This window comes from Mesoplodon densirostris, chromosome 1, assembly GCF_025265405.1.
Source record: "Mesoplodon densirostris isolate mMesDen1 chromosome 1, mMesDen1 primary haplotype, whole genome shotgun sequence".
Lineage (NCBI taxonomy): Eukaryota > Metazoa > Chordata > Mammalia > Artiodactyla > Ziphiidae > Mesoplodon > Mesoplodon densirostris.
The window spans coordinates 180,664,094-180,785,989 of NC_082661.1; the positions used below are offsets into that span (position 1 = coordinate 180,664,094).

At 39.7% G+C, this 121,896-nt stretch overlaps 2 protein-coding genes across 4 annotated transcripts; one reads left to right on the forward strand and one right to left on the reverse strand.

The window, feature by feature from the left end:
* Nucleotides 1-18,006: 18,006 nt before the first annotated feature.
* ATOH7 (atonal bHLH transcription factor 7) lies at nt 18,007-18,465 on the forward strand. Its single transcript, XM_060092343.1, has one exon. The coding sequence runs from the start codon at nt 18,007-18,009 to the stop codon at nt 18,463-18,465; it is 459 nt and encodes a 152-aa protein (XP_059948326.1).
* A 13,968-nt stretch (nt 18,466-32,433) lies between these two features.
* MYPN (myopalladin) lies at nt 32,434-110,082 on the reverse strand. 3 transcript variants are annotated; one of them, XM_060092350.1, is made up of 20 exons: nt 106,947-107,145; nt 97,367-98,274; nt 83,318-83,493; nt 80,089-80,140; nt 76,860-76,974; nt 75,654-75,725; nt 68,795-68,936; nt 66,992-67,015; nt 64,995-65,111; nt 64,137-64,509; nt 56,419-57,009; nt 55,908-56,046; nt 46,154-46,375; nt 44,669-44,818; nt 43,668-43,750; nt 42,359-42,485; nt 40,916-41,123; nt 39,164-39,329; nt 35,469-35,602; nt 32,434-32,603 (listed from the first exon to the last, which is right to left on the reverse strand). In XM_060092350.1, the coding sequence occupies exons 2-20, from the start codon at nt 98,266-98,268 to the stop codon at nt 32,434-32,436; spliced, it is 3,963 nt and encodes a 1,320-aa protein (XP_059948333.1). In that variant the 5' UTR covers nt 98,269-98,274; nt 106,947-107,145. The 3 variants fall into 3 exon arrangements, with proteins under 3 accessions (XP_059948333.1, XP_059948338.1, XP_059948346.1); XM_060092355.1 differs by lacking the exons at nt 97,367-98,274; nt 106,947-107,145 and adding an exon at nt 110,006-110,082; XM_060092363.1 differs by lacking the exons at nt 97,367-98,274; nt 106,947-107,145 and adding an exon at nt 88,072-88,091.
* Between the last annotated feature and the right edge of the window lie 11,814 nt (nt 110,083-121,896).

Here is a 121,896-nt window from a genome sequence, read left to right on the forward strand (position 1 = left end):
TATAACGACCTCCTTGTTTATTTATTTTTTGTTTATTTTGAAAGGCCTCCTTGTTTAATTAACAGTATTGTACACATTAAAATTTTTGATTGTGGACAATTTCAAGCATGCACAAAAACAAAGCAAATATTGATACTATAGTTACTACTCCTGGCTTTCTTCCCTGCTGCTCCCCACCCCATGCACCCATCATGCAGCTTCAACGTTTATCAACTCATAAACAATTAATTCTGTTTCACAGATACCCCCCAAACCCAGGTGTTCTGTGCTCCGTGTTTGGGGTTACCTGAAACCCCATTTTCTCAGCTGAACATGCCCAGGAGGCAACCCTGGGTAAAGCAGACTCCTGCCGGTCTGTGTCTTCCACTCCATCCTGTGGACTGAGGCTTGAGAACACCTCGAGTGTCACTTTCTATTATATTGATGGGGAAACCCGAGGAGTCCTGGTGGCAGGCTGGACAAAAGGACAGCTGTGCTGGGCTGCCCACAAATTAGGGCATCTTTGGAGGCTGTCCTCCAATTCCCAGTTAATTTTTAGGAGAGCTTTAATTATGCCATCAACAGTCCTCACTTAAACAATCACACACGCTCTGGCTGGGGGAGAAATGAGTGACTGACTAGATTTGCATAACCATTTACCCTAATTAGAATGTCAAAAGTTGGTGGCAAAGAGGCCAAGTTGTGCTGTGACTTAGTATCATTTTAATTTAGTCCAATTTCCTATTATTGCAACTGTCTTCCTCCTTGCATCTCAGATCCTCTTCTAAACCATTTGTAGCAAAAACAGAATGGAAAGCAGAACAACTAATAATAACTCACTTGAAGGCTGAACTCCTGAAAAACTCTAAAGGTTTCTTTCCTTAATCCAAACCATGATTTTAGTTTTCATCTAAACTTATAATTGCATGAACATTTAGATTTAGGTAATTTAGGCAGACACTTAGCTTTGAATCCAGAAGCCTCCTCTTTACGTGTTTGTGTGTGTGTGTGTGTGTGTTGTATAAAGTAGTAGAATCATCTGCCAGTTGTCCCATGAGAAAAAATATTGTCTTTGAATAGTTACTTTTATTCCAATGTTTTAACACAAGGATTGGTGTGTAATAATAATAATTGTAAGATATACTCATTAATAGGTAATATTATTTTAAATAATGTGTAAAGCTTCTATGACACACGTTTTGAACTATAAGATTTGAAAACTATAAACTATACAGAACACCAGGTCTCAGGCATAGAACCATCCTGACCCATTAGAGACTGTTTAGGCACGCATCGGTGGTTTCTGGGTCCGGCTGTTCTTCCGCCCTCATTCCCTTTTAGCATCAGGAGGCCACCTATTTAATTAGTTGGGGGTGGGAGCGCCTGTAATCTCTTGGGGGTAGCTTTAGCCCCAGAGTTGGATAAGAGGGTGACTCCATCCCGGGGCGTGGCTGGCCTCTCCCCTGCAACATATGGGGAGCCCGCCACGCCTACAGCCCAAGTTCTAGCAGCAAGCAGGAGTGCAGTGGCCTTCCCTGCTGGGAACACTCCCTCCAAAGCCAAGGGCAGGTGGCGTCACTAGTAGAGGTCAAGCAATTCTTAGACCAAACAGCATCTGCTGAACTATGCCAATTGGAAATCAATGTCCCCTCCCTGGGTGGGTTTAATTTTCTGGTTGTTTGCACAAACTTACAGCTCCTAATGGGCAGGGCAGAGCTCAGAGCATCCTCCCAGGATTGCTCCAATGGAGTCTGATGTCTTCACTGCCCATCGATAAACTAAATTAAAGAGTCTGTTTACTAGAGGCTAGTGTTGGAGCCTGGCTGTCAGGCCACTATTTATCCAAGACCTGGAGGCTGTGTGACAGGAAGGGGGAACCCTTCCAGGGCCCGAGAGTGGGCTATTGTCTAACACTCCGAAATGAATTGTCCAAGGAGACACGTGTGCTGACAACGCAAGAGACTTTATTGGAAAGCAGTGCCTGGACAGAGAGCAGCAGGGTGAGGGAACCCAGGAGAGCTGCTCTGCTACATGGTCGTAGTCTCAGGGTTTATGGTAATGGGGTTAGTTTCCGGGTTGTCTCTGGCCAATCATCTTGCTTGGCCCATAGTCTTGACTCAGGGTCCTTCCTGGTGGCACGAGCGTCTTTCAGCCAAGATGGGTTCCAGAGCAAAGGACTCTGGGAGGTTGGTCATCTCCTCCCTCTTTTGGCTCCTCCTGAATTCTCCCGGTTAGCTTTCGAGGCAGAACCATGTTCCTTATCAGGACCTCCTGATGTGAGACAACTCAGGCAAGTGGGCCTGGCCAAGGCAGGTGGTTTTGGTCAACAGTTCCCTAAAGGTCTGACCACAAATGCAGTACATGTAAGCCCCCAAAGCTTTACCACAACCTGAGGGAGACATGTGGGTTCCTCTGCCTATGGCAATATTGAATCATTATCAATGTTCCAACTCCGATTTTATGGTGGTTAAGAGGCTATGTTCTGCAGTCAGACAAATTCAGTTTCCACCACTCACCAGCAGAAGGACCTTGGGGCAAGTTTCTTAACTTCTCTGGGCCTCACATTCCTCATCTGTAAAATGGGGATGATAATTGTACCCACCTCACTGGGCTGCTGAGAGGATGGAATAAGATAATATGGTGAAAGTGTTTAGTATAGTGTCTGGTACATGGATGTACTTTTAATACATCTTGGGTATCAAAAATGACAATAAGGATAATGATAATTCCGGCCAAATATGAACAAGATAGGCATGTTAAAATAGGCAGGAAAAGAAGACTTGAGTGAGCAGTGCTGGTTTTAAAATCTTAAATTTTAACATTTTACCGTCAAACTCCACAGTCTTAAAGTTGTATGTGAATTCTGTAACTTGCTCATTTCTCCCTTGTTCTCATTCATGAGTCTTTCTTATTTTTCAACAAAGAGATAAAGATCCAGGCATAACACCGTATTTTGATTCACCCTGCGATGAATGGGTTGTTGCTTTAGAAGTGCTTCATGCCAGTCCCCAGTCCTATTAGAACCAGAACTCCAGGGAACCCAGCAACAGCCCTGGCAAGGACTTCTGTTGTGTTTCTCAGGTGGATCATTCCCAGGAGACAGTTGGATAAGATTCCCAGGAGAGATGTGGAGAGATCAAGATCAAGTGCTTACTCACATGGGAGAAAAACTTTTGTGTAGCTGAGGATGGGGTTGCATTCTTCAGGGCCAGACACTCTGATGGTGCATGGGCCTGCCTGGCCACATGTACTCCAAGCTCTCCTCTCCTCTGTCAGAGGGAATTTTATTGCAATAGACAACAAGGGAACAGGGGTGAGGAACCCTGCTTTTGAGTGGAGCTGGGTGAGGAGAACAGAGGAGAGGAAGGGCCATTTCTCCCAGATGAAGAGAGAGCAGTGGTTGGCTGAGAACTGTGTTATGGCCAGAATCTCAGTTTCCATGAGATGCCTGATTACTTTTTTTCTTTACCTACAGTTTCTGCTGGATCCCCATCATTGGGGCAGGATGAAAGTGTCCCCCTTTCTCTAACAGACACAAACTGCAGTGGCTTCTAGCTCACAGCCAGCCCCCAGTGACCATGTTACTGTTTCCTAGCCATAGCTAGAGATGCCTGACAAGCTGGCCAGTCCATTTCTCTCTCCCAGGAGTTTGAAAACTTGACTGGAATAGACAAGCAAGTTGGAGCAGAGTCATCTCGTGATAATGCTCCAGGGCCAAGAGCAATGGCTGCTAAGGTCCCAGGTCACCTTCATTCACGTCCTGCCGGAGAATGGGTTGTTTAAGTTTCCTTTGATTTAGTGAGCTACTCCTCATATCGTTCCATATCTCCTTTTTGCTTAAAGACTGGTTCCATTTTCTTTTTTTCTTCTGCAAGAACCTTAAGTGATGTTACCTACTGAAAACTTAAAAAAAAAAAAGACAGAGAGGGATAAGTTTTGTACAGTAAGTTTGTGATGTTTGCAAGTGGTTTAATCCAAAATCTTTGGGTTCTCCAACCTTGAGAATATCATCATAACATAAAATTTCCCCCACAAAAGGCATCTTCAGCCACAAGAGCTATAAGGCTGCATGGAGATGCATGTGCCAGATGGTTAGCCAGCTGGATCTGTTCTTTGGCTAAGCGATTTACATCTATGTCTGGTAACCTGGGATTTAAATTTGTGCCTACACAAAATAACCAAGTGTGCTTCCTCAAGTATATAGGTGACACTGTAGCATTAATTTTGCTAGTGCTAAAATCTGTGAAAAAAAGGCCCCAGGCTCATCTAACCTGCACAAACTTGTACAGCTAAGTACATTTTAAAAAAATGAATTATAACACTACCTTCAGTGATTAATTGAAACAGCCTCGGCTGTCCCAATCATCCAGGGAAGCAAGCCATGGGTTTCTTACAGTTATGACTGGAAATGGCTTCTTCCATAGGATCCATGCTTCTAATCCACATTCAGGCACTTATTCAGACTAGGAAGGCTCTGGTCTCATCTTCTGCAAAGGGCTTCCTCTGAGGATCCAAATGTGAGGTTGGGTCCACTTATCAGTGATATCTTTTTTTTTTTTTTTTTTTTTTTGTGGTACGCAGGCCTCTCACTGTTGTGGCCTCTCCCGTTGCGGAGCACAGGCTCCGGATGCGCAGGCTCAGCGGCCATGGCTCACGGGCCCAGCCGCTCCACGGCATGTGGGATCTTCCCGGACCGGGGCACAAACCTGTGTCCCCTGCATCGGCAGGCGGACTCTCAACCACTGCACCACCGGGGAAGCCCTATCAGTGATATCTTTGAAGCTGGGCAAAATCTCTGAGCAAGAGAACAAAGTCTCCCTCCTAGCTCCCTCAAATAGGGAGACTTTCATACGATGTCACCAAGGGGTGGGTAACTTTGTAACAGAGCTAAAGACACGAATCCCTGTTAGGGCCAGTTCAATTCCTGCTCTTTTCTGGCCATGGAGTGCATCCTGCCCCTATGGACATGACCAGCCTCCACCCAGATAGCTGCCCTTGGCACAACCCATCCTCACTTCTGCAGGAGCCACTTGGAGCATCAGTGGTCTTTCTTTAGCTTATTAGACTTCACGTAATTCACCAAAACTTCTGCCAGCCTCCCGGAATTTTCATGTTTCCACATCATAAGTTAGCAGTTAGAGCCTTCTCTTATGGAGCTTCCTGCTTGAGGACTCTAGTGCCTTCCATTTGTCTCTCTAAGTCTCCCACTCTTCCTCTCCTCCCCACACAGTAAAGGGACTGGGATCAGACCAGGGGGAAGCAGTTAGGTGTATCTCCAGGCAGGTCTTGGATAAAACCAGAAAAGAGTTGGATCAGCTTCAGTAGCAGACTTGGTGGTTTGATTGAACTGGGTCACCTCCTTGACCCCAAGGCGCTGATGCTCTCCTCCAGCACCTGAAACCTGAAGACACACGCTGCTACTGTTATGAGTTATGTCCCCATTTCTCTTTTTTTTTTTTTTTGGCCCCCAGGGTGGCATGCGGGATTTTAGTTCCCAGACCAGGTATCGAACCTGTGCCCCATGCAGTGGAAGCGCTGAGTCCTAACCACTGGACCTCCAGGGAATTCCTGAATTATGTCCCTGTTTCCAGGCCAGTTATAATGAACCATAATATCTCCATCACTCAGCTTCAACAACTATTAACTCGTAGGCAATTTTGTTTTACCTATACATCCACCCATTTCCCTTTGCCCTAGATTATTTTGAAGCAAATCCCACACATTATATAATTTCATTTGTGACTATTTCAGTATGTATCTCTAAAATATAAGGACTTGCGTCTTCCCTGATGGTCCAGCAATTAAGACTCCATGCTCCCAATGCAGGGGGCCCAGGTTCGATCCGTGGTCAGGGAACTAAGATCCTGCATGCCGCAACTAAGACCCGGTGCAGCCAAATAAATAAATATTTTAAAATATATATATATATAAGGACTTAATGTAACCATGATATTTTTATTACCCTGAAAATAAGTAGCAGTAATTCCTTATCAAATGTGCAATCAGTGTCCAAATTTCCCACATTGTCTCATAAATATTTTTAGAGTTGGTTTGAGTCAGTATTCAAACAAGATCCACACATTGTACTTGGTTGATATGGTTCTAGCCTCTTGTTCTAATTTCCTAAGTTCCCTCTTCACTTTTTCTTCATGCAGGATACTTGTTATCAATGTGTCAGTTGTCCTACTGAGATTCTCAGTTCTGGATTTTGCTAATTGTGCCCCCCCCCCCGACGTGGTATCTCTTAACATGTTTCTCTGTCCACTGAAGGTCATGCAAATTGATTGTTCGAGGTGGAGGCCTAATAAGATTCAGGTTCAACTTTTTAGTAGATACACCAGGTGCTGTGTTTTTCCATCAGGAGGCATACAATGTCTGATTCTGTCTGTTTCTATCTCTTTTTAGTTGGTTAACTGGACAATAGTTAGAAACATTCAAATAACACTGGTAGGTTATTCACAGGCATGTGTTACCACCAGGCCTTGGGCAGTAAACTGTGGGTTAGGCTGGAGTTTGAATCTTACCCTGCCACCAATGCCCTTCTCTCTGTTGGCACTTCCTTTCCTGGGTCCCTTTATGTACAGTCACATTCTGGGCTCGCTGCCAGCTGAGCAGTGATCTCTGACCATCCTGCTCACCAGCCAGTTTTTTACTCTGAAAGTTTTCTCAGCCCCAACAGTCTTCTCCCAGCACATCCACCTCATCCTCAGCACTACCTGGAGCGTTTGCATGCTCACAAGACACTTTATTTATTTTATTTTTATTTTTATTTTTTTTGCGGTACGTGGGCCTCTCACTGTTGTGGCCTCTCCTGTTGTGGAGCACAGGCTCCAGACGTGCAGGCTCAGGGGCCATGGCCCACGGGCCCAGCCGCTCTGCGGCATGTGGAATCCTCCCGGACCAGGGCACGAACCCACGTCCCCTGCATCAGCAGGCGGACTCTCAACCACTGCGCCACCAGGGAAGCCCACACAAGACACTTTATAAGAGAAATCTTCAGGACTCAAAAGAATGACTAGAATGTCAAAGAGAAGAGGTTGGTTCCTTCATTTCAAAATAGCAAGTTAAACTTTTGAGTGTAAAGATATACAGGTTAAAAAAAATAAACAGATATTTTTAAGATGGCCTTTTCCTTAATGTGAGAGTGTGGACTCAGGTTGCATTTTCCAAAAATGTTTCTGTGGGTACTGCTCTCTGGATATCCTCTGAGATGAAGAGTTTCCATGGCCACATAATTTAGGAAACTCTGCATTTCCCATTCTGAGAAGGACCATGATCATAGTAAAGCCTGTATACCTTTGTTTAAGCCAGAATTTCCTTTTTTTTATTGAAGGGTCAGAGTTTCAGGACACACTTTGGGAAACATACTTTGGAGGAACAAATAAAGCTGATCTTCTGGGTGAAGTGAGGCATGGGAGAAAGGGGGCACTGAAGGTTGGAAACAGCACTCTGGAATTTCTCTGACCTATTTGTGTATGGAGACACTTGGGAGATCGAATTGGTAAAAGGTTCTTATAGTGGGCTTCTGCAGAAAACTTGTGTTCCAGGGTGTTTCTTGGCCTAAAGTCATCAAGTAGTTAAGTAAACTTATGGCTTCCATCCGAGATGACTTACCTGCATCCTGCACGACACCAGGGAGCATGGAGGCCTGAACCAGTGTAACCTGGGTCCCAATTCACTCTTCATCAGTTAGTAGCAAAGCAAACTTGCTAGGGTGAATCAACTTACCTAGATGACCTAGAGTGACAGATTATATGGCAACTGGGCATTAGCCACTGGGGAACAGGACAAGTGAGCTGAAAGGAAGGGGTTGTGGGCATTACTTGTATTCTGAGCACTGCAGTCAGCAGTGGTTTTATGACTGGCAAAGCATCAGGTGCTCAGTTGTCTGGTCCACTGAAGCCTCGAGAGCAGGCAGTGGCGGGGAGGTGAACATGCAAGCAGTGGAAGGCTGGAGTTGGAAGAGCCGACTCAGTGGTGAAACTGGCCTATGAGGAGGATGGTCAGGAGCCCAGTGTCAGAGAGGTATTGCAGACTTAGGCTCCCTCTCCTTTGGTACCGACTTCTGAGGATCTGAGACTGTGTGAAGAGATGCAGAAGCAGGAGGCTTTATGTGTGGCGAAATGTGGAAATGATCAAGTGGTGGGTCCTGGGGCTCCAGAAGAATGTGTAGGATGAAGCAGGCCCCTTGTCCTCTTCTGAGAGAAGAGCAAGTGACCAGTTCTTGGGAGGAGAGAGCTCATGGTAAATGAGGGACCCCACTAACCAGACTGAGGGTCGTACAGGCTCCAGGAGCCTGAGGAGGAGGGCATACAGTGACACAGTGGGAGACGGGAAGTGGAGGGTGAGGGTGTTGCAGAAGGGTCCAAAGAGGAAGGCTGAGGTCAATGAGTCCTTAGAAGCTTCTGATCCACCCCGAGGCACATCAGACACCAAGCTCAGCACTAGGTACTAATTCTATACCAGCAGTGGGAGATGGTGCTCCAAGGAGACCTCAGACTTGATTCGCAGAAATAGTCTATTCGTGCCTGCCAGTTACCCGCCCCACTGCCTACTGTTTAGCAGGGCTGAGACTTGCTGGGACTGACACAGTGCTGTGAACATGTCACAGCACTTTAACGAGGATCTACTATGTGCCAGGCATCATTCTAGGCACTGGGGGCCCAGTGATGAATAAGTCTCTTTCTCTGACATCAAAGCTCTTCTAGACAAGACTCAGTGCAGCATGGCGCATGGACTCTAGGAAGAAAGAGAACTGGGTTTCAAATCTAGTCGCCGGCTGCATAGCTTAGTTTAACCAGAACCCTCAGTTTTCTTGGCCACAAAATGAAGGTTGTAACAGTCCCTACTCAAAAGATATGATGAGGCTAGGAGCTAAGACCTGGTAAGCATTTGGTGTTTCCCGTTGGTGTTAATTTACTTATGGTGATGATATTGGTTTCCTTTGCTTAAGATCAGCCTGAGTAAGACCTTCAGTCAGCAACAATAGCAAAATATGTATTCACTGAACACCCTAGACCCAGATATCTAAAATTTGCCCCTTCCCTCAAAAAAACTTATAACCTATCTGGAGAAACAAAATAAATTCATCAGAATATAGCAACAATACCAAGTTTTAAATATCCATGAGGGTGGAGATTTTTGCAGTGTGGTCAACACTATTTCTAGGGCTTACAACAGTACCCAGCACATAGTACGTGCAATACGTATTTGTTGAATAAACAAATGAATGAAAATTAGTTTGAAACAATGAAACAAATTGGTATATGGTTGCCAAATGAATAGAAAAGAGTATATACTCCTATGACTACCAATGTCAGACTCCACTTAGACAGAGCCTAGGAATCTGATGGGTACAGATATCTGGTCAGCTAGGCATGATTTCTTTTTGCTCCCCACTGAGGGGAAGTCAGTAGGAGGCAGGAAAGTAAGACTCAAACACGATGGTGAGGAGGGACAGGGACACAACCTCAGAATTAAAAGACCTGGGTGTTTGGACATTTAGAATAACTTGTGCAGCCAAGCTGCTGAAACTGCACAAGGAAACAAAAAAGCAACACCAGCTCAAATCAACAGAAAACCGCTTCCCCTTGGGGCAGGGAGCTGGCATCAGCGGCTGGCCTGGGCCGACGAGGCCTCTGGGCTTTTACTCTGCGCTGACTCAGGTACTGCCTGAAACCTGGATTGTAATGAGAGCCACCCTTTGGGGGAGTAAGCCGCCTGCTCACTGTGAAGCAGCAGATATCACAATTTCAGAGCAGAAACAAGCAGCAGGCCTGTGGTCCTTGCCTTTGGAGGGCGCAGTTTCCCCCCAGAGAATCCTATTAGCAGGAGGAAAAAGAGCTGGGTTGCTAAGGGGGACAGTTTCTACTCTCCCTTTGTGTGTGGGGTCCCTTCATCTCCCTTTTCCTCCTCCCTTCTTTTCCTTCGTTCCTTCAACCAGTATTTCTTGAGCATCTATTATGTACTAGACACAATTCTAGATACTGGAGATATAGCTAGGAACAGTAAAGAGGAAGCCTCTGACTTCCTGGAGTTTCTAAACAAACAACTAAGGACATACAGCATCAGATAGAGCAGGAGCTGAATGATACAACAGAGCCAGCCAGGGAAGATCTGGGGAAATGGCATTTGAGGCTGGGGGAGCAACCAGTGAAGAAGCCCAAAGGTGTGGGTGAGTGTGGTCAGTGGGAGAGGAGTAGCCTCTTGAGCGGGCAGCAGTAAGAGAGGTAGCCGGAATCCTTCTTCCTCCAGAGCACAGCGAAATCTCCTTGCTCTGAGCTCCTAACTGTACTAACCACGCACTGCCTCATGCCTGGGACAGTGGTCCCAATTTTTCTGCTCATGTGCTCCTATCAGTTAAAAAACCCAAAAAGCATTGGTATATACTCACATATAAATATATGTATATACTGGTATATATATGGTATATACTGGTATATATATGGTATATACTCACATATAAATATATGTATATGTCTCATACCCTGAGACAGAAATGAAAAGAATGAGACAAAATAAATATCAGCAAAATTTCTAATCATTTCCCATACTCTAATGGACTATCTAGTGCACCTCTTGGGGGCCATGACCCTGGTTTACTACTCAGGCTAGTCTTTTTTTTTTCAAGTTTCTCTTTTATTATTATTATTATTATTAGGCTGCACTGCAAGGCTTGCTGGATCCTGAGCAGGAATCGAGCAGGAATCGAACCTGAGGCGTCCGCAGTGAAAGTGCCAAGTCCTAACCTCTGGACCGCCAGGAATTTCCCTCAGGCAACTTTTTTTTTTTTTTTTTTTTTTTTTTTTGCAGTACGCGGGCCTCTCAGTGTTGTGGCCTCTCCCGTTGCGGAGCACAGGCTCCAGACGCAGGCTCAGGGGCCATGGCTCACGGGCCCAGCCGCTCTGCGGCATGTGGGATCTTCCTGGACCGGGGCATGAACTCGCGTCCCCTGCATCGGCAGGTGGACTCTCAACCACTGTGCCACCAGGGAAGCCCCAGGCAACTTTTTTGATGTGTCTTGGATCTTATCTCCACAACTAGATGGTGAATTCCATTAGGCTAAATGCTGTCTTATCCCTGCTGTTGCCTGGCACAGGGCTGAACAGATGGAAATAGTAATTACTGTCCAAGAGACAAAGGCTCTAATTCTGGCGGGCACATAGACCATGGGACACCAGTGTGGAGGGTCTCTGTGCAGGGATAGGTCCTGTGGCCTTTCTGTGGCCAGGTGAAAGATTCCTTGTATCAGTCAGGGTTCAACCAGGGAAGCAGAGCCACTGTGAGTCTTATAGAAGAAGGAATTTATTATAAGGATGAGTCCTTACACAATTGGGGAAGGAGCTAGGGACATAAAGTTCCAAAAAGGGTTGTTGAAGGATGAGAGAACAGTCTCTAAGCAGCCCTGGCTGGGCTGAACAAGTCAGAGCTTGCAGGGGAGTCTGGAAGCCAAGCATGTCCAGCTGCAGGAGTAAGACTTGGTGGGGGCACTGGTGCAGAAGTCCGCTTCTCTGAGGCCACCACCTCTGTGAGTTCACATGAAGCATCTGATAGTGGGCCTGAGGCCGCTGTTGGTCAGCAGGGCTGGCGGTTGGGAGGGAGCACTGGATGCAGCATGGGGAAGAGCAAGGACAAACTGGGATCTACCAGCACCTCTGCATCTATCTCTCACGGCCTCTAATCTACACTGATCTTCAGACCATGGTGGCTTCACTTCTGCCTCCCAAGCTCATGCAGCTTCACTTTTGCCTATCTCAAACCCAGAAGCACACAGGGAAGGGCATTCTAAAAAACATAGCTCCCAGCCCAAATTTACCATAGAACAGTCCAGCACACCCCTGAGACTGATTCCCTTTGTTATGCATCTATCTATGTTCATGAAAAGAGCCATCATGATTATTACTTTTTTAAAAAAATGTATTTATTTAGGCTGTACCGGGCCTTAGTTGCAGCACGGACTTCTTAGTTGCAGCATGCATGCAGGATCTAGTTCCCCATCCAGGGATCAAACCCAGGCCCCCAGCATTGGGAGTGCAGCGTCTTACCCACTCTGTACCGACAGGGACGTCTGAGAAACATCATGATTATTGATTCATCTTCTCAGATACCTCAGTTCTAGGAAAGGAAGGACCCTGGATGGTGAGTGCAAACATTTCAGTCACTGGAAAAGTGGAGCATCTCCTGAAAATTAATGCTTTGAAATATGTGTCTGGGCTTCCCTGGTGGCGCAGTGGTTGAGAGTCCGCCTGCTGATGCAGGGGACACGGGTTCGTGCCCCGGTCCGGGAAGATCCCACATGCCGCAGAGCGGCTGGGCCCGTGAGCCATGGCCGCTGAGCCTGCGCGTCCGGAGCCTGTGCTCCGCAACGGGAGAGGCCACAACAGTGAGAGGCCCGCGTACCGCAAAAAAAAAAAAAAAAAAAAAAAAAAAGTGTCCGTCATTGTGAGATTGAACCTCTAAGTACAATGAAAACACCGAATCCACTACCCAGTAAGGCCCTGAGCTGCGTTTTTTTTAGCCTCTGATATTTCAAACTTAGATTGCTCCAGTATCAAAGGCAGAAGGAACTCCTTTGAATTTAACCTCGTCTCCCTGTCCCTATTCACTCTGTGGGTCAATCACTGAAGAGAAAGGAAATAAAACAAAATGATCTGGATAATTGCAACAGGTCTAAACAAGCACCTGTATTGCATTTAATTGTATGCCAGGCATAGGTCTAAGTGCTTTACAAAGCGTAACTAACTCAATCCTCATATCAATTCTATAAGATCTATTATTAACCCTCCTTACAGATAAGGTAAGAGGCTTAGAGAGGTTAGGTAAATTGCTCAAGGTCACACAACTGGAATTCACATCATGCTTAACTGTAGCTTTTTTTTTTAAATTGGAATATCATTGATTACAATGTTGTTAGTTTCAGATGTACAGCAAAGTGAATCAATTATACATGTACATGTATCTACTCTTTTTTAGACTCTTTTCCCATATAGGCCATTACAGAGTATTGAGTCGAGTTCCCTGTGCTATACAGTAGGTCCGTATTAGTTATCTATTTTATATATAGTAGTGTGTATATATATCCGTCCTAATCTCCCAGTTTATCCCTTCCCCCTTAACTGTAGCTTTATGTGTAAAAGGTTCAAAAATTATTCATTAAAGTCAAAAGCTGCAGAAATTGATGATGAAATATCATTTTCATTATCACTTGTAAAGTATTAGATGTCATTTAAAGAGTGACTTTCTTAGGGACCTGGCAGAGGTCTTTATTTAATAAAACCTCGGACTTCCCTGGTGGCGCAGTGGTTGAGAGTCCGCCTGCCAACTCAGGGGACGTGGGTTCGTGTCCCGGTCTGGGAGGATCCCACATGCTGCAGAGCGGCTGGGCCCGTGAGCCATGGCCGCTGAGCCTGCATGTCCGGAGTCTGTGCTCCGCAACGGGAGAGGCCACAACAGTGAGAGGCCCGCGTACCGCAAAAAACAAACAAACAAACAAACACCTCATTTACTGCTCACTACTGCCCTGTGAGGTATGTATTATGATTCCACTTTGAAGATGGAGAAATCAGAGAAGTGATTTGTGCAAGAGTACACAGCTAGTTGAAAGGAGATCCAGGATTCAAAACTGACTTCAAAGATGCTGCTCAGCCCAGACACTAAGAGGAGGCTAAGACCTACCACCCAGAGTCCAAACCCTACAAGTCATTCTGGCTCTTGGCACTAGAAGCTAAATCAGACTCCCAAGCCGGAATTCTCAAGCAGCATGTGCTGGGGGTTGGAGAATCAGCTGGGGCACTCTAGTGAGCCCGTATTTTCTGGAGGTGAGAGATCATTTCTGGGGCCTAGGACAGGGCTTCCCATCTTTTTCATCTCTCTCTTGGCCCCATTGTTAGTCTCTGTCGCTCCTTAGTTTCTTCCCTCCACTGGGTTTTCTCTTCCCTGGATCATTGAGGGGCAGGCAACAGAGATGCAAGACTTTGCCTCTCCCTTCCTTTCTCTAAACACTTAAATCCTTTTGCAGTTTTTTCCCCACTTGGTAACTACATAGCACGTTATAAAATCACAAGAATGTTTAAGACCTTGCACTTCTGGTCTTTAATGAAATATAAGTGGAACTCAACTTCATTGTTCCTTTGTCTTTTGCTGGCTCAACTCTGATATCTTTCAGGTACTCAGGGTCCCCCAACTGCCATGCTCTCCAGAAGCAAACCCCATTCTTCATATTCCATTTTTTTTTTTTTTTTGCAAATTCAGAATGAATAAGTATTCCCCTCTCTTTTAATTGTGTGTTTCTTTGGAGAGTTTTTATTTAGAAAATTATAGTTTTGGATAATTAAGATGTTTACCCTTTAACCTAGTCTATCCATTTAATGTAGTAATTTCCAGCCGTTGATCTTTTACTGCTAAAATAATGTTTCTCCTACTTTTCTGATTCTACAGGTGTAAGCTCTTTCTATCTTCCACTCTCCCATCTCCATCTGCCAGTTTTTATTTCTGGCCAACCCTAGACATATAGTAACTGCCAATTCACCTGGTAGGATCATGTCCTCAGTATAGAAACATGGTAGAAATTAGTCTGACATGCAAGTTCTTGTGGCTCAAATGGCTATAGATGTGTTTCTTGATAAGAAAGGATCAATTCTGCATTCAAAATCTGGATCTAATGTGTGTTCTTTACAAAGTGAGGGAATGTAAATTATTTGTAAAGGTTATTCACTGGCAATACATGCATTCTGATTGGCATTTATCTATCATTTACGTAACATTTTTTTCAGCCGCTCAGGCTGGGTTGTTTATTACTTGTTATTTTCTATGCACTGTGCTAGACACTAGGGTTATGAAATAAGTGACACTGTCCTTTAAGCACAAAATTTCTAATTCTATTCCTGAAACTTTTACTAGTGACTCTGCTGACTTTGGGAACTCATTAGTGGATCTCAACTGCCCCAGTATAAACTGAGGGGCTTGTATTATGTGATCTCAATTTTAAAACCTCTAAAATCAGAGGCTACAGGAGATTTGACTTCTTAATTCAGTCACTAAGTTGCTCAGTGCCTTTGAACCTAATGTTTAGTCTCTGGATCTCAGTCTTCTCCTCTATAAAATAAATGGAAGGTATTAGAGCAGATTTGGAAACGTATATTCCAAGGAACTTTGTTAAAAGACCTTTCTAGGAAGAAAGGGTTCTGTGTTCGAGAAGGTCTAGGAAACTCTGGAGTCAGAAAGTTTCTTTACTCCAGGACTTCTCAGAAACTTTACTATACCAATTTTGCTTCATGACTCTTAAGGAGGAGATAGCAGATGTGTTTCCCAAATTTACTTGACAGTGGAATCCTTTTCCCCCAGAAGCATCTTTGTAGTACTAATAAATTGTCCTTCAGAATACATTTGGGCAATGAATTACTATATACCTTCTAAGGCCCTTTATTGAAGCAATACTGTCTATCCTTGGATCAATTTCATGTCACATATATCTGCTAGTTTGTTCTAATATAGTTGTGTGGTGTGCACACTGCTGGGCTTCCTTTTTCTCTTCAAGTTGTGTTTACAATTCTCTTGGTGCACAGGCTATAATCTCACCAACCCTGAATACATGGCCTGCAAATCATGCATCTCATTAACACTTTGGTCAATAGTGTCCAGAACAGTATGTTTTTTAGGGAAACATTCCAAAGGGTAACACAGAGGAGGCTCCTTGGGGGAAACAGATGAGATAAATGAACATGAGAAATAATAGCATTAGTAGGGCTGATTTCCATGAAAACTCAAAAAATGTATTTAACATTTTGATGACTAAACATAGTCTCTCCTGTCATAGGACTGCTGTTCCTGACCAAGACTGTTAAGAATCACAGTAATAGAGCTGAGTGTCTCCATGCAAAGGTCTGTGTTCAACATCTGTCATGCTGGAGATCATTAATGTCCAATTGCATTCTATTGTCTTCATGTTACTCAACTTCATTTCATTGTCATTGCTTCAGCTGGGGATTAATCAACTATTTATGGGAAGACAGGACTTGGAGTCAGGGCAGTCACAATGGGGTTTTAGTCTCAAGCAATGGTAAGGGAAGTAAGACACAGTTAAAAGACTCCCGATTTGTGGGAGCTTGTTGATAATTTAATTAAACAAAAATATCTGAGAATAATGCCTACATAATCCATATTTCAAAAGGAGAAAGAACAAACTTGGTCTTAGTAAAGAATCCAGAAATGATTCCGGCTTGAATCTATTTGGAACTGGTTTCTTTGCCACTTTACTCTTCCTTAAGAGCTAGAAAGAAGCTGAGATAAGAGAATCAAGTTAATGGTTTCTCTATAAATCAGCACATTACTATCAATAGTGGAAATCATGCTTCATTATTGTTCCTGAGGACAGCTGACACAACTGAAATATCCAAGTAGTATGACATATTTATAGCTTTATGAGGTGGGGGAAAAGTCTTCCACTAGGAATTATTTTTTAAAACCTCACAAATCACTTATATATTCCCATTTTGCACATGTATGCACATTATGATTAGTTTTATTAGATTTAAAAGTCAAATTAAATAATTAAGTGATTATCATCTCAATATATGTCCCGAAAACATTTATAAACCGGTGTCAGGGGGAATTGAGTATAAATTCTGACTTTGCCTAAGTATTCAAGCTCACGCAATCCAATTATATAGTAGGATAATATACATCTTTTACATACACATTAATATCTTTTAAAACCATTTTTTAAATTGAACTATAGTTAATTTACAATGTTGTGTTAGTTTCAGGTGTACAGCAAAGTATTCAGTTTATATATATATTCTTTTTCAGATTTTTTTCCTTTATAGGTTACTACAAAATATTGAATATAGTTCCCTGTGCTATACAGTAGGTCCTTGTTTATCTGTTTTATATATAGGAGTGTGTATATGTTAATCCCAAACTCCTAATATATCCCCCGCCCAATCCCCTTTTGTAACCGTAAGTTTGTTTTCTATGTCTGTGAGCATATCAATATCTTTTAATATGCTGTAATAAATTATTCTGCAGAAAACAGCCAAATTATTTGCACAGTAAAATTTCAGGTCTGAAATAATATTAGGACCTGCTAGTTTGTCCCAACTTGCTTAATAGCTAAAATAAAATGAATATACTCAATTGAATACATTCAATCAGCATTGTGCAAAATTGCCACACATCTTGACAAAGCAAAATTTTCTGACACTAAACGTCTAAATATCTTAAAATTTCAAGACAAACATATTCACACAAGTGATTTCTAATAATTTTAAAACCTTGGTTCAGTTTTTGGTAATGTAAGCTGCTCGCTGATATGGGAAAGGATGAACCAAGCCCTCCGCCCACCCCCACCTTGTTATTCTTTTGGGGACAGCCCGGCCACTCCAGATGGTGTGTTAGTGTTGGACATAGCTTTGGAGAAACTTCCAACAGACGAAGGCTGTAATGTCAGGATTTTGCCGTGCGTCGTCCCCCTTCCCCCCTGCAGTTCCCAGGGTAGGAAGGTGCTGAGATGGAAGCCGAGGGACGCCCGCCCACCTGCCACCACCTGTTTCCCTCCTTCAGCCCTCTGCTATAAATTCTCCTCCTTCAAAGATTCATCCAGCACTCTCCGACAGCTACTGCGGAAGAAGCGCTCCTTTCCTCTCTGACCTTGGGGAAAGATTTTGTTTTCCAGAAAAGAAGTCTCGGGCTTTCCCAGAGGACTTGAAAGACATTTCCCGAACCAGCGACACCAATTCTGCTGCCGGAAAGTTCCCTTCTCTTTTTCAACTTCACATTGGGAAAATGACTTTCTCTTCCACATCTCAATTTCCCCTAAACTTTGGCAAGTGAAGAGACATCAATCTGGTTATCCAATAGGACAGAGGGCGGGGCCCCGCACTCCCACTAGAAACTTCGATTCCACACGGTTGCTTTGTGCATGACTTATTTGCTACGAAGAGCCAAGTTGCAGAGCGGCTCCATACACCAGCCCACGCACAGGTCCTGAGCAGACCAGAGAGCTCGGCGCCTCCCTCTGTTCAGCGGGGGATGAAGTCCTGCAAGCCCAGCAACCCGGCGGCGGGAGCGCGTGCCGCGCCCCCGTGCGCGGGCGGCGCCGAGTGCGCGGGCACGTGCGCCGGGGAGGGGCGGCTGGAGAGCGCGGCGCGCAGGCGCCTAGCGGCCAACGCGCGCGAGCGGCGCCGTATGCAGGGCCTTAACACGGCTTTCGACCGTCTGCGCAGGGTGGTACCCCAATGGGGCCAGGATAAAAAACTGTCCAAGTACGAGACCTTGCAGATGGCGCTGAGCTACATCATGGCTCTGACCCGGATCCTGGCCGAGGCAGAGCGATTCGGCTCCGAGCGGGACTGGGTCAATCTCCACTGTGAGCACTTCGGCCGAGACCACTACCTTCCGTTCGCGGGCGCGAAGCTGCCGGGCGAGAGCGAGCCCTACGGCCAAAGGCTCTTCGGCTTCCAGCCCGAGCCCTTCCAGATGGCCAGTTAGGACGCGCGACCCTGCCGGAATGAGACGCCCAGTGATCCGCGCTCTGGAGCCGTAACCTTCCCCCAAGTAGCTGGTCGGGTTATCGGTGGCGTAGGATGCATTCTTAGAATAAAATTAGCAAATTTCCAGGTTACTTTTATTCGCATCCCCAGTCCTAGGGACGCAATGACTTTATTGCTTTTCTTTTATTCCTCCTTAGTATGTTGTAGATTTCATTAATGGATCTTGGAATGGTTTTGATTGCTGAAAGTAATGCCCCCTCCCCCTTTTCTGGACTACCTTGAGAGAAAACAACCTTAAGAAAAATAGGATTAGGTTATACTGCAGGTTTAGCCCTTACTTTCTTAAACTTTGTAAGTTTGTCCTGTTAGGGTGAAGTTACAGTATCTATTACTTGTGTATACTTAATACAGAGCTGCCTTCCTGTCTTGTAAATGCAGTTATGCTTAGTGCATTGTGTGTGCATGCATGAAGTAGTAGAAAGTTTTCTTCTTTGTTTTGGTAGAGTACATGGGTGTGAGTGCTCTGTATTTTTTAAAACTATGTGTACATTATTAAAATATAGATTTTGTAAAATATAATTAAAAACGTGGGTTTGTTTTTCATGCCAGGTGCCCTGCTAGTTTCCTGATGGCACTAAAGGCCTGTTTGTTTGGGGGGGGTGTGTGATGATATTGAGTGCTTATCTGAGCAAAGATGTGGAGTGTTTAAATCTAATCCCACCAATTGGCAAAGTGCTGTCTTGTAATACTTCATCAAAAAAAGACAAGCTGATGAGCGTACAAGTAATTAATTTGAAAGTTTTCTCTATCAACTTGGAAATATAGATATATTTTTCATGGTTTTTAAAAAGATTAAATTAATTGAAATAATGTTTAGCTTTTAAGTAACTAGATTTACAGTTCCTTAATATTTTATTTTCCTTATTAAACCAATTACTAACTACTAATTCCTTACAAGTACCCAAATATATATATTTGCATATATACATTTGTGTATATATATATATATGGCTTTTGGAAGTGATTTTCTTTTAATCAGTACCAGTTGAGCAATAAGGGCTTCACTATCATCAAGGCTAATCAAAAAAGGAGCAATATAATACATGTGATATTGGTTTGAATTACTTTTATAAATTTGCTTAACCATTGGATGAATAAACCAAGTCCTTAATGTAAAGAACGACTTGGTCAGCAGCACTGCACGCTTTTGGGAGATTGTCTTGCTAATAATTGGAAAAAGCAAGGCTCTATGCATTTGGAACTTGTCACAAGTCAACAAAAACAGCATTTCCCAAACCCTTTTATTATGTGTTCCAACACCTAACATCAAGGCACAGCCACCTATTTGCAGTTTATCTACAAAATCTTCATCAAAATTTTTACTTTCTTAGTTATCCCTGATTATCAAAATCCTTTTAGTTTGTAATGAGCGGGAGTATCTTCCCCACAAACTAAAACTTACAGAATCACAAGTATATCACTAGAAATCCATTGAGAGACTAATGCTGAATTTCCCTTTCCTTCTGATATCTGTTAATAAGAAACTGAGGTGTGCTCAGGACTTTCCTTCCTGGGTGCCAATTAGAGAATAAAATGTTTAACCTCTTGACTTCAGCAGCTCTTAGAAGACATTATAGTTCCAGCAGACAACACAGCTCTAGAAGTGATGATGCCCAGACCACTTTCTGGTCCTACTCCACTCTGCAGTGGGTACTGGGGCTATGGCAACCCTAAGGGCACCTGCCTTCCTCACTATTTGGGCACAATACTCTACTTATTTATACTTAAAATTCTTCATTAGTAACCCCAGTAAGTTTCTGGAGTTTGTAGAATGAAATAAAATCAGAGCTAAAATAGAATGTGTTAATCAGAGAGGATCTCACAGATGTATTCAGATGGCTAGTCCTTTCTTTAGGTAGGGTGCACATTCCTCTCTCTGGACTGTAAATACCTTGCAAAAGAGAACCATACAGGGATAAACATGCAATATATATATTTGCTTATCAACTTAACAGCAGTTTCTTTTTTTAAAATTAATTTTTATTGGGGTATTGTTACTTTACAATGTTGTGTTAGTTTTTACTGTACAGCAAAACGAATCAGCTATACATATGCATATACCCCCTCTTTTTTGGATTTCCCTCCCATTTAGGTCACCACAGTGCATTAGGTAGAGGGAACATTAAGTAGAGAACATGCTATACAGAATGTTCTCATTAGTTATCTATTTTATACCTAGTATCAATAGTATATATGTGTCAATCCCAATCTCCCTATTCCTCCCACCGCCCCCTTTCCCCCTTGGTATCCATACATTTGTTCTCTATGTCTGTGTCTATTTCTTAATGAAATCAAACAATTTAATTAAAATGATGCTATTCTAATCCTATGCCTCTTCTCCCCCATCCCCATTCCCCCCAAAGAGTGGGAATCTGTTAACTCTTATGCTTTTAGTTGCCCATTTCCGTGGTTTGGAAATCTCTGGAAGCAACTTAACTCTTACCAAATTCCTAAGCTTTCCACCCCACTTGATGTACTATTTTTTTCCAGAAAGATATTTGAGGGAAAAGTAAATGGGTCTCAGTGATCAAATCCAATCTATGATAAAACTCCTCAAACTGTATGTTGGGGAATCCATCATGGTTTATGGATTAGGAACTTGGATAAAACAAATGTAAAATATTTGTGGAGTTATGGTTCATTTATTACTATACATAATAGAATTTAGATTAGCAAGCAACCTAAAAGTTGCTACAATATACTATATTGTCTCACCTTTGAAAATATGTTCTTTCTAGTTTGATAACAGAACATATTGAAATTCAAAAATATTCTTTTATTTGGCTTCCTTTTCTTAAGAAATCAACAAATGTTATCAGGCATCTACCCATACCCTACCTTCTTCAACATCATCCTTGTCCTTGTGTAGGCAGCCAAGAAGAATACACATGTACTAATCAATAAGCGGCCTTGAACAGTGTGTAGCTGAGTGCTTCAACTGTATAGTATCGGTAATATGTGCCATAAGAGCTCCTAAGAGAGATATTAAGTAATAAAAGAAGACCCACTCCCAGGCAGGGTTTTAGTCTCATTAGTTATTATATGTGGGTTCTCCCTAGGTGCCAGCTGCAGGTTGAGGCCAAACCCCGAGGTCAGAAGTCTTGAAGAACCCTATACAAATGAATGGGGCTATCAAGATGGGAAAGGCCATCTAAGCTTGTGGTTCTCAACCCAGACTGCTCATTAGAATCTCAGGTAGGGAGTCTTGAAAAACATACCAGATCTGGGGCCCCCAGTTCAAGAATTGATTTAACTGCTCTGAGGTGAGGCCTAGGCATAGATATTTTTTTCAGTACTCTCCCGGTGATTCTAACTGGCTGATGGGGTTGAGAACTGCTTAATTAAACAATATCTACTATGACACCATTAACCTCATTACCAAAAACTGATTATATTGTTGTCACAGTCTTTGTATTTGCAGATCTTAAGAAGGATTAAGCTATCTTTCTTAACATCCAGTTACACCCAGTTTCTTAGTTAATGAGGTGACCATTATTTTTTTATTTTTATTTTTTTTTTTTGCGGTACGCGGGCCTCTCACCGTTGTGGCCTCCCCCGCTGCGGAGCACAGGCTCCGGACGCGCAGGCTCAGCGGCCATGGCCCACGGGCCCAGCCGCTCCACGGCATATGGGATCCTCCCGGACCGGGGCACGAACCCGTATCCCCTGCATCGGCAGGCGGACTCTCAACCACTGCGCCACCATGGAGGCCCGTGGTGACCATTATATTAATGAAGATCTAAAATTTCTGCTGGATATGAGCCAGATGGAATGTATTTGGGTTGTGGTTAATAGCGCTACAGGATTCAACAATTAAGGCTCAGTTCACTAAATTTTGCCATCTTAGAGTAAAAGCAAAGTGTTATTTTGGACTGAATTTGGCTCTGCTCTCTGATTAGGTTTCACTAAAGATATCTCTTTTTGCTACCTGTGGGTGAAAGAAATTTCAAAGCACATATAAGACCATAAATATATGACCAACCTTTTCACATGTATACCCATTCCTTTCTCTGATCATGAATATACTAGAAGGTGCAAGCTTTTTTTTTTTTTTTTTTTTTTTTTTCTGTATGCGGGCCTCTCACTGTTGTGGCCTCTCCCATTGCGGAGCACAGGCTCTGGACGCGCAGGCTCAGCGGCCATGGCTCACGGGCCCAGCCGCTCCACGGCATGTGGGATCTTCCCAGACCGGGGCACGAACCCACATCCCCTGCATCAGCAGGCGGACTCCCAACCACTGCGCCACCAGGGAAGCCCAGAAGGTGCAAGCTTTAATGAGTGTTTTATTGAATTAACACAGGACTTTTGGATTGCTGTTTCAAACAGGTAGTGTATCCCCAAAATACCCAAGCCGACAAAAAACTACTGAAAGCAAGAACTTACCCATCTCACATAACAAAGTCTGGGACCAAAACACAAAAAAACCCAATAACTAACTGCGAATAAATAAAATTTTATTTAATGAATAAAGAAACAGTCCATCACATCCTCTAAACTGCTTTTTAAAACACCCAGGTTGAATTAAATACTGGTTCTTAATTTTCTTTTTCTAATTGCAAAGTTTCCAAACAAAACACAACCTCCAATAAATCTTTACGAAAGCACAACTAGGAAACAGCAACGGGTGTCATGGAGATGATGTGGGCTACTGGAATACAATACCATATACTTCCTGGAGAAAGAAACAGTAAATGCTCACAAACATTTTGGCTTAAGCGATCATTGGTTTTCATTTCCAAAGAATATCTAACATGAACGATGCAGAGGAAAGGAATAAAAGCCAAGATCCATTAATTGCTTTCTAGTAATAGAGACGAAATATACAGTTTATATACTTCACACATTTCAAAATGGTTAGTAAAATAGTTTTTTCATTAGGATTTCAATAACCAAAAAGGTACTTTAGAAAATAAGTGGACTCTAGCTTCCTGAGATGGAAGCATATCATGTTTGTGAGCCTTCTGGGGCCTGGTGTGTTTTCAAGTGGAAAGAACTCATGCAGGAAGAGAAAGGAAAAGCATAAGATGTGTCCCTTGACCATGATTGAATTGTTAGCTATGGGTGTGTGTGTGTTGGTGTGTGTGTGTTGGTGTGTATGTGCACATGCCTTCGGGCACAAGAACTTTGTCAGTTCTCATGGCTGAAATGAATCATGGAGTTTAAATTCAGACTTGATGTAGCTAAGAATTTGAAAACAGAGACCAAAGGATATGTTCATTTTTGAGGGTCCATATCCATCTGTTATCCTAAGGTTGATCCATTTCAACATAAGCCTAAAGACATGCTAGTATGGTACGTTTCTTCATTAGAGCCTAGAGAAATACAATGGAGTTGTCCTGAACTGCATAATCCAGAAAGGAATACGGGGACTCTCTTGCTATTTCTCTGTGCACTGCGGAGTCATTATTTCCACTAGCTTCGATCATAGACGCAGGACTCTGAGTTCCCTTAGGCTATTCTGCCTATGTTGAAATAAATTTCCCTGGAATCTGCCTGTAGAAAGCAGATAGGATATTTCTTGAATTTATTTAATTTTTTTCTCCAGATTTTTTTCAACCACATAGCATCTTTTTTTTTTTACATCTTTATTGGAGTATTAATTGCTTTACAATGGTGTGTTAGTTTCTGCTTTATAACAAAGTGAATCAGTTATACATATGTTCCCATATCTCTTCCCTCTTGCATCTCCCTCCCTCCCACCCTCCCCATCCCACCCCTCTAGGTGGTCACAAAGCACCGAGCTGATCTCCCTGTGCTATGCGGCTGCTTCCCACTAGCTATCTATTTTACGTTTGGTAGTGTATACATGTCCATGCCACTCTCTCACCCCGTCACAGCTCACCCCTCCCCCTCCCCATATCCCCAAGTCCATTCTCTAGTAGGTCTGTGTCTTTATTCTCGTCTTACCCCTAGGTTCTTCACACATAGCATCTTGGAAGAAGAAATTCCCCCACTATGTACTACCCTTCTCAGGAAATACAAAGTAGGGGGAACAGGAAGAAATGTGAACTTTTTAAACAAATTAACTCCTTACTTTGGAGAAAAATATTTTTACCATTTTCTTTGGATTGAAAAAACCCCTGCTATCACTTTTTTAAAGGGTCTCTACAGTAAACTTCATAAGTATTTATTTATCCTACCATCCATCGTGGGAAAGTCTCAGATATTTTGTTTATTTCACAGATAAAGAAACAGAGACTCCAGAGTTATAGCAAAATTAGAGAATGTATCTGAAATTCATCTGAATGATTAAAATCCCTATTGAAATTCACCTGAGAATTCCTAGACATAAGGAGCTCTCCGAATGCTATTAAATATTTTATAGATTTTTATCTTGACAGGAAGATAATGAGAGAGAAGAGTAGGTCATGAAACTTAATGCTAAAGCTTGGAAAAAATAAGTGAAATTTAATCAGAAAAGAGGATATGGTATCTCTGAAATCAAAATATTGAGAAAGTAAAAATTAACCAGTGTGTGTTAAAAAATACAGTTGCACTCAAATTATCTCATTTGAATTATTTCAGGGTTTTACCTCTCCTTAAAATACACAGTAAAATGGGACTTCCCTGGTGGCGCAGTGGTTAAGAATCCACCTGACAATTCAGGGTACACGGGTTCAAGCCCTGGTCTGGGAAGATCCCACATGCTGTGGAGCAACTAAGCCCGTGCGCCACAACTACTGAGCTTGCGCTCTAGAGCCCGCGAGCCACAAGTACTGAGCCTGCATGCTGCAACTACTGAAGCCTGTGCTCCTAGAGCTCGTGCTCCGCAACCGCAATGAGAAGTCCGTGCACCGCAATGAAGAGTAGCCCCCGCTCGCCACGACTAGAGAAAGCCCGAGCACAGCAACGAAGACCCAACGCAGCCAAAAAACAAACAAACAAACAAACAAAAACCGGTAAAACTGTTCATACTGTGTGCACATACATTTAGTAATTTTGGTAGTGACTGCTATGGTCAATACTAGAATGTAGTTAGTTCACTGAATTCTTGCCCCACTAATTGTGGGGAAATTATAGGAATCTGTCTCCAGTTTGCAGATAATTCACTGAATATGTGTAGAAACATCAGGTTCTTTGGAATTTTGGAACATTGAGCAATTCATTCTTACCACATTATATGAAAGTCATTCATGTTTCTTAGTGGGTATTAAAGTACTTCTTATTGTAAGAAAACTATACTTGTAACTCCATTAATTTCCAATCGAAACTGGTCAAGCACCCCCCACCCTGCCACCCCCATCTTTCCCATCTTAAAGTTTCATTTTAATGTGTCCCTGTTTTCAGTTAGGAGGTAGAACGAATTTTTATCTTAGAAAGTAAAAGACATTCTATGAGAAGTTTATTGGACTTGCTGGATATTTTAGGAAGACTAAAACCCAGTTATCTTTCTGTTCCTCTAGAGATATCTGACCAGGTTATAATGTATGTGGTAATTTTTACAATTTGAATAATTTAAAAAATCTCTTTTAATTATCGAATATATGTATTTGTACATTAAAAAATCAGTTCAATCATCATCAAAAAAACAATCTTTAAACCTGGAAACTAGCACTGTTTTCTGCATTTTAAAGAAAAATGCCCATTTATGTCAACTGTCAGATATTTATTATCAAACAATGTTGAAATATTTTAGTTGTTACTATTAGGGAAACATTTTCTACTCACTTGTATGTTAAATCTTCTAGCAAATTAGTATATATGCCTCTACAGTACAACAATTTTCTTTATTGCTTACACTCAGCATTTATGGCACAATTCTCAGAGGATTGAAAAATGTTCTTTCTCTACTTCTTGCAATTTCAAGGCTATTGCTCTTCGGAGTTTGAAGTGACCATTACTTACATATTAACAAAAAACAGCCTGTTTATGGTTCTATAGCACCAAGTATGCTAACTAATATAATTAGACAGAAAAAGGAGGCAAACATATTTTTAACAAATATGCATTTTTTTTTGCATCGCACAGATTTTTTAAAAAACATGGTAGCAGCAACTTTTTTTTTAGCATACTGATGACCACTGCATTGTCAAAGTTTAGAAGATGCTTGGCATTCTTCAAGCAATGCTTCAGTAATTAACTTTCTGAAATATTGATCCACTTAAAACAAGAAAAGGCAATCAGTGGTGAAAAGGACTCAACAAGCTCTATTGCAATCTAAGTATCTGTTCATCTTCCTGGTGAGGCCCAGTGATTTTCAACTCGACCGTAAGTGGAAATACTTTGAGTCCAGATTACCCCGGAAGGGACCTTGAATAAAGATCATTATGAGTAAATTTGCCTTTGAGTTTACAACCAACTTATAAATAGCCCATATACAAACAGACTCAGGCCAGGATCTCAGCTTGGAAGGTTCTTTGGGAGTGTGTAGGGAGGAAGAGGACAGGAGGAGGCTGTGATCAACCAGAATAATTTGGATGTCTGACTCAGTTTTCTAGACCTCCCCTCCTGGCCTGATTTTTTTTTTTCCTTTTTTTTTTTTTTTTTTTTTTTTTTAAAGAGCCTCTTTTTATTAATTTATTTTATTTATTTTTTTGCTGTGTCGGGTCTTCATTTCTGTGCGAGGGCTTTCTCTAGTTGTGGCAAGCGGAGGCCACTCTTCATTGCGGTGCGCAGGCCTCTCACTATCGCGTCTTCTCCCATTGCGGAGCACAGGCTACAGATGTGCAGGCTCAGTAGTTGTGGCTCACGGGCCCAGTTGCTCCGCGGCATGTGGGATCCTCCCAGACCAGGACTCGAACCGTGTCCCCTGCATTAGCAGGCAGATTCTCAACCACTGCGCCACCAGGGAAGCCCCATTTTTTTTTTTTTCCTTTTGCCAGCAGTTCCATCTATTAGAAGTTGACGGAAGTAAGGAAGCAACTGCTTTTAAAAGCACAGCTCCTGTGTGAAGTTAAAAGACTCTCAGGCATTCAGGATTTGTTCAATTGGACTGCTTTCTTCTGACCCCTAAGCCAAGATGCATGGAACAGGAGTTAGGTCATTTTGGAGCATGAGACATGTTGGCAGGTTGTGGGGAAGGGGTGAGGGGATGGGCTACAGCATGGGGGGTTACAGAACATGGGGCACAGGGCATCTCGGAGAAAAACACGGAATGGGGATAGAAGCAGAAAGGACCTCAGACACTGTAGCTTGGACATGTAGACACAAAAAAGGAGGAAGTAGTCTTTCTTCTATTAGCTGCTTGGTGGTTTGGTTTTTTTTAAAAAATTAATTAATTAATTAATCTTTGGCTGCATTGGGTCTTCGATTTGGTGTGCAGGCTTCTCATTGCGGTGGCTTCTCTTGTTGCGGAGCATGGGCTCTAGGCACGCCGGCTTCAGTAGTTGTGGCGCACGAGCTTAGTTGCTCCGTGGCATGTGGGATCTTCCTGGACCAGGGCTCGAACCCATGTCCCTGCATTGGCAGGGAGATTCTTAAGCACTGTGCCACCAGGGAAGTCCGGCGGTTTGGTTTTAATGCTGCATTTTCTTTCTCCATTTTCCCTCTGATCCCCATTTCCATGACTAACCAAGTTATGAAAAGCCCTTCACTTGTTTGGAAAGAAGGGTGCTTATGGGATCTGCATAGCTTTTTGAAAAAAGGGCCAGAAGGATTGTACCAGCTTTCCCTCTTTGCCCGGTCCATTTTTGCAGTTTTGGAGATTTCTCTGAGGGCTTCATGAATGCTGCATGTCCAACGAGTGTAGTGCAAAATAGTAGGGTCTAATAAGGCCAAAGTGCATGTTTATTTCTACTTTCCAGACATGCACTGCACGTGCAACAAGGAGGAAGTACATTCTTAACTGACGCCGACGCTACAGCCTATGCTATCTGCAGCCCTTCGGACCTTTTAGGGTAAGTTCTGTGATCAAATCATGGTAATAAAATGATTCTTCTCAATCTCACCTGCTCGTTGGAATCACCTGGGAAGCTTTAAAAATACTGATGCCGGGCTTCCCTGGTGGCGCAGTGGTTGAGAGTCCGCCTGCCGATGCAGGGGACGCGGGTTCGTGCGCTGGTCCGGGAAGGTCCCACATGCCGCGCGGAGCGGCTAGACCCGTGAGCCATGGCCGCTAAGCCTGCGCATCTGGAGCCTGTGCTCTGCAACGGGAGAGCCCACAACAGTGAGAGGCCCGCGTACCGCAAAAAACAAACAAACAAACAAACAAACAAAAAACTGATGCCTATGCCAGAACCCCAGAACTTATGACAGTGATTTGGGGTTGTGGCATGGCTATTGGGATTTTTAAAAGTTCCCCAGGAGATTCTAGTGTGCCAAGGTTAAAAACCAGTGCTCTAGACTCAATTCATTTTATATGGAAACATACTGACTTACATAGAATTTTAAAGTCCAATTTAGGTCAATAAATATTTATTGAGTGCCTACTCTGTATAAGGCAAACTTTTGACACAGTCCTTACTAACAAGTAGCTAAAATCTAGTGCAGGCAAGACTGCGCTAGTGCAAGGGGAGAGACAGGCAGGTATATAGAGGCTGTGTTTTATATAAAATACTATACAAATTAATCTCTTTTTCCAGACTCAAGAAATTTGCTATAAGATTTCAAAAAAAGTAGAATTATATTTTATTGGGGTCTGGGGGGGGGGTCAGAAAATATTTCATAGAGGCAGTAAAGTAGCATTTGAGATGGCTTTTAAGGAACAGGTAAGATTTCTGTACATGGGGATTGGGGAGAAAGCCTTCCAGTTGGAGGCAAAAAAGAGCCATGTGGCTGGAAAGCCGAGGCCTGTGTTAACTTTGCTGGTGCACTGGGTGTGTTTTCTGAGTAATGGATGAAAAGCTTTGGGATCATATTGAAGCAAGGCTTGAATAGCACAGGACAGAACAGCTGGCCTGGGTTGGCTCCAAGGAGCCACTGGGGGTTCGAAAATTGGGGAATGATATGATTGGAGCAGTACTTCAGGAAGAATGATCTGATGCTGAGATCTCAGCTAGATTTGAGTGGGAGAAAAAGCAGGACTAGAGGCAGGAAGACCAATTAGAAATCTCTTATTATGGTTGAAGTCAGAAGAATTGAGGGAAATTAAGAAAGTAATGAAAGTCTGAACTGGGGAACCACAGGGGGACAGAAAGGAAGGCCTGAATATAAAAGAAATAATCGAGTTAGAATTAACATGATTTGTCAATTGATTAGAGGAAGCAAAAAATGACTTGGATACTCTATTTGGATTACTAGGACTGTGATGGTGCCATTAATAGAAATCATTAAACTAGGATGATGAATGGTTTATGAAAGGGAAGATGATGAATCTGATTTTGGATATGCTGAGTCCAAACATATCCAGCAGAACTAAAATTTCTTATATAAGTATTCCTCGTTGTAATTGAATTCCAATAGAATTTGGATTTGTTCAACACAGTAGTTCTCAACAAAGGGGATCCTGCCTCCCGGGGAATATATGGCAATGTCTGGGGACATTTCGGGTGGCCACAACTTGGGGAGGGGTTGCTCTGCTATTGGCATCCAGTGAGTAGAAGCCAAGGATGCTGCTAAACATCCTCCAGCCTGCATGATAGTCCCTCACAACAACGAATTATCCAGCCCCAAATGTCAAAAGTGCTGAGGTTGAGAAACTTTCCTGTAACATAATCCAAAAGTTCAAATTCAAGGAATTTTAAAGCTTGTTATATTTTAGGTTCGACAGTGCCAGCTAGTGGCCAAATGTAATATTTATCATAGTTCACTGTTGAACACTGTAAAACAACAGATAAAAAATATTAAGAAAGCGAATACATATAGAGATGAAGAATATCCTCTCATAGGAGAACTGTCTAGAGTTTACATTAATAGATGTGATGAGGAGGTTGGGTGTCCAACTGTGGAGAAGCAATCCTGGAGTTAGAAAATGCTCTTTGGTCATAAAGAGATTTGATAATAGAAGCCAATATAGAAACAGAATATTTTACAGGGTGCATTCTGTATGGAATGCATTCAATTTCATTACAGTTGCCTATACTTTTACTATTGTTCCTGCATACATAAGAAAGGAAAAAGTCTAATAATTCTTCTAAATAATTGGCTGAAATCTTTATTTCTTAAGGATGTAACTTATGGTATTTTATTTAATTAAGAAATAAAGATTGAAAATAATTAAGATGATTTTAGAGTCATGAAAAATATAGGATGAAGAGTACTAGAAACTTCCCTTTAATAAAAAATAGACTTTTGCCCAAAGAAGCAGCACTTGACATGCCTTTTTTCTTACCTCCCCCACTAGATTGTAAGCTTTCTGCAGGCCGGGACTGTGTCTTATCATATTTGTGTATGGCCCATAGTCTCTAGCATAGCATCTTATACAGAGTGGACACACAAATGATTTTTTGAGTGAATGAATTTATTTTTATACTGGAAATCCTTGCCTTGAAGTGAAGAAAATTTCAAGCCTTTCTAAGCAATTACTATTTGTTCACTTGAGTAAGATGCCAGCTGAGGATGTCTGGCTCAGAGAACACCAAGGACTTGGGCACAAGGAGTTGGTAACAGACACTCCAATTCATTTTCCTGGTGAATCTGGAGCAAACTGTGCCGTGATGACCATCCCTAGGGCAATTTTTTGACTGGTGCATACATTGTAGATTTCTCTAATATAAGATTCATTCATCCAACAAATAGTTATCGAATGTCTACTTTGTGCTAAGCACTCTTCTAGGCACTGGGATATCACAGTGAACTTAAGTCTAAAAATTCCTTAAGTGGGGAGGCAGGTTTTGAATTAGTGGGTTAGAATAAAGATGCACATTCCCTGTCCCTCCCACTTTCTCAGCTAGCATAATATTTTCGGTATAGAAAATGCAATTTGACTAATGATCTCAAAGCAGTTCACAACTATTAAAGACCTCTCCTTCTACAGCCACTGCTTTGCTCGGGTAAATGAAAAAACAAAAACCACTCTCCCATCACTTCCTCTTCTAGTTTGCATTTCTTCCTTTCTCACTGCTTCATATACTTGCAGACTTTTGGGGCGAGGGGAGAAGCAGGAGAGTCAATATTCTTTGCGCAGATGATGATGATGCCTGAATATTTTTGCAAGTGGCAACTGAAGCTTGTAGCTTTAAAAGTGACCCCGCAGAAGATTTCCTTCTGGTTGGTTTATTAACAACCCTTTAGTTCTAGAGCCTAGGGATATATATATATATATATATATATATATATATATATATATATATATTCAGAAAGAAAAACCACTCACCATTGTATCCAAAAGAAAATGGTACAGGCAGGGTGGTGGGTCCCTGTTTTGGCTATAGAATAAGTGCACTGTGCAATATTTAGTGTTTCAGTGATTTTTTTTTTTTGGTATCTCAATCACATTTTGGCACTTTATTATGTGTCTCAGTACACCCAGGGTAAGCAAATCAAAAGTGCTTCTCCACGTATGTGAGTTGTATGGCACAGACTCCTAGTGCTAAGTAGAAGCTGATTTAATGAATCCACCAAAACTACTGCTATGGATGCAATCAATGAAAGGTGGTGGAGACCCCCCTGCCTTTTTCTTTTGCATTGTTTAGTGAGTTTGTGATTCCTAAGGTCACTACTGTCCAACTCCTCTCAGCCCAAGCATCTGACCCCTAATTGCTCCTAGGAGGGCCTGAATACCCCAACGCAGCAGAGGGCAGGGAAGCATGCTAGCTTTTTCCCAAAGCAGTGGATGGCAGCTGCATGACATCTTTGGTTCGTCTGTATTGTCTTCTCATTTTGTTGTAATCTTAAAAGGCACAGCCCTGCATCTCTCTCTGAGCTGAGATTGCACGAGTCCCCAGCTGACTTACTCAAAGCTCTCCTTGCCACAGGTCGGGCAGTGTGGGAACTTACTCAAATCCAGTTGCTTGGAAACCATCTTATCTGGCTGGTCTTCCTTCCCCTCCACAGTCCACCCCCTTACACAGCAGGCACCCAGACATTCTTAAAGTTCATCACTTTCCACTACACTCCGAGAAGAGCATGAATACACCATTGTGCTTTCCATGGAGGAGAAAGCAGAGAAAATGTCAAGTCCTTTACTGGTGAGAGATCCGTAGCGACTGCCACTGGGCCGGACAGACATGGGTGGTGGGATCTGGTGGTGCCACTGAGCTGGAAAATGGACCAAATAATGTGTTACAATCAAAGGAATACAGTCTAGCAGGTACACGGCAGGGGTGCATTCTGTGCTCATTCCAACACTTTCTGTGGGATCTTAGTAAAGCACTGAAATATATCTGGGTCTGAAATGCCTCATTTGTAAAAGAGAGAAATAAAATCTCTCCTTCCCTGTCGGGAAGAGGGAAATTGGGCTGGTGATCTTTTAATCCCCTAATTCCAAACCCTATGATTCTAATCCAGTAAAATGTGGGACTGTAAGAAGGAACAGTGGGTGACTAGGGTGATTTCTCAAAATTTTCTCCTGACCTAGCATGGAGTCTGCTGGGTGGAGGGCGGTGTAGAGAGGGCGGTAGGCTCTCAAGGCAGGGCACCTCAGAAGGTGGAGATGAGAAATCTATGGAAATGGAAGCCAAAAGATGAGTCCAGACCTCTGACCACACACCTAATCACCCTAATCAGCGATCACCTACCTACCGCCCTAATCAGGTTCTAATGAGTTACAGCAAGAAGACTGAAAAGTAACTTATGTGCAATCAACCGTGGTTCGTGGTTCGGGGACAAAAGGGAATATTAGAATTTCCACGTTCACCAAGCACTGTCCAAAGGGGACCCTGGTTTTAGCAGCCAGGATCCTTAGGCTTGAACATGGCCTGAATGAAATATCCATCCAAGCTGCTCAGTCCTGTGTGTTGTCACTGATTCAGAAATTACCGAGCAGTCCTCTCATGAGGTTTCCAAGAACCTTGCTGTGGAGAAGGGGAAGCACCGGGTGGGGAACACGGACGCTCTGGGTCCTACGAAGCTATGGACCCTTGTAGCATTCCCACTTATAAACGGGTCCTTTGTTGATTTCATTCTTTTGAATAAGTTTTTCGGGATCTAAATGCCTCTGAGTGAATTGATAAAATCAAAATTTGAAAGCTACAAAACAGGACAAAACTTACAGCGATTCCACAAGAGAGCAGGCACTCAGTAAGGCAGCCATGAACTGGTTTAAGTCCCTCCCCGCGGCCCTCCGCCCCTTAGCCTTTCCTGGCTCTCTCGGACACCTTAACCAGACAGCAGGTACTATTAGAAGCCCTCTTTTCGAAGAGAGAGGGATGCCTACTGTCCCCGTTCCTCGGACAGGTAAGAAGTGATAGCGGGGGGACGTACGGGATTGATTTTACCCCAAATCCTCCATGCTTTGCCCCACTCCCCGGTCCCAGCTGAGGATTCAGCGCTTCGCGTCGTTAGTGCTGTGGAATCAGGACGGGAGCCAGGGAGAGGTGAGCCAGGACAAACTGAACTGGGGACTCCGCCGCGTATGAGCGGGACCGGGACAAGAGTCATCAGTTTCAGGGCTTATTGGTATGAATTTCTTAGTTGGAGACCTGTTTCCTTCTGACATGGTGAAGTGGGTGAAATGGTAAGGCATTAGCCTGGATTAAGAAACATATCACTGGCGTGTCTCTCCTCGGATCCTCCCAGGGGAAAGTACATTTGAGCCAGCGTCCCTCACGGCTGAATTTCTTTTCAAGTCCACGAATTAAGGAAGATAACCAGAAAGCTATGTATTTTCTCTAAATATTAGACTTAGGGAAAATGGCAGGCCAAGACCCCTCCTGTATGGTACCAAAGAAAGGAGGTACTCGGGGCTTCTCTGGCGGTCCAGCGGTTAAGACCCCGCGCTTCCACTGCAGGGGGGCACGGGTTCGATCCCTGGTGGGGGAATTAAGATCCTGCATGGCGCGCGGCACGGCCAAAAAAACCATGAAAAAAAATGAAAAAGGGGGGGCAGGTGCACCTATAAATAGCAGGGACCTCAGGTTCTAGGCAGAGTTACTGTTTCTTATTTGTTATTCTGGTTAATCATGTTAAACCAGTAATGAATGAGAAACTTATTAAGCCAACAAATTAGTTCTTTTAAAAGAGGGGGGAAGAAAAAGATTACTCTTTTGGGTTAAGGAATATGTCTTCAAAAATTTCCAGTTAATGTCAAAATTATAGAGGAGAGGAGTACAGTACACAAATACATTAATAAAGATTAATTTGTTAAATCTTTTTGAGAATTACAAACATGGCTGAAAGGAACGATATAAAACCTGGGTTTGCATTCCAGCTGTAGTCACTTAATCTCTCTGAGTCTCTGTGTTTCTTCCGCATTTAAATGAGGGTAACAACAATTACAATAACCTCATGGGTTTAGGAGGGTCTTAGGGTACCATTTCATAAATTACAAGTCACTGTACAAAAGTCATCTGATATCAGTATCATTAGGACAGCTCTCTATTATTAGTCTGATTGTGAAATTGGAGTAATAAATATTTGTGGAATTAATTAACAAATGAATAGGGTCTGGAAAATTCTGCTGGGTGGAGGCATGACTGGGGAATGACAGGCAGTGGGGAGGGAGTTCCAGTGGGTGACCCATGGCAGCAAGGAGATGGCATGAAGATGCTGGCTGATTAGAAGTACAAGCACATTGTACACTCTGAAGTAGTTGTAATTCCTAGTATTAGAAGTTCAGAAAAATTAACCTCTTTTGGAAGAAGATTAACCTTATAGGGAAATGAAAGAGTGTACAAAAGCCTGAGGTGACTAGGATAAAATGACTTTAAAAATCCATCTCTTAAGCACTAAAATATGATCTAACCAATTCATTTATGAAAACTTGCTACACCTATCCTAAAAGAAAAAAGATTTTTTTGGCCAGGCCGTGCGGCTTGCGGGATCTCAGTTCCCCGACCAGGGACTGAACCGGGGCCTAGTCTGTGAAAGCGCCAAGTTCTAAGCACTGGACGACCAGAGAATTCCCCCCCAAAAGATTTTTAAGCTGCCTGTCACACACAGATCAACCGATGCCATTATACTTACCATATATATCCAACCTGGCAGTGCATGACACGATGCCAGCTTCATTCTTGGCTGACAATGTGTACCATCCAGCGTCTGATTTCTTGGCTGGCTGAATGAGGAGGCAGACATACCCAGTTGTGTCCTGGTGCATGCTGGAGAAAAGAAAGAATATATCCGAATTGTATCTGGGGGCAGAAGTGGCCTTGTCGAGTTTAGGGCTCCGGGAAACTCGGACAAGTCAGGCAGTGCAGTGCTTCTCATCGCCTCCCTGACCCTAGCAGGAGGGAAGGGGATTCAGCTTGAAGCAAGCGTCAGAGGCAAACTTGAAGGTGGAAAGAAGAGGGTCAGTAGCCATGGCTGAGACCTGTTCTTGCCCTCTCCACTCTCCTCCCAGGAGGACTCCCACTTGTCACAACCAAAGTATAGAAAAAATCTCTTTTCCGAACCAGGCCGGATGTTGCAACAAGAACTTTGTTAAAAAGCTACGGGAGAGTAGACCAAAACAAGAGTCCAGGGATGGATGGACTGTTAGCATGGATGGGGTCTTTTATTTTCTTTCTCCCTTCCTTCCTCCCTCCCTCTCTCCCTCCCTCCCTCCCTTTCTTTCTTTCTTTCTAATTGAAGTATCATTGATTTACAATGCTGTTTTAGTTTCTGGTGTACAGCAAAGTGATTCAGTTATACATATAACTTTTTCAGATTCTTCTCCATTATAGATTTATTACAAGGTACTGAATATAGTTCCCTGTGCTATACAGTAGGGCCTTGTTGTTTATCTATTTTATATATAGTAGTGTGTATCTGTTAATCCTAAACTCATAATTTATCCCTCCCCCCACCCTTTCCCCTTTGGTAACATTAAGTTTGTTTTCTATGTCTGTGGGTCTATTTCTCTTTTGTAAATAAGTTCATTTGTATCCTTTTTTTAGATTCCACATATAAGTGATATCATATGATGTTTGTCTTTCTCTTTCTGACTTACTTCACTTATGATAATCTCTAGGTCCATCCATGTTCCTGCGAATGGCATTATTTCATTCTTTTTTATGGGCAAGTAATATTCCAATGTGTGTATGTATGTATGTATGTATCTGTGTATATATATATATATATATGTATATATACCACAACTTCTTTATCCATTCATCTGTTGATGGACACTTAAGTTGCTTCCATGTTTTGGCTATTGGGGTGCATGTATCTTTTTGAATTAGAGTTTTTGTCTTTTCTGGATATATGCCCAGGAGTGGGATTGCTGGATCATATGGTAACTCTATTTTTAGTTTTTAAAGGAACCTCCATACTGTTCTACATAGTGGCTGCAGCAATTTATATTCTCACCAACAGTGTAGGAGGGTTCCCTTTTTTCCACACCCTCTCCATCATTTATTATTTTTAGACTTTTTGATGATGGCCATTCTGACTGGTGTGAGGGGATACCTCATTGTAGTTTTTGGTTTGAATTTCTTTAATAATTAGCAGCGTTGAGCATCTTTTCATGTGCCTGTTGGCATCTGGCTGTGTTCTTTGGAGAAATGTTTATTTAGGTCTTCTGCCCAGTTTTTGATTGGGTTGTTTGTTTTTTGACATTGAGCTGTATGAGCTGTTTGTATATTTTGGAAATTAAGCCCTTGTTGGTCACATTGTTTGCAAATATCTACTCTCGTTCTGTAGGTTTTCATTTCATTTTGTTTATGGTTTCCTGTGCTCTGGAAAAGCTTATAAGTTTCATTAGGTCCCATTTGTTTATTTTTGCTTTTATTTCTACAGTATTGCCTTGGGAGACTGACCTAAGAAAACATTGGTATGATTTACGTCAGTGAATGTTTTGCCTATGTTCTCTTCTAGGAGTTTTATGGTATCATGTCTTATATTTAAGTCTTTAATCCATTTTGAGTTTATTTTTGTGTATGGTGTGAGCGAGTGTTCTAACTTCATTGATTTACATGCGGCTGTCCAGCTTTCCCAACACCACTTGCTGAAGAGACTGTCTTTTCTCCATTGTATATTCTTGCCTGCTTTGTTGAAGATTAATTGGCTCTAGGTGTGTAGGTTTATTTCTGGGCTCTGTATTCTGTTCCATTAATCCATATGGCTGTTTTTGTGCCGATACCATGCTGGGATATCCAAGAGCATGGGATATCTTTCCATTTCTTTGTAGCATCTTCAGTTTCCTTTATCAGTGTTTATAGTTCTCAGCGTATAAGTCTTTCACTTCCTTGGTCAGGTTTATTCCTAAGTACTTTATTTTTTTGGATACAATTTTAAAATGGTTTGTTTTTCTTTACTTTCTCTTTCTGATATTTCATTGTTAGTGTAAAGAAATGCAACAGATTTCTGTATGTTAATCTTGTATCCTGCTACCTTGCTGAATTTGTTTATCAGTTCTAATAGTTTTTGTATGCAGTCTTTAGGGTGGAGGGGGTATTTCTTAATATATCCAACTGGGCATGTGCAGCATTTAGCTTAATACAGTTCAGGAGCAAATCAGCCTGCTCTTTCCTTCTGTTTTCTCTATGTCAGTAGTTCTTAACTAACCTTGACTGCATATTGCAATCCTTCCTAGATAATTACATCAGAATTTCAGGCTGTGTTTGACACGTTTTATTAATTTACACTGAAGTGTTAACTCAGGAATATTCTGTTCTTGCTTATATTTTACCAGAGAAAAACCCTGACCTATATATACATAGACTTTTTTAGATGCCCAAATTCTGTAAAACCCAATATTTTCTAGGACAAATTCAGTTTACTGTGAAGAAATCTCAGTAGAAATTTCTGTACATAAGCTGCCTTTGTAGCATAAAGCCAAAATGGCAAAGAATGAAGGATGGTTAGGGGAAATTAAGGAAAGCACCCGCTTTAAGAAACTGGATCCTTAAAGTTACTTAAAAAACAGCCAGGGGCTTCCCTGGTGGCGCAGTGGTTGAGAGTCCGCCTGCCAATGCAGGGGACACGGGTTCGTGCCCTGGTCTAGGAAGATCCCACATGCCTCGGAGCGGTTAGGCCCGTGAGCCATGGCCGCTGAGCCTGCGTGTCCGGAGCCTGTGCTCCGCGGCGGGAGAGGTCACAACAGTGAGAGGCCCGCGTACCGCAAAAAAACAAAACAAACAAACAAAAAAACAGCCATGTAGTGATGGATGGAGAAGTATTACTTTAATATTTTATTTTGCTTTATTTTATTTTAGCTTTTTACTGTCAAAAGGTTTTCTGTGTGCTAATATGACTGAAGACACATGACAAAAAATAGGCACGATCTTTATAAATTCCTCATACCTTTTTTTTTTTTCTTTTTTTTTGCGGTACGCGGGCCTCTCACTGTTGTGGCCTCTTCTGTTGCGGAGCACAGGCTCTGGACGCGCAGGCTCAGCAGCCATGGCTCATGGGCCCAGCCGCTCCGCGGCATGCGGGATCTTCCCGGACCGGGGCACGAACCCGTGTCCCCTGCATCAGCAGGCGGACTCTCAACCACTGCGCCACCAGGGAAGCCCCCTCATACCTTTTTAAGCTTAAAAATTAAGGTTTTAAAACTGTGGGACATCTGTACAATGCACTACCCCTCAGCAACAGAAAGGAATAAATTCTTGATAAGCACAGTGATGTGTGAAACAAATACATTATGCTAAGTGAAAGAAACCAGATTCAAAAGGCTACAGACTTATTTGGGCGGCCTGACAAGCCTCACTGAACTTGACCGAGGGTGGAGCCTGTACCTGATCCTCTCTCTGGTGAAGGGGATGGTCTCATTGTCTTTCTTCCAGTAGAACACAGGTGGAGGCATGCCAATCACCCGGCACTCCAGTCTCACTGGGTGGCCTTCGGGAACACCGCTGTTCTGCAGTTTCTCCAGGATTACAGGCGCTTTCTTCACTTCTTTGGCTGAATGAGAGAAGGGCAGTGCTAGTTGGAAGAGTAAGTGCCTTGGGGTCCATGCCTCAAACAAATTACAGTCCTGGAATCTAGCAGAGTGAGCACCCACCCACCTTTACCTCTTCATTAGAGCACTTCTCAAGCCTCTTAGTGAAGATCACTACCTTGATAAAAGCTCCAGAAATGAAGCTTGATAAAAAAGAAATGAGGAAACTGTCTCTGCCTATCTTATGAGGGACTACACTTAAGGATTTGGGTCACACACATGGGTTACATATGGTAGGTGTGGAATTGAGGGAGTTTCTTTTATTGCTCAGCAGTAAATTTTGAGAAACAGTATATTATATGTACTACATATATCTTTTTTTTCTTTTTTAGAGGAGTTTATTTCGTAGAAGATATATTAATTTTCCCTCAACTTTTTATCTTGAAAAATTTTATAGCTACAGAAAAGTTGAAAGAAGTATACTATTTAAAAAAAACCACACACACAAATTATGCTTCCTAAGGAGGCTTCCCGCCCGCCCGCCCACACCACAGAACCAGTTAAGGCAAAGCTACCTCATATCTCAGGGTTCCCTAGTCAATAGCAAAATAGTGGGAAAAGAGTAAAAGCTGCAATCAACGTATCCTCGCAGAATGAGCTTTTCCTACTCTGTTGGCGAGATGGAATTAAGGATGAGAAAAAGAAAAAAATATACTGAGGAGACAGCTAGTAGCTTAGAGAGAGGACTAGCATTCTGAAGCTACCCTGATTTCCTTCAGGGGCCATACGAGGGAGACAGTGGGAGAAAGCCCAGCACAAGATTTCATACATTCTGAAATCTAATTCTGGCTGGACTACTGCCCCGAGGGGCTGGCACCTCCCAGGTGACAATGACTTGTTGTCCTTATCTGTGGACATGACAGTGTTTTGTTCACATCATCTTATAAGGTAAGGGTTTGTTTGTTTAGTTATAGATTCAAGTGCCTTCCACATTCCAGGCACTGAGTCAGACATCAGAGATACACAGAAGAACAAGTCAGAATCTCTGACCTCAGAGGCTCATGGTGTCTTCAGGGAGGTAAAAGGGAAACTAGTTACACCGAAGCCATGAGTGCTGTAAGGGTCTCTCCTTTACTAAGTGCTATGGAAACAGAGGAGGATGTAACCTGGTGGACCCACTGTGCCTTTGTGGTGACATTTGAATTAAATCTTAGAGAATGAGTAGGAGGTTGCTAGGCAAAGAAGGGCATTCCATGTAGAGGGACCACGGATGCAAAGGCATGGAAGCTTGGGGTGGGGGGAGACCCTGGAGTGTTCCAGGAGTGATGAGCTATAGGGCAAGTGACCTGAATTTAGTGATAGTCAATTAGTAATTACAATGACTACCATTTATTGCAAGCATGATATACACAAAGTACCATATTTTGTTTTTAGCTTACTGATATGTTTTCGAAAGCGACGTAGGAAACACGGCCCTTATTACAGTGAAGGAGAAACTAAGATGAGACTTGGTGGGGCAAAGGACTAAGGAATTACATCAGAGGCTCTGCATGTTTCTGCAATAACTTTGGAGGGGGTTATGTTTAGGGGTCCTAGCAGTAAATCTTACCTACTACAGTGAGGTCCAGACTAAAAGAATTCTGCCCGGTTTTGTTGGTAGCAACACAGGTGTAGGTCCCTGCGTCACGTTGAGTGAGAGGGTCAATGAGCAAAGAGTGGACTCCAGTCTCCCTGACCAGCATCTTGTGGGAGGTGTCGGGGAGCACAGGCTGGCCATTGAGCAGCCACGTCAGCTCTGGAGGCGGCAAGCCACTCACCTAATAAACAACAGGACAGATGAGGCAAATGACAGATCGATGACAGACAGATTTATTTGGTGGCTGAATTCTTCATCCTTGTCTGGCACCACATTGATAGCGACAGAACGTCAGTGCTGAGAAACCTCTCCTCAGGAGCATCGGGACAAGAGGGGTCTACATGGGTGGCCTCGTGCATTTAAACCGTATAGTATTTGGACCCCAATTCGGGTCATGATTATATTCTAGATTAGAATGAGTAAGAATTAAAAAGCTAAATAGATAGATAAAATAGGCCTGTGGGATCAGTTTCAGAGATATTGCCTACATACCTAATAAGAAACAGGTAGCCAAGAAGGGCACAGACATTAAACCAGTGTTCTCAAAGCTGGCTGTGTGTCATAATCACATGAGGAGTAATCCTGATGCAGACTTACTATATTAAATCAGAATCTTTGGGGGTGGGACCCAGTCATGGGTTTCTTTTAGGCTTTAGGGTGGAAGAAGTTAATCCCAAATATTATTTAGGTAACTAATGGGAGAGCAAGAACCACCTAGAGAAGTGGATTCTATAAATGCTTAACCTTAAGCCTTTACTAATTTGTTTCTAAATCTCCATAGCATTCTACATCGTTTGGACAGAAGGGGTGACTTAAGTTACTGTTCATACTGAGAAATATTCATACTGTTCAACTGAGCCTAGTTTCTGGTGGAAGAGTTAGAATGTAGACTAGCTAAAGGTGATGGATGTTGACTAGTATGAGAAACCAGCTTCTGTTTTCATAAACTGCCTTGTAGCCATCTTTTCATGACTATAGTTTTTTCAAAGGCTGTACCTCACAGCAATTCACTTCAAGGTTGCAGAAATCATCCTTATGCCTTTATAGTAATAAAGACTTTCCAGGTACCATATGGAAAATGTCTGAATTACATCACCTCTTTGGTTGTCTTTACAGGCATAGAGTTAACTTGGTACAGTATCAGTGTAATTTTTATTAAGATATGAACACTTAAAGATTTTATGAAATACTTTTGTCTGGTATTAAATGCTCCAAAAGAACCTTGTGGGAGAAAAAGTGCTCTCTCTCTCTCTCTCTCTCTCTCTCTCTCTTTCTCTCTTTCTCTCTGTTCCTCAGTCCCCTTTCCCCGAAAAAACAACAACCATAAAACAAATACAAACAAAAATAGGTGCATACAAACAAACAAATACAAAATATGAACAGATTGGGAACCAAGAATGGTGTACTAGAGTCTACCTTACAGTCCAGGCGACAGAGGCGCCCCTCGTGAGCTACCATATCCCCAGGAGCCTGCAGGAAATGTGGTCGGAAAAATCGTTCCTGTAGGGGCTCTTTGTCTCTTTCTTGCGCTCGGGACCTTACTCTAAAACAGCAAGCATGTTCAGGCATTACGCATAGAAACCACTTCAAAACTTATGACAGTATAGACATTTAGGCATGGCTCTCGGGCCTGGAGAAAGATTTTTTTGGGGGGTGGGGGTGACTGGACCATGAAGGGATAATAAATAATAGTGTGGAGCTGATGTAAAAAGCAAAGTACTAGGCATCTCACCCACTGTAGGGTTATCTTGTGAGATCTGTAATTAAATAAACAGGCTTTAGCTTCTTTCTCTCTGAAGTCATTCTGGGTTAAGTGACTCAGCTCCCCTTGCCTTGGGTTTGACCAGTTGTTCAGAAGTTTCAGAATAAAGAAATCAGTATTCAATCTGAACCTCAAATAAGAGCCAAAAGAGAAGTCCTGTTTATCACCCAGAACAAGGCAGCTGCAATCCCTGTGTCTCTGAGTAATAAAATTTAACCTGGCTAATAAATTATGTCAGACCATTAAAGATGATCATGAACTTAAATTGGTTAAGACTGACCACAGTAACAGCTGTTCTTGAAGAAGGAAAAAAACTGAACAAGAAGGTAGAGTTGCAACGGTGGTAAAATACTGTATCTGAAACATGGGTCACTATTTTTGTTCCTTTGGTAAGTCTAATGTAATTCATCCATGTCAGCAACTATGAAATGCTTTGCTAAGACTTTGTGGCACCATAAGACTCGAGAGAAAGCCAGGCTCTTTCTTCTTAGTGATTAGTAAAATCGGAGAGGAGGAAAGTCAGTTGCTGTGTTGGAGACAACTGTGATATTGGAGACAATAGCAACAACAGAAATCTTTTATCAGTATACGTATACTCATTAACGGTTTCTGTTTTTTAAAGACAAGGTAATTTAATTCAGAGAGTCTGATTTATATATTATGTGCACAGGTGCTACTGATGGTTGAAATTTTTGAACCGTTAAAAGTGTGCCGTGGACCAATGCTTCTCAAATTTAATGCGCTTATGAATTACCTGGGGATCTTATTAAAATGTAGATTCTGATCAGTATGTCTTGGTGGGGCTTGGGATTCTGCATTTGCAACAAGCTCCCAAGTGATGCTGATGCTGCAGGTGGAGGACTACACTTTAGTTGACAATTTGTAGACCAGATACTTCAGTGCTCATTGTGGTGGGTGGCTGCTTGGGAGGGGCTAGAGAAGGGAGATTCTTACTGTCTTTACCTGTGAGACTGACCAGCAGCTGTTAGTCGACTTCGAATGGGCAAACCTTGTACCATCAAGTGGCCAGAACAGCTGATTCTCCCCTGAGAAATAGAAAATGAAGGAGATTAAAATAAATAAAAACAATTCTACATTTTTTCAGTACATATACATTCTTATGGACCAGAACATTATGAACTTTTTGGCTAACTATTATGAGTTTTGTTTTGTTTTTTTTGAGGGGGGATGAAAACAGTATAACTCCTTAAATCACTGTTAATATTCCAGGGAAAACGATTTTTAGGAATATTGTGACTTTCATTTTTAAGCTGAGAAATGAACAGACATAAATGTAAAAAAATCTGAATTCTTGTGCACTTAACATTATTTGTAGGCACATGCAGAGGTCATGGTCAAGTATTTTTATACTTTCCTCAATAGAAGTTATCTTCAAAACTAACATTTTAATAGGAGGAGTGGGTGAGTAGAAATTATAGTTCTGTACCTCCTAGTCTAATAGTAGTTGAAGATATTTATTCTGCCATATCTTTAAGGGGAATTTTAAGTCTTGGTCTCTTCAGAAAAGGAAAGTGAAAGATTATGGCTTTCCAACTTTTACCAAAAAAAAATTTTTTTATGAGTGAGGGATATTCACAAGTAATTTGCTTTTTCTCTAAAGAACAAAAAATAGCAAATCATTCTTTGATAGAATAATTTGTTGACTCTTCAAGAGAGTCAATGAGTTGATCAAAACAAGATTTACTCCAATAGGTCTGGGGCATATACTTAGTGAATAGATACTACTAATGGCCTTTGACAAAGGCTGAAGGGTGGTGTGACCCATCAGTGGCTAAATGGTCTTGTAAGTTGTGATACTGTGCTCTAGTTACACACAGTCTCTATGCTCCTTATTCATTTTCCTCAGAAATCCTTAGTAACTTGCACTTCTCAAGGTTTATTCACAATGACATGAACCGCTCCTTCCTCAGAGTTCAGTAAGGCTCGGAACCCTGCGTCTCTACCTGGGGGTTGGCCGCCATGATGGTGTAGTTGCCGTCATCATCGCCGGTGGTGGAGTCAATGTGCAGAGAACACGTCCCATCTCCTTCTCGCCTCATTTTGAAGTGCTCATTTCTTTTTGAAATCTGCTTCCCATCTTTGAACCAGTAAACCTGAAATGAAAAATAATCAAGGAAATATACACTGTTCTGTACATCTTTTTTTTTTTTTTTTTTTTTTTTTTGGCTGCACCATGCAGCATGCACAATCTTAGTTCCCTTATCAGGGATGGACCCTGTGCCCAGTGCATTGGGAGAGTGGAGTCTTAACCACTGGACCACAAGGGGGGGTCCCTATTCTGTACATCTATAGAGGATAATGATACAAGAAGTAGGATAAGGCAAGGATCGATTGCCATCTCTACAACTAGTAACCCATCCCTTATAAAACACTTAGAAAACAATTTTTAAACATATTACAAATGACAGTATAACATGCTCCTCCACTTTTACATATACAATATTTAAGTAAGAAATTAGGTATAATTTAGGATTGAGAAAAAGCTTTTGACTATTTTTATTATATTTATAATTACTTAAAAAGCCACCCTAAGGACCAGACATGTCTTCAGAGGCAAAATAATTAAAACTGCAAGCCTGGAACTTTTCCTATTATCCTTTTACAAACTCAAGTCTCCTGAAGTCCGAGATCTCAGGGCCTAGAATAGCTGACCTTACTTGAAAGGATAGTATGGTTTATTATACCAAATGGAATGAGGCCAGGATTCAATTGCTAAATTGCTAAATTTCTCCTCTGACTAAAATTTAAGTATACATAGTTTTCAAGTTAAGTTCTGAATGTATCAAGGAGATCTCTCAAAGACAGGGGAGTTAAAGTACTGGTTGCAGTTGCCCTTCTCTACATTTCCTGGTCACCTAATCATACATACCAACGCCATGTTAATGTTTGTGAAAGTAGAGTGGATAGATTCCCTGCTGTAGACATACTGGGTATAAATCCTTCTCTCAGCTGACTGCCAAAAAGTCTGGTGACTCATAAGATTTTTCAGCAGCCGGTGATAATGATATGACATTTTCGGCATTTACCAACCTAACAGTAATAATACAAATATACCTCACTTTGTACAACAGGCAGGCTGTAGATTTTCAGTAGATGTTAAATATAAAGAGAAGTATCAGTTTGGTGAGTGTGATGGTTGAGAGAATCAAGAGCCCAAAATAGAGGATCATGACTAAGAAATTTATTTTCAACTTTTATAAAAATTTTAACTTACCCATAAGTTATCTGATTTGTTTTTGCCTGGCTATTTAATGATTCTATTCCTGATTGTATCTTTTTAGTCAGATTACCTGGGCTTTGTTAATTTTCTGGTATTGATTTTCATTCCCTCTGTAGATACTGCACTAGAGTCTGGTAAGACTTTCTTGAAGGCACTGTCTATAGTTTTGCACTGTTAGTTGGCCAACTGGCTGGTCATCTTCCCCTACCTTTGGGACAGGTATCCCAACAATTTTGCAGGTGAATGTCACTGGAGAGCCTTCGGTGACCCGGAAGTGCTTGAGTCTTTTGTCAAAGATGGGAGCAATACACTTGCCCGTGGGGATCTCATCATGTTGGATTTCATCATCTGATTCATCAACAGGGGTGCGTTCCAAGCGAAACTCTATTTCATTCATCAGCCTCTGCTCAAAGCTTGAAATTTTGTACTCCTGTCAAAATGGCAAACATGTTTTAATTTCAATTTCTGTGGGTGAGGAAGAATGTGTTCATCAATATAATGTGAGGACGAAACTTTTTAAGATTCAAATGTTAGATTTACATTGTGGAACCTCAGTAAACCAGGCATGTTCCATTTCCAGTTCCTCATCATGGAGCACTGAAGGAGATTTGTGTTTTTACTACAATCCCAAACTGTCCTAGTGAACCCTGATTCCTCACCTTCAGCATGGAGCCCCGGTAGAATATTGTAGGGAATGGAATGAAGATGGAATATAATTTTTGTAGCTACTAATAGTGTCCATTTCAATATGTAGAGCTGCCTTTGTGGTATTTTGGCAAAATTATTCTGAACTGCATTCTGATACATGCCTGCATCACCAGCTTCCTGTCTCTACTAGACATTCCCATCTGCATACTTGAGGAAAACTTGTCTTGAATAGATCTCCCTTGACCCCATGTCTGCCTACACTGTGTCTCTGCTGCCCTCACAATGAAGCTATTTGAAATAATTTTCTATTGTTATAGCCTCATTTCCTTGTCGCCTGTTCTCTCACTAACATACTCCAGTTAGGCTTGTGTTCCTACAGTTCCAATGAGATTGCTGCTGTCAGGGTCTTCACATTTGCCAGATCCACAGATAAGTTGTCACTTATCTGTTCTTACCTTACCTGACCTCTGAATAGCATTAGACACAGTTGGCTACTTTATCCTTTTTGAAACATTTTTTTTTTCTGTTGGTTTCCATGACACTCTACTGGTTTTCCTTCTCTTCCCCTAGCTGGTCCTTATCAGTCTCCTTTACTAGCTCTTCCTCCTCTGCTCTAGGTGATCTCATTCAATCTCACAGCTTCAGATACCTTCTGTATGCTGATGACTCCAAATCCATGTGTCTCAGCCTGGTATCTCCCCAGAACTCATATACCCAATGATCTACTCTATATCATGAGAGTCATATACCCACCAGTATACTCTCTGTCATGGCTTGGGTGCCTCACGGGTGCACCCATGGACCAGCTTAGCATGGTCCAAACAACACGCACTTGATTTCTGTCCCCCAGGGAAGATACTCCTACCCTGCTCTTCCCCATCTTTGGAACTGGCACCACTCTTCATCCATTTGGTTAAGTGGTTAAGCTGGTGTTTCTCACATTACCTATGGTGAAAACCAGATTTTAAAAATAGATTTTTTCAACCTATACTCTTGTAAAATAAAATAAAAATGAACTACTAGAAAAATGAAATAGAAAAAGCATGCAGAATTATTATATTCCATAGACATAAAATTTCTCTGTCAAATGCTCTAGAAATTTCTTAATGGTTACTTTCAATTTCTATACTTACCTCAAGGTGGAGACTGGCACAGGTCTAAGACCACACTTTGAGTGTACCAAGTTAACCTAAATCTAGAACTTATCCTGGATTCCTCTGATTCCCTATCCTGCCCTATTCTATCAAGTTTAAATGTCACCTCCCTAAAGCAACTTTCCCAGGCCACTTCATCTAAAGTAACTCCCAATTCTAATTCTCTGCAGAGCATGGACTGCTATCTAGTGTTTTTCTTGTTTGTATATTGATTGAATGATTGAATATATCTAAGCCTTAGAATGTTAGCACCTGAAAAACAGAGCTCTTGTCTGTCTTGTATCCCACTATATCAACCATATATGGAATAGTGAGTGCCTGCTACATGGCAGGTGCTCCACGAGTATCTGAAGAATGAAAGAATACATGAATGACATGGGGGCCATCACTTGTTCCAACACTACTGTATCTTTGAGGAATCCGGAGTCATGTGCTTGGGGTGAGGGTGAGCCCTTTGGTTAAACTTGTGAATCTAGTTAACCATAATTTTATGATTTAGGTAGGCCCCATGGAGATGGTACTAGGATGCCCCTGAAGTGGAATTTGGGAGCACATGGCTGATTTGCATCTGCCCCTAGTGATAGGCAGAGTAATTGAGTTCAGGACTCATGAGATATGTTCTCAAGCTATTAAATCACATCATTCATGTCCTCTAGCTATTGTCTTATACATATCATTACCTGAATTTGTGCAGAATTGGAACTTAGGAAACACGGACACCAAATGTTTCTTGGTTTAAATTTCTTAGAACCAATTTTAAATCTTCCCTCTCAGCCTCATCTCAGACTGGGTAAACAAAATACATCTACAGCTCTTTCAGGGTAGAAAAATGATTAATCTCCAGTTAAGCATATTAATTTTAAATCAGATAAACAAACTAATTAAAGTAAAAGATTGTTCAATTCTAATTTGAAACCCAATTTAGTTTAAAAGTATTAAGACTATTTTCTACATTTTGTGTTTTTTTTAAGTTAATACTTAAAGCTTCCAACTATCTACCTATTAGTTTGAACTATATGAAATTGCCATTTTTGAGGGTTAAAAGAGGTAAAATATCAGCAATTTCAAATTATTCAACCTAATACTATACAGCGAGTATATTTTCCATAAATACATTAACTAATCCCACAAATTTGAAATGTTTCCTAGTCTTGACAATTTAAAATCCCATAAGGAATATACTTTTCTTCTTAGTTGAATTGCATTCATGCTCCTAAATGGGTATTATTTTTCCTTTTAACAAATTTGTTTATTTTTTGGATGCTTAGGAGTAAAACCAATGAGTAAAAGGAGTAAAGTAAAGTAAGAGGAGTAAAACCTCTTACTATGTGAGGTAGGTGCTAAATAGCTTTATTATTTAAAAAATAATAGTCAAAAGCATAATTCATATAGTTTGCAAACCTCACACACAGATCCTGGAGTTCAGGATAACCCAGGCTTTTTGTGAGGGTGGCAAGAGGTCTTAGCTTCTTATGGCTTCTCATCTTGTTTCATTTAAGTCCCCAGATTCCCAATCCATTCCATACCGCCTCTAGCCACTATTTTAGTGGAGTCCTTGCTCCAAGCTAAAGAAACTTCTCTGCAGCTTCTCCTACTGCATGATGGGTGAGGGCTGGTAAGTTCCTGGCTAATTACATTGTCAGAGTTATTATGGGGGGGGGTGGAAATGAATTCCTGAAATTCTATATTGAAAGTATGATCTAATTTTTCCAAACAAGTATTACTGTACATTGTGGTAAGTTATGATTATATCTATACTTTAGGAACAAATGGGTGATACATAAGGCTTTTGAGCACTTGCCTGAGAATACAAATACCACATTGTCTCCAGGTATTCCAAACAGCTATTTTTAGGAACTTGATTTTACCAACTTGGGACCTGATTTTATGGAATTTATAAATGTTTGAATTGATTTAACCAAAGGAACTATGGAAGCAATATGATGAAAATACGCACGTTTTGTTTTTCTATAAATGTACACATATTGGTTACATATTTACTCTTCTACCAGTACTACAAGTTGGGAGGTGATGAAAACAGAACACTCAATGAGTTATCTAAAATATACCATTTGTAACTATGTACTGAGGATACAGTTGTATTCTACTGAGGCACCAAGATGAGTTAGATATCAAAAAACAAGTGAGTTGGGAGACAAACTATCCTCCAGAAATTTCAGAGCAGGTGCCTAAGGACAGGTTAGATGATTGATATTCTTCACCTTCATCTGAGATACAAAAGAGTCAGGAGGGAGAAAATCCAGTGAGAAGACTTTGGAAAGAGCTATTAATGTCTGTGAGTGTCCCACCTCCACCTCCACCTGTACCCCCAGAGTACCTGCCTTTCACCTCCAGTTTATTGAGAGAGATTAAATAGACCCATTTGTAGTGTTTACTGTGTTCCTCCGGTGGATTGGTATCTGACTCCTGCCTAAGAAATCTAGAGTGAGGAGCAAGGTGGGTTTTTGTTGGTGGGCAAGCTGAAGGTTGCTTTCAGTGGCCCACACTCCTGCATTGTGTCAGGTCAGAGGACCTGTGATGGTTCCTGTCATACACATATGGGCCACATATGAGACAGAGCCAGTGTGGAGTCAGCTTTTGTCCCTCTGTGGCTGGGGAAGGAAGGAGTTGGGAACAGCAGTTAGTGAAGCAGGGGAGGAGGGAGTGAAAAAGCAAGAAGCTGGCCATACTTCCTTCCTGGCTTTAGATTTCCCATTTGTAGAGGTCCCTGGGGTGTGCGGTGTGAGGTGTGGATGGGGGCGTTTGTGTGTGGGATCTTATTTTTGAATAAGGATTGGGGTGTTGGTTACCACAAGGACTGGTCATTTTGTATTACTGGATCAAGATTGTATTTTGCAACAAAGTAAATGTAGACCCGTATGTGAACTAAAATTGGTCAAAATGGTTTTGAGATTACCTCACATTTGAGATTGCCAGGAGAAGGATTAGCCCCACTAGATAAATTTAAAGGGATAAAGGGAGAAAAAAATAAAATTGCTTTTAAGATACAGTTGTTGAAGGTACCAGTTATATGGTATAAAGTATAAGTTACAGATGCACAACAAAATAAGAATACTGTAGGTCAAGGAGCTTCCATGAAAGATTTCATAAAATATTTGGGAAGTTGAGCCTCAGGAACAAGGAAACCCATGTAACTGTGCGGCAGGGGTATGTGACCTGTTTCTAAAGCAGTGAATCTTTACAACTGAGATGTTTACAAAGATGCATACCATCCCCAGAGCAGGAATTCATTTTTTTTTTTTTTGGTAGTGCTTTGCAACTAAGAGTTGGTTATCCCAAGGATAACTAATCCTCTTATACATAAATCAAGGTTGTCATTCCAAGTTGTGACTGATGGGATTCAGATTTTGTAAGGACATTTGCAAACAAGCAGTGTGTTTAAGTTAAATTTGAATGTGCTTTCTGCACTGTTCTGCACAAAGGTTGTACTACTGACCCACTGTCAGCGGCTGTACACTTTGAATTTCCAGAACTGGATTTGGGCTGTGTTCTCCATTTTCCCTTGCCTTGTCCCCTTTGTGAGTAAAAGTAGGAGTTTCTGCGTCAGCTGCTTGTAGGTGATGTCTGTGCTCAAAGGAGAGAATATTTTTCTGTGTAAATCTGGTCTGTATGGCAAGCAAGTCAAAGACATATGGCCCATCCTTTCCAGGCTTATGTTAAAGACCTTAAGTGAAAATGAATTGCATAGAATTTCAGTTGCTCTGTGAAAGAAAATGAAAAGCTAAAAAAATTACATCAGAAGAGTATGCCACTTGAAAATATAATTCTTTTTTTTTTCTTTAAAGATAATCCTCTTAAGGCTGATAGTTTGACAATTTGAGGCATTTGGTTTCTGGGACACATCTGCAGAAGTTTTCTTCAAATTGTCAGAGTGGTGGAGAGTGCCTTCCTCCTTCTAAGAACCACAGTATAATGGCACAACCCAATCAGATACGGCATTGCCAAGGTTCCAAATTTCCAAAACGTGGGCCATGATCTGGCACTCACTGCCCTGAGCGTGCTGCTGGCTTCCTCTACTCTGGGTCTGAGTCTGGGCTTCAGGGGCAAATAATCAGATAGGATCAAACCAGCTGGAAGAGCCTGCCCAAAGGGTTCCCAACCAACTCTGGGTACAGTGTTCACTAAAAGAAGTTTTATGTGTCAGAGAAAGTATTCTCCTTTTGTTCCCGGGTGAGGCACAGTATGGACAGCAGATAAGAGATTCCTAGATTAACTTGGAGGTTAACCTACACAGAGGATGTCTTCTTTTATGATTTATCCAATACTACATTCTTCCTTCAATAGAAATAACCAGGCTTCATGGCTTACCCCCTGTCCCTGCTGCCAAATTCTTAGAATACTATAATAGTCACTGGGGACACAGCATTCTATAAAACACTCTACCTTCAAGGAGGTTGCATAAAAATACTTTAAATCCAGATTTTGTCTTTAAGAATAAATAATTACTAAATGGTTCACAGATTTATTTTATACTTAAATGTTCAATTAACACCAGAGTTTTGCTTAATTTCAGTGTGTTTTTTTAAAAAGGCTTTCATCTTTTTAGTCAGTTGATTAAAATAGATTGTTATCATAGTAGATAGTGTCTATAATTAGGTATAATCAGAATCTCTATAGTTAAGTGAGATATTTTCCATACAGATGCAACAAATCCAAAATTTTCCCCTTGGTCAAAAGTTTGGTTATCCTATCTGAAATTAATGTAAATCCCAAAGTTGTGAGTTAATTCAGCAGATATTACCTGAGCACCTCCTCTGGGCCAGATACAGCAGGGGTGCAGCAATGAACAAGACCCCCTCCCACCCCCTGCCAATCCAGCTCCCAGGGAGCTTGTGACTGGTGCATCCTGGGTGGGTCCACAGCAGGTGACATGGGGACACTTCACTATTCCAGCACCCAGGGTCCTACAGTGCCCACGGTGAGCAACATAAGGCCAATGACTACGTTGAATTCTTATTAGAAAAGGAACAGATGGCAAGACTGTTTGCCCTCAAGAGAGAATTTTCATAAAGAATTCATGGTCAGAGATGAAAGAGGTAAGATTTAAATAGAAGAAATGACTAAGCAGTTTAGAGAAGAAGGAGATTAGAGGAAAAAAAGGCAGAGCAAGAGCTAGGTACTTATTTTTCCCCCCTCTGTCATATAGGGTAGTATCTGGGAACCACAGGCAGTTTTAATGAAGCCTTCATTTAAAAAATGGGAGGAAGGAGCAGAATAAAGAGATGGGAAAGTTTCCAGAGAAATGAGGTCAAGGAGGAAAGTTGAAATAAGACATTAAATGTGTGTGTGTGCGCTTTAGACATTAACGGTCACCAACTATATACTGGGAGCAGAACGTCATACTAAGTCATGTATGCATTAAAATCGTTGGTTATGAAGGTTCCATTACATTTTGTGTGATCCTGGGTTCCTCTGACATCTCAGACTCACCTTGCTAACCTAAACCAATTGATGTCCAGTGAAGATCCACTGGTGGTGAACGATACCCTTCAAAATAAGAAATGATGCAGCCTAAAATCTACAAATCTTTATCAGTTTAGAAAGCTAGACAGTTTAATAAATATGAACATCTGAAAGGATGACACCTTTGTATCACACAAAGTCCTAAGAATCAACCAGCAAATGCTAGTTGCTAATTGAAAATGTTATATAAAATGAGTTTGAGGATAAACACTGAAGTATTACAGCAGAGAAATACAAGGTGGCAGATACATCAAAGAAACCCTATTTCTAAAACATTAATTTAGAAGTTTGAGTTCTGGGGAGGACATTTTTTATAGTCAATAATATTAATTGTTCAAGGACCTTTGGTTTACATTCATGCTCAACATAACATGTAAATGCTTTAGAACGTTTACTATTCTTCATCAGTTTAGGAATAACATAGGGCAAGAGAGTCCAGCTTTCTGGACCTAAAAGTGGTCAAAGCAAGATAAAACAAAACAAATGCATACTCTTCAGAGGAATCATTTGCTTCCCCGTCCTATGTGCAGGCTAATATGGGAGTAAGAAAACAGATGATTTTGACCCCTGTGTCCCCAAAATGCAGGTGGAGGTGGCTGTCAATACACATGTTTCTTTATGATTGTTCCCCACTTTTTCTCAGCAAATTTTCTTCTTCCTAACTTCCTCAATGGGCCACAATACATTTAGACAGGTCTTCATGACTTTTTCACTGTCATTTCCCAAGGCAGCAATGGACAAAACAATATTATAATATGGTCATCATTTATTCCTCAAAACTTTCTCAGAATCAATATCTACCAACCTAATGCAAGCATTCCATCTCAGACAGCTCCTTAGTTTCCTGAATTGCATTTGTGCAGCTTGGCTTTCATGATCCCTGGCCTAGAATGCTGTGTAAGATCAATTCTGTAATTAATATACCATAATAACGCTCAGAATAATAATTGTCAGAAGAACACAGATGTGTCACAGATATTTGGTATATAGTTTTCACTGAAATATGGAGAGGATTGAGATGCTTTTTGAGACTCCAAGTTCCTGCTGTTAGCTCTGAAGATAATTCATGATGGAGGTTTAATAAAGAGCTCTGCTGGGTTTATGGTACTCCACTCATGGAAGTTCATGTTTATATGTACTCACATTTCAGGTAATTAAGAGAAAAACCCTACTTTCCCCTGAGTTGGGGCAATGGATTAACATGGATCTACCTACAGAGTACCCATAAAAGTAAAATTAAACAGCCTGTGTGCTGACCTGGTATCATTTTTACAGGGTTCTAATTGCTCCCTGTCTGAGTTGTTAAAGACATAGGCTGAACACAGCTCTGATTTCAACGACACTTAGAAGGATTAACAACCACAACTGTGATGACACTATTATAGGAAAACAAATCTGTGCTAGACAGAGCAACGTTTATGGGGCTTGGAGGTATTTGTCGTAAAACTGCAAAAAGGCTGCAGAGTTTTAGGGAAAATGTGAAAGTGTCCTGGAGACCAGGGCTCTGGTTCTCATTCTACCACTGACAGTTTGACAACTGTGCTTCAGTTTCTCTATCTAGAAGATGGAAGAGAAGAATAGTTGCCTTGGTGTTTGCCTCCCAGAAATATATGTAATTTGATGAAATAATACATGAAAAGTGTACTCGATTATGGCAAGCTTAAATATCCTGCTTCAAGTCAATAATTTAAAGTCAAGTTAAAAAAGCATTTTTAAGCATTATTATTTTAAGCATTTTAAGCATTACTTTCAAGAGAATCCACTCAGTAAAAATTGTCCAACATATAACACAATAGTAAAATACTGTATATCAATGGCTCCACTGGAAGTAAGAGATAGAAACATGAAGGAAAACAGCGTATGGGCAGGGGAGTCTGGAGCCTTGTTTCCAGGGGTCACTTATGTCACAAATTCCACAATATTTGGTATATAGTTTTCACTGAAATTTTATGTTATACTTAAAATAGATTTTATCAGTTCCCACCTGGGGAAATAAACCAAGAGTTAGATTATTAAAAATGTAAATCTGCATTTAAAAAGTAACCACCTTACAAAAAGCAAAAATAAATGGCTCCAATAAAATACTTAGTCTTTCTTTTATGTGATGCTTACAGATGACTTTCCTTTTTCTCCTTCTGTGTAAACACTTACTAGAAAGCAGGGAGTTGTACAGGTTGAAACACAGGATATTGGCTAATGGCTATTTCACGTGCTTCAACCTAATGTAAAGATTGAGAGGAACTGGTGAGCAAACCCCCAAGCACATTAGATTGAAGCAGCCAGATAAAGGATGGCTTGGAACCCTGGAGTTCCTTAAAGTCTAGGTCATCTCAAGGCTCAGATATTGCAATGTCTCAAAGATGTGACGGTGTTTGCCAATACTGAGGATTGTTGGAATGGAAAACAGACTATCTAGTCTCTCTCCTTAACATATACTATTCTAGGTAAACGCATGTAGACAAGGAAACTGAATTAACTACCGGGCTAAATCAAGAACTGTGGATCCATGTGGACGAGTTTCCTACATGAACCATGGACAGTCTGTGCTCTGCCTTCCAAAACTGCAGTGTCAGCTTCACCGAGGTCAGGTGACCTGAGCATCCAAGGACTGAATTAAGCAAACTTACATTCCTTACAAAGAAATTCCAATAAACCATCTGAACCCAACAATCTTACCTGCTGGTTTGATCTGACATCACTAAAATTCATTTTTTTCCCCAAGTCTAGAATCACTGCATTCTTAGTTTCACGAATGTAATCATCATTCACTGGTTGGGAAGACTTTATGTGTTTCTTCATTAGTCCCTGGGATGGCCTGTAAAATAAATTCACACCTAAATCACTCATGAAAAGTACTGGCCAGGGTACAAGGCCTAGAAATCAGAGTGGTTGGCATGGCAACCAGAGCCAGGAGCCATCAGGCACTTACGGAGTGCATCTTGCGAGCAAACCTTGAGCACTGCCCAGAAAATCTGTGTCGAGGTGTTTTCAGTATTTAAATTATAAAAACATTATTTAAGGTAATCATGTCCTTTTGTCCTAAGGTGTTCAATATCCATTTTGTGTCTAAGAGATTGGATTATGTAGGAATTCACTAAATGAGAGTCCTGTCCCAGACCAAGCTACTCTTATGTGGGTCCATTCTTAAATGACATCTTTTACATCAAGAAACCTCAATGATACTTACACGGATGGTGCGCTTCTAGGCAGCCCCATGGCATTGGTGGGTGGGATGGCAGGGAGAGAAGGCAGGACGGAGCTGAGGAAAGCCACTGGGTTCTGAATCCGGCTGGTGGGAGAGACAGGAGTTGGGGACACGCACTGGGGCTGAAACTGGTTTCCGCTGGAGATGGAAAATGTGAGTGGTAGTTGTGCTGTCTCTGTCGGACCCGGAGGAGGTAGCTCGTTTTGGACAGAAACCGCTCCCAGAGATTTGGTTTGCGCCGAGGGCTGAGAAACTAAGAGGCTTTCTTTGCTCACTGTCCTCTGCATGGCTTGAGGAGTGCTGATCAGGGTGAACACTGGAGAGCTGGAAGGGGACACGGTTGCTGCGGTCGTGCTTGTGGAGGGGAAGAAGTGCTTTGGCCGGGCCAAGCTGAATGTCTGCGATGAAGGGGCCTTCACCGGCTTGCCGGATGTTGTCACCGCTGGGGCAGCAGTGGAGGTCAAAACACTCATGTTGAAAGGAAACTCCTTAGGAGATGAAGGAGATGGGTTTTGCAACTGCTGTTGTTCCAGTAAGACTTGGTTGTGAAGCTGTTGTAGCTGGCTGGAATCTCTGCACAAGAGTGGGGAGAGAGAAGAGAAATCCGTCACCATCGCCTCAGCCTGTATAGACAAGCTGTTGACCGCTTGATGCTGATTAAGAACACACAACCATTGTTGCCAGAAACCAGCCGATCAAATTCGGGCACATGGGATCTAGTTCCCTGGCCGGGGATCAAACCCATGCCCCCTGCATTGGAAGGGCGAGTCTTAACCACTGGACCGCCAAGGAAGTCCCTGTCTCTCCTTTCTAAGTCTGTTTGATTGCCAGGAAGAAGGGAAAGGCCACCATGATGCACAACTCCAAGAGGCGTCATTCACATTGTGTTCTTTGTGTTGTGACCCTGGAGTTGGGCAACACAGCAGCCCCATTTTAGAATGTTATAAATTAGAAAGAAGAAATAGAAAAATGGTCCTCTTGTTGGAAGTACTCAAAGTTCTGAGATGAGCAGATAGTATCTCTGTTTCGGGATAGAAGGCACTGAGCTACATACTGATGTGAGTTACTAAAGGGGGCTGAGTTCCCTGAGAATGTGCTATATTCTTCACTCTGCCTCATTTTAGAGCAAACTTTAACAAAGCAGCTGGATGTGTCTTGGTGTTTCTCATCCTCTTCTGACAACAAAGCTTTATAGAGAAGGTGACCATATGTCTCGATTCATTCTGGACAGTCCTGCTTTATGCTTGTTTTCCTGGCATGATTATTAATAGTGCTCCTTCACTCTCAAAAATGTCGTGGTTTGAATGATGGATTATATGGTCACCGTAATTATGAACGTTACTTAGACTTTTCTTGTGCCTAAAGAAAAAAAATGATCAAGCTGGGAGCGCTTTCTCCATTTATAGGAACCTGACTCACAGAAGCAGTATATGAGTTGCCTTAAGTCCCACAGTCTATTTACTTCCTCTTAACAAAACAGTTAATTAATTTTTTTAAAAAAGAAAATGGAAAACGAAAGTGTCTAAAAGTCATATATGCATAAAGTTGTCAGGGCTGTCAAACTTTGCTGTTTAGGAGAATCTACTCATGAATAAACAACCATAGGAACAGCCACAAGTGAGACCACAGTGCTTCAAGCCCACCGTGGTTTTATGTTCTTTGAAAATATGTTTTGGAACATGGAAGGTGATCTGCTGAACACGAGATCTATTAAAAATGAAAGGTTTTAGGGCCTCCCTGGTGGCGCAAGTGGTTGAGAGTCCGCCTGCCGATGCAGGGGATACGGGTTCGTGCCCCGGTCTGGGAGGATCCCATATGCCGCGGAGCGGCTGGGCCCGTGGGCCATGGCCGCTGAGCCTGCGCATCCGGAGCCTGCGCGTCCGGAGCCTGTGCTCCGCAACGGGGGAGGCCACAGCAGTGAGAGGCCCGCATACCGCAAAAAAAAAAAAAAAAAGAAGAAAGGTTTTATATTTTCATACCATTGGGAAAGTCAACACCAACAGCAATAAAGTTGAGGCAGAAAGTTCTCCAAACTTTGATTTAAAAAAAATTTTGTTTTCAGTTGAAGTGTGGTTGGTTTACAGTGTTGTGCCATCTCTGCTGTACAGCAGAGTGACTCAGTTATACACATAGAGACATTCTTTTTAAAAAAATATTCTTTTCCATTATGATTTATCACAGGATATTGAATATAGTCGTGATTTTTAAAAAAATTCTTGGAGTTTAAGACCTTTTCTCTTGCCTTCATTAACATTTCTGATACACAATATACGGAAAAGTAACTTCACAAAGTAGAGACCTATCTCCACTTTCATGACTGCTGTCAAATGCTACATACTATGCGACTCTTTTTTCAACTAAGAAAATTCTTGTCCTCTGTTCAACTATGAAAACTAAGAATTTAGAAGTATAGCCACCTGGCACAGTAACTTTCTTCCTCCCTTTTAGAAGTAAGTATTTAAGCTGAGAGAATAAAGTAACATAATTAAAATTAATAAAATCTTTTCATTCCATCATGGATAAAAGATTCAGCAATCAAGAGAAGCAGAAATATCTTTGTTAGATTATCCTTAGAAAACTATATACAATAACGTTGTTTCTGCTGGTGTTAACTTTCCCAATGGCATGAAAATATAAAACCTTTAAATTTTTAATGGATCTCATATTTGGCAGGTCCCATTCTGTGATTACTGTAGCATAAAGAAAATGCCATGTGGTTTTTAGGACATGTTTGTATTGTAGTCTGAGTAACTTTTAATTTGATGGTATTGCAGAAATATTTTATTGTGGTTATGGAAGTAGAAAAAATAGTATATGAAAACTAAGTAATCTTAGAAAGATAAGGATGAAAAAAGGGGCCAGGAAGTCATTTGGTATTGATTGATTCTTATTTTCCTTTAGCTCCTATTGAGTGAAAACTAAGAACCAGCTTTTAATTTTAAGTAAGACTTTAAACAGCATGTTAGCCCTTATCATTTAATGTAGTATATTGGATTGTAGAGGGTCACAAACTTTAAACATAATGATATATGAGATACAGCATCAAATAGTTTTGATTATCTAAGATTCTGGAAGAATTCATTTGAGAATAATGTCTCCTTTTGTTTGACAGGGTTTTTTTCCCCCAAATTTTATTAAACTGTCTTGTTTCAGAAGGGATTTAAAACAGCTGTTTCAATTTGCTTATTCATGACATAAGGGCAAGGTGTCAATTCCAGTATTCAACAAACTTTTATTGAATCTTCTGTATGTTTACTTTGCTAGGTACTGTAGGAGATACAAATATGCCTGGGATAGTATGAGCAATTCAGGGCTCAAAAATCTTACTATACATACATGTAATACAAATATCCAGTGGTTATTTACAGGTAACATATGGAACTTACTATTTAATAATGAAGGTACAAAGTGCAATGAAAGAAGAAAGGAAAGAAAGGTTAATTACAAAGCATACAAAACCCTGAGCAACCTCTCTAATTCAAAATAACAGCCTATCATAAATTACTATAAGCTCAGCTGCTCATTTCTTGTTGCTATGAGGATTTCTGAAATCAGGTTTATACCCAGTTTTCTTTCTGTAGATTATCAACTCTCCTGGGTTCCCTGAAAATATCTTCTCTTTTGCCACAACTTAGCTTAAGCATGATGCTCAAGAATATGCCCTCTGCAGACAGATAGACTTAGGTCCTAATCCTGGCTCTGCCACTGATTATATGTGTGGTTTGGGGTGGTTTCTAGATTTTTCTGACCCTGATTTCTTCATAAGTAAGATAGGAGTAAGTAATATCTCTTCATGTTGTTGTGAGAATTGATAGATAAATCACCTAAATCAGATAAGTGATCAATAAATGGTGGCTATTATATTTTTTCAGTTTCTGAACTACAAATATCAATTTCAAGATTTGTAAGAAAATTAGAGTTTCAGAATTATAACGATGTTTCTTGATGTGGTTTCTGGAATACAAAAGAATTTCTTAGGGATTTTTTTATTAACATCTTTATTGGAGTATAATTGCTTTACAATGGTGTGTTAGTTTCTGCTTTATAACAAAGTGAATCAGCTATACATATACATATATCCCCATATCTCTTCCCTCTTACGTCTCCTTCCCTCCCACCCTCCCTATCCCACCCCTCTAGGTGGTCACAAAGCACCAAGCTGATCTCCCTGTGCTGTGCAGCTGCTTCCCACTAGCAATCTGTTTTACATTTGGTAGTGTTTATATGTCCATGCCACTCTCTCACTTCATCCCGGCTTACCCTTCCCCCTCCCTGTGTCCTCAAGTCCATTTCTTAGGGATTTTAAATGGTTGAGATAAAATGTCAAGGCTTAATGACAAACACAACAGAACAACTTGGGCTACTGTATCAAATACTTTTGAAAGCAATTTTGGCAACAACAACTTGGGGCAGTGTGTGCTGGAGCCAGCTCTCGATGGCTCTGGAGGGCAGGTTGTATACACCTCATCCCAGTTCCCAGTTTAATGACTTTTCTTTAGTAGCTTGAAATCAGCCATGGTGGGAGGAAAACTGGCAAATGCTACAAATCAGGGCTTCCCTGCCTCTGCCGGTAGTTAAAACATTTGCTAGCACATTGCTGATTAGGATAACTAATTCTGGGTAAATACGTCTCTGCAGTCAGCTTTTAGCTGTGGTTTTGGCAGTGGTAACTACACTGGTTGTGCATTAGATCACCCAGAGATCATAAAAGACAAACCTTACTGATTTAGGCACCACTGGCCAGAGAGTCAGTTGGCCTTGGAAAGGATCCAGGCATAGTTACTATAATCTTTTTAAATGTGGGTCAGTTCATAAACTTTAGTGAACCTCAGAACCCTCTGGAGGGCTTGTTAAAACATAGATTTCCAGGCCGCACCTCCAAGAGTTTCTGATTCAGTAGGTCTTGAGTGGAGCACGAGAATCTCTATCAAGTTCCCAGGTGATGCCAGTGCTTTGAATAGCAAGGCTCTAGGTGATTCTTGTCTGCGTCCAGGACTGAGAACCACTGCTCTAAAGAAACACTTGCCCAAAAGCATAGGCTTATCCAGTACATTCTGATTTTAGTCTGACGTTTTACTCACTTTAAATGTTAATTCTTCTATTTTTTTCCTGGCTGTGGAGGGGTGTGTGTATGGGGCTGGGTGGGGTGATAAAGGGTTGTAACTCAGGTTTTCTAACTTTACACCTATACTTTCCAACCTGGCTGTACATTAAAATAATCTGTGGAGAGATTCTCATTCAACTGGGATGGAAGGCATAAATATTTTTCAGAAGCTCCACATTTCATTCTAGAGTGTAGCCAGGATGAAGAGTCACTTCTCTAAATAGCTTAATATTCAAGCTGAAAATGTCAAAGTCTGAATTATCTAGGCTTTGATGATACAGTGTTGAAAAATGACAGCTTCCTTCTCTGTTGCAGTTTTAAGATCTATAAGAATTCTATTTTTTGTATGAATGGCAAATTGAAGGAACAAGCAGAAAATTGTATCCTCAAGATTATTGAGTCAATATATTTTAACATAAAACCTAAAAGATTAAAACCAGTAAGAAAACTTTGTAGGCATGTGGATTCACAAAGGGTGTGTGTGTGTGTGTGTGTGTGTGAGAGAGAGAGAGAGAGAGAGAGGTGAGCATGCACATGTGTATTCATACCTCTACTAATACAAACCTATATTCACACAATTAGGTGAAAATTTAAGGAAGACAAAAAATATTGAGTCCCGTTGAGGACTGGATTTTTAGAGGGTGTCACTACATAATTTAGTAGAAAGAATTTTTATATTCATTGAAAGTTTCATGTGGTAGATACTGCTGGCTGACTACTTAATTTTCCCCTTTGTAAAGGAACTTGATTTTACGCATGGAGGCAACACGTGGAGCTAAAGACCACACTTCCCAGCTTCCTTTGTACTTAATATACCATGTGACTAAGCTCTGGCCAATGAGATATAAGCAGGTGATTTTGGGTAAGTCCTAAGAAGGCTCCTTTAAAGGAGTGTAATTGGACTTCTACCAATTTGCCTTTTCTGCTGCTTGAAATACAGACATGATGACTAGACCACCATCAGCCATCTTGGACCATGAGGGCACTTGGAGAAGAAGCCAGTGCTAAAGATGGCAGAGCAGAAGACTGGGTTCTTAATGACTATGGAGCCATCATAACAGCCTCTGACTGCCCATCTAATTCCTTTATTTGAGAGAAAAATAAACCCTCATGTGTTTAACTCACCATTAGTTTGGGCTTTCTGCAACATGAAGCTAAACCTAACCCTAACTGACATACCTAAACAGTCCCTGGGTAAGAGGAGGCCCTACAAAGGAGGCAATTGATTGTTTTGGGTTACCTGTTCTCACAACTCCCTTCTCTGCGAACTGCCTTCACACACAGTTCTGATTTGATCCATTTGACTCTTCTTCCCTCCAAATGTAAATGCTCTGCACCTGACGAGGCTGGGCTAATTGGTATTTGGAATTGAGCTGCTGAGCACGATTTAGTTAGCAGTGGAACTTGACACAAGTCGTGACAAGACATGCCATCAAGGGCCAGATATGAATTGATGAGTCTTCCAAGAGAGAAGAGTAGAGTGGATATGCAAAGAGGAAACAAGGAGGTGCTCAAGACGGAGTGTGAGCAGGGGACAGAGGCTGGACTGACCATGTGTGTGATCCTAGCTCTTAAATCCCTGCTTCTCCTTCTCTGTGCAGGACCTGGCTGTGTTTTGTTGCCCATTGCTGCTTATATCCCTACAATAACCTCTTCCCTTCTTCTTACTTTAAGTAGATTCCTATTTCCTGGGACTGGCAGAACTTTGAGGGGACAGAGGTATTTCTGGATGTGACCCGCATGTTTTGTAACATTTAATTTTATGCCCAGAATTTCACCTTGTGTGGTAGTGAGAAAAATATAAAACTAAGCAACATGAACTGCTTCCAATGAATATCAGCACATTGAGAAACACATGATAGGAGTGCTATTACTGTAGATTTTATTGTTGATATTTAAAGGTTTATGTAGTTATAAATGTAATTTTTATCACTTTGATGTGTGGATCAAACAAAACATAATAGTAGTATCATATTCTGTGCTTGCTTTGCTATGGATGCACATTAAATTTTGCAACATGACTGATGGAAGCTCTCTAGAGGGTTTGGGTGACAACTGCATCAAGCTCCTGAGGTGACTCTGGTTGGTGGTCACCATGCCACCCTTAGAGGATGCTTCACTTCCTTTGTAATTTCAACCCATTACATTTATATGAAGCCTGTTGTTACTACAGCATATCTAGCCATATCAAGGAGCTAACTAAAAAATACTAGGTATCTTTTCTATAATGACTACAAAAACTTAAGTTAAAGCAGAAATGAGGAATAGAAAGATGAAATTTCACACCGTAAAGATTATTAGACATGAGAAAGGGCTTTATAAGGAGAGTGTAGAAGTGCTTCACCTGGAGCCCTCTAATGTTAGACAGACATCTTTTTGAGCTAGTTTAGGAGTAACATTTCTTGGAGGTAGAATATGAATAGTAAGGATGAAAGTGATAGTACACTTACACTGATGTAAGGATTATGATTTGCAAAGCATTTAATGTGTGTTTTCTCATTTCATAATTTCCCTTTTTAGCTCCATCATTTTTAAGAAGGGCAGAGTCAGAGAAGGTCACAGGCACTCTTGGTTATTCATTCTAATTTTTACTTACAGTTTGGGTTTGGCCAGAACTGGAGGGGGCTCTTTGACGGGCGAGGAAGGCTCAGGGATTTTTGCTGACTGTCCATTGAATCTCTCCTGGAAGGAATCAGGCCTGGTCTGGTTGGTGGTCACCATGCCACCCTCAGAGGATGCTTCACTTCCTTTGTCATCTTCAGGCAGGTTGAAGTGGACACGGAGCCCGATCCTTGAGCTGGACCGGGGCTCATTGTGATTCACCAGAACGCCTTCCAGTTTGGGTTTAGGGAGTTGTTCCACGGAAGGAGGCTCTGGGTTGGGTGGGGATGGCTGTTGCTCAATAACAGCCAGGTTGGTGGTAGAGTTGGCTGAGTGAAGAGACCCATTGTTTCTGGGGTCTTCATTTCCTGAAAGGATGATAACAGGACCTGAGATATTAGCCTTACTCAATAAGACTGAGATGGGATTATAACCCTGAGACAGGGCATGTATCCAACCCAGGCGAATGTGCTAATGGAAATGCTTGTCAAAAACAGAAAACACAATCTGGGACATTAAAGAATGGTAAGGATATAGGAAAAAAACAAAAAAAAAACCTAAAAAAATCTAAGTACCATTTTGGAAAGAATTTTAGAAGTTTAGGTAAGATCAAGAAGATGTTTTCTTAGGGAGTATAATAAATAACAGCAGGATAACTGGCGTGGTGGTGATAAATGCAATGAGAAATTGAAAACTGGATTCTGTTCAAGAACACTTTCCTCAATAATTCAAAAAATTTTAGGAGAGCCAAGCTAGCTTCATATGAAAAGCAGTAAGAGAGGGTAATATACATTGTCCATACTCATAATCAAAGTCATAGTCTAAACTGTTCCGGCATTGAAAGAGCCCTTACCTCTTACATCTAGCTGTGCAATGCTTGACACTGTGCCGTATTTATTGCTTGCAGTACAGGTGAAGCACCCAGAGTCTTCCGCAAATACCTCAGCAATGACCAAAGTACAGATCTCCTCTAAACCCAATAAAGCAGAATGGTTACTGACTTATTTACGGAAATGGAATTATGGAATTTTCTGATATTAGATGGTGATTCTATAAAAGTCAATAGAGGAAGCCGATTATATTAATTGTTTGAAAACATTTAGTCCAATTATTTGATTGAATTGACTGATTAGCAGACTAAATGAGCCAAAGGAAGTAAAATGAATAACTCCATGCAGACAATCAACAAGAGGATTTAATGATAATATAATGTATATTACGGATTTGAAGATTATCTGTTTTTATGTCATCAGTCCAGATGTCAAAAATAGGACCAAGAAACAATAAGCTTAAAAATCACAAAAACAAATTAGGATTTAAAGCAAAAGTAGGTCTGTGTGAAATACCACTCTATTCTTGGTAAGGCATGTGACACACAATTCTGGTCAAGAAGATATTAGGGAAAATCTCCTGGGGAGTTTCTGGGAAAGTTTTTCTTGCCTTTTAAAAGGGGTAAAAGAGAGCGTTTTCCCCTATTTTTGCCTTTGGACGTTGTCATCTGCATGTAATACCTAGAACTGTGGCAGCCGTCTTGGGTATATGAGTAGAACCGGTCTAAGAGGATACTCTGAAGATGACAGAATGGGGGAAAAAAAAAAAAGCTTGGCCCCTGATGATCTCTGAGATGCTAAATTAACCAATCTCAATACTACCATTTCTTATGGCATCTTGCTATGTAACAAGATAACAGTTTTCATGTTGCTTAAGCCATTTTTGGTTAGGTCTTGTTTATTTGCTGCCCAAAGAATCCTAAATGATGGAGAGGCAAAGTTTGGTTTTGGTACCTCTCTGTCCTTTCTCTGAGTCTTATGCTTCCTCCTCTCTGTTCCCTTCCCAAACATTTGCACTCTCATCTTTCAGCAACCTGCATTCGGAAAATGATCTGATAAATTCATTCATACTACACAATACCTGCCTGATAAGATATAGTATTCTGTCTCCAAAGGGTATACGCTTTATCCAAGGTGGAAAGAAAAACTCTCTGAACATGAAATTTTAGATCATGGAGCTGGGGCTTGTTTTGAGCAGGGACCCCTTTTGGGTGACTCTGAAATTATTTCGTGTATGAGACTGCCTAGTGAAAAAGCTTGCTTTGGTTGAAAGTATCAAAAGCCTGAAGTATTTTCAAAGGGAAAAATGCTTCTCCACTACAGGCAATGCTAGAGCAAGAGCACTCTGGTCTTTACTGTATCCCCAAGGGCCTAGAGTAGGGTTATGCAACATGGATATTCAATGTCTACATCAAGAATGCCTTTCCATTCAGTTTTCAGAAGCAAGAATTATAATAATGAAATTCCAAACCATCATTCTTACCCATGGGCACAAATACAATCTTATTTTTCAGGGTGATCATAGAGAGGACATTCAGATGTTTATTGCTGTGTTTTGTGAGCAACTTGTATTTTCTAGAGGTAAGAGCTTCCATGTGTCATCTTAATATCCTCCCAACCAAATCTAATAACATCATAAACATTTTATTGATTCTGTGAATTTCAAAATCTGATGCATAACTTTTGAGATACATAGGCTGTGGAATTGGAATTGATAGCATCATGGAAATTGCTCTGCCCAGTTTAAGGAGGTCATGAGTAGGGGCCAATGAAAGAGGGAAAATATTCCTAAGAAACATTCCTCAACAACGCAGAACTAACGGCATTCACATTAGCTATTGAATATATATCCCAAACTTGCACATGCTTGCCTTTCCTTCTCCTCAGTCGTAGCTAGAGTTGGCTTCTATCTTCTTTGTAAAACTTTTTTTCTTGACAACAGTGTAATTTCAATATGTCTATTATATATTTCAAGTCACGGATCACATACAAATGAAATTAAAGTTAAAATGATCTTTACCTGGCTCTGCCATGGATCGAGGTTCTAAAAGAAAAAAAAATTAAAAGATTCTGAGCATTTATTTTACTGAGAGGTGACATTTTTATCAGAAGCTTCCTATAGAAGTATATTTTGCATACTCATGAGTAATTTGACAAGGCTAATCTGTAAATTTTAAGTAAAATGACCTAAGCACCAATGACCTTGACAGGGATAGGATCATTATCACAGAAGGGCAGCAAGAGAGCTGCTAACTAAATGATGTGGCTGTATCTTGGGACATACTTGGGTTCCACTTGGGACACATAAACCTTAGGTGAGGAAAAGTTACTGAATTAGTTGGGATTCAGGATGACTTGCTTTTATTGTACCCATTCAGCCTGACCTGAAAAAGTTTGTGAAGACTAAGAGATCATTCTTGGCTTTGGGCTCTCACATCCTGATATAATGTAGCATATACCTCCTGCCCTAAGGTTTCTAATATTAAGAGCCTCAGGATAGATGACAGGTTCCTCAGGAACAGTTCTTTGTCTTAAAATTCTTTGGCATTCCTGAAGGTGCCCGCTTGGTACTGAAAACAGGTGCTCAACTACAGTTTATAGAATTGCAGGCACTCAGGGAATAGTTGTTGAATTTAGTTACATTCTTCTACACTGATCGAACTAGTGGAGGTTTTTTGCCTCAGCTTAAATGGTGTTCAGAATATATCATTGTTGCTGCTATTCAGAATATATCATTGTTGTTAAATCTGATAGTAGTTTGATTCATATATCTATTTTGTGATAGGCAGAAACAAATTAACCAAGAAGCAAATAATTTTCAAAATATTTTACGGCTGAAATGGGTCAAGGTGAAAGCACTGCATGACAAGAAAAGAAGAATTAACAACTTGGATATATAAATAATTCTTACAAGAAAAAGAGTAAAACCTCAATAAACAATGAACAAAGGATATAATAGGTAATTTTAAAGTAAATTCAAAGACCCAATAAATAAGAAAAAAAAGTTCCTTTCCACATCTCATTAGTGAAAAGCAGATTAAAACAAGTATTCCCATTTGGGACCTATAAAATTAGTGAAGATTTAAAAACTGTTTAATACCCATTGATAGTGAAGGTATAAGACAAAAGAAGTTCCCATATGTTGCTGGTTGTAGTAGAATATAACTGAAACAGCATGTGTCCCAGTTCAACTGGGATGATCTGGTTTATTCCTGGGATCTCTGTGTAATGATTACTAGCACCCTCTGTTACTCCCCAAGGTGTCCCGGGTTAGATGATCAATTATATAATCATCCTAAATTTAGTTCAACCTTTTTGGATGACATTTTGATGATTTATATTAAAAGCCTAAAACAACGTGAATTTACAGTAGCAATTCTAGTACTCAGATTTATTCATAGATATTCACAAAGATCTTCTCTGTTAACGTGCTTTGAAATATAGTTTCTAATAGTAAAAATTTGTGGACAGTCTACATTTTCAACAATAGGAGATTAAGTAAATATGAAATTGATTGTAGCAACTTATTTTTAAAAGTAAAAAAGTTCTATATCTATTAATATGGAGAGATATTCATGATATGTTGAGTGAAAAAATCAATTTACAAAAAAAAATTATTTTTATTTAAAGAAAATATATGCATGGAAAAATTTTTGGAGAATATATACCAAAATATTAATAGGGTTTAGTTTGGTGGAGTATAAGTATTTTTTATTTTATTCTTTTTATTACATTTTAATTAGTTGTTAAAAGTTAAAAAAATAAATGTATACAATAAATCTATAAAAATTATCAGAAAAATAATTTTAAAGCACCAACTTACTTTTCTGTAAAATTCTAAAATCTGGAGAATCTTCTATCAAGGTCCCTTCTCTATACCACTCAACTTTAGGAGATGGAGCTCCTTTTACTCTGCATTCAAAGACAACTAGCTGACCCTCAGAGGCTGATAAATTTTGTAACATCTGTAATGAGAAGAATATTGTTAGAACCAAAAAGTATATATTTTTGGAATCTACTCCCAGTGCTGAATTTTCGAAAAAGATACCATTGCCTCCATATTTGGATTTTCTCCAAATCTTGTACATTTCCAACAGCTTCAATTCTGTGGATGTACATTGAATCTATTTTTTTATAATTAATTAATTAATTAATTAATTTTGGCTGCATTGGGTCTTCTTTGCTGTGCACAGGCTTTCTCTAGTTGCGGCGAGCGGGGGCTATTCTTCACTGCGGTGTGTGGGCTTCTCACTGCCGTTACTTCTCTTGTTGCAGAGCACGGGCTCCAGTAGTTATGGCCCGTGGGCTCCAGAGCACGGGCTCAGTAGTTGTGGTGCACGGGCCCAGTTGTTCCGCGGCATGTGGGATCTTCCCGGATCAGGGCTCGAACCTGTGTCCCCTGCATTGGCAGGCGGATTCCCAACCACTGGACCACCAGGGAAGTCCCTGAATCTATTTTTGAAGACACAATCATCTGAGTGCATAGGAAGCTTTTTCCTCACTAACTTCTTCCTTTTCCTCTCTGTTGCAGTACCAGAAAAATTTATTGAATACTAGGTGAAACATTTTGAGGGTTTGCAAAAATACTAATATTTGGTAAAGTAATTCTGCTTCCTTTAAGAAAATGCCCAAGTAGAGTTTGGTTTTCAGAAACAATAACAATTTAAAAAATCTGCAGTGAATATCTACTGGTGTATTCAGTATGGGAGTAATGTATTTTTTTCCACACAAGACTGTTCCACTAGGTGGACTATCTCTGTGGCCTAAGTAAGTGACTATTTTCTTGGCTTTGCCTTGCCTACTTTCTATAGTCCTGGAAATTGACGTTTGTTTTGCTATTTTCTTTTCCTTATGTGTTCTTTACAGGATAGCCTCAATGTCTGTTGAGGGAGGTAAACAATGACAATCTCTATAAAATCATAGTCACATGTGGAGTCTTAGGTCATGGTAAAATATGTCATAATTTTGTGAAGGCATTGTTAAATGCTCTTTCATGCTTCCCCCCAAAAAAGTTCACAAAAATTACTTTCCATTGTAAAATATCGGTATATTCTATAATAGACGCTATGGGAGAATAGAACTCACATTTTCCTTTCACAACTTGTCTTTCACTCATCATGATTTGTGAGCTTAAAGTCACACATTCGTTTGTATAGTTGGTATTTCATTTGATTATGAAATGCTCCTTTGGCATATATGTGGGCACATTTTTATTTTTAATATAGGCCTAAAGATGATAAACATGGAAAGGTTATGATTAACTTTCTCTACAAGCTCTATCAGCAACAAATGCTGCAAGGCTTTCCCATTATTACAATTTTGGGGTCTGTATTTAGGAAATATTGGCTCTTGCTTTGGAGAAGGGGAAGGCCAGTAGTTTTTTTGCTTTTGTCATTTACTCTTATAAATATCTTGTGATTGTTTATAGCTCTTAACAATATACGATATTTTGTGCTTAGACCTATCATATTTATGGCATTTATCTTAGGAATACTGGGGTGGGTTTAACCACATGGCTTTAGCTGTAGTAGGAGACTTTTACCTCAGAAGGATGTGTTAGTTGATATTGTGACAGCCAGGGGGCACTATAGTTCGGAGTTAGCGTTTTGTTCTTTTTTTGCATTCCCAAATTTGTTTGCTGAAGGAATTCAAGATGTGATTTTCACAGAGTGGTTTCTGAAGTAATAAGGAACTAGTTGATTAAAAACCTGGTTATTCCTTGTCTACCCCAAAACAATAGCTTCTAGTGACAAGAATGGAATGTTCTCAGTAAGCAGGGAGCATCAGTGAGTCTTGGGTGCTCCTGGCAAGCTGGTGAATATGCCCTCCACCCTGACATCTGAGCAAATTCTGTGCTAAGATGGTAGTTTTGGGGGCCCATTGAAAACTTTAATGGCAGTCAGACATCTCCCTGGGATTCATACATAATGGAGTTTTGTTCCTTCTTGAGGCAAACAAATTAGAAAACCAAAGCAAAAAAAAGTGGTGGTGGCAGAAGGGATTGAATGAATAAAATATGGCACATTTAAAAAATGGATGTAGGGCTTCCCTGGTGGCGCAGTGGTTGAGAGTCTGCCTGCCGATGCAGGGGACGTGGGTTCGTGCCCCGGTCCGAGAAGATCCCACATGCCGCGGAGCGGCTGGGCCCGTGAGCCGTGGCCGCTGAGCCTGCGCGTCTGGAGCCGGTGCTCCGCAACGGGAGAGGCCACAGCGGTGAGAGGCCCGCGTACTGTAAAATAATAATAATAATAATAAATAAAAAATGGATGTGAGCAGAATGAGGTCAGTCTACATTCTGACATGGCTTGAGGTTCAGATATATGAACCAATTCTCAATCTGCAGAGGTTACACAAGGTCCTGCTTGCAAAAGGACCTCCTTGAGAGAATATGTTACAGTTGAGACCAACATTAGTTGGTTGTAATTATTCACTTGAAATTGAAGGCCAAGACCTGTGTTCTATTGGAGAGTCCAGCCAGATACCTGAGATACTGTAGTTCTAGAATATGCCAGCTAAGGGACTGTGATATGAGATGGAAGTTCATTCCAGTGTGACACATCGTCAATACTCAGTAAAGGAGTTGCCAGGGGTCATCTTACAAGGCACTTAGAAAAGGTTGTTGAAGGTCATAATTTGAAGGACAATGATAGTTGTTATTGCTGAAAACTGTGCTTTTCTACAAAAGCCTCATAAGAAGAAATCGGCTCACATTGCTGCCCATCTGGTCCAAACCAGTTACACCATTTGAACATAGTTTAGATGGGGCCATGTTCAACACAGCAGTAGGTCTTAGGCTGTTACTAATGGCACATTGTGTAAGACTTGATCATATTTATCTTGACTTCACTGAAGATGAATAAGACATGAAGCATTCCCCAACTAGCAAAGATTAAGTTAGCCTTAACTAGGAATTATGGATCTGAACTGAAGTCCCTATAATGACAAGTCTGCAACCTTCTGCAGTAAACAGTATCCAAAGTGCAAATCTGTCTTATGTGTCGTCACCGTACTGATCATCCAGGAAGACATTCTTTGTAGGATGACTGACAACACAGAGACTTGAGAAGCATGTCTTCCACGGCCATTTGACATAGGATTTCTTCTCTACTCCTAACAACACTCTGAAGCCATAAAGTGATAAAAGCAATAATTCCTTCTTAGCTGAAATGGAAGCAGTTCACCACAGAATAAATATAACTATGTTCCCGCTTTGTGCCAAGCTCGGTGCCAGGTGCTGTAAATGTGAGTTGAAAGGACACAGTTCCTGCTTAGTAGACCTATACCCACAGATATAATGCAGGGACATCCTTGAGAAAAGGCATCTCCCTTATTGGTTAAAAGATATCAGCTGTAAGGTTCATATTGTCACTTTATTTTTTTAAATCCAGTTGCTATTTTTGCACCTTGGGAGATGCTGGAAGTGAATGTTACAGTGCTTTTAGACTGGAGTTGGATCAGAGCAGTTTTTACTGTTAAAGAACCGTTTGATTGAAGACCTTTTTGCCCCTATATTGTGACAGGTGCCCAGTACAACAGTTGAGTCAGAGAAGTCTCTGGAATTGTCAGGTTGTGGAGAGGGGCCCATGTAATCTTCAGGAATCTAGAGCCAACCACTGTACCTGTCATTTCAGGGTTTCCTGCCTCAGCTATTATATAATGATGTGCCATTCTTGAAATTCTCACTTCCCCTGCCCCCTTGCACTCTTCAAATTACTGCTGAAGCAGCTGGAGCCAGGGCTGCAGCCTTGAAAGCCTGCCAGAGCAGCTGTTGTTGGAGGGGGAGCAGTGATAGGAGTAAGATTCTAATTTGATCATCTACCTCCCTTCACACTCAAGGAGTGTGAACACTGTTTTCCCCCCATAAACAGAGTGAAAGTGTTTTTGATACTGTATAGAGGATGGAGGATAGTCTATCTCCATAAAATATTTTTAAGATATAGGTATCCTCTATAGGTAGAGCAGTGAATTAGCATATGGGACCCCAGGCTTCTTTCAAACTCTACCACTGTTTTGCTGGGCAACCCTCATTTTCATTTTAACCTTCTTTAAAAAGAAGATAATACCAGTACTTCCCTATCACCAAAGGAGGTACAAGGAGTTAAATAAAACTCTGCTCTCTAATCGTTGCTTTCAAAAAAATGGCTTCTTGCCATTATTGGCAGAGAAATGCTTTGTTGGGCAGTATAGAAAGTGAGTTTTAGGGACTGGAATGCCAGAAGTCCCTAAAGAAGTAAATAGAGCAAGGAATAACCTGAACAAACATACGCCAATGATCAGTTATCAAGGCCTCTGCCACGTGATTACCATCATCAGTGGCTCTGACTCAGAAATTTTCTAATGTCACTGGCAGTGACGATGACCTCAATCCTACCCTCACTCATGGAAACTAATGCAAGCGCAGCATTGCTGATAAGTCCCTCTGGAATCTGAGCCACAGCCTATGCTAGTGCCCTACGTCTGAACAACCCTGATCCCATTTATGGAGGCAAAAGCACACTTCCCGAGGGCTGAGAAAGCCTCACCAGAGTTTGAGTCCCTGTACTAGGGACTTGGTGTTTCCCCACCATGGATCTAATGTTTTTGGAGATTTATCTAATTAACAACATATACTAATGACTAATTCTTTTCCCTATTTTTATTTATCAAAGGCATATATGTATCTGCAAATCAGAGCATCTAATTAGAGGGAGGTAATCAGTCACCACACAAAAGCAGCTAAACTTGAGGCTAACCAGTCCATGAAAATTAAATGTAAAGAATAGGTTTTAAAGTCCTATTAGGCTTTTCAGAATAATAAAAATGGCTTTGGACCTATTATAACCATTATGGACTCCTATCAAGATATTAGAGATAGCCTTCGAGGCACTTGGGAGAGACAGAAAACTAAACATCTTTATTATTGTGCTAAATGTTGTGCCAGAGGCATGTACCAGGTGATGTAGATGCAGGGAAGACAGAGCACCCCAAAATATTTGAAAGTGTGGAGGGAGATAAGGACACCTCTTTGCTGTCTAGCTGGGCAGATGGTGGTGAGGAGAAGAGTGGAGGAGATGTTAGTTTGGGACTGGGTATAAGTTATTCTGTGATTTAGTTGCCTTTGAAGACTCAGCATTGCCTGACAAAGGGTGTGACAAATAAGCACAACAAATTAAAGTGTCCTGATTTCTCGGCATTTAAAGCTCTGTTTTAAGGCTAGGTGACTTAGCAGTGAACTAAGAGACACTTAGGGGTAGCTCTTTTAGCTATATTACACACACACGCACGCGCCCGTGCACACACACACACAGGTCCACTTATAACTCTTCGTCCAAGTCTGGTATTCACCAAATCACAACATGTTGCTTTCCTGCTTCAAGTCTTTGAGAATAGCAAAACTTAAATTCCGAAAGCGGTTACAAGAAACAAACCTGAAAAATTGAGAGGCATCTTGTTTCACATAAGAATGTTTGCCAACTTGATACGGCTATGGATAAACATGTCTCACTCTTAGACTCTGCTTGATTTTGGAAAACCATCTTGGATGAGCTGATATGGTGGAACGTCGCTAAAATGGATGTTTCTGTGGAAGTTGTGAATTTAGCAATTCTTTTAGGATCAGTACTCATTGGAAAAGACATCTTTTTTTTTTTTTTTTTTTTTTTTTGCCATTTTGCTCTATAACATGATTTCTCAGCCCCAGGACTAATTGACAATTTGGGCTGGATAATTCTGTGTTGCAGGAGGCTGTCATCCCGTGTATTACAGGATGTTTAACAGTATCTCTGGATGCCAGCCCCCTGTTGTGAAAATCAAAAAAATGTCTCCAGACATTGCCAAATGTCCTCTGAGGGACAGAATTAACCCTGATTGAGAACCATTCCTCTAAATCATACTTCTGAGTGGATAAAATTTCTTTGGGCTTAGGTTTGGTATTCATACAAACAATAAACTGTAAATCCAGGCATAGACTCCATCCATGTGGTTTTCATAATACCAAAACAAATCCAATATGACTCAGTTTTGCACCTTTGAGTTTATTGTCCTGGGCAACATATAAACTAAGCCTATGTTATATAAGGGAAAGAACAGTAGACAGAATTGGGACAACTTGTTTCTAGTCCTGATTCTGCCACTTGCTAGTTCTGTGACATTGGATACTTTGTTTGATCTCTCTGGCCCTCCCTTGGTTTTTCATTTGTAAATGAAAGTGCCTGAGTAAAATTTCCAGTTCTAAATACAAAGATTATGAGACTCAGAATTTGATGCCACCACAGTAGTTGATACCATGGATTAGAAAAAGAAAGCTCTTTGTTCTAGAGTGAGACTTTGTATTAAGCTTCTTAAGAGCATGTAACTCCATCTCCTTGAACACCAAAGACATCCAGAGAAACCCTTGGATAGTAAGTGCCTAGAAATGTATCACCTGACCCCTAGGTGTGGCTACTGTGTTTAAAAGCAATAGGATGGCCGTAGAGATCAATGTGATGAGTGGGGATGACCTTTCCCTTATTATACAAACTAATATTAGAAATCTGCAACTTGGAGTGACATGGTAACAGCTACCACAAAACCCCAAGTCCTATCCTGTACTTATAAGAGACCAAAATCCTGAGATAAAATCAGTGAATTTTGAATCCTACAACTTTGTTTGGGTATTGTGGTGTGTTTAAAGCCATGACAGAAAGAAGTTATATTTTGATTACCTTTGTAAACACAGGAGCTGCAATGATAGGTTTTCCATCCAATCCTTGCAGATAGTTGGGAGGGCTCTGACACTGTTAGAAGGGAACCAACAATAGATTCATTGTCACTGGGATTATCAGGTAGGTAGGTAGACAGATGATAGATAGGTATAACACAGCTGAAGAATTTGGTGTATGAAATTAATCTAAAACCAAAGACTGACAGTTTTCTAAGTCTATGAATTGCAGACATCAGATTTCATGCTGAACTGATTGTATTTCTTTCTAGGTCATGGTGGCCGTAAATACATACTGGCCATCCCCACCACCTCACATATAGAGCTATGTAATGAACCCTAACCCCCTGAAGAGGTTCCATAGACCCCTGAGGCTCCACAGATCAGTTTTCAAACTACTGAATTAGAACTAAAATGCGACCCCTCTGCATTACTAAATGGGTCAGATAAGTACTTAAAAATTTTTTTTAAAGGTTGTAGATCTTTTTATACATCAATATTTATATTTAAATATATCAATAACACATTACAAGTATGTTTATATTAGTATGATTTCATATTTTTAAAGTATATACATAATATACATTTATAGATATGCATAGAAAATGCCTGGAACTATCTGCTAGAAATTATTAACAGGAGGTACCTCTGAAGAGTGGGGGCAGAGGAGTCGAACCTTGACTAAAGTTTTTACTTAATATACTTTCTGTATTTTTAAAATATTTTTACAATAAGCATCACTCTTGTCATCATCATCATTGTTAACTTGAAGGATGAGAGACTTTGAGGCTTTCTAAAAATTAATTTCATGGTTGCTCTATCTTAGAAAGTAGAATTTTTTTTTTTTAATAACTCCATGAAACTGAGTTTCATGATACAGAGTGTCTTGGGCCAGTGTGAGAGCTGGCAGCTCATTGTCTATGTAGTCAATGCCCTTCATAAAGCTGGAATATCAGAGACTAATTTGTAGAGTTTCTTTTGCTATGAAATTTGCCTATGAAGTTAGAGAATATGTTCCCAAAGCCAGGGGAACTACTGATATCATACATCACAAGTACAAAGTGATTATCATGACTACAGAAGTGTGTTGCCCAAGGTCATTATGAAGTTGCAACAGAGGGGAACATGATCATGCCATACAAGATGGTCATGGTCACAGTGCCTGCCTGTCACAATCCATGGCACTTGTGTTTCACTTAGACTCTTGTACCTGCTGAATGGTTGACACACTGGGCTGAGCCACCACATGCTGGGCTTGGGGTACTGCTGAAGGAATGGCTGCAGAAGTAGTGGGAGGGGATGACACCTCATTTGGCTTCTGGATTCTGAGAAGTGATTAAAATATAGATTATAAAACAGACCTATCATTGTTGTGAAAATCCTTTCAGCAAAGCTTTCAGAAATGCTTACAGAAATCTTTGTTCAACAATATTACACAAACATTTACTGAGGGCTTTGCTACACACTTTGTTAGGCAGCGTAAACAGGAAGATCATAAGACACCAGTTCTGTCCTTGAGTTAGCTGCTGTCAGCAGAGCTGGGGACTCAAGCATATTCTCAGCTAACTGAGATTCAAGACAAGTGCTATGACAGAGCATGTGCAGAAAATTTTTTGAGATTTGTTTTGGTTTTGCCCTCTGTGTTTTCCCTCCCCCTCCTATTTCAAGTAGGAGGCCAAACTTTGTAAATCTTTGCTTCTGGGATTTTGGCATGGCAAAAAGCAGAAATAGCCTGAGTCAATGAGCTCTTCAGGCTTACACAAATTAAATTAAGGAGATTGTTTGAAGGGCAAGGGAGCCAGAAAGTATTCTTGAAAAGGCTGCAGAGGGTAGATTATTTCAGTTTTGTTGTGGGGAAGAGAGAGGTCCAGGGATCTTGCCAGAGAACCTAACAAGAGGGGATGACAACCCCTCGATTAAAGGCTCCCAATCTTGCTAAAGATATCAGTACCCAAATATATCAGGAAGAAACAAAGCACTAGACTTGAAGCGGCTTTGAGATCTGGGACATGGGCCTCTCACCCATAACCTGTGGGGATAGATGACCAATGACAGGATGGGCTTCCCTTTTGTCTAGATGTTACCTCTCTCTGCCTCAGCTTTCTCATCTCTAAAATGAGGAAATAATAATTCTTACCTCATAGGGTTTTTGTGAGGGTTAAATAAGGTAATTCATGTAAGATGCTTAGAGCAGTGTTTAATATCAAACTATATATCTACATCTCTGTATCTGCTATATCCCAGGAATCTTTGCACAAATTTGGAGGGGGAAAGGGACACCCAATAATGACTGATTGAATTTTTTCCCAGAGCCAGGTAGGATGGAGTCTCAGAAGCAGAATCATTTGATGATGTAGAGGCTATCAGTGTTCCTGAAGCATCTGTTTTCTTCTTCTACAATATTAGAATCCCTGATTTCTTTACATAGCTACTCCAAATAAAGATTGCATTTCCCAACCCTCATTGAAGCTAGCTGTGGCCACATGCCTACTTTCTGGTCATGGGATATGAAGGATAGTAATGTATATAATTTAAGAGAGATGACCTTAAAAGGGGAGTAGGGTATGTCCTTTATTCCTTTCAGTCTAAGAAGATGAGGCCACATCTTAGAATGAGGTGAAGCAGAAAGCTGGAAGTAGACTGGAACCCAGTGGAATATAGAGCTGTTTTACCAGCCAAATTCATATTTTTATGTAAAGGAGAAAAATATTTGTCTTATTTAAGTTACTGTTATTTGGGGTCACTATTACACACAACTGGAGCTAAATCCTAACTACTACAAGTAGATTTAAAGAAAATGAACAAATGAGATATTTCTTGCTTATTTAAGTTTGTATATCAAATTCATACCCATTAGGCTCAAATTCATACCCATGTTATGAGAGCCTTGAGGAAGGAGCGATGTATGTGCGATGGCAGAGGAGCTTATTATAGAACTTGACTGGGCTTTGGAGGAGAAATAAGAGTTTGCCAGGCAGAGAAGATAGGGCATTCCTAGCAAAGTGAACAGCTTGAACGAAGGGGTGAAAAGGAACCGCACATTGTTTGAGTGAGATGGCAGCCATGTAGAGAGCCTGAGGTGGGGGATTGGAGGAGGAGGGGCAGGAAAGCCTGGTTGATACTCTATTGAATAAAGCTTTGTATGCCCATGTTGAGATTTTTTTAAATGTTGTTTATTTTGTGTTTCATTTTTTATTTTCCCATAGGTAATAATTTTTTTAAGTCGGGAAAATGATAAGATCATAATTATCTTTTAACTGGCTCTATGTAGTTTGGAGACTGTAAAAGAGAAAAAGGTTGGAGTATCTATAAGGAGGGGACTGGCATAAAGAGACAGGAAAGAAGAGGAACTGAACTGAAGCCATGAGAATGATAAGGAAGAGAGTTAAAGGGAGAAATCATTTAATCTGGTTATGAATTTTCATATGTGCACAAAAGCTAGAAGCAAATTATCATTCCAAAGTAGGCATACCCCCCAAATTTTGAAGAATAAGCCATAATTTCTGCCCTTAAGAGCTTGCCTTCTGTAGGAGAGGAAAGAATATGCAAATTCAGTTATCGACTCCTTAACCTGTCTTCCAGACATTGCCCATGTTTCAGGTGGTCTCAAGGGATGGCTGTTGTGTCTGTTTCTAGTTTCCATGCCTTCTGTCCACAGTCTCCTCTTCCCGAGATACCCTTTCCTCCCTTGTTCGGGGGTGTCCACCTGCTGCTCTTTTAAGACGCGGCTCAAGGTCACCAACTCTGTGAAGCCTTTCCTGATCTCTCTTTCCCTCCCCAGCCAATAAAGAGCCGTTTGTGCCAAGTCCTTAAACCCTGCACATGGTTATATCATAGTCTATTACACTTCATTACTCTTACTGTCTATGTGTGGTATACATCTTTTGCTATATTTGCTATACACATATTTCCCTCTCCTAGACTGTGAGCCTCTTGAAGGCAAGAAGCATCTGATTTTTCTTAGTACCCAGTGCATCTAGTGAAGTTCCTGGTGTAGAGGAGGTGCTTAGCCAATGGTTGTGGAAAGTAATGTAACTTTGTTCAGTACCCAATACAATCGTTTAGCAAAAAGGCTATGTCTTGCCCAGATCACTCATCCATATAATTTTTGTTCACCAGATTGTGTGTTATTTTGAATACTATTATTTAGTTAGAAAACATGAATTTTTTTTAACCACTGAGTTATTTGTTTTTTACTCTTTACATATAAGTATGATGATATTTCATAGGTGATACTTCATTTTTAAAATATTGGGAATATTAAAATTAATCTTTTAAGCAGCAACAAGCAAGAGAAATAGCATTTTCTCCAAACCCACCCAATCTTTTTTTTTTTTTTTGAGGTCAAACCATGGAGCCCCCCTCTTCAAGTTCTACTAAACAATTAACAGCTTTCTCAGGACCTGAGGATGCTAAATAAGATAGAAAATTGGAATTACCGATTCATTTCGTCCTTGTTAGGGTCCCCTTCTGAGTCAGAAGAAGAAACCCCTGGAAAAATAAAAATAAGACATGTAATTTAAAAAAATTTTCTTAAAAAAAAAAAAATATATATATTTATTTATTTTTATTTAGTTGTGCTGGGTCTTAGTTGTGGCTCGCGGGCTCCTTAGTTGTGGCATGCAAACTCTTAGTTGCGGCATGCATGTGGGATCTAGTTCCCTGACCAGGGATCAAACCCACGCCCCCTGCATTGGGAGTGCGGAGTCCTAACCACTGCACCACCAGGGAAGTCCCCTAAAAAAAAATTTCTTAAACTGGTTCCTAGGCATTTCAAGACCTATAGAATTTTAGACCTAGAAATAATCTCAGTAATTCCCTAAACTAACACCTAGTTTACAGATGAGGAACTAGATCCTTAGTAGTTAAAGTACTTGCTCAGGTCACATGGCTAGTTAGTGACAGAGTTCAAATTAACTGGCCCAAATTCCACGTGTTCTTGTATATAAAACACCTGCTGATGCCTTTAGACTAACAGAGCAGTCTTTGCAGACATTCTGTGGTGTCCATAAATCCTCTTGCTCTTGGCCTACATAGATTAAATAAAAGAAGGGATTACATTAGATTCCAAATGTTGTAGGTGTAGGTGGATGCTCTTCCGTCCAGTCCTAATATTAACAAGTCACATTTCATCTTGGGAGTGGGGGTGTTTGAAGCTCTGTTACCACAACTTTTTAAAAATCAGCAATCCAATCTCAGCACTGTTAGCAGAGCTTTGATCCTGGCTTTGCTTCTCAAGATAGTGTATTCCAGGAAGATATCACACAGCTAAATCTGGAGGTATTTATTGTACTCCAAAAATTTGAGGATGAAAACATGTAACACACTTCTATTCATATATTATTCATTGTTATTATCATTATTCATTCATCTATTCAATAAAAGTTTATTAAATAACCACTATGTGCTTGGTACTACATAAGATATTGGAGATATAAAGAATGAGACAGTTCCAGCCTTTATACCATAATAATACAATATTTAAGTGCTAAAAGCAAGGCATACACAAGGTATTAGAGATGATAAAAGTACTAAAGAATGGCTCCCAGGGCTTCTCTGGTGGTGCAGTGGTTAAGAATCCACCTGCCAGTGCAGGGGACACAGGTTTGAGCCCTGGTCTGGGATGATCCCACATACCGCGGAGCAACTAAGCCTGTGTGCCACAACTACTGAGCCTGCTCTCTAGAGCCCGTGAGCGACAACTACTGAGCCCGTGTGCCTAGAGCCGGTGCTCCTCAACAAGAGAAGCTACCGCAATTGGCAGCCCGTGCACCTCAACAAAGAGTAGCCCCCGCTAGCCGCAACTAGAGAAAGCCCGCTAGCCGCAACGAAAACCCAACTCAGCCAAAAATAAATAAATAAATAAATAAATAAATAAAAATTAAAAAAAAGAATGTCTCCCAGAAAAAACTCAGAGGATGAGATAAATAGGGACTAAAACTGAGGTCAATATACAAGGTACATAAATTGATTTTTTCCCTAAAATTAGTCATCTAAGTTTGGTCCTGATATAAATGTCTTTCCAAGGCTCCCAAATGGTCTCCCTGCTTCTGCTCCTTTTGGTATATTTTCAACCAGGAGCTAGAGTGGCCCTGTTAAAAACTAAGTCCAATCATGTCACATCTCTGCCTAGAATCCCCCAGAACTTCCCATCTCCTTCAGAGTAAAAGCCAGGTCCTTGCAGTGACCCGTGAGGACCTACATGATCTTCTCACCTGCTTCCTCCCACCTTCACCCCATCTTGAACTTCTGACCTCAACTGCTCATCTCTGTACCCTAAGACAGACACACTCCCTCTTCTGGGCCACTGCACTTACTGATTTCTCTGCCTAGAATGTTTTTCCCTTGAATATCTATCCTTGTGGCTCACTCCCTCAGTTCCTTCAGGTCTTCATTTATATGTCACCTGGTGAGTGAAGTCTTGTACATCCGCCTGTACACACACACACACATGCATGCAAACACACATGCCGCATATATACATACACATACTTCCTATCCCTTTTCCTTGCTTTCTATTTCTTTCATATGCTCATATATGCTGTAAGATAACAGAAAACATATATTTTGGTCTCTGCCCCTGGTTCCTGGCACAGAGCTTCTAAAACCCTTATAATTCCCTAAGTGATGAGCACTTAGGAGCATCTATTATTCTAATATTTGTCTTTGACCAGGTCCCTGACACAGGGCTCCTAAAACTCTAATAAATTCCTAAGTGATGAGAGCACTGGGAGCATCCTTTGTTCTAATGAGGCGACTCGGGAGGGCTCCTGGGTGCGGGCTGGTCACCCGAAAACCAAGCCATAATTTGAAGCTTGGAATTTTCAGCCCCACACCTCATACTCCAGAGAAGGTAGAAGGGCAGGAAATGGAGTTAATAGTTGATCATGCCTGTGTGAGGACACCTCCATAAAATTCTAATAGTATGGGGTTTGGAGAGCTTCTAGGTTGGTGAACATAAGCACACTGGGAGGGTGACACACCCCAACTCCACAGGGTCAGAGCTCCTGTGCTCAGGACCCTCCCACCTCGCCCTATGTATCTCTTCATCTGGCTGTTCATCTATATCCTTTATCATACCCTATAGTAAACCGGTAAACATAAATAAGTGTTTCCCTGAGTTCTGTGAGCGACCCTAGCAAATTAATTGAACCTGAAGAGGGGTTTGTGAGAACCTACAATTTGTAGCCAAGTCAGACAGAAGTTGTGGGTAACCTGGGCACCTACTGCGTGTGATTGGCATCTGAAGCGGGTGGGGGTGAGCAGTCTTGTGGGACTGAGCCCTTAACTTGTTGGATCTGACACCACCTCCAGGTAGATGGGTCAGAATTGAGTTAAACTGTAGGAAACCAAATTGGTGCCGTGAAGAATTGCTTCTTGCTGGTGTGGGAACCGCCTCCCCCATGAGACACAGACACATTGAAATTGATGATCAGAATCATTTCATGTACCTAACATTATATATTTGATTTATCTCATTTATTTTCTGTCTCTCCTATTACAGTGTAAATGCCATCTATCCAAGAACCTAGGGATTTTTGTCTCTTTGCTCACTGCTGTTATCCCCACTGAAGAGTGTGTGGTAGAGCAGGCCCTCAATAAATACTTATTTATTATAACCGTATATCTTACTAGTAAGTGCCATGCTCCAAGAGTATTTTGCTTTACCTTCTATGTAAATCTCAGCAGAAGTTGAATCTGTCCCATAGATGTTAGAAGCAAAGCAGGAATAGCGTCCTGTGTCCTCTTCAAAGGCTTCAGCAATGGTCAGTGAGTGCAGATTTCCTGCCTGGATGATGTGAATGTCTGGGGAATTTTCAAGCTCCTTGCCTTCACAGTACCACCTGCAAGGAAGAATATTGGCATGACTGAAATGTGAGAATTAATAACATAAATGGCTCCAGATATTCCCTGAGAAGAAAACTGTGGCAAACTTAAGAGTCAAAACATTAAACAATCCATTATTATGGTATAATTTGGTTGTAACTATGAGAAGGAATGGCAGGATTCACAGTGACACTTTCTTCAGGAAATTAGAAAGTGGCTCCTGTTAAGAATGATACAACTGAAAGAAAAAATTGAAGTGATGCAGCCGCAAACCAATGAATGCCAAGGAACGCCACCACCAGAAGCTAGAAAAGACAAGGAAGGAGCCTTCTCAGAGTCTCAGAGGGAGCACGGCCCTGCTGATACTTTGATTCTGGACTCCTAGCCTCCAGAAGTGTGAGACAGTAAATTTCTGTTGTGTAAGCCATCAAGTTTGTGGTACTTTGTTATAGTAGCCCTAGGAAACTAAAACAGGGGGCAGGAAATAAGATATAGTCATGTTGTTTGCATGTGCATAAGGAAAACTGGAAAGAATGGAATGAAAATCAAAGTGGCTTCCTATTGGGGTGAGGGGAAACAAGATGGATGAAGACAGATGGGGTGAGGTGTCTCAGTGTCCCCCTTTTTATAATTGTTTTTATTTTTAAAGTAATAATTATTAATCAACATCATATTAGAAAGTAATTAGGTGGAGATGTTACCGTTATTCAATGTCAAAAATTAAGGAGTCCTGGCAATTGTTAATCTTTTTTGTAATTTGAGATCTAACCACTCAGTGCTTGAACCCCTCCCTCCCACCATTTATAAAGCAAGATTCTAAAGCACATTTAAGAAAACTCACCTATTCAACAGCTTCCCAAGAGTTAAGCTTTTCTCTGCTGTTCCATAAATATGTCATATTCACCCCTACATTCAAGCCTCTGCTCATGTTTTTCTCTCTAGCTGAGATTCTCTTCCTCACCTTTCAGCTACTGCAAATATAACTCATCCATCAGTTTGGCTCAGGTATCACCTCCTACTTAAAGCACCTTTTACCATCAATTCTCAATGATTGTTACTTTACCATTTTTGTTTAAACTATACTGTGTCATGCAAGGCTTGATTATATACTGTCTTTTTTTAAATTAGTTTCTGCTTTATAATCTTTTTTTTTAAATAGCTCTTTATTGGAGTATAATTGCTTCACAATACCATGTTAGTTTCTGTTGCACAACAAAGCGAATCAGCCATATGCATACACATGTCCCCATATCCCCTCCCTCTAGGTCATCGCAAATCACTGAGCCCATCTCCCCTTATACTGTCTTTTATAATTCTCTATTTAGGGGAATCTGTCTTGTCTCACCAATTTCACTAAATTGTAAGTTCTTTGAAGGTAGGGACGGTGGCTTACAAGCTCATGCAGCATCCACACTGCCTAGTACAGTTTTCTATACACTTTCTCCTTTGGCCATTATCTCATCCCTTAGTTTCAATTATCACCTCTACTTGGGATAACATTCAAACCTGCCTCCCAGCTCTGACTTCTGGATCCCTTCTCCCATCATTCTCCCTTTACTGTGTTGCAACCACATTGGTCTTTTTTCTATTCTGTGAACACATTAAGCTATCTCCATATTAGGATTTTTGTACTTCCTGAAATCCTTGTCCCTCAGTCTTTATAAAAATAGGCCCTTCTCATCAGTCAGGCCTCAGTTCAAATGTCACCTCCTTGGAGAGGCCATCCCTGATCCTCTTCCTAATGTAGCTTCTTTATCTTCACACACTATCACATTATCCTCTTGTGTTATCTTCATAGCACTTATTATTATCTGAAATTGTCTTATATGATTGCTGACTTTGTTATTATTTGCCCCCCCTACTATATTATAAAGTCCACGAGAGGACCTTGTCAGTCTTACCAATATAATCCGACACTTACAGCAGCATCCTGGCACATAGTAGGTACGCAGAAAAATTGTGTTGGATTTGTTGAAAGACCAAATGATGGAAAGAATTGATAGTTAATATTTCGTAAGTATTTTATATGCTTCATCAAATTCTATGCCATTGTTTGATCTGTTGTGGCAGGAGCAGTACATGCAGCTGCTGAAATGGGCTTCTAAATCTTCCAAAGCATGAATCTCAGCAAGACCCCATGGAGCTTGTATGAACAAACCCTCAGAGCAAGGTAGTTGTAAATACAAATAGTGAGTGTCCAGAAAAGCATGTGTTTATCTTTACTCTCTGCTGGAAATGACCCTAAAATGAGAATAAAGGAGGTTTTTAAAGGGATAAAAGCACAAGGTCCGAAACAATGGGAAGGGAGGTAACAGCAGACCTGAGACCTCAAACACTTTTGGAAGGTGGAAAGCAGAATGAGAAGCGAGGAGAGTTGAAAAATCTGAAAACGAAGTGCCTACTTGGAGATGTCAGTGAAAGAAAGCAATTTGTGCAGCAAAACCCCAGCAAATTTCAGGATTTAGAGATACAAGTTTGGGGGTGTGGAAACACACTGTCAATGGAGGAGGAAGATACAGAGCTTAAAATAGGGTCACTGATTCCAGGTTTAGAAAATGAACATTTAGACTCCCCCAGCAGGTTGCATCCTCTCTTCTGAGCAGGTAGGAGATGCCCCAGGATGAAGGCTGAGTTGTTGGCTGTGTGAGTAGCTGCTCCATATTGGAGCAAGAGGAAGGAGGGTAAAAAATAAATGGGCCTGGTGGCTTAACTGTGTGGAAAAGAATATTTAGGAAATGTTTTACAAATATATTGGAAAACTGAGATGAATTGTCTTAGGACCACAGAGCTAAGCATATAAAAAACGAGACAGTCATCAGCTCCAGGTGAAAATTAAAAGTTATACAAGGAAGGAAGCAGTCATTTTTCCCTACTGGGCTTGGCAGAAAATAATACTTACATAGTAACAAGAAGTTAAACATTAAAATTTTTAAAACAAGAGTGTGTTATGATTATACTGAGGCGATGAAGGAAGGAACAATGGAGGTTCTGGTTTAGTGAAGGGGTGCTAAACCACCATCTTCTGGAACAGGAAGTAAAGAGAAAATAGCATCAGTGTACCGAGCAATAGTGGTTTATAAGCATATTACAGTGGTTCTCTTCACTTTCACTTTCTGTGAAGACAAAACTATCTTCCTATAATACTAAGATAGTATTTGCCTTTTCACTGTGTTAACATTTACACTGATGGTGCAAAAGCCACAGTGGGTAAAATTGCTGGTGCTTCAGCAGCATAAAACTGAGTAGTGGTCATTGTGTTCTTCACCACCACACTTGAAGTTAAAAAATAAAAGCCAGGTTCACTTAAAAATGTCCTCAATGAAGCAGTAAAAATCATTACATTTATTGCATCTCAACGTTGAGTCCACATCTTTTTAACATTCTGGGTGGCGAAATAGGAAGTAGCATAAAGCATTTCTCCTGAATACAGAAGAGCACTTGTGTGGCTTTTTAAGTTGAACTAGGCACTTAATGCATGAAAGAACAGCTGACAAATTATGGTTATTCAGATTTGGGTATTCGGCAGACGTTTTCTCGAAAATGAAGGAAGTAAGCCTGTTGTTTCAAGTAAAAATAACTGATCCCATTTGTTGCCAATGAAAAAATTTGAGCTTTCAAGGAAAAATTAGAGTTTTGGAAAACTTGTATCTCCCATAGTGAGTTTAGGGCTTCCTAATACTTAAAGAGATTTTTAATGAAATCCATGATATTAACATATATGATTTTCTAAATATTATATAATAAAATATGTCAACATTTGGAAGATCTACATTACTCATTTTCCAAGTGACCAATGCGTGATGTTATCCATTCAAAGTTCAAGACAGACAAAGGGTTTTAGTACAGCAGGGTACAAAAGTTCATTGGTATGGTTTCAGATTTCATATTGCAACTAACCTTTAAGAAACTACTGCAGTTGAATTTTCATGTACTATCAAATCAGAATAGCCACATTATCTGAAAGGGCTATTCAAGTATTCCTCCTGCTTCCAGCTACATATCTGTACAATGCCAGATTTTTAAAGTTTACTGCAACCCAGACAACATATCACAGCAAACTAAGTGCAGAAGTAGATAGGACAATCTAGCTGTCTTCTATTATGCCAGACATTAATGAGGTTTGCAGAAAACGTGAAACAATGTCACTCTTCTCACTCAAATATTTTTTTGGGAAAATACAGTTACTTTTCATAAAATTATTTATATGAGCATGTTTATCACTGTTATTTTAAAATGAATAAGTAAGCAACTATTTAAAATGTTCCTCAGTTTTAATTTCTAATATGATAATTATAGATATAATTCACATAGACAGAACCTCTTTTATGTCTCAATAATTTTTTAGATTGTAAAGGGGTCCCGAGAACAAAAAGTTTGAGAACCACTGGCATATAATTTAGAAATCTGGAGGTGAATAAATAGGAAACTGCAAAAAGGGTTGAAAATCGTCCGTTTTTTAATATTATTTGACTTGTTAAGCAATGTACCTGTATTAATTTGATAAGACAAATATAAATATTTCAAAACAAACACCTTCCCTTATATAAACATTATAAGGTTATCTCATTTCTTTGGATAACATTTCTCTTCTTTACCAAAATGAGAGTGGAAACATCTCTGAGCAATTGGACAGCTGGAGGCGATAAGTGGAGTGATTCAAATGCCCAAACTCTCTGTCAGAAACATTTTTGTCCTTACTCAGATGGCCAGGATGGCTTCAGCCAGCCCCAAAGGACAGCTAGTAACCGCTGTCACTCTTACTTTAACACCATGACCCACTCAGAAATAACGCACCAGTCAGGCTGCCTACTGAAAAGAAATTAAAATTTACCCAGCTACTCTGAAGACTTTTGAGGGGAAGGAGGAAACATGCTCTCCTCAAACGTCTATCCATGTTAGGGAATGCTTTCATAGAAGTACCCTGCCCAGATGCATGTTTTTAGAACTCCAAATCTTCATGACACTTACAGAATGGCACTGGATGCCAGACATGATTCATGGTTCAGCAGAAATGAGTCAGTGATCTGGGGAAATGGGACAAGTCCAAATGATAAAGAAGGCTCCATCCTTAATGCACTAAGGCCAGCTTGCCAGACCTGCTGATTTGGCTAGCTACCAAGCCTGGGAATGAAGACACTGAAGAGACACACTTTTCAGATTTAACTGGACTTTTAAGCTACATATCACCATTCTGCTCTTAGGTTACTATTTTGTCTAAAATATGGTATGACTAAATATTATGACTCATTGTTTTAGCACATTAACAACTCCTAAACATAATTTGAATGTGTTATTGTGGCTCACCAGTAGTAATGCTCATTAAAAGAATGATTACTCAGAGCCTTCCGTTAACCCTGACCCAGCCTTTCCAACGTCCCTGTCCCACCTCCTACTACTCCCTCTCCTAATACCCTGTTTGTTTACTTCACAGAACCTACATATCACTTATAATTGTATGTTTACTTATAGGTTTATTTGTTTAATATCTCTCTCCCTTACTGGACAATAAACACCACAGGGCAGAGATTATCATGTTTGTTTGGTTTACTACTTGTTTATCTGTTTCCTAGCACAGTGTATGGCACAACATAGCTGTTCCAAAAAATGTTTGTTGTATGAATGTTAAGTGAATGAATTCAAATTAAGATTATTATAGCCTCTAGTCTGTTTCATTTTTATTTTTCAAGAAGGCTTGGGGACTAGATGCCTGATAATAAGTAAAGAATGTAAGCCCTGAAATAGCCAAAAGGTAGTTTATTTACTTACTGACACCTTCAGCTCTCTCCATGCATCAGAATGACTCTTCATATAGAGAGTGCGACTGGAGTATATAATAGTAGACATTTTCTAACAGGACTCAAAGTTATGTTGGATTTCATAACACAATTCAGTGTTTTATATGTCCTGTTTGACCACTACTGAGTTAACGAACTTAAGTTTTCATGTCCAATGGCTATATTTCACTCACAGGAGTGTGGGGTTACAGGTGGGATGGTTATGTCTATGCTTTAACTTTTATTAACATTTATTGAGTTCTTCCAGGTGGAAAATTCTTGTTACACTAGACTCAAACTATAAAAACCAAAACCATAAAGGAAACTTCACTTAATTTGATACTAAAGTTAAAAATATCTAATTATCAATAGATACCATAAAGGAAGATCAAATGGGGAGAGAATATTTTCATAACACACAATGTCATATGATTAGTTTCCTAATCATATTTTTTAAATTCTTACAAATCAATAAGAAAAGAACAAACTGGTAGAAAAACTAGTGAAAGATGTAAACAGACCCCTCATAGAAAATGAACCCTAAATGATCAATAAACATATTTAAAAGAATCTCAACCTCATTAGCAACTGTGAAAATGAAAATGAAAATCACAACAAGAAGCCTTCATACCTATTAGATTTGTAAAAATTAAAACAGCTGATAATATCCATATTGGCAACAATGTAGAACAACCAGAACACTTATGTAATGTTGGTCGGAATGTAAATTGAAACAATTCCTTTGGAAAATAATCTGGTGTTATTATAAAGTTGAAGTTGTACATGCTCTGCCAGCAATTCCATGCCTAGACATACTTGTGCACCAGGAGACTATGCTATAACATTTATAATAACATTGTTCCTATTAGGAAAATAACTGAAAACAACCCAAATGTACATCAGTGATACAATTCTCTCACCTTACGGTAAAATACTATGTAGCAATGAAAGTGAATGAATGAGAGTTACACGCAGCATCATGGGTATGCTTTTTAGAGAAAAAAAAATGCAAGTAGCAGAAGAATACGTACATTATAATTCCACTTACATAAGCATTTTATAACAGTAAAATTAAAAAAAATTTTTTAAACTCTTTATTATGGAAACTTACAAATGTACACAAAGTAGAGAGGCTGTATTATGAACCCCCACGCACGCATCACTGAGCTTCAACAAACGGCAGATGTGTTTCTTTTATACCTTCCTCTTTTCCCCACTTTGACTTATTTTAATGTAAATATAGGACTTTGTGTCGTTTCACCTGTAAATACTTCTGTACCAATATTGTTTAAAGACATAAGGATACGTTGTAAAATTATGAAGAAAAACTGTTAAGAAAAATTTAAAGAGAAAACACAAGATTTGGGCTAGTGGTTACCTCTGAGCAGGGAGGAAGGGACAGGATCAGGAAGACAGTGGATTTAAAAATGATAGTAAGGCAGCACACAGATATTTGTGCTATTATTCTTATAATATATCCATATTGTAGATATTCTTCAGTATCTATTCAAAATGCACTTGTAAAACAATTCAGAAAATTCCGTCTGGTGATCCTTTTCCACTTTGGGAGTATAGATGAGGAGGTTTAGAGATTGAATAGAGAAGGTTAATAGGCAAGTGACAGGGACTTCTACAGAATCCCTTGGAGGTCTTGACTTGTAGCCTCTGGAGTTGGTGGTGGTACAGAGGCTTTACCCAGCTCTTGCCTCAAAAACTTTTAAGGTGAAATGATAGTTAGCATTGTCCAAGAGGGAAGAGCAAGAAGAGAGGGCTGCATTGGAAACCGCCAACATTTCCAAAGTTTGTGAGGGCAGAGATGTGGGTTTTCCCATGGGCCAAGTGGACACCACAGAAGTTAGCTTGGTTTTCTATCTCAAAACAGATCTACCTCCAAGAACCACCTGCTAGGGTGAGTGACACCAACAGAAAGAGGCTGTGAGGGGTGTACTGTTGGAGTAGGGACTGAGGAGCAGGTGCTAAAGCATGAAGTAGAGATTATAGCATTCAGGTCAAGGAGCAGAGCAAGGGGCCAGCCCCCTGGGTGAGGAGGTCTCTGTGGAGATTGCAGAAGTTCTCAGCACAGAAACAAATGGCACTTCGTTAAAGCACAGATGTCTGGGCCTGCGCTCTAGAGATCCTAATTCAGTAGGTCCAACGTAGAACCTGCAAATTTGCATATCCACCAAGGCTCCAGGTGCTGCTGACCTGCTGGTCCAGGGACCCACTTGGAGTAGCTTGTTCTGGGAGGCTCTTGAAATCCAGCCTCTGTCCTCCCTCTCTGAACTTATCCCAAACCATTTCCTCCTCACTCTTTATGTTCTGGTGACATCAGTCCCTTCAGTGCCTTAAAGTTAACCACTGTCTCACTGCCTCAAATTTGTCATTCCCTCACCCTGCAACACTTTTCCCTAAATTCCGCTTTGCTGGCCTAACTCCTAGTCATCTTTTATGTCTCAGCTTAAATACCACTTTTTAGGAAAACCTTCCCCAACCCATTCACAAGGTTTGGTCCCTTGGCTTTATGCACCCTCCTTTATAACATTTATCACAATTGTAATTACATAATCACTGGAATTTTTGTCTGTGTTCTTTTCTAGATTCTAAGATCCATGAAGGCAGGGAATTTTCCTTGTTTGCTGCTTTAATCCTATTGCCTGGAACAGTACATGGCACATTAATAAACACTTAATATTTGTTGCATGAATGACTAAATGAAGGTATATAGATTTTCCCAAAAGGTTTAAGAAAATGCCCCTAAATAATGTAATGTTTTAAAATGTTTACATAATATTTTACATTACATATCATATATAATTATTTATAATATTTTAAAATGTCCCTATATTATTTAAAACATCCTTGGTCTTTTTTTTTTTGGTCATGCCACACGGCTTGTGAGATCTTAGCCAGTGCTGTTGACAGTGCAAGCGTGGAGTCCTAACCACTGGACAGCCAGGGAATTCCCAAGCATCCTTTGTCTTTACAGCTAATTTATTTCCTTTTTTATTTCCTCAGCAGCCACTTACAGGCAAATGTCCAGAAGTAGCAATAGCAAAAACTTAATAGCCAAAGCAGATATCAGCATCTATAAAAGGTAAATTTTTGCTGCTTCAGAGCGTTATGTACAAGCAAACATACTTAGTGTGACCCAGCTGTACATTCCTGGGAAAAGAATTTTGAGTCAGGATACAAAAAGGGATCAGGACCATTTGCTGTGAATTCCTGCAGACTCTTTCATCTGTGGGTAACGCATGAATGTATTTCAGCTCCTCCAATGAAGCTATGTTCAAGATTAACAAGCTTTCAAAAACAGCTAGCTTTAATGATACAGGATCCTACCCTTACAAAACAAAACAATTTCTTCCCAGTCAACTTGGAAATCAACAAATATAGGCAAAAAGGATTCTTCAGTTTGATAAACTAGGGTTATAAAAACATGGGTAGAATACTGAGAACACAAAGACGCACACACATACAAGGTTAGACCTCAGTTGCCAGGTATATGTATTACACTTTCTTGCAAAAATAGCAAAAAGGATACTTTTCTTTTTGACTGTGTTTTCCTTTATGGCAAACCAAAGTGTCTCATTATTTTAATGCATTTTTAAAGGCGTTCTCCAAATCAAAATCTGTGCTTCTGGGTTCTATTTAGATGCTTTAGGAATTTCAGTGGTGAGCAAGGTAGGACTGCATGCTCCCCTCCACCCCAACTCTCTTCAATCCCAGAAGCACTAATTTTATCTTTAGAAAGTGTGTGTGTGTTGCTATACAGCAGAAACGAACACAGTATTGTAAAGCAACTATACTCCAATAAAAATTTTTAAAAAAAGAAAAAAAAAGTGCATGTGTGTGTGAAGTATGTATTGGGGTAATGTAACAGATTTACTGTGGGGAGAAAAATGGGAGGAGGAATTACTGCCAAAAGAAGGTTGGAAAACCCTGGCGCAGTCTAGCACAGCTAGAAGTTAGTTCCAAGTGTTACCTGTATTTATAGTCCCTTTGTAATGCCAGAGATACTGTGTCCAAATTTCCCAGTGTCCAGGGCATTCCTTGGAATGTCTCCAGTTCCACTACCCTCTCATTTGACCTTCAATCCTGCATTTCTGACTGTCTACTGGATATGGTCCCTCCATCTCCTCAGACTCAAATCATCCACCTCCTCCAGTTTTTCAGACCTTGACAGTGACCCCAGAGTTCTCTCAGGTACCCAGCTTCAGACTCATCCTTCCTATCTAGTCGTTCACCAAGTTCGGCTTGGTTTCTTTTATTCTAAATATTGCTTTCTCACATCTTTTCTCTGCTTTCGCACTACCCCTACCCTGGTCTGATCAGAGCATCTGATGCCTGGAATACCCTTCACAGCTTCCTAAGTGGCCTCATGGCTCCATTCTTTTGGGGTCTAACTCATTCTTCCAGACTAACTCTCCTTAAATTCTCCCTTTCATCTTAGTACGTCCTTATACACAACCTTAAATGTTTTCCACTTGCTTTTGAAACCACTTCTGAACTATTTCTACTTTGCTTTCAAGGCTTTTCGAAATCATCTGGCTCCACTGTGTTCCAGTTAGTTCAGTCTCCTCACTGTCATCTAAAGATATTATTACTATTCCAGCATCTGTACTTTTATGTAAACATGTTGAGTTGACCTGGCCTAAAAGGACCTGTCCCTCTGCCTACTTCTTCTGTCTTTTCTCTCATCTTTCCTCACCTGTTATCCCATGTTCGTCACATAGCCAAGTACTTGCAGTTCCCTGAAAATGTTCGTCTCTAGGCCTTTCCCCTTGCTTTCCTCTTCCATCCTTAGTTTTCTCAACTAAAGTGGCACCTCCAGCGTTAATGCTTCCTTCATCCTGCTCTTCAGGCAAAATATCACATCTTCCTTTGAGCTGCCATTGCATCCTATACATACTTCTGTTACAGCCCTTATTACACAGTATTGCAATGTTTTGATTATATGTCTGTCTGATTCCTCTATTAGACTGTGAACTGCCCTCTTAGAAGAGTTTTAGACTTGGTTTCAAAACAAGGTCCCTGACCTCCAATAGCTCCCAATTGTTTTGTACCATCAATGAGTCACTTTAGTAACTCAATAGGTATTTGTTGAATGAATAAATGAGTTAAATTTCTACCTAACTTCTTACTCTTCAAGGTTCAACTAAAATCCCCTTATGTCTCTGAAGTCTTCTTTGACCTTTCTAGTCCTCCAGCCCTTCTCTGAAGTCTGATAGTCTTATGGTTGTCCTATAAAAATTAGGATGGGGCTTCCCTGGTGGCGCAGTGGTTGAGAGTCCGCCTGCCGATGCAGGGGACATGGGTTTGTGCCCCGGTCTGGGAGGATCCCACATGCCGCAGAGCGGCTGGGCCCGTGAGCCATGGCCGCTGAGCCTGCGCGTCCGGAGCCTGTGCTCCGCAACGGAAGAGGCCACAGCAGTGAGAGGCCCGCGTACCGCAAAAAAAAAAAAAAAAAAAAAAAAAAAAAAATTAGGATGATTTCTTTTTATTATCATTATTTTTTTATTGGAGTATAGTTGATTTACAATGTTGTGTTAGTTTCTCCTGTATAGCAAATTACTTGTACATATATCCACTCATTTTTAGATTCTTTTCCCATGTAGGTCATTACAGAGTACTGAGTACTGAGTAGAGTTAGGATGATTTCTTTAACTGGATTGCAAGTTCCTTGAGAGCAGGGACACATTTATACCCGTCTCTGTCATTGCACTGGTCACAGTGCTGAGTTTAGAGCAAAAGCTCAATACATACTTGCTTTGTGATTAGAGTTATATAAGTTCTGTACTTAGGAAAATAATGACAGCTAATAGTCTATTTGGAAAATCCTAAGTTTTTTCTTAATATGATTACTGTCATGAAATTCAGAAAATATTTAGTGAGTACATATTAATTTCCTGCCACCGAAACAGTGGTTGGGATACAGGCATGAATTCTATCACTGAAGAAATGCTCTCCAGGTAAAAACTAGTATTGCTACATGGAAGTTGTGTATATTTCTTTCACTTTTAAATTTGCAAATATCTAATTGGTTGACTAAATAGTTTCTGAGTGACCACCAGTTTACTTTGTTTTTCAAGGAATGGGTATTTTGTAATTCTTCCTGGGTAATTTTTCTCACGGGAGCACTGAAGTCTTTTTTGTATCTGAGATTGTCATGGTCGAGAATGGGGAGGATGAGTCTTGAATGATCTGGTCTAATTTTTTTGAAAGAGTCCAATCTATGACCAGAAACTAGTGGAATGGATAGGATTAATCTAAGTAAGTTGTATGTGTGCCGTAACTTGAGTGCTTACCAGCTTACTTAGACTGACCAGATGCCACTGAGTGGTATACATCGTGGTGCTATGATGACATCTTGCCAACATTACTGACCAGAGTTCCAGGGAGTGTCATCAGGCTTGCATAGAGTAGAAGGGTAGACACTGCCCTGTGTTGTGCAGTTCCAACCCTTTGCCACATCTTAGTCCAACTGTATCACTCCTGATTTAAATCTAAGTTGAGTTTCTTGTTTTCCTGTTTTTTTATGCATTAGTTTACTCATAACTTAGTGACTACTGTATTATGCATAACTACTGTAGGCTAGAAGCCATGCTTGGTGCTCAAGATCCAAAGGTAAAACAATAGAACCCCTGCCCTCAAGGAGGTCAGTTGGATAGCTAAATAGTAAAATGTATACGCCATTGTAGAAATAATATTTAATATTGCCTTATGTTGACTCTGAAAAGCAAAATTCAATATATGAATATGTTTTTATACTAAAATCCCTTTAACCAATAGGAATACATAATTAAAGATATTATTAATACTAGTGATATTACTACCCTATAATATGAATATTTTGCAAAAAGAAGATGAGGCCCTGCTTACATAACTAGAACAAATGTTAAATAGTATTCTAGTAGTAATTAGGTGGTTAGGGAAGCAAAGTAACTCTTATAGGACTCTAAATACCAGTAATTCTCTATAAAAGTAATATATTTCCAGCACATTATTCATATATTATTACATTATAATATAAGAGGTAGCAAATGTCACCTTGGGGGTTAAGGCTGGATCCAGATTTTGTGGGGCCTGAAGCTCATAAAAGTGTAAAGACCTCTTAAAAAAATAAAATAAAATTAGAACACAAAATTAGATGTAGCCTGTGCACATGAAGAGCCTTGAAGCTTAAGCTTTACTTACTTCACAGAAAAGCTGATGGTAGACACATAAAAGATGAATATCCTTTCTATTCATCAGTCATATTAGGGAAAGACTTTGGCATTAGGGAGAAGAGTGCTCATTAAGTGGATATCAAAAGTATTTAATAAATACATGTAAAATAAATCTTTAGATTGATCTTTGTCACAGCCTTATTCTACCTTTATTCTATCAGACTTTATTCTATTATTTGGTTTCTTTTTAATTAAAAAAATACCACAGGTATTCATTGAGTATAGGTCATAAATACTTTGTTTTTTAAGCTACAGGCTGTAGACCTGTGCTAATACGTGTTCATTAGCCACATGTGGTATTGGGCACTTGAAATGTGGCCAGTGCGTCTGAGGAACTGAATTTTTATTTGTGTTTAATTTTAATTAATTTAAATGTAAAAGCCGATACTCAGTTCAGTTCTTACAGAACTTTTAAGTATGTTTGGAACAACTTGGGTCTAACAATCTACTTTTTCAACTACATTTTTTTGAAATCTAAATGCACATTAAGTATTTCCTAGGAAAATTTAGCATCCAAACTGAGATGTGCTATAAGTGCAGAATTCACATTGAGTTTTGAAGCCCTGGTGACAAAAGGAATGTAAAATATCCTGCTAATAATTTTTATATGGATTACATGTTGAAATGGTAATATTTTTAATATATTGGTTAAATAATATATTTTTTAAAATTAATTTCACCCAGTTCTTTTGATTTTTAAGAAATGTGATGACTAGAAAATTTTAAATTGAATGTATGTCTAATATTACACTTCTATTAGACAGTGTTGCTTTAAACTCTGACTCAAAGGGAGTATATAATTTTTGAAACCACATACGTGACAGATAAAATGAGGAGGATCACAGTAGATGGAAAGTAATTACCAAACATTACTAATGGGATATTTTTACCTTACTTCAGGTGGTGGAATTCCTACCACTATGCAATCCAACTGTACTCTGGTTCCTTCTGGAACTTCTCTGCTCCGTAACTTTTGAGTGAACCGGGGAGGTTGCCCCAGAGGTTCTTCATAGTACAAAGACGAAGGAGAAGACCCTGGGGTGGTGTCTCCCCCATCTGCCTCACTGGCAGCCTGCTCAGCTTCGCGCCTCTTGGCTTCCTGCTGTTCAAGGGCATGGTTCACTTCATTATCCCTGGTATCTGCAGGGATAGGGATGGGAATAGAAGATCTTTCTCTTCTTTCTGATAGATCTGAGAAACTGGAGCTGTTTTCCTGCATAACTTTGCTTTGAGATTCCAACTTATTCTTGTGGTTTTTGCAGGCACGAGGTCTAATCCTTTTGGAGCTATGGGCTTTGAAAAGGGATGACAGCTCTTCAATGAAATCGGCAGCCTTATTTAAGAATACTTTTTTGGACTGGGTTTCAGAACTATACTGTGGCCTTTTTGCCTCCTGGAGGCTCTCTTTAGAGCTGGTAGGACTTCGAGAGTTATCCTGGCAGAAGTTAGGGTCAAAACTTGATTTGGGTGAGTGTTTCATCTGATCAGAAGAAAAACATCTTCTAGCTTGGGCTTCATCTGCTTTCTCCAAAGGGTCATGATTGATTGCCAGTCTTGCCAGATTGACACTTTCATCTAATTCTTCTTGGCTCAGAAAGGCTGAAAGATCTGGAAGGTCATCTTGGCCTCCTCCACCTTCAGCCGCTCCAGAAGGACTGCCAAAATGGAAAGAGTTGGAGGAAGGCTCTGCTCGACTCCTCTCATTGTTTCCCTGATGCCTAGTTTCAGCTAAATAGCTCTCTCTTAGAAGCTGAGATATGGAAGTAGAAGCTTCTAGGCTGTCGTCTTGCATGCTGTCACAAAATAACAATAATAACAAAAAGTTTGGATCATTTCTACAGAATAACAAGTCTGTGTTTATTACAGCATGATAGATGCTTAAGAACTTAAATCTGAAAATAAAAATTGCCTAGTTTTGATACTTTCACAAAATTTACTTTAAAGACTTAAAGGTTATTATTCTCATATTGTAAAATGGAGAGGGACTGAATGAGGTTTCCCTGAAATTGGAAATAAAAACATGGTGATTATCACTTTATTAAATTATTTAAATACAAGTTTAATTTTGAAAGCTATGCTATAACTATAGAGATATTAAATACAGTTTCTAAACATAATTTTGATAATATCTGTAAAGGGTTTTTAGTTTTAAAGTGCTTTCATACACAGAGAGTTTTCTCTCCATCCTCTCCCCCTTACTCTGAATGTAATAAAATAACAGAAATTAAAAGATGTTGACAATATAATCTCATCTAGTTACCGAAAATATAAACTTGACCTAGCTCATGAAAATAAATAATGCTTTTATTTTATGACTAGAGACAAGTTGTTTAAATTCAGTGTTGTTTTTAGGCTCAGTGTGCTCTGGAAAACTATAATGATTTAGCTTTTTCAAATAAGGTATAATTATTTTAATTTCTACAAAGGTGTGAGTTAGAGCCTAGGTTTTAAAAAAATCTCTTAAATTAACATTGGTGAAGAGGGGATATGGAAGACAGGGAAGTGGGGTGCAAGACAGGACACTTTTCACTGTATACCCTTTTCTTTTTTTTTTTTTTTCTTGCGGTATGCGGGCCTCTCACTGTTGTGGCCTCTCCCGTTGTGGAGCACAGGCTCCGGACGCGCAGGCTCAGTGGCCATGGCTCACGGGCCCAGCCGCTCCGCAGCATGTGGGATCTTCCCGGACCGGGGCACGAACCCGTGTCCCCTGCATCGGCAGGCGGACTCTCAACCACTGCACCACCAGGGAAGCCCTGTATACCCTTTTCTTAATTTTAAATAGTAATTATACGAGTATATTCTAATCAGTTATATATTAACATAAATTATATGGGTATATTTATTCAAAAATAAATAATTCGTAAAGTCTTATAAAAATAGTACAATAACTTTAGTTCAAAGCCCCTTGGACTAGAAATTTTGGTAATGCAAACTACTTTCATATTATTAATGTTATACCCATTTATTCACTCACACATTTACTACAAGGATAGCAAGCTTGTAACCCATAGGCTGTTACTCCTCTCTCTCCTCCTTAAGAGATGCAGCTAACTGATTACAGTATTCTTCCCATTGACCTTCACTTTTTTAACTCTCCAGTCCCTCAGCCACCACCAACCACTCAGAAATGGTAATGGAGATGAAGACTATCTGCCATTCTTGGCTACTGTGTGCCTTGTGCTTGGAAGATGGAGAGGAAAGTAATCTCCTAAGTATTTTCTGGCTTTAACATTCTATGACAAAAGTTATTTCAGCTAATATTTCTTCTTTCTTTTATATGACAGCTTCATATCATAAATAAAAGTATTTGTAATATCACAAAATATTACAAATAGGGCTTCCTAGGGACTGCCCTAGTTCTCAAACTTTTAGAGTGCTATCTAAAACTAACCTCTAAATTGACAAGGTAGGCAGTCACCTTGAGAGGACAATTAAAGATGGCTAAAAGGATCACCTACAGCAAAATGTTTTTTCATATGCTTCCATAGCCTGAGATTAACACTACTGGAGCCGCTTGTTTGGGTGAGCTTTATTGTGCCTTAAAAAAAGATTAATTGAAAATGCAATGGGGTTGGATGGACGCAAAGATTTATCTACAAAGATATTCATCATAGTATGGCTGATAATATTAAAAAATTGGAACCATGCCCAATTAGAAATTAGTTAAATTATGATATGCTCATTAAATAGAACTATATGGCTATTTTAAATTTTGAAGCACAGTGAATGATATACAAAATAGTATATGAAAATGTAATTGAGATCCCAGCTGAAAATTTGTCTCCTTGTGCATTAACTTTATAGAGGAACAGTTAAAGATATTGAAATAAGGTGCAAAATGCTATTTGAAAATGTAATTAATATTCTGATTGAAAATCCTTTCCATTTGTAAATCAACTATCCCATTAACCAAGTTTGAGTTTCTGTATATATTTAAATATGAGGGGGGAAATTCAGTGCTTTATAAAAATCAGGATGGTCTTTTCTCTATTAGTTAGACATTACTGTATATTGTGTTTTAATGTAACTTTGTCTCTAACTCTTCAAGATGGCTTTTATCTTGAGGCAACATGGAGTGAACATTGGCTTTGGAATCAGATAAATCTGTTTTCAAATTCTGGCTTCATCTCCTAGCAGTTGTGTGACTTTGAGAAAATTACTTAACTTCTTTGATCTTTGGATTCCTAGTCTGTAAAACATGGATAATGTCTATTTCCCAAGGGAGTGAGGATTAATAACATTATGATTGCAAATCTCGTAAAACAGGGCCAGCCACTATAATGAGCACTCAACTGATATTAGTAAAAAACAGTACATGGGTAAAGGTGATGTTAATGTTGAAGAACTTCCAAAAAGTTTATATGTATGGTGAAAATAGAGAAGAAAATACGCATAAAAGTAATCACTTCTCTCTACAACTATTTCTTTGTTGTTGTTTTTTAAAGAAAAGGAGCCAGTGGGACTACCCTGGCAGTCTAGTGGTTAAGACTCTGTGCTTCCACTACAGGGGGCACGGTTCGATCCTTGGTTGGGGAATTAAGATCTCACATGCCCTGCGGTGCGGCCAAAAAAAAAAAGGAGCCAGTTGAGGTGTAAATGTGTGCCTGTTCTGATGCTTATAGTCATGAGAAATTATTATAACAAAAATTTCAAGCATTCAAAATTAAGGATTTCTTTAATGTTTGAATGTAACAGTTGTTACCTAACACTTTGGAGTTAGATAGATCTGGTTCAAATCCTAGTTCTGACAGTTCCTAGCTGTATAAACTCAAGAAAGTTACTTAACCTCTGTAAGCCTCAGTTGGCTTGTTTGTAAAACAGGGGTAATAACAGTAGCTATTTCATAAGTTGAAGGGTGATTAATGTGCTTGGCATCTAGTAAATGTTCAATATATGGTAGTTACTATTATTTATTATTATTTAACAACTGTGGCCACATACCATACCATGATAAGAAGTAGAAGTAGAACTAATGATGTGACTTGATCCAAGGACACACTTTTTTTTTTTTTTTTTTGCTGTACGCGGGCCTCTCACTGCTGTGGCCCCTCCCGTTGCGGAGCACAGGCTCCGGACACACAGGCTCCGCGGCCATGGCTCGCGGGCCCAGCCGCTCCGCGGCATGTGGGATCCTCCGGGATCGGGGCACGAACCCGTGTCCCCTGCATCGGCAGGCGGACTCCCAACCACTGCGCCACCAGGGAGGCCCCCCAAGGACACACTTTGAAGAGAAACTGAACTTGAATTTGTAGTTAATTCAGCGTATCTGTATTCTATGAAATATGCATAGTCTCATGAACAAACTATGCTGCCTTCAGATCTTTGTACATATCCTCTTTGCTCAGGCTGCTCCCTTTCTCCACCTCTTTTCACTATCTTAGTGGGCCAAGTCGTATACAATCTTCAGTTCTTAGCTGAGAGTTGGCCCTGGGATTTCTTCTTTTTTCTGGGCTGGGTACCTCTCCAGTGTGGTGCCATAATTCACTGTCCTAACCCCCAAACACAGCACTTATTACAATACATATTTGCCTATTTACTTTTCTGTCTACCTTATTTTGTTTTGTACACCCTCATCTCTGTACACACACAGCGCACAGAAGGTGATCAGAAAATATCTGTTGAATTCTTTTGTTCATTAGAATTTCCTACTAAATCTTTGGTTGTTTATCTTTTTTTTAAAGTTTCAGGCTAAAGTAAGACAGATAAATAGAAATCATATTTACAAAGGGAACTTACAGACACAAAGAAAAAATATAAACTGGTAAAAGCAGTAATAACTTCAAAGTGACTTTCAAATAAAAATTTATTTATGGTGGATAAAATAACTGGAATTATGCTTTGTTTTTGTACCAGAAGGATCAAAGAACATCTGATTATAATAAAAAACCTGGGTTTGAATCCCAGCTCCAACACTAAATAACTTTGCTATTTTGAGCAAGTCACTTAATGCATCTGAATCTCAATTATCCTCATCTATCAAATGGTATAATAACAATTCCATCTCAGATGGTTCTCAGGTGGCAATGCCTGTGTAAATTGTTAAACTGATAAATATTACCTAAAATAGGAAATATGAAAATGTATTACCTTCTCTTTCAAGCATTAATTTTAAAACTATCTGTTATAAAAGTTATACTTTTAAAAAACCCAAGAGCTATTATGGATAACCCAGCTTTCATTTATTCATCCAATAAATATTAACTGAGCATTTACTATGTGCCAGGCACCCTTCTAGGCCCTGAGGATTCATCAGTGAACAAAAGACAAAGTCCTTGCCCTCATGGAGTTGACATTCTAGTAGGGAAGATATAAATGTTAAGAAGAAAAATAAAGTAGGGCAAGGGAATAGAGAATGATTAGGTAGAGAAGAAGGTGTGCTACTGATATTTTGGCTAGGAATGTCAGGCAAAGCTTCTCATGCAGTGGAGAAGTTAGTCATGTGACCATCTGGGAGGAAGAAGTAAGTGTCAAGGCCAAGGGAGGTGAATGTTTGGTGTGTCCAAGTCAAGCCCAGTGGGCCAGGAGGTGAGTGAGAAAGAAGAGTGGAAGGCTAGAGCATGTAAGATCTTTCAGACCATGGGAAAGACTCTGAGTTTTACTAAATGTGTGAATGGGAAACCATTTTAAAGTTTTTTGAAGCAGATTACATGGTTTTGAAAAAGTTCAATTGTGGCTGCTATGCAAAGAATGCAAGAGATGATGCTGGTTTGGATCAATGTGTAGTATTAGAGGAAGATGGCGAGAAATGGTCAGATTTGAGATATCTTTTGAAAATAGAGCCAATATGATTTGCTGATGGATTGAAAGTAGGGTACAAGAGAAAGACCAGAGTCAAGAATGACTCCAGTATTTATGGCCTAAGCAACTAGATGAGTGGTGGAATTATTTACTGGGATGAGGCAGGAGCAAGTTTTAGGAAGGGTTCTCTTAAACATTTCATTTGACAAATGTCAAAGTTCTCTTAGACATTTCAACTGGTGTGTTTAGGTGACATTGGACATTGCTTCCTTCTTTCTGCTTATTATAAATTGAAACAGATATTACACTGCTTTCAAACTAAGAATGAATAAATGCCATTGAAAACAGATTGTGCTTTTGATGAAATGGTCTTAGGTTTGAAATGAGGCAGTTAATGTGTCATCAAGACCAACTTTAGTAAATCATGTAAACTAATTTAGCCACATAGAATGCTTATTGAATGTTCTTCACTTTCTTTTGCTAAATATCTATATTTTTTCCCTACGAATTTTGCTGAAAAGAGGATCTGACCTAAGAACTTGCTGAAAATGTTAAGAGTCTTGTTTACAAAAACAAAACTTAATGCTGATACCTTTGGGCATATTTCTCAAGTCATGTTAACACTATTCTTCTGTAGGTTCTGAGAAGACCTTGTTGGAAATAACATGAGTTATAAACTCATCTTTTGGTTATAATATGAGCATTTAAATTGGGGCATTGACTGGAGAATTGGCAAAACCTAATATGAAGTAACTTGGATTAAAACATGAATACTGAAGTTTTCTGGCTATGAAATATTCTTAGATATTAAATGAGAAAACAAATCTGGTTTCTAGGGGAACACAAAAACTGTCTAATATTTAATAGTTATTTGGCTAGAGAGCTGGAATAGGAAAAGATAGACATCTTTAATTAACTCATCTCTAAACTGAGGAGCAGAACTACGCTGCTTACTTCATAGGTTTGTTTGTGAAGGAACTTTAGAAATGTAGAACACTATACAAATTTAAGGTAATCCTTTTCTGTAGGGGAGCACTAGTGTAAAGGATACCAAAACCAGAGCCCAAAGTTAGTATTTAATCTGAAATATAGCAAATAAATAGTATGGAAGTAAATTCTATGACCCTTAAAAAAGGTAATGAAGCCAAGTAAGATGGCTTCAGGAATCTAGGACCAAAAAAAGGGTTTGGTGGTAGTCACAAAAATGAGGTTTTATTTCACTCTCAATTCACCATTCATGATGAACTTAGCTCTTATACCGAAGTCCCAAATGAGAAAACTTTGTCAATCCCCATTAACTCAAAGATTCATTTTAAATAAGAAAAAAAATGTAAACATTTTCATCCTTCCTCGGCCTCTTAATATTTGGGTCCATTTTCTTTAGGTGTTTAAGGATTTGAAAAATGATAACTTCCCTAGTTGACACATTTGCTAGATTGGAAGAGGAGCAAGGACCCCAATTCGGCTTGTGATCTCAAGATCTAGTTCTAGTTCCAGCCCTTGGCGTGAAGGCTCTGCTGGGCCTCTCTCAGACCGTGGGGTGCATTGTGACTCCAAGTGGAGGGCTATGTAGCACACAGTCTATACAGAGCTTGTCAAGGTGACTCTAGTTATACATGAGCTGTAGGAACTCTTCAGTGACTGCAGGTAAATAGTCACACCAACTTTTGTGCCCACCAAAAATGTAACTGCTGAAAATATGTTCTTAAATTTCTTAACACACCATTTTGTCTGTACATGGGTTGTTCCCTTTAAGCAAAAGCCCAAGGCCTTAGCAGTTTTAAAAGCTCTTTGTCAGCTGTAAAGCACCATAAAAATTTAAGAAAATATTTCTGTGGTGTTTAATCCTTCTATATCTCTTAAGAGAAGGAAAGAGATAAGAAAATCTTTTCATGTTTTTGGCTTGTTATAGGCAATAACACCATGCTACAAGCAATGCCTTTGTCAAATCTCAATGTCAATGAGGAGACTAATTATTCTGGGGTTAGCAGTCTCATTCATCTTGTATTTTCAGGTTAATGAGCTGAGTTCATTACTCCTATTGCATCCAGGAGTTAACCTAAAAAATTTAGCTGTCACCTTTTCATGTACTAACATTAGTTCATTAAAGTCCTTTCACAGTGAAACCTAATTTACTTGTAGTCCCGTTTCTTCAAAAATAAGTTTGAAAAACCATCTCTATGAATTCCAAAACCCTGTTGGGATAAAAATTCATTCAATTTCTTGTGTCCGTGAATTGTGGTTCTGAGTCCATTCCATTGAATGTGTGCCTTTGTAAGCTAGAAACTATATTCTATTATACAATAGATGTATTAGAGTCTGTAGTAGAGTCTGTATTCTAAATTATACACATATGGAACACTGGCGCTTTAATACGTTGTTAGGAGTTCCAATAGCATTAGCCATATTCTACAAGTGGGAATAGAGACAAACCTCCAGAATTTGGATAATGTCCAACTGTTTGTTTCATACTCCATTATTATAAGATTCTGTAATGTTTATAATTTTGTGTCCCGACAAAGTAAGTATAGTGTGCATATATTTCAGATTTCATGGGATGGCCTTGATTTTAAATATTTTGATTATTGTCAAATGGTGCATCAGACAGCATATCTTAATTTTTGTTTAAAAATATGTTTATTATAGCTAGAAAATAGCTATTATTTTATTTATTATTTATTTATTTATTATAGCTATTATTTCCTAGAAAAGGATTATATGGATTTTATGTGAAGTTAAGAGTTATTAAGGAGAGACTAAAAAGTTAAAATAATTTTTAAATTTAGAGCTTGTAGAATTCATTTCATCATTACCAATGTGAAAGTAGTTGAATAATAATTTTTTGAGAAAGGAAACTGGTTAGCTGTTTTGCTTCTTTCAAACTGATCAATGCTAGTATCTTTAACAAGTATGAGTAAAAAAATCTGTTGATAAGATAATAAAATTTCTTAGCACCCTTACTGTAATGTTCACTTTTTGGGAATGGAAATACAGATTAACTCATGTTTTCTTTATCTTTGTTTATACGGTTATTAAAATATAATTCAAGTTGTGCATCTAATTACTGCTAATAGTGCAATGTACCAAGCCAAACACTTGCCACTGACTGTCAAGTGTCTTTCTGATGCAGCTGAAAAGGGAGGGAGGGAGGGAGAGAGAGAGAGAGGGGGAGAGAAAGAGAGAGAGGGGGAGAGAAAGGAGAAAGAAAGAGCAATGTCCTTTGAGCAAGACTTGCTGCAGCTGTTGTGTACATTAATCCAGGGAGCAGATCTCCCAACACTAAATATAGCAAGCATATCCTTTTACATGATAAAAAAGATGTTAAATGAAAGTCTTTAACTATGGAGTCATATTATTTTAGATTTGATTTCCTTTTAAAAGGAAATAGGTATTGCACACATATTCTCTATGCAAACACCGTAATTTTAATAAATGAATGTATGGAAAATGCCAATGATAATACACATGTCACGACTTCCTCTGTTAAGATATTTTCCTTTAGGACCCGAGTAGGCTGTGATCTCTGAGGGTCTCATCAATCCCCTTCAAAATTTGACCACATAGAAAACTTTATTTTTCATGTAATTTTGTGTCCCATCATACGTAATTAAAAAGTTATCCTCGGTTTCACTCTAAGCAACAGTAATTAGGTCTCGCAAATATCCCTTTCCCATTGTCAGTTTCTTGTTATCAAAACATACTTGAGAACTTAAATCTGGATATTACCTTTCTTTTTTTAGTTGACCCAGATGAGGATGTCCAAACCAAGCACTCCACCGTGATGATAATTATCCAAGGAGAACTTTTAGATGAAAGCACAGGAGAAAAAGAAAATTCTTCACACCCTTGGAAATGGAGAGTAGCCGTCCATAGAGTGAGGAGTTAACCTTAGGTTCAGTGAAGATGGCTGTTAGAAGCTGGACAACCTGTCACCACCGGAGCCAGAGCATTTGTTAGCTCACAGGTCCCAAGTTATTTTGAGCTGTATAAACCATGTGCCTGTGAAACATTCCACCTGATTGGATAGGAGAAAACTGAGCAAAGGGATTCCACAGCAGGACAGCACCTATGGGAGGTGGGGGTCAGTCAGTTTTCCTACCTATAGAATTTCACTTACAGCTAGAGGCCTAAGTTGTTTATTGATTTATGTTTGGAATTAGTACTAAATTCATTATAACACATTCCATCTGTCAAATAAAATGGCATTATTTTTTGAAATATATCAAAATTCTTAATTTTTAAGAGAATTAACTTTATTTTTTTTAATAATTAATTTTTATTGGAGTATAGCTGCTTTACAATGCTGTGTTAGTTTCTACTGTACAGCAAAGTGCATCAGCCATACATATACATATATCCCCTCTTTTTTGGATTTCCTTCCCATTTAGGTCACCACAGAGCACTGAGTAGAGTTCCCTGAACTACATAGAAGGTAAGAGAATTAACTCTAATTCATGGGAAATTTACTCTCATTTAACCACTGATACATTTTAGGAAATTTGGCTATGAAAAGCCAGTATGAAAGTGAGGTCCAACATTTTGGACCTCAAACCCCAAAGCTGAGAGGTTTTTTTTTTTTTTTTTTTAACTGTTTGTCCAAAGGCTTAGCAAAAGCAGAGAAGATAACTAACATTAAAAGTTGTTAGCTAGAGATCACAGAAAAAATGGAGAGGAAAAAGCCATCAGTCTGAGAATAAACCCAGTAACAGATTAGTTTGAACAAACTTTTTCAGAAAAAAACCTAATCAGATACTGTTTAAAAGTCAAAATTACTATATAATGTAACACATTACAACTCCTATTCATTTTTTAGTACCTGGAATAACTTTTTTTGTATATTATTTTGAAAAAGTCTATGCCAGATTTCTTCTTTTACAAGCATTGCCGAACAATAAAAGAGAATCCTTAGCCAAACCAACATCTGCTCAAAAACCTACTTTGTCAAAGTATAGGCTCTTTGATATTAATTTCATATATTTTCAGAATATGAATTTGGAAAAAAAAAGTTAACCCCATTATTTCAGTCTTGGTAGAAGCCTGGGTTTTGAAAATTCAGATAAATGCCATTGGTTTTTTTTTTTTTTTTAAGGGTCATTCTTAGATTTGGGTAGCATAAAATACATTGATTTAAATCTACCTTTCTTAATTAAATCACACAATACTTGTAGAATTTCTTCCCATTCATTCAACAAATATTTATCTAATGCCTACTGTGTGCCAGGTACTGGGTATAAAGCAGTGCACAAAATATACCAGAATTCCTGCCTTCATGGCATTTACTAAGAGATCTTTTTACCTTTTTCAGTCACCTTGAGACTCCCTATAGTATATTGAATAGATATAAAATTTGTTTATTATGATCAAATCAGAAGCTTCACTATACCTTTTGTTAAGGAACTTTGAGTTTACACAGGCAAAATGAAAAAGACTATTGAGGAAAACTTTAAAATAATCCAGACTGAAAGCACTATTACTGAGGAGGGAAGAGGGCACAAGAATAACTGAGTTATATGGATAGGTTACTTTCATTACTGCATTAATCTAGATCTTTAGTGTACAGGGTTGTTTGCTCTCTTATCTGTGCTGAAATTAACCTCAAGACTACTTAATTGTGTTTCTGCATTTTCTATTTAGGTAGGTCCTCCAACGATTTCTTTTTATTTAAAGAGAGGATCTTCCACCACTATCCCTTTCAGATCTTGATGCATAATGAATATAAGTGCTGCTAAGTCTTGAGTCAGGACAGGAAAAAGTAAAACCTCCATTTCATTTAGCACAAAGATGTGCTACAATTTGATTTTCCAAAGGGAAATGTCTGCACACACTGTAAGTGAACATATTTCTGCTTCCTTGCAAACTGTTCCATGATAAGCCTGGTATCCTACCTTTCACTCAAGTATAGAACACTGAGGTGGAAGGAGACCCATACTGAAAGATAAACTAGAGTTGGTTGGGCAGTGGAATTAAGAATCAATAGGAAGAATTAAAATCAGTTTAAAATGCCAAAAAAAAAAAAAGTTACGGCAAAAAGAGTCAAAGAATTTCTGAATAGCAGTAATCTTTCTTTCATTTTTACTGTAACATTTTCAAATACAGATAGTGTACAAAATTTTTTGAGCTCTTTGAAAAAAAAGGTGCATATAAATATTTTAAATAAATAATATTCAGCAACTGTGGATACCTTGCTTACAGTATATCAACCTTGTATTCTAGATTCTAGTTTTTTTGTTTTGTTTTGTTTTGTTTTTTTGCTGTACGCGGGCCTCTCACTGTTGTGGCCTCTCCTGTTGCAGAGCACAGGCTCCGGACGCACAGGCTCAGCAGCCATGGCTCATGGGCCCAGCCGCTCCGCGGCATGTGGGATCTTCCCGGACTGGGGCACGAACCCGTGTCCCCTGCATCGGCAGGTGGACTCTCAACCACTGTGCCACCAGGGAAGCCCTAGATTCTAGTTTTTTAAAATTGGTTTCTGCTCCCAAGTAATGTAGCCCCTACCCTGCATATCATCTTAGTAATTGTATAAACATTACACCACAAACCTCCTAGTTTAGATTTTACCAGAGTTTACTGGTACAAAGAATACTTTTTAAAACTTAAAAAATATATCCAACATAGTTAAAAACAAATTTCATAAGTGACAAGTAAACACAAGTTTACGTGTCTTAAGCCTTCCCCATAAAGTTGAGTGGCCCATCTAACACATGTGTTTATTGTGGTTTGAACATGATCTTGTGCTTGCCTTCAGCTGTTTTCTTAATTCAGTCACTCAGTTATAGAAACAGTTTACTCACATTGAGGTGATCCACAGGAATGCCAAGGAATCTGGAAGATCTATGACAGAGGAAGTCTTCACTTGGAGGATAAGCATGTGAGAATTTCTGTGCTAGTAGATTCATATAAAATTTTTGTATTTTTCCAGATTGCTTTAGATTTTTATTCTTTAAAAGAAATTTCTGACATATACCAAATTTTCAATGAGTTTTGCTTAAAGTTTATAGATTTATATTGAGGTATTCCCCTCAAGTATCAGATGAAAAAACAACAATCCTCTATATCTTATTTTTTAAAGAATAGAGACTTGTATTATTTTCTAACCTTTGCTAATGAGAATAACACAGCAGAGGCAAGTTCTTGACCATCCAAAACAATGTATGTATGGTGGATTATAGAGGGTCTTAAACAAACCCCATGATACACTGTAATTGAGAACTACAATTAAATCCTTAAGAAATGTCTTTTTCATGTCAACGGTACTGAAAACACTTGCTTAAAACTAAAACTAAAAAAACTTAAAAAGCTATAAGTTCAAAACCTATTTAGTTTTAAAAACTAAAAACATTTTAAAAAACTATAAACAGAATACTTATTATCCTGAAAAGTAAATTTGTGATTACCTGTCCCTGGAGAAGGACCGTTCCTGTATCAATCAACCAGGATCATCCAAAGCCCAAATCTCACTGCCTAACTTGTGTCAGCCACAAAAGTAGCATGAAGGAAATGTGATACTGCCCCGCCAGAGTAATGAAGGGTATTTACAGGGTTCCGTGGCAGATCCAGGGACCGTCATTTAGAACAGATTGCTCTTTTGGATCAACTTTAATAACTCAGTCTGCACGATGTCCTTAACCTGGATGGATGGTGTGGGTGGATAATGACTAAGATGACTAAGGAAACAGACTTTATTGATTTCTCCTTTGATGAGATGAAAAGGATAATAAACATGAAATTTTAAAGAATAAAAGGTAAGGAATGCACAACATATCCATGCGGAGGATGCATGTGACACGTGTAAACATCTTTACCTGATACAAAACTGAGAGTATGGTTGATACATTTATTAAAGTAATTATGGGAAAATAATCAGTTATTATAACACGTAATGTGTGCTCCCCCAGTTTTGGGGTAGATTAAAGCTTTACTATGTGGTTTTCATGAAAGCACTGTAAGGCTTCCTTTACTTGTGCTTTTTTTTTTTTTTTTTTTTTTTTTTTTTTTTTTTTTTGCTGTATGCAGGCCTCTCACTGTTGTGGCCTCCCCCGTTGCGGAGCACAGGCTCCGGACGCGCAGGCTCAGCGGCCATGGCTCACGGGCCCAGCCGCTCCGCGGCATATGGGATCCTCCCAGACCGGGGCACGAACCCGTATCCCCTGCATCGGCAGGCGGACTCCCAACCACTTGCGCCACCAGGGAGGCCCTACTTGTGCTTTTGATATGGAGGACATATCAAAGTTTACACTTGTTTTTTTTTTTTTTTTTTTTTTTGTGGTACGCGGGCCTCTCACTGTTGTGGCCTCTCCTGTTGCGGAGCAAGGCTCCGGACGCGCAGGCTCAGCGGCCATGGCTCATGGGCCCAGCCGCTCCATGGCATGTGGGATCTTCCGGGACCGGGGTCCGAACCCGTGTCCCCTGCATCGGCAGGCAGACTCTCAACCAGTGCGCCACCAGGGAAGCCCCAAAGTTTACACTTTTTAGGAAGTATTATTTCTAAGAAGAAAATCTGTTCCCAGAGTTTTTTTTAAAAAGAGCATCTATGATTAACTGAAGAAATCCAGGACAATTAGTATCAGGCATATAATCCTGAGGTCTACAATTGATTCCTCCTGCTCACCACATTAACATAATGATTATATTAACACACATATAAACTTATCATCTCAGTAGAAGTAAGTTAACATTCTTTAGCTGTATGCTAGGCACTATGTTAGGCTCTTCATGGACATTGTACTTTATTTTACGTATTCCTTCAACAAACTATGAAGTAGGTACTGTTAGAATTCTCATTTTACAGGTAAGAAACTAAGGCTTAGAAAGAGGTTAAAAACTTGCCCAAGGTAACACAATGGGTGAGTGGCTGAGCCAGGATTAAACCTAAGGCTAACTCTAAGTCTGTGCTCATAACTACTGCACATATTTAAAAGTTTGCATTTCTGCAGTATTTGAAAAAAAATTAAGGGTAAAAATGAACATAAAACCTACTGTCTCTTTTAGTAAGTATTTTAAGGAAACACTGTTGAATTTTGTTTATAATTTTTCTGACAGAAAGGAACCCTGTGAAATTCTTTTGTATGACTAAACAAACAAGCAAAGAGAAAATATAGAAAGAAAAAAAAGAATGCTTTCAGAAACATTGTATCTGCAGTATTTTAGCTGAGAACATGAATTGATATGTGGACCAAAACATTAGGCATTAATGCTGAAAGATAGGGCATTGGAAGGCACTCTGAATGCTTTAACAGACCTATTTTTTTGTTCCATTTATGATAGTCATTTTGTTCAGACAATTTAAGACCTTTGTTCTTTTGAAAGTAAATTTCAGTGCTTTGTGTTATTTCTCAGCACATCAACATGGGTCAATAAATTTTTTCCAAGTTAAGGGTAGGAAAATAACACTTGAAATATTCTCTCTTCATAATGCTATCACTGAATATCTTAAATGCCAGTGTGCCAGTCTCTGGGTGATTCCACTCAGATTCTATTTTTGGGCAGCTTGGGCATCTCAGAAAGCTGAAAATAAAGTTCAGTGTTCTTATGCATGACCCAAATAATCACACTAACACTAATGATGTGAAGGAAAGGAAATGGGAATTAACATTTCATCCAAGTGTACTCTAAGACAGGAGCAGCCTAAGTTATCTCTTATTCAACACTTACAGCAACCCTGAAAGTTATTGCTATTTGCATGTTACAAGGAGGAAACTAAGGCTTAAGGAAGTTTAGCCTTCCCAAAGGTAGCCAACCAGTGAGCTGCACAGCTGGGTGAATTCAAACCTAGGCCTCTTAGTTTAAAATGTATTCTCTTTTCATTGCCCCCCCCCCCACTGTCTTCTCATGAAAAGTAATTACGTAGGTTAGTTCAAAAATCAGAAATCACCCAAATGGGTAGACCAAGGATTATTAAAGTTATTAACTTTGATTTTAGGGACTTGGTGTTTATTTAACAGAAGCAAGAAGAGAACAGGAAAATAGCATAAGACTAAGTCTTAGACTGTTTTCACAAAGAAGACTCAATAAAATTTGTTGACTGAAATAGCAAGAGCTAATACACATTTCTGAGAAGTTATTACCTGAAATCTATCAAAAGGAATTTGTATTTTATATCCCTATTCAAGTTCTTATTTTTATTTGCATATGGATCTACCCATTTGGTGTTTCTTGCTTTAGCAAACTTCCTATCAAATAAGGTCAGCATACTTTAATGGAAGACCTGAAAAACCTTTTTTATTTTGCCTCATCACCCAACTGCTTTTCATTCCAAACTGAGAATGGATTAGTTAAAATGTAGTCTAACCAAGAAGTCTCCTGTTAATATATTAGAGATTCTCTCCTTTCATCTTCTAACCTAGACAATAAGCTTTAATTAAAAATGTGGGTGAGGGAATTCCCTGGAGGTCCAGTGGTTAGGACGCTTTCAATGCTGGGGGCCCGGGTTCAATCCCTGGTCAGGGAACTAAGATCCCACAAGCCACGTGACTCAGCCAAAAAAAAAATGTGGGTGATAATGTCAATAAAAGGGATAAGCAAATATATACAATGTCACAGGGGACTTAAACACAAAAACTTACCACAGTGTAAACTGAGCTGGGGATAAATCTGGTTGTAGACAGCCCACTGGCCTGACAATATTGTGCAGATTTCAAATAGGAATAAGAAAAGCCTTGGTATAATCAGAAATGTGATCATTTTGATCCTATAAAACATAAACAACCTTTCTGGTCTGATCTGCCACTCTTCTACACAAATCCTTGTCTCCAAAAAGTTCCACCAGTATTTCCTTGCTTTATCTTTCCTTCCTGCCTTTGTTCATTGTTTCTTCCAATTATTATGTAATTAAACAACTAATGGTTATAACATTTCTTATATTGCTGAATTAAACTGAGTTTTCATCTATGCATTTATGCTTTATCTATTTAACTAGATCACCTCCTTGAGAATCGAAGCCATAAAAAAATTTATATAGGCCACACAGTTTTAATCTCAAGGCATGGCACAAATTAGTCACTTAATAAATATTTGTCTGTAGCATGCTATAAAAATAACCTATTAATTGTTGAGTTGTCCTAAATTATTCACACAATTCAACAAATATTTAATGAATGCTTATTGTGTGCCAGAAAAGATCAAATGACCTAAACTCTCAGCAACATTAACTGATTCAATTGTCATTAACAATTATGATGTTAGTTTAACACAAATACTGTTAAGAATCAGTTCAAATGAGGAAAGGAGCTAAAAATGGTTGTTCTTTGTGCACCAGTCATTGAGTAATTACTATCAATATATGTGCTTTGGCTTAGTGGATGCTCACAATTCTTGAGATAATTGATATGGGGGACTTTTGCTTTTGGACATGATTGGGGCTGTTTACAGCACCCACCTTGCCCAAGAGCTCTTCTGTAGGTGCCCCATAAGAGGCACTTTCATACTTTTGCATCTTCCTTAACTGGCTTAACCACTATTTTTCCTACCCACCTTGGAACAACCTTTGTTTTACATCAGGTCTTTACTTTCTGTCCAAGCCCTAGAATCAGACTCTTTTTTCCTTCTATAGACTGCTCCTCTTGAGTTTTGGACTTCAAAACCCTACTACGGGGCTTCCCTGGTGGCGCAGTGGTTGAGAGTCCGCCTGCCGATGCAGGGGACATGGGTTCGTGCCCTGGTCCGGGAGGATCCCACATGCCGCGGAGCGGCTAGGCCTGTGAGCCATGGCCGCTGAGCCTGCGCGTCCGGAGCCTGTACTCCACAACGGGAGAGGCCACAGCAGTGGGAGGCTCATGTACCGCAAAAAACAAACAAACAAACAAACAAACAAAAAACCCTACTATGCATAGCTGAGAGGCAGTTCTGTCTGTTCTTATGCCCTGGTTTTTGAGATTCCAGCTCAAGTCACAGACTGAGTTGCCTGTTTTCTCAGAAAGGAAGAGTCCAGTACACTTAAAACACACATATATTCTCTAATTTAGATCAAGATTTCAACTACTGGTGGCTGACTGCAAATTGGACTTATTAAAATGCAGATAAGCCAGAATGAATTACTCAGCTCTCTGGTGATCCTAGCTGACCCTGTCCAGTGTCCACACCAACCAAGCTTTATTGTTCATATTTAATGCATAATTTAATTTAATACAACAACCCAGGAAGTATGAATTGTTATCCCCATTTTATGGAGAATGAAACTGAAAAAATTACATGCTACTGTGGGTTTTGCAAATTCACAGGGATCTGAAAAAGTCTCAGGAGGTACACCCTGAGATCATCCAAGGTATTCTATATCATTATCCTTCTTTGTGTAGAGGAGGAAACTGAAGATCAGAGAAAAAATTTCCACAGGGCCCCCTCAGAGCTGTGATTCACACCCAAGTATACATGACACCAAAGCCCAAGTTCTTCTCTACTACATGGCATCTCCTTTCAGAGGAATACACCCTTGTTAGCAATGCATTTGAGAATCAATTTTGAAAAAACTCAGAAGATGTAGAGTTACAAGAAGGAGACCTCAAGTGGTATTAGGATTATGATGATTTAGTGATTTCCTCCAAAATCCTTCCAAGTCCTTGGAAATCTGGATGATTTCCTATCTCTGACTGGTCAAAGAAATAATTTAGAAGAAATTGAAGCAGCCATAAATAATAAACAATTATCTTGGTGCATCTCTATCTGCAAATTACTAGACATAGTGAAATTAAGCATGTAGAGATCATATTTTAAGTAGACATTTACTTAGCACTTCATCTTTTTGAAGTTATTTACAATCATGTATTGGTTACTATGTTCTAATAACAATGACAAAACTACACCACTGTCTGTGAAGTTGGTCTTTATTATGATTATTTTGTACATAGGAAAATTAAACACTAGAATGGCCATGCAAATGTAAATGTAAATCAGCAGTAAAACCCAGATTGCCAAGTTCACATTATTAATTTAGTTTAATAAGAGCTTTTTTAGGGGAACACCCCAAAGTTTATCTACTGGCAAAACTGGAGCAATAAATATGTGCTAAATTAGGCTTAGAACACACTTTGAATAACTGAGTAGAGATGGCAACTAAAAGAAACATAAAACAGTAATTATTTTCTATTTCTATTTTTCTATTTCTAGCTGGTAATTATGGCAAATAATATTTTTCTAAGTCTTAAGAAAACTGTGAGAACCAGATTAATTTCTTTTATTCTTTAAAATGATCTAATTGCTCATGAACTTTATTTTAAAGGTCATTTATCTCAATGTACTAAAAACTTCCTTCCTAGCTACTATGGGAAGTCTCATAAAATAGAGACTCAGTTTTTCAAAAAAAATTCTTATCTGCTTTTTAATTTGTATGAAGAATAGGTGGAAGAAATCCAATTACTATGTTAACAAAAAGAGGCAGCTGGATTGCTTATTTGGTGATCATTCACTATGTTTATATTGGGATAGCATGGTAGGCAGGGTTTTATTTGATTTAATTCTCTCCTCTCTATTAATTTAGAAATGTTAAGGTCAGAGGATGTTTCCAAGTTCAGGTAATGTTTAGCTTAAACAATGAAAAAAAAAGTAAGCATAAAAACCATTGTAAAATCAATGTCTTTAAGTACCTTAAAATCAGAATAAGGGACTTCCTTGGTCCAGTGGCTAAGACTCCATGCTCCCAAAGCAAGGGGCCCAGGTTCGATCCCTGGTGAGGGAACTAGATCCCACATGCTGCAACGAAGATCCCGTGTGGTGCAACTAAGACCCAATGCAGCCAAATAAATAAATATTTTAAAAAAATCAGAATAGGATGCACGTGAATCAAATTTAAGCAAGATCCATCACCTCTTTTCAGAAACAAATAATAACTAGTACAGAAAGATGAGCAGTTTTAAAGTTGAGACATTGATATATGCCCTGTTTGATTTGAACTTAGAATGTTTAAAATTTATATCAGTGGTATAGTAAGATGTTTAAAAGAAGAAGTCAAATAAATGCTATAATTAGGCAGAGAGAAATTATATTTAGAGTTAGATTCTACCTCCACCACTTATTATCTGAGAAGGCTTAGGCAAGTTATTTAATTTCTCTGTGCTTTAGTTTCCTCAGCTCTAAAAAATGGGAGAAATATTAGTACCTAACTCATGGGATTGCTGTGAGAATTAAGTAAATACTCTTAGAATAATACCTGGCTCCTAGCAAGTGGCCAGTAAATGTTAACTATCATTATTACCATCCTTATCATAAAAAGATATATTTTAAGTAAACATCTTTTATTCTGGCTTTGTGAAGTCACAGGGAGTGAAGTATACACATTTGCGCTGAGCTGTAAACTCTAAGGAAAGGACAGAGGCTGAATGGGCCATTTAGACTGATGACTCAGACACAGCCGCAGTTCAGGTTTCCAGACTGATTCAGTCCTTGGCTTCTGTCCTGTCACTGACAACAAAAATGCCAATTAGTGCAAGAGTGATGAGTTTTTTTAACATGGGTGCTGTTCATTAAAGATTCAAATCAGATCACTTACATCTTGTATAGGACACCAATAGTGATCAACCAAGTTCAGCTGTAAACCAATGACATGGAGGTAAAATGCTTCATATCTAGTTACTGTGATCCTGAACCATCTGCTTCTGAATTCTAAATTCTCAACTCAGCCACTGCCAAGGGGTTAAACATAGCTAAAGGGTTGAAATTATAATTTGATCTGACAACCCAAGTATCAAACAAGCCTACTTTAGCCAAATAAGTAGAGTGGTGACAAATATCAGAGCAGTATATCCACTCTGTGGTATGTGCTTTATGACAAGAAAATAATAATTGAGAGTATTGGTAAATATCTTATTTCTTATCTGATCTAGAAAGGGATGTCAGCATAGATTGGTATAAAACTTTAGGTTGACAAAACTATTGTCAAGGTAAAGTGATTTAGAGAGGAGAAATCTAGGGAAGTGAGGGATATCTTAGAATTCCCATGATCCTGAATTGTCTAATGGACTAATGTTGAATGTATATAAACACCACATGGAATAAGATAAAGAAGAATTAGATCTACTAAATAAATGCTGATAATGATGATGAAGTGGAGTAGATGTCAAATACAAAGAGCAATGATGTTTTAAATCCAATTATTTAAATGATCTTTTGTACTAACACTACATTTGAAAAGTGTTTTATTGTTTTTTATTAGCTATTTCTCATCAGAGTCCTGTCAGTACATCTGCTTTAATACTCACATTTTACATATGAGGAAGCTGACATAAAAAATAATTAACTAGTTAGGGGCTTCCCTGATGGCGCAGTGGTTAAGAATCTGCCTGCCAACGCAGGGGACACAGGTTCGAGCCCTGGCCCGGGAAGATCCCACATGCCGCAGAGCAGCTAAGCCCTTGCACCACAACTACTGAGCCTGCACTCTAGAGCCCACAAGCCACAACTACTGAAGCCCACATGCCACAACTACTGAAGCCTGCGAGCCTACAGCCCATGCTCCGCAACAAGAGAAGCCATCGCAATGAGAAGCCCTCGCACCGCAATGAAGAGTAGCCCCTGCTCACCACAACTAAAGAAAGCCTGCGCACAGCAACGAAGACCCAACGCAGCCATAAATAAATAAATAATTAAATTAAATTAAATACAAAAAAAGCTTGCCAACTGAAAAAAAAAACATCTTCAGTCTTTTGAAACTCTTTATACAATATATGAATAAAATAAGTCCTTGACATTCACAGTAGGGTGTACCTTAAGCCATTTGTGGATCCCTTATACCATTGTTGTATTTGATTTTTCAGATAAAATGTGTATGAGATCATAATTAGAGAACTGATGGTTGCTTAGGCTCGGGGACCATGTAAGTGACTAGCCCTGAACCCCCAGGTCCAGGTGTACATGTTCAAAGTGATACCTCAGCAAAATCACAAATTATTGTGTCATGGGCTTTCAGGATAGTTCCTTGTTTAGTCAAAAATGCCAAATGTTAAATGTGTGAATGCCAAGGGCTTTTTTGTATTTTTGATCAAATTCCTAAGTCCATGGCTGAGTGACACTGCCAGTGGCAGGAACAAGGGATGCCCACACTTGAGGAAGCCATGAATTCACTCAAGCTAGGTCCTCGGATGAAGTGAAGCCAGTTTGCAACCAAACAAACCCCTGGGACCAGGATGTAGAGAGTAGGCTGTGGCCAGAGCTGGAGTGGGTCTGGCCTTGTTTAAACTCTACTCCAGCCTAATAAGGAAAAACCAGCTGGTTTTGGGTCTCTACCTTTGCCTTTAAGTCCTGATGTGACTTCTTTTCCCCAGGGTTTCTAATTAAAGAATAAAATTTAACTAGTTAAAAAAAATTAATTCAATGAGAAAGAATTAGTTTGGTTCTGAGAGGTTGAAACCTATACTCATATATACCTCTTTAAACTTTAGTTATTCATTTTTTTTTTTTTTTCTTTTTGCGGTATGCGGGCCTCTCACTGTTGTGGCCCCTCCCGTTGCGGAGCACAGGCTCCGGATGCGCAGGCCCAGCGGCCATGGCTCACGGGCCCAGCCGCTCCGCGGCATATGGGATCCTCCCATACCGGGGCACGAACCCGTATCCCCTGCATCGGCAGGCGGACTCTCAACCACTGCGCCACCAGGGAGGCCCTAGTTATTCATTTTTAAAGAGCAATAAAGCTTGTATAAGATTTAAAAAAGTCTTCAAAACAGTATTTATAATATGACCCTGTTTTATTTTTTAAAATTTTGGAGTACAATATTGCAAAATGTTAACTGGTTATAACTAGGTAGTGGAACTATGGAAGATTTTTCTCTCATATTTTTTCTTAGCTGTACTTTTTAAAAAACTTCTAATAAGGGTGTATTATATTTATAAAGAGAAAAAAATGGTAAAAGTTGCCCCCAAGGCAAAAAAAGAAAGAAGAAAAAGCTTCAAGGACACCAGTAGAAAAAAGAAGCAAAATTTGGCTGTAGCCTAACTGATGGTCTCTACCTACCTATCTATCTGTCAAATATATGTTTGTATATAAATATAAATATGTGTATCTATATCTACATCTATGTCTACATCTGAAGAGACAATTGGAATTACCAGTAGGAAAGGGAAATCAAAGAAGAAAGAATCAGCAGTGTTTATCCAAGAGAGCCTATCTGCTCCTGATGGTGGTGCTGGCAGCTCCAGACCAACACTACCAGATGCCATAACCAGTTACTTACCTTGCTCCAATCCATGCTCATACAACAGCATTCTGATTTCAATTGAGTTTTTTTTTTTAAATAGACTTATTTATTTTTATTTTTTTTAATTTATTTATTTATTTATTTTTGGCTGCATTGGGTCTTCGTTGCGTTGCATGGGCTTCTCATTGCAGTGGCTTCTCTCGTTGCGGAGCATGGGCTCTAGGTGCGTGGGCTTCAGTAGTTGTGGCACGTGGGCTCAGTAGTTGTGGCTCATGGGCTCTAGAGCGTGGGCTCAGTAGTTGTGGCTCATGGGCTCTAGAGCGCAGGCTCAGTAGTTGTGGTGCACGGGCTTAGTTGCTCCACGGCATGTGGGATCTTCCCGGACCAGGGCTCGAACCTGTGTCCCCTGCATTGGCAGGTAGATTCTTAACCACTGCACCACCAGGGAAGTCCCTAGACTTCTTTTAAATAATAAGTTGGTAGGCGAATATGGCACTTAGTTTGCTCTCAAGCCATGTTTCTCATTGTAAATTAACAAATTGGAAATGTGGATGCTGCATTACTCTCTTGGGAGTTTGATTAATGTAAATACCTTGCAAAAGGACTGGATTGCTATAAGAGTTTTTGAAAAACAAATTAGGTTTCTGATCTGGGATAGCTGAGGACCAGACAATGAAACCTGGTGATTTCATCAAGGTGATTACAAGCTGCAAGATCTTATGACAGTCAACCAACTGGACTTCCCTAAGAAGCAATCCTGTAAATCAATGTGTGACCTTTAGCATGAAATAAATACATGGCAGGTGTGTCTTGGAGACCCTGCCATAAGATACTTCCACAATATGAATGATGGGGATGGCGTTTTAGCTATGATCCAGCCTATCTTTCTTAGCTTGGAGTTGTAGATAAACTGAGGACCAGTGGAAGTAAGTCGGTTATCTAAGATTGCAGTTGATATCAGCTCAAACTTGAAATTATAATTGGTACCTCCTAGTCCAGCATATGAAACTGTTTTCCATAGCCTTTATGAAATAATATCACAGCTGTAAAATGCACACATCCATGACTATATCTTTGTTTCCTGTTTTAAAAGGTATTTATTAACTAGTATGTTCAAAGTACTCTGCTAAGTTAAGATTTTCTTCAAATCTGCTCTATATGTTGTATAATATGAGTAAATGTCTAACACTGGAAGTAGGGTAGAGGAAAATATGGCTATTTACTAAGAAGCTAATACATGCCAGGCACTGTTCTAGATACACTACGTCTTACTTTCATTTATTATATGATTAAATGCTTTTCAATAATAACGATTTGTATTTAATGATCATCTTGGATATGACCTGATGCAATGAAGTGCATTCATTTAGGGCAGCAGTCCCTAACCCTTTTGGCACCAGGGATCAGTTTCATGGAAGACAATTTTTCCACGGACTGGGGCAGAGGGGGATGGTTTCAGGATGATTCAAGTGCATTACATTTATTGTGCACTTTATTTCTATTATTATTACATTGTAAGATATAATGAAATTATTATACAACTCACCATAATGCGGACAGGAGCC

Coding starts and splice junctions, on each gene's coding strand:
- ATOH7 (XM_060092343.1), top strand. CDS start 18,007: ATGAAGTCCTGCAAGCCCAGCAACCCGGCGGCGGGAGCGCGTGCCGCG.
- MYPN (XM_060092350.1), bottom strand. CDS start 98,268: ATGCAAGACGACAGCCTAGAAGCTTCTACTTCCATATCTCAGCTTCTA. Junction 46,376..55,907: donor ATGTCAGATCAAACCAGCAG/GTAAGATTGTTG, acceptor CCATTTTGACAG/GAGTACAAAATTTCAAGCTT. Junction 41,124..42,358: donor TCTGTCGCCTGGACTGTAAG/GTAGACTCTAGT, acceptor GTTGTTTATTAG/GTGAGTGGCTTGCCGCCTCC.